Source organism: Triplophysa dalaica, chromosome 8 (genome assembly GCF_015846415.1).
Source record: "Triplophysa dalaica isolate WHDGS20190420 chromosome 8, ASM1584641v1, whole genome shotgun sequence".
Lineage (NCBI taxonomy): Eukaryota > Metazoa > Chordata > Actinopteri > Cypriniformes > Nemacheilidae > Triplophysa > Triplophysa dalaica.
In genome coordinates, this window is record NC_079549.1 from 10,403,231 (window position 1) to 10,547,409 (window position 144,179).

The 144,179-nt window shown below is 38.0% G+C and overlaps 4 protein-coding genes across 7 annotated transcripts; 3 read left to right on the forward strand and 1 right to left on the reverse strand.

Moving 5' to 3' along the window:
- Positions 1 to 2,433: 2,433 nt before the first annotated feature.
- man1a2 (mannosidase, alpha, class 1A, member 2) lies at positions 2,434 to 79,349 on the forward strand. Of its 2 annotated transcripts, none has more exons than XM_056754521.1 (14): positions 2,434 to 3,412; positions 4,094 to 4,575; positions 25,971 to 26,229; positions 39,673 to 39,769; positions 52,568 to 52,686; positions 56,229 to 56,309; positions 64,325 to 64,419; positions 65,108 to 65,231; positions 65,480 to 65,573; positions 72,630 to 72,745; positions 72,832 to 73,051; positions 73,330 to 73,502; positions 76,499 to 76,614; positions 77,128 to 79,349. In XM_056754521.1, exons 2-14 carry the CDS (start codon positions 4,265 to 4,267, stop codon positions 77,258 to 77,260), a joined length of 1,938 nt encoding a protein of 645 aa, XP_056610499.1. In that variant the 5' UTR covers positions 2,434 to 3,412; positions 4,094 to 4,264; the 3' UTR covers positions 77,261 to 79,349. The 2 variants fall into 2 exon arrangements, with proteins under 2 accessions (XP_056610499.1, XP_056610498.1); XM_056754520.1 differs by having other exon boundaries at positions 4,135 to 4,575.
- Positions 79,350 to 84,143: 4,794 nt separating this feature from the next.
- tent5c (terminal nucleotidyltransferase 5C) lies at positions 84,144 to 89,460 on the forward strand. Of its 2 annotated transcripts, none has more exons than XM_056755722.1 (2): positions 84,144 to 84,557; positions 85,296 to 89,460. In XM_056755722.1, exon 2 carries the CDS (start codon positions 85,308 to 85,310, stop codon positions 86,475 to 86,477), a length of 1,170 nt encoding a protein of 389 aa, XP_056611700.1. In that variant the 5' UTR covers positions 84,144 to 84,557; positions 85,296 to 85,307; the 3' UTR covers positions 86,478 to 89,460. The 2 variants fall into 2 exon arrangements, with proteins under 2 accessions (XP_056611700.1, XP_056611699.1); XM_056755721.1 differs by lacking the exon at positions 84,144 to 84,557 and adding an exon at positions 84,602 to 85,011.
- A 3,988-nt stretch (positions 89,461 to 93,448) lies between these two features.
- gdap2 (ganglioside induced differentiation associated protein 2) lies at positions 93,449 to 115,731 on the reverse strand. The gene is made up of 14 exons (XM_056755795.1): positions 115,523 to 115,731; positions 114,106 to 114,321; positions 112,213 to 112,352; positions 111,891 to 112,044; positions 111,263 to 111,351; positions 111,049 to 111,125; positions 110,263 to 110,422; positions 107,985 to 108,135; positions 107,117 to 107,193; positions 106,195 to 106,271; positions 105,121 to 105,260; positions 103,610 to 103,664; positions 102,232 to 102,375; positions 93,449 to 94,626 (listed from the first exon to the last, which is right to left on the reverse strand). Exons 2-14 carry the CDS (start codon positions 114,300 to 114,302, stop codon positions 94,585 to 94,587), a joined length of 1,503 nt encoding a protein of 500 aa, XP_056611773.1. The 5' UTR covers positions 114,303 to 114,321; positions 115,523 to 115,731; the 3' UTR covers positions 93,449 to 94,584.
- Positions 115,732 to 116,177: 446 nt separating this feature from the next.
- wdr3 (WD repeat domain 3) lies at positions 116,178 to 126,013 on the forward strand. 2 transcript variants are annotated; one of them, XM_056755793.1, is made up of 27 exons: positions 116,178 to 116,283; positions 116,442 to 116,648; positions 116,957 to 117,166; positions 117,282 to 117,400; positions 117,590 to 117,668; positions 117,885 to 117,980; positions 118,175 to 118,270; positions 118,381 to 118,482; positions 118,590 to 118,687; positions 118,781 to 118,882; positions 118,972 to 119,202; positions 119,312 to 119,405; positions 119,648 to 119,749; positions 119,920 to 120,005; positions 120,100 to 120,238; positions 120,952 to 121,008; positions 121,107 to 121,207; positions 122,724 to 122,835; positions 123,080 to 123,214; positions 124,066 to 124,116; positions 124,197 to 124,262; positions 124,346 to 124,438; positions 124,776 to 124,826; positions 124,991 to 125,034; positions 125,124 to 125,252; positions 125,579 to 125,672; positions 125,762 to 126,013. In XM_056755793.1, the coding sequence occupies exons 2-27, from the start codon at positions 116,475 to 116,477 to the stop codon at positions 125,915 to 125,917; spliced, it is 2,817 nt and encodes a 938-aa protein (XP_056611771.1). In that variant the 5' UTR covers positions 116,178 to 116,283; positions 116,442 to 116,474; the 3' UTR covers positions 125,918 to 126,013. The 2 variants fall into 2 exon arrangements, with proteins under 2 accessions (XP_056611771.1, XP_056611772.1); XM_056755794.1 differs by having other exon boundaries at positions 116,196 to 116,283; positions 116,459 to 116,648.
- Positions 126,014 to 144,179: the final 18,166 nt, after the last annotated feature.

The following is a 144,179-nucleotide window of genomic DNA, read 5'->3' on the forward strand; positions in this document are numbered from 1 at the left end:
TCTTAGCAAGGTGAGAACTGTTCTTCAGCCTTCGTAAGCGTGTCATGTCAAATACAGAGAGCAGATTGTTGTGACAGTGCATCACATCCCGGGCTAAAAGCTTCATCACATCAACGTGATGATTTAACGGGAGAATAAAATGTGCGGCAGATATTTTTGAATCTGGCACTATGTCGAGACTGAATTATTCAGTTGGATTAGTTAACATTAGCAGTTTGTCAATAATTCATTTACCAGGCGAAATGTGGTTTCCAGGACAACTTGCATAACATAGTGTTTGGTCCCCTTTGGGCACCTCAGATATTTTTAGTAACAGTGCGTGAGATGTTCACTTGCACAATTGAAGAGTCTGGAATTTACCTAATAAAAGGGACATGGAGAATGTTCATTTACATTTCTATTCTTTGTTTGCGTTGTAATTGATATTTTAGATTCTATGAACCAAACCTGTCATTTAGTACCTTTGTTAAGGCAGTGTCCTCTATAATTATGACTGTAAAACACAAGAACTAAGATGAGGAGAAAACATACTGTGCTGGTATGGCCAAATGTTCGCAAAGTCAGCTATGTAATATGCTGTTATGTAACACTGCTGTTGTGCAAACCTAATTTGCACATATATTACATTACACTGTAATAAATATAACAATTATAGTTCATAATCTGGTGTTTATGACTCATGTTGATTACTGCTAGTGTTTCACTCAAATTTATGGTAGGTACAACTGATAAAAAGATTCTTTATTTTCTATCACTTCTGTAGAACTCCCCTCAATCTCTGGATCTTTTTCTGGACTGTTTTGAACCTCCACACTCCTTGATTTCCTCTTGCTTGGCAGTAGTACTCTGTCACTTCATTAACTAGAATGTCAGATACAGACACCTTTATCTACGTTATTGGTGACAGAATATGCAGCCGACAGACGCTTTGGTACTGCAGAGGCAATCAACTCGTCCTTGTCTGGACTTCTCAAGGTTGAAGCTTTTTCGCATTCATTTGCATGCTGAGTTTCAACTGTCATCTTTCACTATACCACCGTTCAAAGGCTTTAAACACATCCTGGCTCATTATACAGGCCTGTTGCAGAATTACTTTACTGTTTTTAAGGAAGAGATAAAACTTTTAATCAACTGTCTTTTCTCTTTTCACTGTATCTTTATTTCTCTTCTTTATGTGGTGAATTATGTTTTTTATTAATCCAGGGTTCGCTGTGTGAAGTTTATGATGCCTTATGACCAGTGATCCGTGCCATATTCTTGTAGAAAACTGAGAAAACGCAGCAGAGCAGAACTTCTCTGTCTGACAGTGAGTTCTGTCAGGGTGTCAGATGTGTGCCTCTTAAGCTGACTGATAGCATGTCTAGTCCCTTTGCTGCTGACTTCTTGAGCATGGCTCACATAATTTTTCCATACCCTTCAACAGGAATGACACTTTCTGTTGTTGGTTGGTTAAGTCATCAGTAAATCAGGAAAGAAAAGAACTACACTTATGACAGCCCAAGGACTAAGTCACAGGCTGATCTAAATTGCCTAATTTTTCTGTCGCTCAGCAGAATGTGAACATGTCCTTTAATGGAGACATTTGTTAATTTGCAGTCAACTGCATAGATTGAAAGTTGATCAAAATTGAATATCTAATTAATTGAATTTTAAAGAATGGTAAGTTTTAAAATAACAAAGTCTTTAACAAAAGGTTTAACCTGCAGGTCGAACCTTTATTTGGCAACAAAACCAATACATCTAATGTTTATCCAATAATAAAAAATAAAAACAAATGTAGACATGCAGTCATTAATTATTGTGACTTTTAGAGGTTGGAGGGGGGATTTTGTCGTAAAAAGTTCAATATTACAAATAAATCATGCATATTTAAGTTTACAAAAACAGAAACTTTTTGCCCTTCAGCTATTTTTTTGATTTCCAGAATGTTAGTATTTGCCTCCCAGATATTTTTTATAAATGAATACATAAATAAAAATTACATATATTCAATCGGAAACCAAAATTCAATTATAGGAGAACGTTCTGTGTTTGCTTGGTTCACTGGATAATGTAGTGAAAAAAGTATGAAGCAAACAAACATTTAAAATTAATTTAAATGTCAAATTAATCACTTTAGAAAAACAACAGAAATACACGTAATTCATTTTTATTGTTTACAAGTTTTGAAAATTGCAAAATTACATAATGCTTTAATACTTGAAAATTGCGTCTGACACCGTGGCTATACCACATTTTGTTAATGATAATGGCTTCTAATGTGTTTCTAATGTTTTTTTCGCGTTGCGTCGGTCCTGTGTAGACACGGTGTTACAGGTAGTTACCTTCATTACAGCTGTTCAATAATTTTTGTATACTTTTGAATATGTATTATTTTTATATGTATATGTATTATTTATATGTGTTTACATTTCGAAAGGTTAAGGTTATTCAACCATGCCATTTCAGTTTATGTTACGTTGCAGAACAAGACTCGTACATGCGCGACGCTCCCTGGCTTTACCAAACGGCCGCTGACTGGATGTCGATGGCCTGAGAGGAGGAGTATCTGTTGCAGTAACAACATCCTGGATATTGGAGCCTGGCGGCGCACACGGCTACAGGAATCGCGGCGAACGAAAATATACAGGAGGCGGTGTTAATCGCGAAGGATTCAGTCTACCGATGCAGGGACATTAACATGAACTTGCCAACTTGTTCTTTCGGGCATTAATTGCGGATTTATGGTCCACGGCGCCGATTTATCCCGAGGCACCGACAAGGTGATGCGGCGGTGGCAGGACGAGATCGGTCCGCTACACGGCTGCCAGCTAAATGCCTTTACTGGAGGAAAAAAGGCGCAGCACACGTCCGGCAGAGGCCGGCGTAATATATTACTAAAATAGCGCATTATGTAGAGGAAATTAACGCTGTCCATAGTGTGTAATTTACAGCCAGTACTTGCGATTAACCAGTTTTTATTTTCGTTATCGTATCGGCTGGTCAGTTTGGCTCTGGATAACGTTAACGTTCGCCGTCTCCGGTTGAGAGACGCTGCCACGGCATTAAGCAGATCGGGCCTGTGCTGAACACAGTCTCCAGGGCATTTCCCGTTTAATGTAACGGAAACTTTTAAGTTTACCTTCAACATAAACGACCGAGCGGAGAGAATACTTCCAGTGCTGTAACATTATCATTTGGCCGATTTCGTTGTGTTTAGGGAGCTTATGTTTCTCATTTGCCCTCTCAAGCTGTTTTTGTATCGATAAATGATCAGTGTGTAGCTAGTTTGAGATAAATAATACCCGACACTGGCGAGGGCGGACTCGCCATTTATCGTGAAGATAACGACTCGACGCATCCCGCCTTGACATCAAGAAGCATTTGCATCAAATCGAGGATCATGGATCAGAATGATAAAAAGACCCGCACGGTATGTGTTCACATTTTCTTTTACTGACACGTTTATCCACATACGTGTGTGAAAACTTAATTTAGAAAGGAGAAGCTCCTGCTGGTTTGCTGTAAGAATTCAAAAACCATTGTACAGGTGTCACATTGTAATGAGAACATAACATGTCTTTCTCATAAAACTACCGCGTCATATCGTGCATATATATCGATGACACAGAAGATTAGTGTTAATACGATATGAATGTACCTAATTCAATGCTTAAATAAACCAGCTGGTTTTCTTTGTTCATGTTTGACTCGGAGGTAACGTTAACGTCACCTGTTTGACATGAATTGCAGAGCACCGCCAGAAGCTAATGGTCCGAGCAAAAACAAAACAACAACAACGCGATTTATTTATTTGATTTTTAACCAATTTAACTAATGTCAGTATTTCTACTAAGATAAACATCCTAGTGAATGATTTCTAAATGTAAACCGTTTTAACTTTATTTAATAACTTATTTATGTGTGTTATTAAACAAAATTCTTGATCATTTAACAAATTAATTTGGATTACTAAACTTCTCCACAATAAAGTTTAGAGCCTTGTCTTATCTACTGCTTAACACAATCGCCATGGAAACTGAATTTCATTTGAGTAGCAAGCTTCTGTTGAACGCCATGACAGTCCATATCTAAAATTGTCCTTTCTTTCCAGTTTTTTTTAGACTAAGAGGAATCTGTTTTTCTGATCTGCAGAGCAACCTAACTTTCTAGGAGACAAACAGATGTTCAGCAGCAACCTCGTGTTCACCACGATGAGATAGTGTGGCAGACGCAAAACCAAAGCCTTGACCCTTATCCCGCCATATTCCAGTCTTATCAAAACATGACCACTCCGGCTCTTTTGCCACTCTCGGGACGTAGGATACCCACCCTCTCGCCAGGTGCCTCCTCATTCCCCCACCATAGAGCCACCTTACGGCTCTCAGAGAAGTTCATACTCCTCCTCATCCTCAGTGCCTTCATCACATTGTGCTTTGGAGCGTTTTTCTTCCTGCCGGACAATTCCAAACACAAGCGGTTTGACTTTGGCTTGGAGGACGTGTTGATACCGCACATCGAGGCGGAGAAGGAGACGAGGCACAGCGGCAGACAAGTAATACACGGTGTGGGGGCGCACGATGAGTATCGACACAGGTGAGTGTCGATAGATGGGCTTATAAGTCTCATCCGTCATGTTTCATTGGTTTGTGTGTGTTTGTATGTGGCAATACATCTTTATGCTCTGAACAAGTGTTAATCTCAAAAGAATCCAAGCTGCTCTCAAATAGTCTCAAATATACTTTTCTGGCCGAGAACACATGACGATGTAGGCAGTGTGAACAGGCTATTCACAGGGTGTCAGTGCTTTTGTCAATGACTCTCTGACCTAAACTGATTCGAAAGGCTTTTTCATACTTTATCTGTGGCACTGAACCTGAACCTGGACTTAAAGCCTAAAATCTTTTATTGTGTTCTTTCTTTTGACCAATTCAAACCGACAATCCTGAAGCTTTACAACTACTTGAAAAAAAACAAAAGTTTCAATGCAGAGAATCAAAATACTTCTACACATACAGTATATAGGCATCCATTTAGTATTATTTAGGAAAATACAGTAAAATTGCCCCGTATTGTATGTTTTACTTACTCCGCGATTTATGATTTTATCCTTTCTATTCTCCACAAGGCAACACAGAGAAAGATATTTGGAAGAATGCATATAACCAAACAAATCTTTCTAGATTGACTACCATAGTAGGAAAAATGACTTAAACAAAAAAGAAGACATTTTGAAGAATGTTGGATAGCTAACAGTTCTGGGACACTTTTGACAACCAATGTATTTTTTCCTACTATGGTTATCTAATGAGGGGCAAAATCTCAAAATATCTTTCTCTATGTTCATCAGAACAAAGAAATGTATACAGATTTGAAACAACTTGAAGGTGAGTAAATGATGACGGAATTTTCAATTTTGGGTGAAGCATCACTTTAAGGATCAAGCAATGGATTAGTGAGGTGCTACTTTCTTACTGTGATTGGGATGATTTATTTCTTCCCAGTTCAAGTAACAAAAATAAAAGATGACTGGAAAAGTGTGGGAACAGTATTGGGGCAAAGAAACAATTGTATGATGTGTGTTGGGAAATGCAGAAATAAAAAACTGTCAGGCTCGCTCAGGCAATCTGTGAAGACCAAGAGCAGGTTAATAGAGTAGTGCAGTGATGGCGGAAGTAAGCGCCGCACTGATTCCCTCAACCAAGAGCCAATGGATTTTTTCCATAGACTTTCGGACGATTGCAAAAAATAAGCTCTGTGATTAACAAAGGTATATGAGGCTATAAACAGAGTCCAATACGGTCGCTCGATATCAATGTCTTTACAACAAAGCCTTCGACAACATTTTCAAAATTTAATAAAAATGTGTTCCCGGGTAATAATTGCTCCATGAATTAATCTCTAATTATGTTTTTGGAGATCACTGTCCATTTTGCATTTTTTGTTAGTTTTTAATGCGTTGTGAAGTTTAATTTCTCTGTCAAAGTATGTATGTAGCAACCGTCGTTTTTAAGACACGATAAAGCTTTAAAAAAATTCACAAGTGGGTTAACTGGTGTGTTTTATGTCATATATAAAACATGAATATATATATAGAGGTTTTGTTCACAAGACTTTAATTTAGAGATTAAACCAAAAACCCATTGGAAAGAAACAATGTCTATGGAACCGGAAGGGCTAATAAGCTAACTCACTTCCGGGTTTTGCACACAAAAATACGTAATTCATGTGGGACCCTATTGCTTTGAGAGCAACAAACCTGCACTTTTTAAGACTTTCTGTGGAAATATTCTGGGAATAACTGAATTTTGTGGATAAATGTATTTTAACAAGGCGAGAATGTGATACAGCGCTGAGAATTCAACACGGTTTTTAGTATCTGAAAGGACTTTGTGAATGACATTTCAATAACTGGGTAAAATTGACACCTGGATAAAACAGCAAAGTCATCCATCTGAAGAGTTGTTGCTTAAAGGGATGGTTCATCCAAAAATGAAAAATCTGTCCTCATTAACTCACCCTTAGGTTGTTCCAAGCCTGTATACATTTATTTGTTTCAATGAACACAGAGAAAGATATGTAGAAGAATGTTAGCAATTTTCAGTTCTGGGACATCATCCACTACAATAGTAGGAAAAACGTATTGTATTTCTTTTTTCTGTTGAACACATAATGAGATATTTTGAAGAATTTAGGAAAACAAAGAGTTCTTGGGAACCTTTGACTAACATTTATAACTTCCTGAACTGAAAATTACTAAGATTCTTCCAAATATATTTCTTTGTGTTTAACGGAACAAAGTAATTTACACAGGTATGACATGACATAAGCATGAGTAAATGATCACAGAATTTTCATTTTTGGAGGAACTATCCCTTTAAAAGCTAGAAACTGTGCCCTGATCTTGAGGGTTATCATCAGGACAATAGTTTTAGCAGCATTTTTGTCCTCTCTATTGGGGTTTAATCACATTTTTGCAATACGTTGATGGCACCATTTGAAATAACTGCTCGTTGTCTGTCTTTCTATGCTCATCATGCTTTCACCGCTTCTGGAAATGACTCTCATTTAGCAAATGCTGACTCTGTCTCAGAAGTATTAGTGTGACTGAATACCGTCCGGAAAATGTTAGGCAGAAAAAAACCCCCACCAAGTTGTGACTAGCTGATGAAATGTTGACTTGTTGATATTTTCAGTTTTATGTCACTGTTGTGGGGTGATGTGACTTCAGGTGAGTCCGTAAGTTTGTGGTGTTAGTGTTTCGCGGCTATTTCTCTCTTACACATACAACATATTGCCATATCAATGTCTTTCGGTTGTCCTTTTTCGTCTGGTTTGAAACCAAAATATTGCCAGATCGGTGCCGTCGTATTCGGCTTTGAAACTACATCCATTTTAAATGCGGATACTGTACCAGTCAGGGTCAGATGATACCCTTAACCAAAATCAACAGAGTGCTGTTTTTCATGCAGACCACAGAGTGGATGATGTAGGGCGCTACAGCTCCCCCTTTTGTTTTTTAGGGAGATGTGCAATAATTGTGGTGATCTGAAATCCCCGCCATGAGGTCAAACCATCGCGATAAGATGATTATTTAATCATCGTGACAGCCCTACTAACTATCATGCATTGTATTCCACGTCATGTATTTCGATAGCTTTATGCAAGAAATTAACCAATGTAGCATAATAAGAAACTCTGACCTCCGCTGGTGCTGTCAACTGTCAATCTCCATCCAGCTTGCATGTGTCCGGTAACAGTCAGGACGTTACTACTTCCAATGTTTTCATTATTCCTCAAAATCACTAGAAAATAGTCTATGGATTTGTTTAAAGGACCCAGTCTTTGGCTGTTTTAGAGGTTTTGATTATGAATTTTGGGTGATTAACAATGGATGTTCATGTTTCTAATTTCAAAACCGCTTTATATTTCACATATTTCAAATCTAAAGTTCATCGTTGTCCCACTTCTAAAAAATGACTGGAACGCTCTGATTGGTAAAGCTGACAAGATCTTTCGTGATTGGCTTCCGCTTCTCAGGCTGTTGTGAAAAATTATAACGAATTTAGGTAAACTAAATGCAGTTAGTTGTTTACCTTTGAAATTATTCTTTCCAGTTTCATTTAGGTCTCTTACTTATCATATGCATGAGACCTGACTTATTTTCACTTGTATATTTAGTATTGCTCTTTAATAAAGAAAAATAATGTATTATTCAGATACTGGATAAATCAATGAAATAATTGGTAGAATGCTCGATTACTAAAATAATCGATAGCTACCGCCCTAACTGTAAGCCAGTTCTCTTGTTTGTTGGTCCTGAAGGGAAAGCTTAGGAAAATGTGGGTGGGGCTAATTTGAATGATGGCCACTATTTTCAGTATGTTGTGTATGTTAGGATATTATTAGCTTTTGACAAGCTTTGTGGATACTTAAGTGTTCTGTGTGGTTTTAGCACATTGCTTTGCAGTTAATAGGGTATTTTAGGGTGTTGTTAGGGTTTTGTTTAGCAGATTCTAAGGTCTTGCATGCAGACCTGGTTCAAGAGTTAACATCTGTGATGTATTCTACACAAGACTGTTTTCACCTAAAAATGGAAAACTTTGTTTGCGTTTTGGCTGTTTATTTACACAACAAGTGTTTTGGGGAATTGAAAACGCAAACCTTTGATAACGGGTTTCTGATTGGTAAAGCTGACCAGGTCTTTTGTGATTGGCTTCTGCTTCTCAGGCTGTTGTGATTGGTCGGTGCCCCTCTCACATGTATTCATTAACTTGATTAAACAAAAGATTAACTTAAATAATGACATCAATGTGTGAAAATTATTTCATGAACAAACAAAAAAATTATGAGAATTAAATGCCAAAGCCATAAAATAGATAATTAATCATCAAAGCCCCAAAACATTATAATCGTGATTTTTTAGACAATTACCCTTTAGCCAACTTTCATAATCATGACATGCCAATATTGTGTTTTCAAGAGACCAATCAGATCTTGCGAGACACATCGAATCTCGTCACACCCCTACTGACGTGAAACTTTTGTTTTTTATCGTGTAAGCGTTTAAATGGATGAATAAAAAAACTCAAGTCACATGATTTTCTTTCAGGTGTATTTACATAAAAATCTGTACAAATCCCTAACCAGAGTTAAAGCAATAATAGTAATGCCATTGAACCTTTTCCAGGAATCTGTCATTTACCAAACCCAGCTGTACCTGTCGGATGAGGTTTCATAAATACATTGGCATTGGAGATGCTCATTTCCCTAACTGAAAACCGACACTCGTTATCCGAACATTAACCGTTAACTGATACGACTTTAATATTAAATAAAAATGCATGCTGCATCTCATTTCGAAGGCGTCCTCTGGAGGACGCCTTCGCATCTGAGGGACGCAGACTTCGAAATGAGACACCGAGTTGATGAATGTCTGTGAAACATTAAAAACAAAAAGATTCAATTAAACATGCAAATAGCAGCATAACAAATAGATCAACAACAGCACCTGCATTCACAAATTATCACATTTTCACAAACCTGCAGCGTTTTGGACAATGGAGTGAAAAATGAAAACAATATAAATCCAAAGGATAAAATTATTATGTTTACAAATTATGACCAGACAAAAACACAGAAGAACCAGCAAAGTTTATTAACGTCAGAAAGTTTTTCCATTAAAAAAATCGCAGGCCTACCTCAATCCGAAGCTTGGCTGGTTTTTATTTAATAAAGTAACATGTTAACGTGTTGTGGGGATTGTCTGGAGCCTGTTGACAATTATACCTGGGGCAAAACACACCGTTTCCGATGGCACGGATTTCCAGGGAATGCAAAGATAATGCCTCGGCAAACGCATTTGATTTGCTTTCCACCTCCCAGTATTAATATCCAAAGAGGGCATAAATGTGTCTTAGCTAAACAAATATAAATCCGATCTGCTATACCCACGCAAATATAAACATTATTTATTACTTATTCCTATTTCACATTCATATTTTTACGTCACGTCTAAAAGATGACAGGGAAACCACGCGTCGTGCTCTTTTCTCCTCCTTTCCAACTTGCACAGGAGGCTGCTGATGCTAAGCATCCATGAGATAAGTTTATTTAAAGGATACATTTATTACTAGTCTCAACCTGAAATTCCCTTGCAGCTCTGCTATTAGCTTTGCTTTGCTGAGCTTCATTTCGCTGCGGTGTAGACACGCCGGGAAGACAGAGAATGTCACAGTGTGTTGTAAGCGTGATCGTCGAGCATCTACATTTAAAACAACAAACTTGAGCTTGAGCAAGGCTGCCAATGACGCACTTTTTTTTGGAGGCGTAAAGCCCTGATAAATGTGGCCTCAACAATCAGATGAATTAAACTTTTCAGTTGCGTCTGCACGCTCTGTGAGTTAACACATATATAGCATATTTTTTTCACCATACAGAAAATTAAAAAACTATTTAATAGTTATTTGAAAACATAGTATTAGATTATTAAAGTTATTAATAAACATTATTAACATTATTAAACTTAAAAAATAAACATACCCTTTGAATCATTTACTGATAGCATTATTCTGTCAAAAATATTACTATTGGTTAACGGCTAAACGGTCAACATGAACATCCCTAATTGACATTCACCTGAAGGTCTTATGCAAAAGAACAGCCGACCTGAGCATTAATCTCCTCCTCAGGCTGTAGTCAAATTCCAGAGACATGGGTAATGGGATCCTGTCTGCCGCTGGACGTGACCACACAGCCAACCACAAAGTTCCCAGCGTTCAGGATAATCATGTGATTCATGTTAACTTGTCATTGTAATGCTGTTTAATGTGATGCCACGTGAATATGCTATATTGTAAATTGGACTGACATTTAAGAGGTAGTTGCATATATTTATTATGTTCAGTATGTGCTCTCATTGCATATTCCTTGTTTCGTTTTTCCCATCAGATAGGCCTTGTCATAAATAGCATGTTATGCCTTTTTCTTTGTCGGATATTAAGGATTTTATTACCCACACAGGAACATACACCAGCACATTTGACAGCGAGTTGATTCCGATGTCTAGTAAAAACACAGTGAAAGGGATAGGATAGGTTAGCAGCGGTTAGCATGTCATGGACTTTTGGGAGAGTATTTTATTAAGTACTTTCATTCATATAGTGTTACATTAGATGAAACATTTATTTACCTCATGTCAGGTGTTAGATTGCCCATTAAACCTATTAAAAAATCTATAAAACCTCAGTTGCCCCCCCACTTGAAAAGAAATTATGTACATATTAGGAATGCACCGATACCAGTATCAGCCCCAAAACGAAGCTCATGTACTCGTACTCTTAACATTGCACCGATACCAAAGACCGATACCTCATGTGACAGAACTGACTGAAATTTGATGTGAAATTTGATTAGACAGTTTGTGATGAGCTATTCTTTTTTTATTAATCTCACTGTGTTGTGAAAATATACAGGCATGGGCATAAATCCCGGGGGGGACGGAGGGGACACGTCCCCCTCCATCCGAGGGTTTCCCCCCCTAAAGTCAATTAAACTCGCATTCTCTATTGTCATACATACACTCACCTAAAGGATTATTAGGAACACCATACTAATACTGTGTTTGACCCCCTTTCGCCTTCAGAACTGCCTTAATTCTATGTGGCAATTATTCAACAAGGTGCTGAAAGCATTCTTTAGAAATGTTGGCCCGTATTGATAGGATAGCATCTTGCAGTTGATAGAGATTTGTGGGATGCACTAAGCTCCCGTTCCACCACATCCCAAAGATGCTCTATTGGGTTGAGATCTGGTGACTGTGGGGGCCATTTTAGTACAGTGAACTCATTGTCATGTTCAAGAAACCAATTTGAAATGATTCGAGCTTTGTGACACGGTGCATTATCCTGCTGGAAGTAGCATTTATAGGATGGGTACCTGGTGGTCATAAAGGGATGGACAGGGTCAGAAACAATGCTCGGGTAGGCCGTGGCATTTAAACAATGCCCAATTGGCATTAAGGGGCCTAAAGTGTGCCAAGAAAACATCCCCCACACCATTACACCACCACCATAATTGCATTAATGAGAAATTGAACAGGTGCTCCTAATAATCCTTTAGGTGAGTGAATATTGATGTTAACCTAAACTAAATGTGTAATTAAAAGAAAATACAAACTCAAAAAATGCGTTTTAAGTTTAGAAACTGTTGAGTTCCCCCTCCCCTGCCTCTAACAATGGTTTGGCCCACTGCCTTCTCCCCGTTCATCTCACCTGCCCATTGCGCAACACATTCAAAATGGGTATGTGGCCTTAGTTCATCAGTGGTTGTTGAACTCCAGTAAGAAGGCTATTTTATTCACTTTAAACGAAGTGATTCTCTTTAATGTATTTGATGCTGATTCATTAATAAATTAGTTGTTGCAAAAAATGCTGATTACCGATGTATTTTTCCATGAATCTTCTATGTTAGCGATTAAAACGTTACTTAGCTAGTTAAAGAACATTAACGACCCACAATTGGCCACCGATCCTGCCATTCAAGTCCCGTGTTACACACAGCCTCGAACATACCGGTTACAATTTTGTGACGTTGGCACTATATCTAACGTCCACTAAAGGGGCACAGCTTTCATTCAGTTGGAATTGTTAACATGTTGTATCATGGGTAGTGTGTTTTTATATTTGTTTCCTGTCTGGAGAAAATGGAGAAAAGCTTTTTTCTTCACTTGTATTACATTATGTGACAGTTCATTTCAGTTATAATATGAATGCAAGTCTGCATGATAAACCTATGAACCTAATGCATATTGTTGCTTTATGTCGTAGTAAATACAATTTTGACTGTATTATTTGTCCCCTTCCAAAAATTCCTCTTGAGAAATTTTATGTGTATTGTCCCCCCTTACTGTTAAATGAGATTTACGCCCATGAGCATCGGTATCGACGAGTACCAGAAAAAAATACATCTGTACTGGTAGTTGCTCTTTGAAAAGTGTTGTACTGTGTTTAAATGTTGACCAAAGTTCTGTGATGATTTGAATGTTTTGCCTCACTGTGTTGCCACTGCTTTATTTTAATTTTTTGTTAAATTTTTCTGCCGATCTCCCACATCGTCCCTGAAGTACCTGTTACCCTAACACCGTGTCTACACCGGACGCGACCGGCGCGCCACCACAAAAGACATTAGAAACGCATCTTGAACCCAATATAATTTTACATTTTGTCCACACTGTCGCGTCCGGTGTAGACACGGTGTAATTCAATGTATGTTTTTGGCTGCTAGCCAAAGTGAAAAGGGCTGAATCATAGCTCCTTTACAATTTTGTTTCTTATCCTCCACAAATATCTTAAATTAAGTTATTTTTTTTGTCCATGCCTTTTGTTTGCTTGCTTGAGGTTGGGAGGCACAATTATTTTTTAAAAACCATTTTAAGAGATACTTAATGCGAAATGCTCTTCGGAAAGACAGTAGAGTAAAATTATTAAACAACGCTATCATGGTTCAATTTGAAAAGAATAGTGGAATCCGTTTGTGTACAAACATGCTTCTTTGAGACATTAAGTCAGTCGCTTCCTCATCCCCAAAAGCTCCATATGTTTTAGCCTAAACTGTAAGTCAGTCTTGATAGATCCCAAGAAGCAGAGTCACTGTTGTTCATGAACATTGAATCATGTTTATTGGTGCTGCTGCCCATCTGCTTTTACTCATGACCAATAGAGCTCATCCTGGCCACAAGCTCTGGTGCCGAACACAAGCTCTCTGTCTGATCCACCTCTGCCCCTGGGGGCACTGTGATCCGCGCCAGTTCGTGTCGTGTTGTTCCTGTCATTGTGACGTGCAGGATCAGTCTATGCACTGGGTTACCTGGGTCTTCTCCCTTGTTGGTTTCTGCCCTGCCAGCTTGGATGAGTATCAGTGACCTTCTTTACATGCGCTTGCACAAAGCACACAGTTTTTTGCAAAAACTTAAATGCAATAAATGCGTATCCTTGAATAATCAACAACTGTGCACAGTAATCATTTTCTGTCATATATTATTCTTAAGATATTTTTTGTCTGGATATGGGTGTATGGACACATAAAACTGATTTAAAATCATATTTACTATGTACAGTTTATAATTTAAGGATAAAATGAAATAAGAGTATGCCTGGCGCTGCGTCATTCAGACTCAATTGGTTTCATTTTATTTTTACATCAGATGGAATGCCAGCAGGCAGTACTTGAACCATCAACTGTTATTTTACCGAGAAAATTGGCTAAAATGTCTAAGTCCATAATGAAGGTCACCATGCAGTGGAAGATTTGCACATAATGAGAAAATTGGGTTTAGTGACGGTATTCGATAAAGGTCAAAATAAATGAGGATAAGCATTAAGAAAATATAATATTCACAATCACAAAATCTCATTAGATTTCTCAATGGAAGGTGAAGTTAGCAAAGCAATTTGCTCCATAATTGTGCCGGAAAGAAACACAGACGTGTTATCTTCGGACAGGATTGAAATTACAATTACATCTGTGAAACACTCATTTACTTAGCCTCTTCGGGGAAAAGTAGTCCTTTGTGGATACGGTGGATACTATGTCCTTCAGGAAAGTCTTACGTTTTTAAATTCGGTTAGAGAATGTCATGGATTCCCTCCTTGATCAGTTTAGAAGAACATGTCACTTTCCTGAGGTCGACCTGTCTAGTTTTTGAAAGATTAGTGGACGTGGCTCATATTGTGTAAGTGTGTCACTGCAGTGGGATGATGAAACAGACACCCTGTGACTCCTGCTAATCGAGTTAGCGCTCGCACCTGCCAACCTGACACAGAGCTCAAGACTTCACTGAAACCAAGCACAAGGCTTGAGCTACAGCAGAACATTTCTGATAAACTTGTCTATTTTTCAATTTCAATGCTTTAGATGTGGTGATACTATTTCAAATTGAATGAACTATATTCTTGATGGTTTGTCAGAGATATGATCAAAGTGAAAAATATAGGACTCTGTGCTGTACTGTGGAATCTACCTGCTGCAAGAAAGACTTAATTTGAAGTGGTCCTCGACTGGCAGTGGTAAAGTTTTTCTGTGCTGTCCTGTGTCAGAATGATTATCGGATCTGTACTCCAAGTGACATGATGGCCTTTTCAGAATCCACCAATTCCTTTTAGATTTTAGAAAAGGCTCAGAGGAAGTGTATTGTTTGAGGGTTTGTGTGAAGTTGTTTCAGAGACGTTGCAGTGTCTTGATCTGTTATGGCACTGGGTTTGTTTGCGATGTATATTCTTATGAGCAAGGACACGGCCAACCAATGCCCAACTGATGTAAGCTTCTCACAAAAAGTACAAAAATGTAATGTTCAGAATTGACAGCCTCACTGTAAAAATATCAGACAGCTAGAATAATTTACAGAATAGAATAAACAGCTAGAATAAATTACAGAAAAATATACCAGCTTTCATTTCTGCTCTGACAGCCGATAGACTGCGATAAACAGTGTGTGTGCGTTAGTATGGTGAGCTTCAAACGTTCCTGATCTTTAAACCAACTTTTAGGACTTCAGCCGGCAAAATTTATCCTGTCTGACTAACGCACGTCAGAGTATGTGTTATGTACAAAGGATGATAGCAGTATTGGTGGCTGTTTAAATGCATGCACGCTTAACAGGGCTGTACACAGTGCGACATTTAACTTTATGTATTTACCAGTGTAGCATGCTTGCGGTACAGTTTGGCAGGTGCATTAAACAGAGCCGCTTGTTTGTGTGAAGTGTGTTTGTCATTGTGCTTGTTTCTGTGTGACGTTGGGGTGCACTACTATTTTGCAAGTGAAACTTGTTGTCCGGCTGCTATAAGTCCATTAACTAGATGCGGACTTGTGGACACTGAATCCTGTTATTTAAACACGCCATCTGACTGGTCTGTGTGTCTTAGTGAATGAACTGCATGTATATGTCCGCGTCTGCGCTGTATGAGGACATGGACACATGAACTTCATCTCCAGAGTTGCTCTGAGAGTTTTTTTTTCAGAACATTCTACCGAGTGAAGCTATCAAATACACTTAAAAATAAACGTCTTCCAACGACCTTTCAAAATGTAATTCTGGTTAACTACAGTAGTTTTAAGTGGACAAATATATAACTATTTTATATTAAAACATGAAAACTAATTTAGGTGAACTAAATGCACAAGCAAAAGCTGAAATTAGTTGTTTACCTTTGAAATTAGTATTTTTATTTATGTCTCTTTCTTATGTACTTGTATTGTATTGCATTTTGAATGTAATATGGCAATGGAATGTACTAAAGGGTTTTAACCCTTTATACCCTGATAATAATGTATGCAGTTTCTGCAATAAATATGGAAATTTTTCTAAAAAACGGAAACAAATTAGTTTTTCATTTTAAGACACCTGTCTTATTTTCTCTTGTATATTAAGAGTTGCTCTTCAATAAAGAAAAAGAACGTATTATCTAAATACTTAAAAATCAATGAAATAATTGGTAGATTTCTAGATTACTAAAATAATCGAAAACTTAAAGCCCTAATTGTAACATTACTGCTAGAAAAAGTGCAAAAACATTAGTCTTATCTAAATATAGACTTCATATTTCTAAATCAGGGTTTTTCATGATTCAAAATGAGGTGTAGGTGGTGTTGTCCTTATCTTGTACACACACGCACGTGTAGACCTACCATACCTTTATGGGGCTTAACCAAACCATTTAACATATTAAAATGTAATTTTTTTATGAAAATAACAATTATTAAGTTGTATGAAAAATATATTTTATTAAAGTATACAGAAATGTTTTTTTAAATCAGCTGGAGCATTTTATCCAGTTCAACCTACTTCAAAGCCCACAGAAGCCAACTAAATTAACCAGTCTTACTAAATTTGCAAAGCTCATTCCTGCGTTCTCTTGTGATTAATTGTGCTTTGAATGATTCACAGATTTTTTTTAAATATTCGTTAATAACAGGAAAGTTTAAGCAGTTTAAAGGAATCGGTTCAAAGGAGTCATTTGTTTGCGAGTTATATTGTAACGCTGATTCAAAAAGCCAACTGCACAGCTTAAAACATTATTCAATTATGTATGCCACGTTAATTTAAGTAACCTTTTAAGAAATTGAACGTACTTGCATGCAAAACAAACAATATTCACTTGAAAAGCCCTATAGGCTCTGGGATCAGTAGGAAATGCTGCTCGATCTAAAAGCAGTGCGAGTCTGAGTATCTTATACCGCGCATTTAAAAAGCAACACCTGTCAAACATGAACATTATAAATATACTTTATTATCATGAAAATACATGAGGCGGCTTGAGGAACAGTGATAAAAACATCTCCTGAACTACGTGTTATGGACTTCTTCTGCAGTACATATTTGGAGTTTCTGCAAATGTATTTAGTGTCAATTTGTAAAGATTATCGTACATTTAAATACATTTATTAATTTAGCAGACACTAAACAGTTACAAATGACAGTCTGTTAACAGAATACACTGAGTATTTTTTGTGAAGACACCTGACATAATTTTGGTGATAGTCTGAGGCGGCACAAAATTTGATTGAAGCGGCTGCCTTGAACTTCCCTGTAAATACTTTTCAAACTTTGCACAAAAATGCCCTGTATCGTCAGCACCATAGTTTGATCAAAATCAAAAGAGGGGCCACATAAAAATTGACGGCCCGCATTTGGCCTTTCAGACACCAATCAATAAGCCCTGCAGTAAGGGTAAGTGATGGTGTGGTCTTTACTAACCTACTTTTTGATCTTGAACAGGCCGACATCTACTTTTGTGATAAAATATCTGTGAGAATCCCCTACACGATTGTCCATCCCCATGTGGCAGTCTCAAATCAAAAAGGACCCGAAGAAAAAACATGGAACTCAGAAGAAGGATTTGTTTTTAAGAAGAGACATGAAAAATGTAGGAAGAAATAAAGAGAGGCTTCGCATTCCTCAAGTGCTGCCCACTTTAACTTAGTAGTCAGACCTGTACGCATCATTTGATACCGGGAGGCTGCTATTCCCCAGAGAAGCTTCAGGCTGAGAATGATATAGAGAGAACCCGCCACACAGCATTGTGTCTTTGAACTCTCAAAGGCAAGATGGAGAGAAACGGAAAAGAGGGGGAGGTGGAGGAATATGGCTCTTCTTAAGCTATGTATTGAAAATATGAGTTGCTGACCTTATTACTTCTCATCTCTGTGAAATAGGCCAGCAGCCACGTGGCTCTTCAGGTATAGGTGGGATTCGATTCAAAATGAGCTCTGTTCTCAAGGGGTTTGTGTGTGTGTGTGTGTGTGTGTGTGTGCACTGTACAAGCAGGTAAACATTTGTGAGCACAGTGGATCTGTACTGTGTTCCATGGTAACTAAGACCACATGTTATCGGCTGTTTTATCAAGGGATGAGTTGAAGGGATAGTTCACATAATTATAAACATTTTGTTATTCATCCTGATAATGTTCAAAACTATTTTTTATGCTTGCCTCTGTGGAACACAAAAGAAGATATTTTGAGAAATGTGTATTATAATGGCAGTGAAAGGGGACAGTGTTTTTTGGTTACCAACTTCAAAAACTATTTTGTGTTCTGAAAAAGAAAGTCCTTTTTGGGGGTGAACTATCCCTTTAAGATGATCCTCTTTTTGATAACATAATTAAAAACCTTGGTTTTCCTTGATGCAGATTTCTGTGTTTCCTTTGCTCTTTATCTCTAACTGTCTCTCTGTATGTGAGCAAGGCAGAAAATGACTCCTGATCAAAATTAATGATGGGTCTCAGGAATAGGGCTGCCTGACACAGATTGGGTCTCTGAGGCATTCAGAATTAATTTGTTGTACTCAGATGAGAACCTGTTTTACACTCGGTTATCCACACGCTAGAGATGAAAGCTTGGAAAGTGATCCTGGACTTCTGAATGGGGTATATGCACATGGGACGATGACGTACTTCCGCAAAAATCTCAGCCAGCTAGGTTATTTCCGCTCTTTGTAAGAAAACATTCAAATTTCTGCGAACCGACAGCACTACGGGTGAGCATTGTTAGGTGCCTCTGTGATCATGCCTCTAGTAGGGATGGGCATTTAATGCAAAAATAATATTCGAAGATCGATGAGAACTATTCGAAGATTATCCGAAATTCGCACCCCTCCCCCACATGGATGCATTTACAGAATTACACACACACATAAACGGAGAGAGAGGGACCATTTAAGCTTTAATTCCGTGACGACACACTGCTTTATTTATTATGGAATAGGCAATCTTACATCAAGCTATACATTAAGATAACGCGCCGAAACATTAATATATTAGCAACCAAATGACGGCACTTATTAACAGTTCATCGATCAGCATCAACCGCTCATAACGCTAGGACATTTCCTTGTATAATAGGAGCATGCACATTTATACCAACTAAAAAAGAGCAGTGTGATTAATCAAGGAAAATATAATAAAGCCATAAAGATTTTAGACCAGATTTAAAATGTGTTAAAACATATTAACCGAATGACGGCATTTATTAACAGTCCGGAACGATTTCAGGAATTAACAGCTCAAAAGGCTTTCATTTCTATTGTCATGAAAATGTTTCTCCAGTCTGGTACTGATAATTTTTCTAGACGGAACAGTAGACTCGGGCTGTACAAACTCCATAAGATTTTTAAAGCCCTCTCCTTCGACAAATCCGATCGGAAGCATACTCTTAGCGATCATTTTGTAATTAAAGCGGTTATTTGCTCCGCCCGTCTGGCATCCAGATTAGTTGGACTGACCATAAAATAGCAACTGATTGCTGACCTGTGGATGGACCTGCTGGGTGCTTCGCCCTCAAATGATTGTGCATCGTAGTTATTGATCCATGATAAACCAGCTTTGCATTGCAGAGTTTGCACTGCACTTTATTCTGATTCATTTTATTAAAGGACCCCCACACAGAACTCATTTTTGACACCGTCTTAATTTATCGTATCCGTTATGCCACGCGGGTCTACAGTGTGCGTAACTTCGTTAACAATTGTTGTGAGAAAATGTTTTCCTCTATTGTCTCTTGATTGACAGTCTTTAGGTTTAAGGTGCGTCGTTATTGGCAGCGCCTCCCTTTGGTTACATGAACACGTTACGGGTGAAAACACGGCGATTTTTCGAAGATCGCACACACTATTCGAAATTCTATAATAAAAAAACAAATCGAATATTCGAAATTCGTGACTCCCTAGCCTCTAGTAAGTGCAAAAGTTCACTTTGCTTTATTTCATATTTGTTGATGTACCTTGAAGCGAATAGCATCCTGAAGTGAAACGCCATTGTTACATATGGTGCCAGATGTAACAGCCTGGCTGAGATTTTAGCGAAATTAATCTTTGATGCTTGTTATCTAAAAATTATTTAGATTATGAGACTTTAGCCTGGGTTTTCATAGGGTCACAAATGTTTACATGCTGATCAATAATGCTAATGCTAAATTTGTAGATACAATTTTTATGGTTCATAAATAATCACAAATCTGGTGGAAAGGTTGGAGAAATATAGCAAACAGTAAATAGAATGACAGATACACATACTTTAAAATTGCCGCATTTTGTTTACCCTTGTGTGTCCATTTACCTCCTCAGCATTTTGTTTACTGTTGTGTGTCTGTTTTCCTGCTCTGCTTGTCTGCACAACTGTTGTTAAAACAAGCATGTGTCTTCTGAGCGGAAAGATATATCTTTTATATCCTCTAAAGATATTAGAGGATATATCGGCAAAAGATCAATTGTAGTGTGGAGTGATTCTCCGTTGTTTAGCGAGACTCAATTTAAACAACCCGAAATAGTCAAATGTTTTAAATGGTTTATTAGGCTATGTCTGTTGGCGGGCCGGATCCGGTTCTTTGTTTCGTGTCTTCCGGACCGTGGTCCACCAATTGATAATGACTGATATAGTGCAATGCTAAGATTTCACTCAGGTGTCAGCAAAGATTTCATGACGGCGTAGCTGGGGTAGGTGGATGATTGTGTTAGTTTGTGTTAAGTTTAAACACACAAAACTGATTGATGGAAGCTGAGATATCTAAACACCTGCTCATGGTGGGTGTAATAAGATTAATGCTTGATTGTCTTGTCACACTTCCAAGTTCGGTTGAATTTCTTAGTCTTCTGTTACTATGGCAGTGGAATGTTATGTCTATTATCCAACACCAATGTTATTTCAGCAATTACAATTAGGGGTGGGAACCGTCTTGTCCCTCACGATTTGATTCAGAATGATTCACATTTGCGCTCCAAGTCAGACTAGTGTTGGAACTGAGTGCCCAGTAAAGCAATTCTTATTAATGTATTCTGCTGTCCGGCATAAAACATAAGTACATAATAGTAATAAAACGCGACTCATTATTGATGTTTGTTAAACGACAGTCATTTCCGTGAATTGCCACATCGTATGACAAAATCATTAAACATATAAATTAAAAGTGTGTTTATTTTTTTTCTCCAATATTTGCATATGTATTAGTCCCGTGCAGAGCACCCAGCTCGTCCGTCTGGCTAACAAACTGCATATTTATTGGAATATGTTCATGTTAAGTCTAAACAGTGACAGGTTTTGGGAAACGCTATTCACTTTAATGTCTAGCTTTCGTTATCCCTCGATGTGTACCAATGGGAACCGGAATGTGTTCACGTGAACAGAGGGATGGCTCTGTGGCTTGACCCACTGCCCATTTGCCCTCAGAGGCCGAGATGCCCTTTGAAATGTGAAATTGAACGGTAGCCAAAGCGGAGTAGTATGGGCACAACTCCCCTAAAAACTTTCTCTTATTACACTGCTAAAGGTCTGCATATTCCACTCCGCGTTTTTCATTTAACGCTCCTTACAGTCTGGGTCCACTCACGGGAGACAACCGATTGTTCCATCGACACGTATCCTAGATGCAGTGTCTACAGCTAGTGCATGTCACATGTCTATTGTGCATTTGTGTACACAGCGCTCATTTACATTTACATTTACATTTAGTCATTTAGCAGACTCTTTTATCCAAAGCGACTTACAAGTGGGGTAGATAATGGAAGCAATTAGGACAGCATAAGTTCAACAAAAGCATAAGTGCAATCAAAAAGAAGACTAGTCTCATATAGCCTAACACAGTATACGGAACCATTCATTCATACATTTTTTTTTTTTTTTTTTTTTATAGAGTAGACAAGAAAAGAGTCAGAACAGATCAGTCAGATGTTGTCGGAAGAGATGTGTTTTCAGGCGTTTCTTAAAGATGGCTACAGAATCTGCAGATCTTGTAGCAGTGGGCAGATCATTCCACATAGGTGGAACAGATCCGGAGAAGGTGCACGAGAGAGATTTTTTACCTTTATGGGATGGCACCACAAGACGTCGTTCGTTTGCAGAGCGTAGGGATCTGGCGGGTACATATGTCCGCAATAGCGATTTAAGATAAGGTGGTGCCGAACCAGTAGTGGTCTTGTAGGCCAGGAGCAGAGTCTTGAATTTGATGCGAGCGACTACGGGAAGCTAATGTAGCTTAATGAGTAGAGGAGTGACGTGTGCTCTCTTTGGTTCATTAAAGATAACTCTTGCCGCAGCATTCTGGATCATCTGTTGAGGTTTGGTTGTGCAAGCTGGAAGTCCTCCCAGTAGTGCATTGCAGTAGTCCAGTCTGGCCAGGACAAGAGCCTGGACAAGGATTTGTGTAGCATGCTCTGATAGGAAGGGTCTAATTTTCCTGATATTGTAGAGGATGAATCTACAGGACCGGGCGGTGCTGGCAACTTGATCCGTGAAGTTGAGCTGATCATCGATCACCAATCCCAGGTTTCTTGCTTTTCTGGAAGGTGTGATGGTTGATGAGCCCAGTTGAATGGAAAGGTTGTGATGAGTCTTCGTGTCAGCCGGGATTACAAGCAGTTTTGTTTTCGGAAGGTTCAGCTGCAGGTGATGGGCGTTCATCCAGAGCGAGATGTCGGCTAGGCAAGCTGAGATGCGTGCAGAGACAGTCGGATCGTCACGGCGAAAAGACATGTAGAGTTGAGTATCATCCGCATAGCAGTGATAGGAAAAGCCATGTTTCCTAATGACAGAGCCAAGGGATGTCATGTATACAGAGAATATCAACGGACCAAGCACCGAGCCCTGAGGCACACCTGTGTCGAGATGATGGGACTCCGACACCTCACCTCTCCAAAATACTCTAAAGGACCTATCCGAGAGGTTTTTACTCTAAACATTTAAAATTAATGTGGGGGTGGGGGTAGGTGTCACGGTGGACAAGTGATGTAATCAGTAGTCGGGTGGACACCATGTATCACCAGGGACACCGACTATCGCAACAAGCCTACTAGGTAGGCTGTCCTCACTCTCTCTGCCTGCATTTTTTTTGCATAACTGTCAACAGTCCTGTTTTTCACAACCATTTGGCGCCTGGCTGTCTCCCAGGTTTTGGTAATGTAAATGTTGCATTTGGCACCGTGGCTAGAAAATCAGCACAAACTATCCTTTTATCAAGCTGATCCACAATCATCTGCTTATCTGCAAGACGAAGTGGACTCAGACGCCTTCCTGGTTTTTGGCGCTCACTTGTACGGTGTCTCTTAATTGTCAAAATACCACTCAAAATGCTTGCTACGAATGCGAAAATGCAGAAAATCTAACACAGTCCAAATGTTTTTATGACGGACAAAAATATCGGAGGCAGTGTGAAATGTGATAGACACAACGTTAGGTCGTATTTATTTTTTAACGTGTGAAAATTTTGGACACAAAGTGTACAACTACCTTAAGCGTGTTTTTTTATTATTCTGCCTTATTAAACTTGATGACACCGCTATCATCTTTTTGATGCATCGCACCTCCTGCGATGTGACTATTGCGCATGCGTACATCGCGATATCGATGCTAAAACGATATATCGTGCAGCCTTAGGACAAACTGCTCAAACTTTTTAAACTGTGTTTAGATGCATTTCAACTCTAACGTTGAGATCTCCGGCAAAATATAAATATTACATTAAAATGATAGCTTGCAGATATACCATTCATGAATTCATGGCCCTGTGAGCTGCATTAAACAGTCTGTCTTTTTATTCTGAATAAATATATTGATTTTCATATAATAATTTGACATGAACATAATGTTATTTTAGATTTTTATTTTAGCCACACTTAGATTTGCCCAGTTCTGACTTGGTCTTAGTTGGGTTAATTGATTCAAACAAATGTTGACATGCTCCAAATTGCATTTTTGACATTATGAGGCTTCCATGAAATTAGGGTTTACTGCAGCTTTGAGAGATAGAGAGAGAGAGAGAGAAGTGAGAGGGGGCCTGAGATTTGTAGGGGAATCCATTATAATAGAGCGTTACTGTAGACATGGTCTAATGCATGTGGTATGTTGTTGTTTACGGTCATTAATAGCGCACTTTACTCTCTTGCCAACGAAAGGAACCATTAGTGCCCACATCTTTCCACCTCACGCATGCAGGCGTTTGCAAACTAGCATTTAACAAAATGCACATTTCAGCACTTCAGTATTACTTTCCATTGATTACTGATCTTATCCTGTAAAGAATGAAGTACAATGTTAATGTCTACAGTATATATACCTCCTAAGCTAATGAGGCACTATAATACAAAATATTTTCAGTAATTATTGTTAAAACATGAGTTAAAGGTCAAGTGTTTAACATTTTGCAGGTGGGGTTGCAAATTGCAACCAACGGCTCACTCCACCCCTTCCTTTCGAAAAACTACGTTGGTTGACACCAGTTTAAGATGTTGTCATATTTACGAAACACACTCTGTAAAGCAGTTTGTCTGTTTAGGGCTACTGTGGAAACAACACGGAGAATTCCATCTTAGGGTACCCGCAGTGTATGTAGATAGAAATAGCTCATTCTAAGGTTATAAAAACATAATGCTTTATTATGTAAGGCCTTTATACACTTCTGAAGACAGTTATGTATATTATATTGCATTTCTGTCAATAGATTCTCTAAAAAAATACACACAGCACCTTTAATTAGTTTAAACCCAATGCAGTTCATGGGGTGTCGGTTTTTAGAGGAGCAATGAGCAATAGGTACTATACTCTATATGCAAATGAGTGACTTCCCCACCGAGTCTGACTGTCACATGGCAAACATTTTGGACTGTGAACAATTGGTGAACTGCTGTGAGATAACCAATGTCGTCAAAGCATATCACTGTATGTGTCACTGTATCCACCTGACCTCTTTTCTTTACAATCTTCTACTGCTACCTCTGTAGTATAGTTTGCACCGTTGATTCACAAGCCTTGATCTTCGGTGTCCACCCTTATTTGTGTGTATGTATATGTACAGTATATGTATGTTATATGATCTGTGTATGGCTTGGGAAAGTTTTCCTCTGCCCCCTAATTTGTCCGATGTACGTGAGAAAAAAGCAAATATTATTATGCTAGTTTTCAGCTCGTTTCAGGTCAGACTTGAATAAAAGTAATGACTTGCAGTTCAGTAAGTGAGTCAGATGTTAATTCATTAAGAGCTCTGATGGATTCAAACCCATATTCCTAGACTTCAGAACTGTAGATTTGACCGCGACATTGCAGGAGACTATACAAATAAATTCTGTGTTTTTATTGGCTTGCAATTTATTAAATCTGATAAATGTCCTTGCAGTAAAATAAAATCTCAAGGGTTTTTGTTCACTTTGACTGAAGATTGGTGAAAACTCAAGCTATACGTGTTTGTAAATGTTGCGTAAAGTAAACATGAGATTTGCATCCTTTCTGTTTTTGCCATTCTCTATTGAATTTGTTGTAGGTTGGGTTCACTTCATAAACATGTTAAAAACAATTATGAAATGACTTTGAGAACCTATTTCTCGGAAGTATCTTAATTTTTTTGCTACATCTGTGATCCCTGCCTGTGACTCCTTAGCCTCATGTATTATTATATATTTTTTAATACATTTTAGGTAGTCCTTTCTTAGCTGATATTTCATTGTACCCCTGCAGAGAGGAGGAGGAGAGCCTTCGTGACAAGATCCGAGCGGATCACGAGCGAGCTTTACAGGAAGCCAAGGAGAAGCTCCGAAAGTCCAAAGAGGAGCTGAAGGCAGAGATCCAGACAGAGAAGACCAAGGTGGCTGAGGACCTGAAAAAGAAAGATGGGCCCAAACCACTGCCACCAGTACCCATGCCCAAACTCGTGGGGGTCAACGATGGTGACCCTGGAGACCCTGATAACAAGGAAAAGAGGGATAAAATCAGAGAGGTGAGAGATGTGTGTTTGTCATGGCTCAAGAAGGTATATTTACTTGTATTTGAGTATATAATGTGTTTGTAATATGTTTATTTGTTTCTTTCTCAGTTGATTACTTCATTCCTTTTTTATTTTAACTGTTTTGGCCCATTTCATCTGTGTTACATGAGAATCAAAAGCGGGTTCTCTTCAGGTATAATTGTCATCTTTTGAAAATGGGATCCTATCCTGAATGACAATAACTTTTATAATTACACCCACTGACAGAATCGTGCCTCACTGGGAACAGAATGTCTTAAGAACACTATGACTTTTGCTGACGTAATGCACTCCAGATGTACAACAGACCGTCTTGTGAAGCAAAACTGACACATGTCAATCTGTTCTTAAATGAAGCTGAAGGGGGTGGGAAACCTGTTATTAGTTATGTTTGCCAAGCGAGCATCACTATTACTTGGACCTAGGGAGGTGTTCAGATTCCAGTGTAACTCCAAGTAACTCGATTTGTGCTACAGACACTAATGATTTATATTTGACCAAATATCAGAGACTCTTGACTTTCAAAACGCTCCAGCAACCACTCAGAATACATTTGCATGTACATTGGGGTGCCCATCCAACCAACCACTAGCACTTTGTGCTACTTTGTGAGTTAAGCACTACTTGCATATTCCTCAAATGTAAAAATCTAGTTGTTTAATTTTTGTGATCATGTTTTGCTTGGGAGTGACACTGTAAGACCTCTTAACGGCCTGTGGACTGCAGATGATGAGTCAGTACTGTTAGCAGTAATGTTCAATTGGCTCGCTATTATTTTAATTGCTGCTTGCCTCTAGTGAACCCTTCAAACTTCTTTTGCGTCATTTTGGTGATTTGGGGAATAACATTTTTGTGTGTAATTGGTAGTGAAAGTTACATTCCAGAAGTAATGAGTGTCGTTTGGTGTGAAGCTGAGGCAAATGTATTGTTGGAGCTTTTAAATAGTGGTAACATAAAAACTCCTTTGAATCAACAGTGGGCAGAGCCATCTGCTTCATTGTAGCTCTTTATAACATGCAGAATCTTATTGCATGCCAGCTAGTCACAACGGTATAGGGAAGACGAGAGACAATTTGTACATTAAGCACCTTTTTCTAAGAGGCAAATGATGCCTCACAGCAGGGCTATCTGCAGTTCACTCGAGGCTTAACCCTGTTTTTTAATTCTTGATGCGTGAGTGTCCTGCCACTTTTCTGTCAGTGAAATATGATGTAAACCGGACAGTTTGTATATTGTATGTTTAGTGTATTTCAGAACCACAGAGAAGAGCTGTTTTACTAAAACAGTCCTTAATCTCTATGCATTTATGCTTAGGTGTTTTCGTGTTGGACATAGCTTGTGCTTCACCATCAAAAACTGCTTACATTAAAGAGATAGTTCACCCAAAAATGAAAATTCCATATTGACCTCTTACCTGTTGATTGTATTTGTTGTCTTTCAAGAGAGCTTTAGCTCATTCAGCGCAGTGCTTACTTCATTTAGCTGGTGGAGGCCAACTGGGAAAGATGCTCTCATAATGCTTTTCTCTGTTGCTACAATAGCTTATCTTGCTTGCTTCAGCAAAGACTGTCTGCTGGTATTGCTGTCTAATGCAACCTATACCAAAAATTTCTGTCATTTAAAATTTTGTGGTCATTGAACTTGTCTCAATGACTGTTTCTCAATACGCGTTCAGCAATCTTGTGTTCTCGCTAGGGTAGAGCGATGTCTACCAAATTGGCATCGGACAATGCCTAAAGTGAAACATGGCGATGGACAATGACATCGGGGGGCAAGGCCAGTGTAGGTTCTCTGTGTGATGAGTCAACTGCGCAGGTCAGGCGGCAATGATGTTTCCCGTTGCCATGCGGATGCGCACAGTTCAGGTCGTCATTGACAAGTTTACACACACAACGTGAGCGCATTACTATGATTCGCTGTTTGCGTTAATTTCCTACGTCCATCTTTCGTCTTGCGCACACAGGCGTCGCGGAGCTTCATAATCATACTCCACTGCTGATAAGCATGAATGGACAAACTCGACATGTGCATTACGCATACGCGGACAGTATGTGCGGACGACAGCGGACCCTCCTGATGACAAAAATTGCGTCATGACAGGCAATCGCAATGACGGCCCAACATCGTGATGGCTGTCAGAGAGCGCATGGAGGTACACACGGATGTGTTCTTGACATTAAGGATGCAATGTATGCTTGTGTGTACCAAACCCGCCTGAAGTCCCAAAGTCATTCCAGCGCATCCATCCGAGTCCATTCTTTGCGTTCTTGAAATTGAGAAATGGCAAAGTGTGGATTGTCTTTGAAGCAAACATACTGTACTGTAGATGGGATGCTGTGCTTCCTTAAGCTTCTTGTTAGGTAACAAGAAGGTACCTAAGGGCAGCACATTTGTAAACATTTTGAAATAGCTTTTGCATATGTACTGTAAGGTTGTGGGTTCGATCCCAGGGGATTGCAAATACCTATGTAAAATGTATAGGATAAAGCAATGTAAGTCGCTTTGGATAAAAGCGTCCGCCAAATGCCTAAATGTAAATGTAAATGATACTGCACCTTCCACAGCCTTGATAATGTAACACTATAAGGATATATTCACATTTGACTTCTTTTTTTGACAAGAAGTTGACAATAGTGCTCTTTTGGTAAAAAAAACCTTGCAGTGTTTTGGTAACAAATTCTCCATGGCTCTTTGCGAAAACCTAGGCAGCTGAGTTGTTGCCGTGCTACCCAATCATGTATTAAAACTAAATGGAACTACGTGCGCACCCATTGCCAACAAAACGCAGACATATGACTCCGTTTCACTTACCTTGTGCAGTTCATGTTCATGTCCTGCATCTTTTAGCGCTGTGACGGTACTATGTCATACGTCCAACTCGTTTTTTGACAATTTCACCATGTTTAACGCTTAACATTTCCATTAAACATGTTTAATGCTAAGCTGCCACTCTGTGCATGTTTGACGCCTTTCCCATTTTCACAACTCTTTGCATTCATTTAAGATTTTAGTTGAAGTCTGTGTTTACGAAAATACTAGATAAAACAGGCTTTTTAAAAACTTGAATTTTTTTATTCATTCAAGCACGAAAGAGACTTAATACTGTCAGGTTGCATTTTGCTGCGTCCCACAGCGCTGTCTATCTACACTGAATTAGTCAAAGGTATATTTTTAATGGTTTAAAGGCCTTTACATGAATAAGATCATGATTATATAATGAAACGCTACACAAAGGATGACAAAAAAAACGTATGCTGCCTTAAATATTTTAACCTTTTAATCTGGAAAAAATGTATTGCATGCTTTAATGCGTTAACGTTGGCAGCCCTAGTTTATTAGCATATATACTTGTATTTCTAAAGCAGAGATGTATGAGATGGTAGGACTAGGAGTTTGTAAAGTTTTTTAGCGTCTGATGTTGCATATCTTTCGTTTTATTTTCAGTGTGCCTTAAGCACAAGTTACAGTCATGTGTAGGACCTACGCCGTTACGGCGTAGTTTACACAGAGCCACGTACCCTAGGCCGTAGTCTGATGCGTACCTCTCCAAAAATGTAACAATGTGTCAACTCAACGGGGACCGTACACGGACCAAAAGCGCAGTGATTAGTAAATAAAGATATAACCTTAAAAAGAGATATAACCTTTGCAAAAGTAGTAGTATAACATACACTGGAAAGCTTTATGTAACATCTCGCGAGACCCAAGCAAAAATTCTCATGATTCATATCCAGAACATGATGCATGATGGGATATGGGCTATTCCTTCCTGTTGCGTGCACTCGCTCTCAAGTGGCCAAGACTGCAGGTGAGGTATTTGGACGCAGCCTCTGCACAGGCCATCTTTTCTAACATTAACGCTTTTTAACTCTCAAACGAGGCAAGTCTGTGAGTGGAGGCGGGGCTCTGCTGTCACTGCGTTCACGTGCAGTGTGTGTCAACTCACGGTCAGAAAAAAGAGAGAGCGCGGGAACGCTATTGTAATACACTTCATTAAAAGGAAGGAAGGAGTCGGGAACCAGCAAACATTTAACAAGTATTAATATAAATAATAACAGCCGGCGGCCCCTCACGGACGACCGCTGGCGAACAAAACATAAATACAAAACGCAAGAACATAAATATAAACTTAACATAAGTTCGGGCCCGGTCCCCTCTCTTCGACGGTCCGGTCGCTCGTTCCTTTTATATGCTCCCAATCTCCTACGTGATTGGAGCCCGGTGTGCGCACAGCTGGCGCTAATTCACAATTACTCACCGGACTCGAACCACGGTCTCGCCCCGCCTACTCTACTACAGGTATAGATACATGCATGCGTATTGGAACCATTTCAGGTTTTCAAGTATCGATACGTATCTAAATATCTATATTTTTAACAACACTACCAGACACCCATTAGCAGCAGTATTCAATTTGTTGAACAGCTGTGTACAGTTGTTCAATTTAATGAATGAGTCTGTGTATTAGATACGATTTTTTTGTGAATTATCCAATCCTTTTCACTGACCTGAATGTTGCAGTCTATTCCTTATAACGACTTAAAAAAAAGGATCTTACCAGCCCTGGTCTCTAAAAATTTCAATTGAATAGTTTTGGACAGCAACTCTTTGCACCTGCATGAGTTTAATTCAGTTTTATTTATATAGCGCTTTTCACAATGTGTGTTGTTCCAAAGCAGCTTTACAGGAGAAAATAAGAAAAACTGAAAAACACAGAAAAGGAATAACACAGCATAGTGTCTATAGAACAACCAAGATCATTCTAGTAAATAATAATTAAAAAATGCAGTCTCCCGGTGAGCAAGCCAACACGACCCTGTGAAGAGGATCCCAAACTCCCATGATAAATTAATGGAGAAAATGAAACCTCAGGAGAAATAAGTCTCCCCACTGACGTGTCACAGCTGCACTCTGTGACTTTGATTGAAAGTTACTGAGTAAATGTTTTTGAAAAATACGGAGAGCTTATTAGTCATGGTTTAGGAAATGTCATTTGTTGCAACTGTTTAGGTCTAATTTTGTCTTATTTTTTGATCGATATCAGTCAACCGAGGAGTGTTATAAGCAGTGAAAATAGTAATGACATAATGTAACTGAGGGCAGCTATAACTTCAAACTGCTGTCATGTAATGTAATTTAAGCATCAAATACTAAGTATTGTAAATTTAGCATTAATGTGACAAGCAGTCTGTCTTTGCTCTTGGTTGGGGATGGAATTGCCTGAGCTGGAGCTGGGAGGGTCAGTCAGTCATGGCACGGGATGTTCAACTGGAGTTAGAGTAATCTCTAGTTAGGGATGGGCATATGACGTTCATCTGGACCTGATGTAATCTCTAGGCATCCCGAGCCGGGAGAGGAAGGCAGAAAGGGAAAAATAAGCGCAGCTTCTGTTCATTATTATTTTTTATTATTTAGAATATTATGCATTTAGTGAATGCTTGGCTAAAAAGATGTGTCTTTAATCTATATTTCAATTAGGAGAGTGTTTCTGTCCCTCGAATAGAAGAAGCCACACAATGTGTAAACTGGTTCACATCCCATCAGACCAATTAGCCAACGATTATGGTTGCTGTGAGAATGCAAGTTTTCTGCTTCTCTGTTATTGATAGCATTGTTGGCAAGGTCGGTGTGAGCACTGCAGGGTGCCTGATACCTGAAGAGCATCAGAAGGCAGGTTCATGGTTGCGCATATGTTCAGAAGATGAAATGGGGAAAAGGTGAATGTGTGCATTGCAGTCAAGGTCACTTAGGCAAGAATTCTGCATTTGTGTAGAGCGGTCACAGAAAGTAAGTGCATAGTTTCTCATGGTCAGGTAAGTGAATTGTCACATCCATAATGGAATTGTTACATCCAAATATTTTTTTTATAGTAACTGTTTTATGTTCTGTAAAGAGTTATCCCTTCTTCAATTTGTATCTTATTATTGCTTCTGGTTTGTACATTTGAATCCACAGAAATTCTACAAAGTATGTTGTCTCTCAAAATGGTGTGTCTTTTTATGCCCCATGCATTACTCATTAATTTTCCATCTTTTAAAATAGAAAACCTATGTATAAACTGATCTTTTTCTGATGTCTGGACTCATCAGGGGTTATTATTAACCATATAAACGGATGGTAAAGAATACATATTTCAGGTTGATAAGGATTAAATAAATATACTAGTCTTTCTTTTACATTTAGCAAAAAAAAATGTGTATGGTAATATTTATTGAATTATATTAATTCCTTTCATTTTTGCATGCAATTATATATTTATCCAAGCTCACCACAATGTATTGTGGGATGGAACATTCCAGTGTGTTTTAAAATATATGCAGTGCTAACCTAGAATTGGACCACAATACCTACTACCAATATCTTAAAAGGATAAAAGCATAATTAACATACTATTTATTTACATCATATAGGTTATGGAACAAGGCACAGCTAACATCATATCCCACATTACATGAGAGCAAAGCACAAGAAATCACCTGACAACATTTAGGTGTAATTATTTTAGCACTCGAAAGAGTACGCTTTTTTAACACTGGGGACTTGAACACCAATTGAATAAGTTCAATGTTAGGTGAATATTAACTTGTCAAATAGTAGTGCAGTAATGTCTGGGTGTGACTTTTTTGTTTGCCTAAAGGCTCTCTCTCCCCAGTCTTTGTGTCAAGACTGCTCTTAAAGCCAATTTATTACCCCTGCCGGCCTCTAATCCATCGTCACATAATTCATACGGGTGAGATGGAATTCTGTCTGTATGTCCGGTGTAAAGTTATAGCACTATAACCTTCAGATCTTAAACAGAATGGAAGGAGTTCAGACAGAATGACAGTGACCAGAGGCATTTGCCAATTGTGGTCATAATGTCATGGACTCTCATAGTGGCAGCAGCGTTATTATTCGACCTCTGTGTGGATTCAACACAGTTTCTCTGCATAGAGAGATTTATGAATGCACCACAAATGCCTGATGGGGGTTTAATACTAATTAATGTAACACCGTAGAGGGCATTGTCACAGTGTAAGTGTTTGGTCTTGGTTGTTCTAAAAGGAGTATCTTCCAGCACTGCGGTAATAAATATATAATAGTGAGGTTGCGAATTGCAACTAGCGGCTCACTCATTCGCTCGCCCCTCCCTTTCGAACTCATTACGGCGGCTGACACAGGACAATGACGTGGTCTCATTTTTTCTTCTTTTCTTCTGCTCTGTAGAGCAGTTTGTCCGTTAACTCTTTCACCGCCATTGATGAGTTATTTCGTCATTTAAAAAAAAATGCTTCCCTGCCAAAGACGAGTTATTACGGCAATCAGTGTTTGTACTGTTGTACAGCAGGTGGCGCTATTACACACCACTGGGGAAAAGTACAGAATCCCAGAACCTAGAACGTATATGTTTTAGCGGTTTTTAATGATTGTTCTTAGTGGAATCTGAGCGGGATCTTTGACAAAAAACGTTAATTATCTCAGCTGTTTAATCAAAATGATGCATTTTGGAGAAACCTTCCCGCATCTACGGAGTGATAAAAAACGAACAAATGAAGAAAGAGCAATACGGTTTCTTTTGTTTGAAAGCTGAGACTCTTTTATTCCATTTGACATATTGTTTGTCCATATATTCTTTACAGAAAATTTACTGTGAGACATTAAATTTGGGTGAAAATGTTAAAAAACGCTGGCGTAGGCTGGCAACTTTTTTTAATGAGGCTGGCGGCGATTGAGTTAAGGGCCACTGTAGAAACAACATGGCAAATTCTATGTAGTGTATGTAAATAGAAATAGCTCATTCTAAGGTTATAAAAACATAATTATGTAAGGTCTTTATACACATCTGAAGACTGTTATGTATATTATATTGCATTTCTGTCAATAGGTCCTCTAAAAAATTACACACTGGCCTTTAACTAAAAATAACTTTGGCACATTGTGAAACTGACATTTTGTTAGTGCCAATGCTTTGTTTCAAGATGCACACCTGTAATGTTTTTGTAGGGTATGTTTGTAAACACTACTTAAATGTCCTAATTTACCTAAGGCCTGGTCCTGGCTTAGTGTAATCCCTGATGGTGACACTGCCCTTTATGTTTCTCACATACACGCACACACAAATGTGTTTAGAGCTTTAGTTTAAATTTAAAGTTAAAGGAATAAGTAACTCAAAAAAATTACGTTTAGTTGGTTCTCACATTTGTGATTAAATATCACAAATGAGACTGTGGGCTGTTCACTAAAGATCATTTTGGCATTGTCAAACAGCTGTGAAAAATGCATTGTACTATAACATGCAAATTCTACACCATCAGGTTAGTTTGTCAGGATTGTGTTTCTAACATTTGGGACCTCTACTGAAGTCTTTAAAAACCAAACAACAGTTTTGAATCAGGCTTGGATATCTGTTAGTTTAGTTGGTCACATCTCTGATTCGGGGAAACAGCACCTTAACAAACACAAGCTTTCTCAAATTTGTAAGCCAAACAAAAGCTGCAGCTTGAAAGCAACCATAGATTGAGCTGGCACAACCGCACTTGTTTTTTGCATTCTCTGTTCCCCTTATGCATTTATATTTTTAGAGGCTTATTGTATTCTTTCTTTTATTTCTCTCGCTCCTCTCTAGATTTGGCTTTGTCTCTGCTCTAGGAATCCTTCCAGACAGAGTGACGTGCTCTAAAAGGATCTCCTTCGTACGCTTTACACCCAGCGTTCAGTTTAAAAACCCTCAGCCAGCCCCTTGTAACACGCCCAAGTGCTTCGCTGCTCACTGGCAATCATGCACTCCAAAAATAAAAGGCCAATGATAATAAGAAAAATCATATTAGAGCTCTGAAAGCAGAGAAACGGCTTCAGAAAAGGTGACTGGGCCCTCAGGGAAAAGATGCATTGTTACTGCTTACAGTTTCTGAGAAAATGAACTCATTTGTCTCTTGCACCCTGACTTTTATGTAGTCTGGAAACAGGGCCTGTCTGGCATAACCGATACACCTGCAGGGCTGATATGAGCACTGATCGCTGTTCAAACAAGTGTGCTGGCAGCTTGATGGTAATTGAAATGCACAATGGACCGGCCCCATCCTTCAAGTGGTCGAGCAGAAAGACCCGACAAGGCTCATCTATCGCTCTTTGTTCTCTGTACAATGTGCTTTTTCAATTGATGGGAAGGAGGAGATGATTGTGAATGTCTTCTCAGGAATTGATATGAATACAGATAGCTATCCATAAAGACAGATCCAATTAATCAATTAGTTGCTTTGTATGCATGCAAGCTTTAAACATACAGTTTGCCCAAAACTTAAAATTATTTTATAATTTACTTACCTCATGTCATTCCTAACCTGTATGACTTTCTTCCGCAGAACATAAAATATATTTTGAAAAATGTTGGTTACTGAACAACATAAAAAGAGGATTCGTGTCTGCGCACTGTATAAAGACGCAGCTTACTTTATAATGCCACATGGTGATGTCATCCTCCATCGCAATGTTTCACTCTAGACATAATACAATGCCAATTAGATCGCCCATTGCCCAACCTTAGTATGGACACAAATCCACGGAGACATTTATGAAAATATTGTTTTTTGTCAGAAGAAAGAGTCTCATGCTGGTTTTAAAGCAGCTGTAACACACTGGGTTCATATTCTCATATTAATCTTGAGTACCTATAGAGTAGTATTGCATACTTCGTATCTTCCATGAGAATTTAGTTTTATCACATTTATAAAAGATAGTTACAGCTGTATGATTACTCCCGAAATAAAACTGCACATGGGGGGGAGGGGTAGGCTGAACTAAAGCACATTGTCAACAAAACACAGACAGTTTCACTCACCGCATTCGGTTCAATTCCTGCATCTTTTAGTGCTGGGACAGCTCCATATATCAGTTTCAAATGATCTCCAAACCCAGCGTAATATCCACCGATTATATAACATTCATCCCCCAAATGCAACGAACAAACAAACATGTGAACTTCGCGAACGTATGCTCTCTCTCTCTCTCCAGCTTACAAGTGAAAGTGAAGTCTGTGCATACTCCTTCTCCTGTGGCCATGCTGCGTGCTTTTCTGGGAGAATTGTTCAATAAGGGACTAAGAAATGTTGTCGCGTAGCAGTTTTATATGTTTGAAAAAAACTTTCCGACACCTGTACGATCACTGGGGGAGTGTATCGAGCACAGAAATACTACGTAGTACGCCCATGTCGTTTTTTGGCAAGTTGACCATGTTAAGCATGAGAAGACGGCACGTTTAACATTGTAAAGAAGTTCGAATGCGTGAATCACCGTTGCATTTTAAAGGTCCACGGGTTGATATTGTGTTTGAATAGCGACAGATGCGCTCAGTTTCAAGAACTGGTTCGATAGTTTTTTTATATAGACTAGTAAAAAGCCCAGCTCAATTTTACAGGCGGTTTAAGTTCCCTCTGTGTTAGACAGACTGTGCTCTCAACGCTTCACAAGGCCTCCACTTAGTCAAAACAACTGTTAATTGACAGCCAGAACGACCCTGAACAGCCCATGAATAAAACATGAGGGCGATTGAAAGTTACAGATGATCAAGTGGATGTTTAGACGGAAGAAAGAGAGATTCATGGACTTTGAGATCATTGAGCGGAAATATTGGACTGATCAAGATATCAGAAGCATTAAAATGAGGCAAGAGTCTGCAATCAGAAAACTGCTTGGAGACGTGGTCTGAAAACTTACGATGAGGGGATTGAAAGTTGGGGGCCTGTAATTAATTCCTCTTTCCGTAAATGTGTTTAACAATCGGTCTAATCAGCGGTCAGCCTAAGGACAGCTGCAGGAAAGATTGCATTGTGGTAAATCCTAATCTATTTTGTGTGCACAGCGTGTCATGGAAAGATTGGAAGCCGAGAACAAAATGAAATTATTGACATATTTTCATTGGCTGAGTTCCCTACTGGGTTTTTTCTATTTAGGCTGAGAGCAGAGGAAAATAATGAAGGATGGCAGTGTATACAAACACTTCAAGTCCCATGAATCAAAATGTACCCGATTAACTTTTTTAGCTCACTAGTTTTGTGGTAAACAATTCATCCATGCAAGTTAAAATTGTCTTTTAAAATTCCTCTCTAAAGTGGCAATTATTCTCTGATGACGTCAGTTAGACAGCTTGGGCAGAACATCCATTAAGCTTTGATTGCAACTTCGGGCTTACTGCATCTGTGATTCATTGAAGACAGGATCTTTTTAGCAAAGTTATTTGACATTAACATTAAATTTATGCATTTGGCAGACGCTTTTATCCAAAACGACTTGCATTGCATTATCCTATACATTTATACTTGGGTATCTGCAATCCCCTGGGATAGAACCCAAAACCTTGCATTGTTAACGCAATGCTCACCACTGAGCTACAGGAAAGCTAACATATGACATTATCAATATGAAATTTACAAAGATTAACTCTCTTTTAACTACTCTTCTTTTTGTTCTTGTCATATTTTATTACGATTTTCTAAACTATAGTGAATAAGCTCCGATAATGTGACAAATATTAAAGGTATCTGAATAAATTTTGGTTTGTGTATATTTAAAAAAATGAGCGAACCCTAGTTGTTCCATCACACCGGGCACCAAATTGCTTACAAAAAGCCTCCACCCGAACTGCAGCATCCTTCACAACTTTTAAAAAAACAGCATTTATTTGACTAACTAATGACGGTCTGTCTGTCTGCCTGTCTGTCTAAAAACAAAAAATGTTGTTCATTATCTCCTTTGCTTACTCGAGCTTTTATCCTCCTAGTAGCTAGTGTTCAATTCAGAGAGAAAATTAGAATATTAAAGTATATTTAAAAACATAAATAGCCAACTGTGTGTAATTAGTTATTTATTTAAATCTTTTGACAGCACTCAAATAAACATGTTAAACAAAAGAAATCGTGTATGTTTAATTTCACAATATGTGTGCGATTAATCACAGTTAATCACATGAAAGGGTGCGATTAATCGCAATTTTAAAAATGCAATCTATTGACAGCACTAGTTGAAACAAAACTGTTTCTTCTTAGCAACAGCTTGCTACAGCGCCTCTGATTAACAACTTGAAAGGCGATTTTCGGAAAGTTTTGCACCCTCAGTTTACAGAGTTTTAAATAGTTGAATCTCTGTCATATATTATCCTATCCTAACCATACATCAATAGCTAAGTTGCCATCCAAACATGAGAATTAAATTTATGCGCAAAATTCGAATATTTAAAATATTTGCGAATAAAGCACCGTTTAGAGAACAAAATCATAGAGAACAAAATCGTCACTTCCCGATAAACTGGCGCCAAATATCAAAAAGAAAAAAGGAAAGGTTCCTGCGTTAGGAGAAGCCACTGTGGGCCTTTTGTCGTATTTGATAAATTACTTGCATCTCAGAGCCATGCACTTTTGCTTATGGCTCTACCATTTATTTCGCAAAGTAGTCCACGGTTTATCATATCCTTTCTGAATCTTCTCCGCTCGCACCTCTTGGAAGATTTGCGCGTTCCACTGATATTTTCGATCAAGAAAGTTTGTTACTTCTTTGTCACATATAACATTTAAAAATGTTCGGACCTCCTCATCCACCCAAACATACCTGTCACTTTCTGCCATTTTTCATATCACGTTTTTTTTATACGTTTATTGTTACATCCCTACATCATCAGGTTGCGTGATGAAGATGTGTTCTTGGATTCTCTGAATTTTGACCTTATATTTTATTTATATTTACATCTGGGGCGCAGGTTTCTTCACTATGTACAGTAACGTTAACTTCTCACATCCTATGTGAACGATTCCTACAGAAAGCAGCTGTCTATGTTGGCACACGTGACCTCTGTACACTTGTTGTGAGTACTTACTCACTTTGATGTGGTAATATTTGAAGACATGTCTAAATGTGGAGTGGCTCGAAGCTGAATCTCTGCCAGTGGTTTAATGGAAGAGAGTAAGAGAGGGAGCTCGGAGAGAGGTCGCCTCGAGACACATCTTGAAACAAAGACACACATACAGACGCAGACACACTGTGTCCATTCATCTTTCCCTAGTGGAGGAAAAAAGAGAAACGCATGCACAGAGTGAAGATCCATCGACAGGGTGCTGCTGGCCAGTGACCTGAAAAGAGAATGACAGTGAAGCAGACAGGGTCACGGCCACAGCGGGGGCTTCTGGGTAGCAGCATCTCGGCTGCAAATGCTTTATCTCGGACATCAAAGATGCTGTGTGTTATAAAGCTCTGATACGTTTTTATCGGAGCAAACAGCTTCATTTGAGCTTTCGTTTGGTTGTTGCATCAAATGGTAGTTCTTTTCAGGCCTCATTAAAGATTATATCACAAAGATATTATTACTACATCTAATGCAGATATTAATGAGCTGAAACAAAAGCATTTGGTATGGCCAAGGCTTACGTCCTATCCTTTCTTTACCCTTAGATGATGAAACACGCATGGGACAGCTACAGGCAATACGGCTGGGGCCACAATGAAGTCAAACCCATTGCCAAGAAAGGACATTCCACTAATATCTTCGGTAAGTAAAGAGCAAACATGCATGTTGGAGCCTCATTTATAGTAAATACGTGGTCTTGCTGGATTATTCTGCCAAGGATGTTGAGGACAGACTCGCATGGCAATATTCACCCACTTCTGTTTGCTCTTGAACGTTGAGATGTGCACATGCACAATTTGGCACCTGTAATAATTTCAGTGATGTTTGTGTGTGGTGTGAAATGGTGTGGCTCAACCCAATTGTTGTGTGTGTGTGTGTGTGTGTGTGAAGTTTCAGATTGCAGTTTTGAAGTTCTTATTGTACAGGTGTACGTTTTCAACCATAAATATTGTTTCTCACAAGCTGGCCAAGATGTTGGATGGGGCACAGGTTTAATTCATTCTCCCTTTGAGAACCCGGAAGAACAAAGGGATCAGGAGAGAGTGGGTGGAAGAGTAAGAGAGAATAAGAAAGACTGCATGCTGCAGTGCGGTGTGCTGAAGTGTCTTTCACATTTTATTTCATATTTAATAAGCCTCTTTCTCTACCTCAAACTCCATGTGGAATGAAGCGTCTCCTCAGCCACGCCTGCATTGATCTGTGTGTGTGTATGTGTGTTTGAGAGAGAGAAACTGTTGGGGAATGGAGATGCTGCTGCATGACTTCTCAGATATGCTTTGCTGTGTTTTTCAGAGGCTTTCTTTGAGATACCCTCTTAAAACTCGTCCTCCATCCCACCCAGCTGTTGGAAGAACACTGTGTGCTGCCGTCTGTTCTGGAGAGTGTAGAAGACATTAGGTTTTCAAAGATGCTTGAACTTTTTTTTTAGATTTATTTTGGGCGTTTTTGCCTTTATTTGTACAGTAACAGTAAAAGATCAGAAAACGAAGTTGGTGAGAGAGGGGGTGGACCGGGAAAGGACCATGACCTTGTAGTCAAACTTGGGTCGCCGCAGCACAACAGCGGCATATGTCAGAGCACTAACCACAAGGCTATCAGCTCCGACTGCTTGATAAACTTTTGTTTGCGTTGGTGGCTGAGCATAAATGTGGGGTATTTTACAGAGCTAATGCTGTTTATCAAATTGATCTTCTAAATTAACTATAATGGCACTGCACTGCTCCTGCATTACTAGAATCACAAACCTACCATCTGACATTGGTTGGACAAACAAGTATGTCTCTGCATATAACAATGAGGTAAAAAAATATTTCCAACACCAAACAAATTACACACCTCAGCTTTAAACTGATGAGATCATTAAATTTATACAAGGGGGAAATATGAAAGGTGTTGACAAAACACTATTGACATGATTACCTGAATGAAGTTCAAGATGTGAGAGTACCATTTCAGGTTAATTGTTGTCACTTTCATTATTTCCCCCGAGTCATCAGAAAAGGAGAAGCTTTTGCATTTTGAAAATGTAGCCTGATTTGTTTATCTTGGCTAGCATGATGCCTATACTATTTATAGAGACATTATTAATGGACAAGCTTATCTTGCTGACAGTTTGCCGATGTTAGTCTGTTGACTGTTGACACTTGTTGTGCCATAACTGACTATTCGGTTGCTACGATCAGTTAGTGATAATATCTAAATATCTTTTTTATGTTTATCTATTAGCTTTTCGTTTTTCGTCAAAAATGAGTTCTGTGTGGGGGTCCTTTAATAAAAGAAATGAGAATAAAGTGCAGTGCAAACTATGCAAAGCTGGCTTATCATGGATCAACAACTACGATGCACAATCATTTGAGGGCGAAGCACCCAGCAGGTCCATCCACAGGTCAGCAATCAGTTGTTAGTTTTATGGTCCGACCAACCAATTTGGGTGCCAGACGGGCGGAGCAAATAACCGCTCTAATTACTAAGATGATTGCTAAGGATATGCTCCAATCAGCTTTGTCAAAGGAGAGGGTTTTAAAAATCGTATGGAGTTTGTACAGCCCGAGTTTACTGTTCCTTCTAGAAAAACTATCACTGCCAGACTGGAGAAACTTCAGTTTCATGGACACCTCTTACAACCTAATCTTACATCCCAGCCACCTTTCATTATATACTTAACTGGGAAATGTGCAGTAATTCGTTTAATATGTTATAACGCGTTTTAAGTCTGGTCTAAAAACTTTATGGCTTTAATATATTTTCCTGGATCAATCACACTGTTTTTTAGTTGTTATAAGTTCTCATCGATCTTCGAATATTATTTTTGCTTTAAGTACCCATCCCTAATAGCAAAACAGAATAGAACCACATTTCTTGGAAATTTTGTGGCTATTTTGAATATGCTAAAATAAAACGTTGTGGTTTATTCAGAATTTTCGTTTGGGACAAAATAATTTCCATGGGTAAATGCGGTTAAGTTATTTTATAGTTTGAAATAGTTCACTGTTATTCTAAAATGTAAGGGGAAAATATCAATAGAGAAAATTAGAAAGTGACCCTTTTGCAATGTAATGTCTTTTTCATCAAATTAATGGAAAATATTTCATGATTTATTTAAAAATATGGCCAGTACATTTTCAAATATTTACCCACTCTTGTTAGGTTTGGCTCAACATCAGTCAAATGACATCATCCGTTGTGTTGAAATCTTGTTTGAGAATATTGGGCCATGGTGACCTCTATTACATGTCTGATGTGTCCGGTAAGGGGACTCCTTTCCAAACAAACTGATAGCACACACCACTGACAGCCCGACTGGCTCATTGTTACGGTGGGGCAGGGATTCAACAATATTGATCTTTCCATTGACCTCAATTGATTTCTGACTAAATTTCTTACATTTAGTCATTTAGCAGACGCTTTTAAACAAAAGCGACTTACAAAGAGTTCAGGGAGCAATAAGCGATATTTCATACAGGATAAGGCAGTCATCCTCAATTAGCGGACCGTGGGCCGGATCCGGACCTTTCCTTTGTTCTCTCCGGACCTAGGCTGATAAACCATTTAAAACACTTGACTATTTTGGTTGTTTAAATTGAGCCACGCATCTACACAACGGAGAATCACATCACACGCGGTCTCAGGAACTTTTATGTAATATATCTTCTCCAGCTAAATCTTCATATCTTTAACTAGCACCAAACATGCTTTGTTTTAACCCTTTCCACGCGCTCCTCCTCCCGCCAAAGACACGTCGCATGAAGAGCAGCAGACACAGCTTATTATAACAACAGTAGGCTAGTGCAGACATGCAGAGCAGGTAAATGGACACACATTAATATATAAATGACCTGATAAAAAATCATATCTTTTATACAGTATATCCAACTGGACTATATCGATTGCACTTTTTTTTTTCTTCAAAAAACATATTGTCCGACCTCCGTTTGGAAGAAAATATGAAGACGGACCTCTTGGAACTTTAATTGAATACCCCTTGGATAAGGGATACAATAGGTGCTAACACAAAGTTACTAGCTTCAGTGAAAGCTAGACCAATACCTGTTCAGAGAAAAGTTAGTGGTCTTTTTTCTCTCATTTAGCTGTTTTCACAGAATCCATAAAAGACCAAAGCTCTATTACTGGAAAGCGATAGTAAGCAGTTTTGATCTGTTAACATTGACCATCACCCTGTTTACTGGAATTGTGTTTGAACCTGACCCCAGAGTTAGATCGCGTATTCCAGCTGCCCCCTCAATGATGCAATACTAGAATATATTTAGAGTCTACATGCTGTTCTAAGGATTCTCCTTTAATTTAGCACTTTAGACTGTGATATATATACTATAGCATAAAATGTTTTTATTAGTCAGATCTTTCCAGTTTTTCTCAGCAGTCAGATTTTGTGTTTTTGTTACTTTGCTCCTCTGCATGACTAAATGAACTAATTGGGCTTAACCTCCGCGTGAACCCTTCACACGTTAAACAGGAAATTGTTTAATCCCGTGCTAATGGTTGAATAGAGAGGTAGTCGAATGTAGGTTTTAGCTCACGCGCAGCTCTCAACATGCAGCCAGAGATGGACCATTGTGTCCGTCATGCCGTCGTACAGTGTTGTTTCCATAGCAACAGCAGGGCTAGCTGAGGTCAGGATGGGTCTGCTGACTTCTAGTAGGCAGAGCACCCAGACCATAGAGTCTTTAATCAGCGCTCTTGTTAATCAATACAAACCAGCTTGCAGCCAATCAGATAAGATCCTCTGCATGTCAGCCACTCGGTCCTCTGTCAATAAATTGGTCATTTTGTTTCCATAGAAGCACTCAGAAGTCTCTGAATGAGACATGTAAGAAAACAAGAACTAAGCTCTTTACCTATAAACAAAGATGAAAGAAAAACTGTAAAGTACTATGTATATTCATGACAATAATAGAAATATTAATATATAATAAAAGATAGTTTTATAGCAAGTCTTTTAAAATATTTACATTAGTAATGAAATCGTCTGTTTTTCTTCTGGCAGGTGTCCCTGTTGTAAATCCTGAGTGCCCTGTTATTGCTGGGCTGCAAATCTAACCATAGCTTTAGAAAATCTGATCAGGAATGAGATGTATTGCCAATTAAATATGTGGATTTATGTTTTGACAAGGAATCAGTTTACTTATTGTTTTGGCAAGGAAAGTATTTGTATATAATTTGCAGCAGTGCAGGATGCATGACATCATGTCTCCACTCCTATTGGTAGTCTTCCCATTGTGAGACTGCTCATTTGCATATATTAAAAGTTTTGTGAATTACAGGGCACACCCAAAACAACAACTATTAGAGCGAACAGGGTTTAATTTAACACTGGCTATTAAAATCAGTGTGCACAAGAAATAAATATTCTCCTGGGGCCGGAGAATAAGGAATAATGAGAGACCAGGAAAACAGCAGTTTAAGGGAATTTTGTCAAGAAAACTGATTCAAATGAGGGAAAGTTACCTCATTTGGCTAGTGCTTTTGACTTCTCCATTCATTTTCTTTATTTATGACCTCATTTGCTTAATTCCTATCAGCCACCAGCCTCGCCAAAATCTGCAATTATATATGCATCTCAGTGCTGCCCATGAAATTGTGTACCCTAGGTGGTTAATATTTTCTTAATGGCGCGTGTGATTTTTCTGTTTGACGGCGGAGGACATGGGGAAGTTTACACGGCTTCACAGCATGTCAGTTCAGTGCTGTGTCTCCGTTAGTGTGTGTGTCTGTTTGGGATCGAGCTCCATCAGCATCTGAGCCCAATGTGTTAATGATGTAATGAGTGGTGGGGCTGAGCCCTGGGTCTTCATCGTAGTGTCTTCATGAACAGCTGCAGAGTGGCGGCCACTGTCAGGCTCAGCCAGGTGCCAACCTCTCCTGCAATACAGAGACAAAGATTTTGACCCCAGAGTTGAGGCTTTTCTTGGTTGTGTTTAATGTATTCTGTCTGTACCATTGTGAATCATGCCAAGGTTGTTTTAAATGAGCATAAGATGTTATAGAAAGGAATCAAACCAAACTTTAAGTTTAATATTTTGGTATTGTGTATGTATCACTTCTTTTTTACTGTTTCCATTAATTTGTTGTTTGAAATACGCACAATTCAGTTTACCAGTAAAGTGTATTATGAACACAAAACCTTTAATTCAACACAGTTTGGTTCATTCTGCCTGAAATCTCCAGCTAATGTCCAGCTTAGCCCTTTGTTGAAACAGCATCCATTATTCAATAATTTTGAATTTGCTTTCTGTAATAAAAATTGAATTAAATATACTGTATCGATTTGTGTAGATCAGACTCTGTAGTACGCAAGTGTCCTTTAAAGGGGGAACATTTTTGCAGTTTTTGTGGATAGTGGTTGTTTTAGATTGTATGCTTAAACGCCGTGTGGGACAGAAACGGCTAACAATTGAGTTAATGAAAGAAAACTGATGCTCATGTGTTATGAGTATGTGTGGAGGAGTAGAGCTGTGCTGCTTATGCATGCCATATGAGGGCCACATTATTCAGTAAAGTTGTATAAAACCTAGTTCCCAGCCAATATACAATTCCCTGCGATCTGCAAACGCATCCAATAAGTTAGGCCGTGCCAGCTGTGGCGTCTGAGTGCGTGCTGATGGATTCTTTTAGAATAGAAATCACAGTGCGTAAATTAATATGCGCAAAATGTAGCCTGTAAGTGTCACATGCAAGGCATACACTCATAAATCAGACTGTAAGTGTGCATACGTGTCTTGTATCATGTGTGTGACCAACACATTCGTCATATATGCCCTCACAGCTGCATTTTCCTAAAGACCACCGCTGTTTGCGGCTTCCAGCAGATTCACGGTTCAGTCTAATGCCTTTAGAGCAGGCGTGCAGAGGCAGGGCCTATAACCCAGTCTAAAGCAACTTATTTCTTCTTCTGTTCCGTTGTTACTTTGAGTTTACTTTGAGTTCAGCAGCGTGCACACTGTGCCGTGATTGTATTACTTTCTTCCTGCTCTATTTAAGACCATCTTTGTGCATTGTAAAAGATTTCTTTCATCGTAGAGGGAAATTGGCAGTTTTTGAGTGCCAATTGTGACATGATTGCAGATGGCAGATTCTTTGCCTTTGCAACGAATTGTCCTCTGAAGTACTGACAGTGTTAGATGTTTAAAATTGAGGTCCTGCTTTGTCTTTTCTTATTATTTTGTAAAAAATCCATATAAGAACATTGATGATGAACGTGCATGTGTGTTTATGGGGCCGTTTGCACCATTTTTTAACTACACACTATTCTTTTTGCCTTTTTTGTTTTTTGAGGGATTGAAAATGCTTTAAAACTTTAAAATAACTTTTGGTTTAATAGTGCAAGGTTTTGAAAATAACTGATTTTGTGAATGACATCAATACAGTGATGTCATGTCTATTTTATATAGTTTGTTACTACGTCAATGTGAATGTAACTTAATGTAACTCCCTTATCCCTTAGGGGTATCTTTTAAACTTACCAAGCACTGACTCCAGACACCAATATCATTTTTTTCTTAATTTTACTGCCAAGCATTACACCAGCATTAGCATTTGGGTTTATATGGTTAGGTTTAAATGAATATGTGAATGAATTGATTCAACAAATGGGGAATTCACCCAAAAATGAAAATTCGGTCATGAATTGCTCAACCTCAAGTTCCAAACTTGAATACATTTTTTGTTGTTGTTATATCCAAAGAAAGATATTAAGAAATATTTTAGCAACTGATATTTCTGGGGCACCTTTGACTACAATTAAATGTTTTCCTACTATGGTAGTCAGTGGTGCCTCTGAAATGTCAATTGCTAACTTTCTTCCAGATACCTTTCTTTTTGTTCAACAAAACAGAGAAATTTATGCAGGTTTGGGTCAACTTGAGGGTACTTAATTCTTGAAAGAATTTTTAGGTGAACTATCCCTTTAAAACTTATAATTTCCAATATTTTGACTTACGTATCAGCCAAGATGTGTATCGTATAATCAGACATCATCAACAGTTATTGCACAGATGACTGTTGCTTTTGCCATGAGTCTGCCTTGTGTTACTGAAAACAAACCACACTGTGTATCACCATAACCAACTTCAAGTTTCCAGATTTTAGAGAGCTTTGACAAATACCCAAACCTTCCCAACTGACTGACTCACTCCGGCTCAATGCCTGCTGCTTTTCCCAGGGGATTTAACTTTTAATAGATGGGAACATGCCAAGCACAGGTGGGAAATCATGCAGATTTGGTTCCGTGCAGCCCGCCAGGAATTAGCATAGGCCTTTGAGTCTGAGACCTAGAAACAAAATGACTGAAGAGGGAGCGGAAAAAGCAACAGAAGATTGAGGGAGGGGAAAAGTGGAAACGAATAACGCAGCGTACCAGCTCCGTCACTGGAGCGCCATTCGAAGAAATGGCATTCCCCTTGCGTCTCTGTAGCAGCGTGCTTTAAAGTGATGCATGACTCTGTGTGTGTCTGAGAGATCACTCGTCTCTCTCAGCATCACCACTACAGCAATTCATCAAAGTGCTGTGCCGTAGTAAATATTCATCAGCCACTTACAGTGATTGACAGCAAGCGTGGCACACACCAAACACCAAATTACAAACAGAGCAGAGATATAAAAGCAGAGGAGGATGCAGCCGTTGATGTCTGTACAGATATTTATTGGGAGATCATAAGGAACATACAGACACAAGCGTGCCCTTGCGAGTCGAATGCATGTGGAGCATGACTGTGTAAATGTGCAGGGGTTCACAAACTTTTCAGCCCGCAACCCCCAAAATAACAGTGCCAGGGACTCGAGACCCCACTATCATCGTAGGTGGGAAAAGTATACAAACATTGCACGCAACGGAGCACCCTGCGCTCTCTCTGGTCGATATTAACCAACGTTTAAGTTTGACGTATAAAAATAACATAAACTTAAAGCATGAAAAATTAATTGGGTGCAGATATGAATGTTTAACGTGGTGCTGTATGACTTAATGCACCTAATCTAATGCGGTTTCTAATGTGATGTAATAACCTCAAGGGTGTAATATTTTTATATTTTGTTACACTTATTAATTAAATATGTTATTCCCGACCCCTACTTTGGGAACCCCTTGTTAGTGTATGTACACTATTGGCAAATTGCAGGCAGACGGTAGCTATGTTACAATTTCAGAAAAATAAATGTATATTGACTTTTTTTGTTTGCATCGCCAACTGGGGTCAGGACTGGTGCATATTTAAGCGAAAATTCATTTAAAGTGCATTTAAAAATATGGCTTATTCCACTATGTTTTAACAAATGAGGCTAATAACATTAACTTTTCACAAATCTGGATTGGGGAAAATGCCATTAGGGAAGACAGTTGAGAGATGTTTTCACTTCAAATTAACCAGAGGCCTTCTTATCCACTGCAAATTAACAGAACGCACTCAAACACACTCTCAAGCGCCCCAGTGTTCTCTCAATATTTGCCAAATCTCGCTGCCTTTGCGCCAGTGCGCTCAAAGATCCACATAGCCTCTAGTTTCATTTGCAGCACTCACATCTCCAGTCACACTCCAGTAGCGCTGAAGTAGAGTCTGAAAGGATAAGTAATGGCCGTACGACTGGACGAAATAAAAGTAAATGCATAAATGATGGAAGTCAAGTTGCCAAAGTCTTCCAGTCAAAAGTACAGAGCGCCTTGGCGTCTATGGACTGTGGCTTTGGGCGTTCACCCAACTGGGCTGGTGGGATGATTGAGTTTGATCACTTCTGAGCGTTTACTGTATCTAGAATATATAGCATGAATCTTGTTCTGCTTCACTTGCTTTCTCCTTGTGCTTCTCACACTTCTCTTGGGAAAGGCAGAAATAAGTTTGTGACCTTAAAAAGTTAATCTAATATCCTGAGCGTTAACGGCGCTCAAGCTTGAAATTAATGTTGGATTTTCATTTCGCGAGAATCAGCAAAGTGATGCGTCTTGGGGAAAAGGCAAGTTGTCCGTCCTGTAAAAGTATGCAATATCTTACATGTGTGGCATGTCAATGGCAATGACAACCCAAAGAATGCACGTATACACTTTGTTTTACCCACATGCTGGGTCAGATCTAAACATCAGATCATATCTGAACAGTCTTTCATAGGGGCCATTGTTCACTGGCTCGACCATTGACTTATTCAAAGTTTAGTATTTTGCTTTCGGCCTCATGGGTCATTTCTGGAAAATGCACAGGATTTTTTATGTGCAAGGTCTCAGTTTATGGAGAACAAATTGGCCATCATAAAGAATTCCTTTAGAGATGCTGTGTACAGAATAGAGCCAAAAGCAATCAGGCTTCATGCTTTGTAGTTTGAAGATGCTTAGGGTAAGTTTGGAGCTATTTGGTACGTGGACTTTAATTGGAGGTCTTTCTGGAGGTCTGGGTTTGTTTGCGAATCCTAATAATTTTTTGACTCTAGTGACGTAAGTTGTCTAAAGCTTAGGAGCAATTGAGAAATGATGATAGCGTACATTGTCCTGTCAGACAAAATTAGAATCTTTAGAGTTTAATAACATAATAGGATTTAATAAGTCATCGCCATGACGTGGTTTTGTTGATGGGACACCATTCCTCAAACCACACGATTTGAGGTAAAGTTGTTGTTTCTCTAGAATACAAAACGAACATGTGATGCAGGGTATAGATAATAGACTTGTGTTATCAGTCATATTCTGATTGTTTGCCGTTATTGAGCCTTCAAATAGTTTAAGAGCGGGTTAACATTTAAATAGGTTAAGATATTAGCATCGCTTGCAGCACGATTTGCTTTGAACGTTCTTTTATAACCTTGTAATATAACATGCTATAACTTATATAGTATATATATTATTAGTAGGCTATTATGCAAAGATATTGTTTTTGCACTGAGAGATTTTTCATGCGATTTTTGACTGTTCAACATTGCCGGCGCTTTAAAGCATAACTAATTGGTTAGTTGATGCAACCACTAGGCACCAAACAACAAAGAATATTTCCTTGTGTTTTATTTCCGTCTGTTCTCTCTCACACATACACTTCTGAAGGTCATTTTAATGAGTGATCAGTGTTTGCAGAATTACTGGACACTATTAAACCGTTAGCTGTAAACTGTGTTTGGCTATACCGCCTCTCTTTCCCCCACTCTGTGCCCTTGACCAGGAGCAGGCGGTGAAAGCCGAATGAGTCACACTTTTGGCAGTTTCTGTTCCTTTTTTGGTAAGTCCATTTATTCAGTTACAATCACAGGCCTGTGTTCTATCAACCCGTGAAAACCTCTGCTCTGGTTTACTCTCAACCTAAAGAATCTAAAGAAAAACTAAATTTGGAAAATGAAATCATCATACCAGCTGGCATGTGTGCGTTCCCTTTAGAGCAAGCTCAGTCTGTCGCCAAATGAAACTGGCACAGACGCCACAAAATTAGAGAAAGTGAATCGAGAGATGGATTACAGGAAGCGGGGAGAGAGAAAGGAGGACTGCCACTGGTATTCCCCAAGTTAGTTTTTAGAGTCCAATTTGATTTACCCAAGCAAAGTTTGGCTTCTAGAATGCCAGGCTGTGTAAATGGCAATCAAAATTCATTCAGTATGACGCGACCTGGTTTCCAGGCCAGGAAATTGAGAAAAGCTAAGGACTATGGGAATGATGATTGTTGGTTTGAGGTGAAGTCACAGATGAGGTATTGAGGATCCATCACCTGTGGTGCGCGCTGTGTTTTTATGACAATGATTTTGCTGTCTTGAGACAAATTGTAAAGGGTAACATTTGATCATCGTATTGACAGCTTCAAATTTGGGGAAGTTTGCTAGGAAGTTCTGAAAGTACCCTGCATTGTGACTTCTCTGATCTATCCTCAAAAGAATATACAATGGGTGAACCGCAGTTAGTGAGATGTAAATATACTAGAAAGCTGAGAGATATATTCATAAAAATATGTTGATACTAGCTCGATCTGTCATTTGTTTACCATTATGTTGTTCATGCTGTATATGACTCTTTCTATTATATTTTGTGAAATGTCTCAGTGGTTTTGTGTCAGTACAGTGAAAGTCAATAGGGGCTGTTCTTCAGGGGTTTGGAATGACACTAGGGAGAGTAAACAATTAAAATGTTCTTTATTGGCTGAACTATACTTTTTATTTAATTTTAATTTATTGCATTATTGCAAAGCAGCTTTACTGACAATATAAAAAAAAGATAGAGATGCGAAAAAAGAAATCAGCGAAAACTGCAATACTAATAAAGGTATGTACTGTTATACAAGATCATGTATACTAGCATTAGTAATGTAGAAGTATTTGTCTGTTGAACTATTATATTCTAAGCACTATTAAATATGTTCAAATGGTGAATGCTAAACTGGCATGTCCATATGCCAGGTGTCAAAAATGTCAGACCCCATGTCCCTGCTAACTCTGGCTTTTCTGAATATAGATATAACTGAATCAAGGACAGCTGTGTCAGTTTCGACCATTTTATAAAGAGAATTATTTTTTTCAAAAATAGTTTTATCAAACGTTCCTCTCCAGATTTTTTTAATCTTGGCTTAAGAGGTCAACAGACAAGAACCATAGTTAAGAACAAAAAGATGGCAATAAAAAGATGGGATGGTATAGTCAGAATTGACACAAGGGGATAGGACTGACTGTAGGCCTTGTAAAATGCCGGATGAGAAACAGAAATCTTGCTAAAGGCCGGCGTCCGAATCCGATCTAGGTTCTGTTGGGTTTACAGAGACGGCAATCTTGGAACGTGCAAAGATCTGAGAGGGCTTCTGGGTATTTTTAGAGTGATTTAGAGCTCTTGACAGTAATTATTATGATAACACTGCAGCTCTTACAAATTGAACGGGAATGGTGCCACACACGAGTTTGCCATACTCAGTTTTCCACTTTTCTAAACACTGAGAATTGGGATTCAAATCTTCATTAGGGTGATTTCCCTTTCTACCATTTTGCTCAAATTTATGCTGTTCGACTCTTACATGAAGATGGAGAGGGTGCATTAATAGAGACCATCGCCTCTCCTCCTCTAGTTTGCGGGTAAATTGAGTGGAAAGGATGAGCGTGTGATAAAGCTGTCAGTATCATAATGAAGGCCTGGAAGTCTGTAAAACTCAAGCCATCATGGACATGCTTGTGTGAGTCCACAGACTTGTATCCTTGTTGTCAAGGTTAAACATGCCACACACTCAAGTTGTGTTCCAGCATTCAGGGCCCAAATGTGATGTCTTCGCGCAGGCAATCTCAAACATTGTGGTCTATGCTGCCTCCCACTGGCTGGGGTGAGCAATGCATTTATTTGCCATGCCAAGTTCACTTAAAGTATATACAATTTTGACTTGGCTATTCTTCCGGATGGACCCTGCTTGTTTGGTAGTGTTTTTTTTCTGTTGTTACAGTAATCACATAAGTATTCACTAAGTTGTTTTATCTTTAATCTCTTTGCAGGTAATTCCCAGATGGGGGCCACCATAGTAGACGCCCTGGACACCCTCTACATTATGGGCCTCCATGACGAGTTTAAGGACGGCCAACAATGGATCGAACAAAACCTTGATTTTAGTGTGGTGAGTGGACCAGAGTCATAGGAGTACTTAAACAAGCTCACCAAAAATTGCAAAGGTGGGCGAGATGCTGTAGCTAATACAGTTGTACGTCAATATTTAATGTGATCCTCATTTCTTTACAGAGGAATGTTTGTCACAACCTGTTTGTCAGTTGAGGTTGTGTTAAAATCAAATAATTATTCTCAAAACTTTGGATAAGCCCCCCTTTGTTTTCTTTTAGATGATCTAGCACCTGGAGAAAGTGTTTTAGAGGTTTAGTGGCAAGTCTGTCTGTTTCTTGTTTATAGACGCCGTTATTTCTCAGGACGCTGTTGTTTCACAGTGGTAAGCAGCTTATTTTGGCAGACAACTGACTCAGCTGTAATAATAATAGTTTGACACACCATACGCGTCTCTCCAAAGACTTGAGTCTTCTGAAAGTGCGTGAATCTTTCCGTTTTTGATCAGATCAAGGTGGCGCTCTGAGGAATAACGTCTGTGACACATCGTGGTATCCAGGAGACAGGACTGGCGCCATGGAAACAATGTGAACTGGCAGAGCTGTGCCTCTAGAATTAGCCGGAGATGTTGAGGAAAAAATGGCAGACAAAAGAGAAGTCGGAGAATGAAGCAGGGCGGGCGAGTGGCCTCAGGGGCCCAGTGTCTCCTGCTCTCCCTCTGTCTCTGCATTCACATCCTGACCCGTTAATGGGATTTCTTCCTCTCCAGTTTCTCTCCATTTCCCTATTGGCTGATTTTCCATCAGATATGGAGAGCCTTTATTCTGCTCTCAGCTCTATTGCCTTTGCGTCTTTTAGAAGATTTGGTTACGGAAGACAGTTTTTGTTTATCCACAGAATAATTCCCTCACCCTGTTGTTGTTACTTTTCATAATAAGGCGACAAAGCAGATCTGCATGTACGGGTATCTATATAGACGATTTTATTTTGGAATAATCATGTGAACTGTTCATGCAATAGCGTACATCAGTGTACACTACTGTATTTACTTTTTTTGAAGATTGAGATTATTAATTGTTTGCAAACTTATGTTGTTGGTTTTTCAGAGAATACTGCCTGGCTCGCAGAATTGTAAAAAATATATCAGTCATAATATCTTGGTAGGTTGATTTCCCCAAAAAGCATAAATGATGTTTGAAAGCTGTTTCAAAGCCATTCTTTTTCAGTTCTAATTGGTGATGCTGTTGGCTCAATGAAACACTTGACTTTAAATAGACTTGTAATATGCGTTTCAATTTCTCTGCCCTACAATTACATTTATGCACTTGGCAGGCGCTTTTATCCAGAGGGACTTACATTGCATTATACTATACATTTGCTTCTAAGTATGTGCAATCCCTTGGATAGAACTTATGACTTTGGCATTGCCAGCTCCATGCTCTGACCACTGAAGAAAGCGTACATCTATTTCCTAAAGCATTTTAATAATGAACTAAAATCTACTGCAGAGATATCACCACTTACCTTCAGGCAGGTTCAGGGTGCCACATCATAATCGCAAGAAATGCAAAGGCTTTATTGTTCAGTTCATTTTTTGATATTATTATTATTTTTTATAATAATATTAGACACATTGTCATATGTCTTCTAGTTGAGTTTGACGGTGTTCATTTGTCATAAAATAATTTCTGATACGTCACATATTGCAATGATTGAGGTGGATACAAAGTGCCTGATACACCCCTTTGCATGACTAGTTGCAATGTTGTTTGGTTTGTAAGGCATAGCCTTTGAGCCTATAGATTGAGTATATTGACTATATGAATTAGCAAAGGTAACGGAAAGCTATGTATTTTAGATCTCCTTGGTTGATAACATTGAAGACAGTAGAGAGATAAAGCACAAAGTATTGGTGTGTTGAACCTGTTATCGTCATTTTATACAAAAACTTAAAACATGATTGTCTAGTTTAAGTCGTTTCATTTGTTGAAAAGAGCTGCAACACCTTTTGTATGTTAATTTTAGTTATTGTTATGTTACGTTTAGGATGGCATAGACCCGCTTATTCCCTTTTTCATACTTCTTTATCTTTCTCACTCGGTCTCTGTCTCTCTCTCTCTGTCGCTCTATCTCTCTCTCTCACTCTCTCTCACTCTCTCTCACTCTCTCTCACTCTCTCTCTCTCTCTCTCTCTCTCTCTCTCTCTCTCTCTCTATGTCCCTGCTTCTGTTGTGATGATGGATGAGGCTGTCTGCTATCAGCATTAATCGCAGCTGTTAAACCAAAAACTGTATTAATGTACCTTGGTCAGGGAACGGTCATATCTATATTAATCTGGTTCACGTTCGCTTCTGTCAGAATTAATAGACATGCGAAATGATGAATGCTAAGTGAAAGGGGTTGTTTAAAGCATGTTCTTGTCTTATCAAATTAAATGTATTCGGTGTAACATGCTTTATATTCAGAACGGGAAAACCTGTTTATAATTCATGAGCAGCATCCAAAAAAACAGGTGCTGTTTTAGGCATTGAGGATTATGGGATTGTCAGAGGGTTGAATAAGGTTTAGGGAGCTTGTACAACCATCCCTTCTAAATTCCCTCTGTTTAGGTGGTTTTGTTGTGTTGGTTGAAATTATTCCTTTGCTACATTAATCAAGAAAAAGTGATTTTTGGTTTGTATTTTTGTGTGATTTATCGCTGGTTATGTGGGATTTTGTTAACCAAATGAAGGTTGAGGTTTACAAGATAAATAGATGTATAGATGGTTTTATTGGACACATGTGGCTGGCCCGATGTTAACTTCCAGTGTCTTTATAACTATTTATATTATATTTAATGTATATGATTTTTTTGGTTTCATTTCCAATTAAATAATCTTCTCTGTTGTTATTGATTGTTTTCAGAGGTCTACAGAATCTATATAGATGTTAGATGTTAATGAATATACACACAGTGCATTTTAAAGAGGTTATTGGGTTGGTTCTGATGTAAAAATAGGTTTTTATGAGAATGTTAATGCATGTTATATTAAGTTAGTACACAGTTTTGTATAAATTAGTTTAATTTCTACTTTCAATAACTTTTGTTTTGCATTTCTAGTGAGAAATTAGTATTGTAGTTTTTAACAACATGATTGGTTGTTGCTTAAGCTTTTGGATGGTGCCTGTAGATAGACAGCTAGTGTTGCAGCTGTTGTTATGGCAACAAAAGGAGCCCTCGGCTGCACATGTGCCATGAGCACTACCAGTTTTTTTTTTTTTCAAAAAAGATGCCAAGTGTGAACAAGCCCTAAAAACTCTCAAACACGAAGATCATTTTCCATTCTGTGAAAAATGCACTTTAAATTAATAAGAAAAGCATGAAGATTTCAATAAATTTCTCCTGAATAATGTAATAAAGTGACTTTCAGAATGCCTAAGGTCCTCTCTTTAATGAAAATAGTTTGAAGAATACAACTTTTTCACTACTTTTTTTCAACAACTTTGCTTTTTTAACAGTGGCATGTCCAGAGTGATTCCAAACGTGAATAATAGTTTACCTGCTTTGTTTTAAACTTTTTCTTCTTAATTCATTTGTATCTGTTTTCCCCTCTGTTTCTACAGAATGCAGAAGTATCTGTCTTTGAGGTCAACATACGCTTCATCGGAGGCCTTTTGGCTGCGTATTACCTATCTGGACAGGAGGTTTGTTGTCATTGCATATTTACTTTTTTGGTCTATGTGTTTCTTCTCTGCATGTGCGATATGGTTTAGTTCCATTTGTCTGGCCCAATTCTTTAAATCGAAACAAATTGTTAACAAAAAATGATGAAGAGAATGTTCTGTAAGAATGTTAACCTGTCTTGGATTTGGTTCAGAGTAGTAATAACAGGTTTTTCAAAGGGAATAAATGTCTGTCTCTTTCTCCAGCACATGTTAATTACTCCCCCAGCACCTTATCTACTTATAGACACTAATGGAGAAGGGCAGACATCTTCTCGCTTTCCTCCATCAATGGGCTGCATATCTCTACCACTTCATATCACAATGTTCTCCTCTTTGTCTGAAGGTGAAAATGCAAAGAAATTAAACTGCAGCCATGCAGCACGACCTCTCCTCTGCTTCGTACACTTCATTAGATGAGTTAAGATACTGGACGCACAACTCTCCACACTTGCATACTAAGTCATTGCGCTTGTCTGTCCCCTGCCTGCGTCTCTGTCCCCTAGTGACCCTTTGTTCCATCCGTTAAGTGTTTTGACATGCCTAATGTCTTAGTCCTCGGTGCGGTCACATTGTTATTCTGAGGTGATTTTTATTATAAACTTTGCTACAGGGCCTAATGCACTAAATAATGTAGATGTACTGTATGTATATTCATTCCTTTCCAATTTATTGCTATTGGGATTTTCACAGTTTTGCATTACTGCAAAGCAGCTTCATATATATTACATATAAAAAGATATATATGTACATGAAGTATAATGGAATATATACTTTAAAAAAAACTGTATACATTAACAGTAATTATTGGGTGGAGCCAAGTGTCATAAAATTAAAAGTCACACTTCTTCAATGGTAGATTTGCGGTGAGCCGTGACAGAAAGTAGGAGTATGTGACGTGGAAGAGAAAGTAGATTTTAAGATCTATGGAAGTGAAGGTAAAACAGCTTGTGTACTGTAGAGTGTCCTGAATGATGCAGTGGAGGTTGTGAAGTTGAAGTTTCCTCAGAAGAAGCTAATTTGAAGAAGACAAAGAAGTCTATTCTTCTATCAGCACTGTAAGTTATCTCTCCTGTGCAAGAGCACATCCTCCATCCTTCTCACAACAGCCTGTCAGGTGGCTCCAGCAGAACCCCTGCACGGTGATGGATGGTGTTTACTTTTCTGTCCCTCCGTCCTTTTCTCCACAAGCGTTTGATCCTATTGCCTTCTCTTTCTTCATTCTCTCCTGCATCTCATTTCAACTTGTTTCTTAGCTCTTCTCTCGCCCGCATCTCATTCTACTCCTTCCTGAGAAGTGGACTGAATGATGGTCAATGGCGTAAAACCATCAATTTTTTTTTCTGTTAAGCTCACCTTAAAGTATGTTAAGGCTGTAATAATATATTTTCGGTACACTTTTGGTTAGGATTGCACGGACTGTTTTGATAGTGTTGTGTCACTACTAGTTGACTCAGTCAAGGGTAAAATCTAAGATAAATCAGATGAGAATCTCTGCTCTTAAAGGAAATTGAAACATCACCCTCACGCTCTTCAGAAGACAAAGAACAATATTTTCAAAGAATATTTTTAACGAAATAGTTCTGTTGTCCTTGGAGTTTCATAAAATTATGATAATAACTCTAAATTTAGGCTTTTTTTGTCAGCAACTGTACTTTGGAAAAGTACGAAGATGGAGATGATGAGAATGGTAAAAAAGTTTAGCAAAGGTGTCCATTAGGGCTGTGACGGTGGCTGTAACAAATGCACCACCGCAGTGGTAAAGTGCCATGACAAATATAGGTGTTATAAATATGACAGGAGCGATAACGATTGCTAATTGTATTCTTTCAGTTGTGGATGGTTTTATTTAAAAAGATTCTACATTATTGAAATTATTGGCATACATTTCCGTTGGTGCGTTCGAGCGAGGACCTGCACGGCAAAACCCAGGGTATTCTGGGGGTTTTGCAATGGATCTTGTTGTGAAATGAATAGATACGTAAAATCAAAACTGGGTATGGACCACTTGATTATTGTCGGAGCGCTTGCAGGTTGTGCCGCAGTTGCAGAGAGACATCTATCCCTTGTTCGCTCCTGTGCACATCTTCTGAACGCACATTTAGTGCAGCTGTACTCATTTTAATCTGGAGGTCATCAACATGTAAATTTCACATCAACGAGTTGTCACTGCAACACTGCTTTTTCATTTAATATTTAACTTTCTTATATCATTTGAGTTTTCAGTATTTATTTAATGATGTTTATTTAATTGTTTTATTTCTTGTAGTGTGCCGTTTCAATGATGGATTTGCGCATTAAACATTGACGGATGTTTCATCCTCATTTATTTCAGATATCCTATTTTTCAATTTCAAGTATTTAACTATTTAAAAATGTCAAGTATTTAAATAAGTTATCTCTTCCACTCGTCATGTGGTTGCTACACACAAATATAATAATAATTCTCAACCACTTCACCACCGCGGTTGATTAGTCCATTATCACCGCAGTGGTAAAAATCTGCCTCCGTCACAGCCCTAGTGTCCATTCCAGCTGTCATCATTAGAGGAGAGACACATGACTGATGAATGTGAGCACTCATTGCCAATGTTTCTTTATTTACTCAATTTCTTCTTTTAAGACCTTTAAATTAAATAAGGGCTTTTCCGTTTCAGCAGTTTAACCTTTTCCTGCTCTATTACGGTATGTAGTTCACCTCAAGCCATTTGATCTTTGGCATCTTATGTCTGAACCAGCAAGCAGAAAAGTTGGATTCACTTTATGATCGTAAAAGTGGCTAGCCTTAATAATTGTTAACAACTTCTGATAGGAACTTGCATTTATTATTGATCTAGCTTTTGCTGTTTCTTGTTTTCTCGTTCGTTTCTTTCTTCTAACAATTTAAATCGCTTCCTGTCAGGTCTATCAGAATTTTTCCAATATGTCTACACAGTGCATTTGGGAAGATAAATCCAAACATACTTTCTATTCAATCTTTTTGTGAAAATGAAGTTCAGTTTATTTTCCTTGCGATGTGACTTTGCTACTGTAAATGTTCAGAAATTTAGGTCGTTCTTATTTAAACCGATATTAAACAGGACAGGTTCATTTGTTTTCTTCAGCTTTTACAAACAAATTACTGCGGGAATCTGTACATTTCCCCAAACATAGGGCTGACGGAGGATTTATTTCAATACTTCAAGCTGAATGAGACCATAGGCTGTGAACGAGCACAACAGGCAAATGTTTGTTCTTTATCTTTATTTGCACATTTATTAGAGCAGTGATGGTGAGAAACGGTGTTTACTTTAGACATTATGCTCGGTAAGAATGAAATATCTGGCTTCCTCTCTCTCTCTCTGAAGATGTGCTGTCCTGTTGTCGTATAATCTTCACAGTAATAGTGAATATGCGGTGTCACATTAGGGAGCAGCACACTCTTCTGTTGTCAAACACAGATCTCATCAAAGGCAGAACAGAACTGCAGCCACGGGCTCAAGCGGAGGCAGGATAAGGGCAGAGATTTGAGAAGAGATTTGATGGATGAGAAAATGTTTGTCAGCTGCTTATCTGCATGTTTGATGTGCTACAAACTTTGGTCGTGCCATCACCCATCGAATTCCCCCTTCAGTACGAATCACTCAGGCCTTTTTCTTGGTATGTCGCTGTATTGCTTGGCTGATGGATTAGAAACTTTTAAGGTGTCCAAGGAAAACTGTGGGGAAAAGACAAAAACTAGCTTTTGGGTTTAATGTCCTGTTAATATCACATAAGTGGCTGGTTTTTGGGGCTTTACAAGTAGACCAGGAATATTAATTGTTTGTTTTGACATCCCAGCTGCAGTTCTGTTGGCCACACACATCAGTAGGTAACATAATACACAGCATATGCTGTCCGAGCGGAAAACTTAACCAAGGCTTTGTTTTATTTTTTGAGAATAATGCCTATTTAAAGGCCATTGCGTTTGTTATCAAATTGCATTCTGGATGCATTCTACAAGCATCTTCAATCGTTTATTTCATTAGCTCGTATAGTGTTTGTCCATTGTCCTACAGACCAGCAGGCAGTGTTTGAACAACGCGCTGAAGGGTCGAACCATCTGCGCGCATAAAATGACAAGCGTGCATTACGATGTGTTAAATACATGAAGCTTCAATAAGCTTTATAGTGACGATATAGATTATATCATATTTTTTATCCATGCCATTGCCGTCTTGTGTGCATTATATAAAGTTTTAAAACAAATTAAACAGTTTTTAATTTAAATATATATATTGTTAACCGCAGAGCAAGCAGGCGACTTTTCTCTAATTAAGCCCAACCAGCAAGCAAACACGTTTATAGCCTACTACAAGTCTTATATATCGAAGAACTGTGTTACTGAAATCATATTTTTTATCATAAAACAAGTACCCGGATTCTCCGTGTAGTGCGAGTTACAGACATGAACAACGCCACCGGGATTCTTCCCATACATAATAGACTATGCAGTAATAGTATTTGGCACCTAAGCAGTGTAGTGAATTTAGCCTTTTAAAAGTTACTGCCTTCATGCATTAATAAACGTTGTGTTACATCAAACGTTTTAAAATATCCCCTCCCAACTGCATAGACGTACCTATTCATTTCGAATTAATCTACATTTCATTTAAACACGTGCCATCTAAAGGCCTTTTTATGCATAACAGGCACACACTAACTTGTGCGCACGAGAAAGTCTTCTGTTTTTCTTTTCGCCAATGTCCCTTCAAGGGCTCCGTAGTTTATTCATATCTTTTATGCAGAATATAATATTAATAGTACTGTCTAAAGTTTAAAAAAATACTTAAATTTTAATAGATAAAAAAATAAATGCTATGAATAGTTTGGATGTATTATTTAACATTGTTATTTTGTACTGAGGCACATGAAGTAAATATCATAAAATTAACATTTTAAGATCAATTTATCTTGTGAAACATGTTGTGTGCGTGCAGCTTTTGCAAACAACTGTGCGTTTTTTTAATTTTGCAATAGATATAAAATCCATTCTCTGTAACCACTTGAGTTCTGAGCAATATGTTTATGCTTATTTATATCCATGCCATGTAGACTCTGTATCTCTTGCATACTCTTCTAAAAGCTGTGCGGTTTATTTATAAACCAGGAGAAATCATTTTAAATAAAGGCAGAAAATGTGTTTGAAATGTAAATGTAAAGACGCACTGACGATCCCTATTTGCTTTGAGGATATGAGCTGCTCTCGGCTAAAAGCGCATAAACATCCTCCCAGACGGCATCCAAATTTCTTCATTAGACGTCTGCTCCGATGCTGCTGTCTGATTGGATGCGTTTGCGTGGGATTGGTGGTGTTTGTGTCAGCCTTGATTGGCAGCCCCCGATAATGTTGCCATGAAGACAGAGAGAATAAACACAAGAAAGAGGGGTTTGTCATAAATGGCTTCGGATGCACAAACAAACCGACTGCCAGCGAAAGAGAGAAAGAACCGAAATCCAACTTTAACCCCACACCCTCTGTACAAACACGCATTCCCTACATTACCAATGTGGTCTCCAAAATATTTTTATATGCCTCCATTACAGGTTTATGAAACATCTCGGGGGGGGGGGGGCACCTTAGTGTGTGTGTTTGTATATGGAGTGCAGAAGCGGTTTCATAGGGAATGTCTAGGCTTAGATCCTCATATGTGTAATAACAGGATCCGCTCTGGTGCTTATGAGCCGCATCAACCAGATTAGACTCCAGTGTCCGAATCTGCATTCAGGGAATTACACAGATTCCCTCATTCACATAAACACATCGGTCCAGACAGTAATCCTGAGAGGAGCGCTCGTTCAGTCTAAATTTGCTCCGGCTCACTTTTACTCTTCTTTTTTGGTTCCCGTACAATTTTTTTTCCTCTTCCAGATGTATATTGCACTGGCTGTTTGCAACATTGCAGTCTGGTAGAATCTGAGAAAACCACCAAAAAGGCTTGAATATTTTTTTAATTCAATCCAAATTGTGACATTTTCAAATATGTTGATCATTTCTCTCCCCAATATTTCTTTTGTTGATATATATTTAAACAGCCATGGAAAAAAATAAGAGACCATTTCAAAGACCATGTTCAGTTTTTGTAAATATACTATTTACAGGTATGTGTTTGGGTAAAGTGCAAATATTTTCTCCCAATTTCAAATAAAAATATTGTTTTGATTTGCAGAAAATAAACTGAAGGAGAGGTCAAAATAACAGAAAAAACATGCTCTGTATTTTTTCGGACCTCAAATACTGCAAGGTTCTAAATACTTCATATTCACTTTTCAACAATACAACAGTCATATTTCTACATGTTTTTACGAAAAGTAAAAAACAATTTTATCACAGTTTCATGCGTCTTGTCATGCTGTCAGTCTTTTACATTGTTGGATGACTTTGTTGCTCCTGATGTTTGATTTTGTTAAAATTCAGCAGACACTGGGATGCCATTTTTTCCACGGTTCCACATGTTGTTTTATAAAAGCATACTGTATAAAGCATACTATTTAAAATACACTGGGGGGCAAATAGCATCTTTTTTCTTTGTTCCCTTGTCTTCCTTTCTTCAAAATTGTTGTTTTATTTCTCTGGATCTTCATGTAAACACAGCATTGTGGCATTTCTGTTGTCTGAATGCTGTTTCAGCTCATTCTAATAGGCTCTGTGTAAACGTCTGCTAGACTGGCTGAAAATAGAACCATCAGCATGAACTCTAAAAAGCTGAGGCCTTTTTTCTCCACTCTTCATTGTATCTTCCCATCAACAAAAAAACACAATACTCAACTGCACAACTCCAAGCTCTGACACGAGCAACAGATCTTACCCTACTTAGAATCGCGCGTCTCTGTCTGAGTCATAAGGAAGATACATTTTTCAGCCATTTCTGCACAGAAGCACCTAGTGGGATTGAAATGATGGTGACACAGAGGAGCTCTGGAAAATGAGAAGTATTGATCGGTGCATGCTTGACATCTACTCTACAGATCAGATAATAATCTGCACTATTGCCTTGTGTGAAGTCGATCTTTTTGTGTGCCACTGGTTTGTGCGTGGAACTCCTAAGTGTATAGAAAGTTAGTTATTCACTGAACATATGAGTATAACAGGTGTACGGGGTCACCGTCAAACTGGAAAAGAAGTCAATAGCAATTGGGGCTTGCAGATCACTTAATATATAGGGTGGGATTTTAGTTCAGGAATTGTTTTAATTTTATGAATAGTGAGCATTTTATACCAGGATGCAGCTTACAAGTTTTTCATATTGTGAACTGAAGTACACAATAAAACCAGAAACATATAAGGAAAGTGAATTAGTGAGAAAGTTCTTTTCTTTCGGACATCAACCATCCATTTACGAGCTCTGAATTTGGCTCTGTCCCCCAAAAAGATGTTCTCCTATTTTTTTGTAAAGGCTGCAGCTGTCCGCAAAAGTCAAAAGAGCACAAATCTCACTGCAGCTTCTTGTATTTTCTGCAACAGTTGGATTATAAACATATGCAGGTGTGTTAGTTGTTTATTCTTTGTCTCATTTGTGCTTTTCCTCGCTCTCACTATTTGAGGGCATTCTGACTCAATATGCCAGCAGCACAGGTCTCATTTGTGTACAGGCTTCATCTAAATCATACGTCATGTGATTAGCTGCTGCTCCATAAGTGTCATGTGGTGCACTTGAAAAAGACTGAAGAAATACAAGCAAATTGTGGCTGGTTTATTAATAGTAAAAAAGATGGTGTTCCAGAATGCATAATTTACATGTTAAAATTAAGAATTCTTATGGGGAGGATGCCCGCATACCCATAGCACCGCACCCAACACAAATACCCCCTCTGACTGGTCAAGTGGCTGTCACCTCTTCTGACTTTGCAGGTTTGATAATGCAAGAAGAATATAAAGTTTAGTTGGCAGTTTTGCCAGCTTGATTCATTCTGTTGTTATGTTTGTCTTGCTTTGTACTGTACGTGTTCCATTATTTATTTCTCTTTGTCTCTGGCAGGTTTTTAAGGTGAAGGCTGTCCAGCTGGCAGAAAAGCTGCTTCCTGCCTTCAACACCCCAACAGGCATCCCCTGGGCCATGGTCAACCTGAAGACGTATGTTAGATCTCTACATCCCTACACACCTACCTTTTCATTCCCACATCTTTGTCTTTTTTGTTTCTTTCATTTCTCTCTCTCTCTTAGATACATTTTCCCACTGAAATTTCAACAGAATTATGGTTCATTTTGGACCTTATGTGTCAGTGTAAACCCCAGTGGCTTTCTTCTTATTTAACTCCGCATAATTTTATTAGAATAAACTGAAAATTGCCAAATTAATCTGCGCATTGTGAACATGCATCAATGTTTTTGTTACGGAAGGGAGGGGGGTCAAATCGAGCCCGACATGGCTTTTGTGAATTAATTGGGTGTTTAGAAGAAATTGCTCATGAATAGACCAGACCACCGTGTTTTCAGGGTGTCTGTAATCCTGAGGGAAGGAAAGAAACTGTGCTTTATTAATCCTCATTCATGTAGAGCAGGCTTTCAGAGTCAACACGCACACAGATGCTCTAAACAGGACCAAGTAAATGCTTTGGATACGGTGGGAATGGAAATAAGTCAGGAGGGGAGCAGAGGATATTATGCTTGATAAAAAAGCAGAAGTGAATTTAGTTAAGGGAAGGGAACACGTCACGGTGATTCTTCATTGTCTACACATGGTTCATGTATATACCCTGATGTTTGCTGCAGGCTGGTTTGGAACATCGTGTACACACAAATAATATCATGTTTGTTTCAGTGGTGTGGGCCGGAACTGGGGCTGGGCGTCAGCTGGAAGCAGCATTCTGGCTGAGTTTGGGACTCTGCACATGGAGTTTGTGCACCTGACATATCTGACAGGAAACCCTGCCTACTACCAGAAGGTATGCCTGTGTGTGATGTTTGTGATATTTTGTGATATTTGTGATGTTACATATACACATGTGACTGTTCTATATACAGTATAATATGGATGTCAACTGCACACAGAGTGCACGTATGATAACTGTCACAGATAAAGGGTTTATTCAGATCATTTGTAATAAATACATTTGTGTATGTTTAATCACTTTATTGAAGAATTTTTCTGTGGATTACATTTGTTTTCTGTATCCATTTATTTATCCATTAGGTAATGCACATACGCAAGCTGCTGGCTAAGATGGACAGACCCAATGGGCTGTACCCCAATTATTTGAACCCTCGTACGGGACGCTGGGGCCAACGTGAGTATTAAATTATTTACATTTGTAATTTTTCACTGTATGCAAAACCTGTAGCTCAGTGGTATGAGCATTGCGTTAACAACGCAAGGTTGTGGGTTCGATCCCAGGGGATTGCAATGCCTAAGTATAAATGTATAGGATAATGCAATGTAAGTCGCCTGGGGAAAAAGGGTTTGCCAAATGCATAAATGTAAATGTTGAACACTATGATTTAGTCCTATCGGAAAATAAGAATGCATTTGCTTGTTTTTTTTGTGTATAAGAGGAACATCATTTTCGCCAAATAAAAGTTTAAAGTGAGTAGGGCCAGCCGACACTTTCTATGCGTGATTAACAAAGCGTCCTGTCATTTCTTTGCTAGCTGGGTCACAACTCCTTGGTACAGGACCTCAGATTAGACAAGACAGTTTTGCAACGCTCAATAAGAAATTCAGTCCACAATCTGGAAGAGGTGTTTTTTTTTTATAGAAATGTAAGACAGTTTTATGGGACAGTCAATGCTATGTTCAAGTGTTAGTCAGGAATGTGTTGCTTTATTGAGACCTTTCAAGCAATTTAAGAGATAACTGTCTTTCCCCATTTATATGGACTGAACATTTCTGCATGACTGAAATACGCTTGTTGTGACATAAGGAATACAGGGATCCAAGCCTCCACTCATTTCACTGTTTAAACAGCTGTTTATAAGCAGTGAAAAAGTGCTCAAAGGATTACATACCCCTTGCAGAATCTGGAAAAAGCTGAAACATTTGGAAAAATAAGAGAGTTTTCGAAAATGAGGTTTATTTTTAATTTAGTCATGCCCTGAGCAAGTTATTTCACTAAAGAAATGTTCACAATAAAAGATATAAAAAATAAAAACAGAATTTCTCAAAATATCCCAGGTCAAAAGTTTACATACCCCTGTTTCTTAATACTGTATAAACAATCAATGACATTTTTTATGTTTAGTCATAGTTGTTTAAGGGTTTCTTGTTTGTCATGAGTCATTAGACTGTCACATGATCTTCAAAACAATCACCCAGGTCCTCCACAATCTTTGCTTTTAAGCATTTCTGGTTATTTGACTCATGTCCAGCAGTAACTGTATGATGTTAAGATTCCTCTTTTTACATTAAGGACAATCAAGAGACTCATACACAACTATTACAATAGATAGAAACATTCAGTGCTGCCCACAAAATCAACACCATTCATTTAAAGTCAGGTGGGTGTAAAACCTCTGAAAATGATGTTGTTTCGTTTATACATATTATTTTTTCATTCAATAGTGTTCTTCAGAAGATTAAAAATTATATAAATGTTTTTCAGGAAATTATATATGTATATTTTTTACACCAAAACCATTTTCAGGGGTTTTACACCCACCTGACTTTAAATGAATGGTGTTGATTTTGTGGGCAGCACTGAATGTTTCTATCTATTGTAATAGTTGTGTATGAGTCTCTTGATTGTCCTTAATGTAAAAAGAGGAATCTCAACATCATACAGTTACTGCTGGACACGAGTCAAATATCCCAAAATGCTGAAAAGCAAAGATTGTGGAGGACCTGGGTGATTGTTTTGAAGATTATGTGACAGTCTAATGACTCATGACAAACAAGAAACCCTTAAACAACTATAACTAGAAATAAAAACGGTCATTGATTGTTTATGTGACATCATACAGTATTAAGAACCTGGGATATGTAAACTTTTGCCCTGGGATATTTTGAGAAATTCTTTAGTGTGAACTTTATATTAACATTTCTTTAGTGAAATCACATGCTCAGGGCAGGACTAAATAAAAAATAAACCTTCATTTTCAAAAATCCTCTTATTCTACCAAATTCTACATTCTGTGCTGCCTGCTGTATCAATTTTGTTTGCGCACACAAATGATTTTCATAATCCCTTCGCCAGGGTTTAGTATTCTATAAATGTGAACGACGACAGAATGGCAGATTATCTTCATCTCCTTACCGATCAGTGAGATTTAATAATGATGCCATGCGAGGAAGGTTCTTTCTTTTTATGTAATTAGTAATTAGGTGAAGTAAAAACACTCCACTGTGTGTTTTAACCAAGTCTTAATTACAGAGAGAGATGAGGGTTTAATTACTGCTCTGCTTCCAAAGGCTAATCCTGGTCGACCCACTGTGAACAAACACACACGCTAAATTTTACCGTTCCATATGAGGGTATGCGTGTCCAAAATATAATTAAGTTGCATTAGAGATCTGTTTTCGGAATTATGAATGATAGGCCGTCTCCTCCCCCACCCACCCAACATCATCTCCAGGGGCCTCCAGATCTTCGACTCAACCTGTCATTCTCTTTGAAGTGTACACTTTCTAATGTTAAAACATCTCAACAGCTTTCTTGCCTGGATCTCTGATTGTATTCACCTTGTTTTTTATTCAAAAGCCTTAAATGCATTTCGTCTTAAACAGCAGAGCGCTGGAGAATTGTGTCTGGTTGGCAGAAGTGAAATCCAGCCATCTGATGACTGGCAGTGGTGCCAGGCGAGGCTGTAAAATGAGGGCCCATGTGGTTAATGGAAGTCCTTCTTTCTAATTCCTTAACTTTATCTCACGCTTCATTGCGCAACAGCATGTGCTGTTTATTCATCATCTTAATCACAGATTTTCTTCTTATTATGAATTCTACCGCTGTCTTTTCTGTTCTGCTCATGCCCACGCTCACCTCGTGTATCTCTCTTTGTCTTCCCTGTTCTTTTGCTCCTCCTCTGGTATTTATTTTCTTCTTGAGCTGTTGTTGTAACCTTGTCAAACATGCTGTCAGCATCCACACCTGATGTCTGATCCTTTTGCAAGTCTTGAAGTCCATCCTAAAATCAGCTGTAAATAGGAACCATAGGGATTTATGGATGGACTCTTTTGGTTAAGGTTAGTAAGCACACACCTAAAACAACCCAGCAACAACCTGCAGACCGCATAGCAACACTGTGAAAATCACTTCTCAGTTTTCTTTCCACGTTTCTTTCTCTCCTTGTGAATAATTTATAATAGCTTCTCCGTTTTGCCACCATCAGGCCGGTACCTCACACCCATTAGCATAAAATGCATCTTTAAAGAGATACTGAGATAAATTTAAAGGAGCTTTCGTAACGTGACTCAGCCTTTCGCCTAGCTGCAGCATCTATTTTTTAACTCTTGCCCTGTGTATGAACCAGCCATTTCAAGCATGCGGTTTTTAGCCTGTCACTTGCGTGTTCACACCTCTCATGTGTAAAACCATCACCTCTGCATCTGTCTTCCACCTCCGGTATCCTCTGAAGAAGTCTGTAATGGCTTTTGGCAGCTCATCTCCTGCGTCGTGCTAGCTCTTTCCCAGCGGGTTGAACATGCAAAATCTCGCTAGCCTCGACAGATATGAACTGTGACAGTGCTAATGGGATCCTGCCTTGCCCCTCTATGATACTTTATACAGTATAGACTGATCTGCACACATCGCGCTTTCTGTTATCCTGCCAAAATTTCACAGTTTGTAAGCTGTTTCTCAGATGGATTAAACAAACTTTCATGTTGATGTGACTCAAAAATGTATGTTTTGAAGGTCAAAGCAGATTGAGATTGCTCTGAAAAACACCTTATTCCTTAGATGCTTTAAAGGTCCAAAATGTGTAATTTTTTGATGGATCTATTGACAGAAATCCAATAATATAATATACAGTTGTGTTCAAAATTATTCAACCCCCAATGCTGTAAATGGTTTTAGGGAATTTAGTGTACATTTGTAATTGTATTCAGAATGAAATCCTACAAGGACTTCTTAAAGAACCATATGCAACTAAAATGACATCAATTAGTTTTGTAATACAGTAGTAAATGTTTCTTTTGTGAATTCTTCATTGACATAATTATTCAACCCCTTAAAGACTACCACTCTGAAGAACAGAGGTTCAATGAAGTGTTTTCAATCAGGTATTGAAAACACCTGTGGATATCAGGGAGCAGCAATAAAGCCTAATAAGCACCAATTAGGCAGCTTTAAAATGACTGTGATACTCAGCTCCTTCTAGACATTTACTGGTGTGGTTACAAACATGGTGAGGTCAAGAGAATGGTCCAGGAAGACAAGAGAACAGGTGATTACTCTTCACAGGAAGGGCAATGGCTATAAGAAGATTGCAAAGATGTTAAACATACCAAGAGACACCATAGGAAGCATCATTCGCAAATTTAAGGCAAAGGGCACTGTTGAAACGCTACCTGGTCGTGGCAGAAAGAAGATGCTGACTTCGACTGCTGTGCGCTACCTGAAGCGTAGAGAAAAGTCCCCGTGTGACTGCTGAGGAACTGAGAAAAGATTTGTCAGATGTGGGTACTGAAGTTTCTGCTCAGACAATACGGCGCACCCTGCGTAATGAAGGCCTCCATGCCAGAACTCCCAGGCGCACCCCCTTGCTGTCCCCAAAGAATAAGAAGAGTTGACTGCAGTATGCCAAAAGTCATGTGGACAAACCACAGAAGTTTTGGGATAGTGTTCTGTGGACTGATGAAACAAAATTAGAACTGTTTGGGCCCATGGATCAACGCTATGTTTGGAGGAGGAAGAACAAGGCCTATGAAGAAAAGAACACCTTGCCTACTGTGAAGCATGGCAGGGGGTCAATCATGCTTTGGGGCTGTTTTGCTTCTGCAGGTACTGGGAAGCTTCAGCGTGTGCAAGGTACCACGAATTCTCTTCAGTACCAGGAGATATTGGATGACAATGTGATGCAGTCCGTCACAAACCTGAGGCTTGGAAGACGTTGGACCTTTCAAAAGGACAATGATCTCAAGCATACCTCCAAGTCCACTAGAGCATGGTTGCAGATTAAAGGCTGGAACATTTTGAAGTGGCCATCGCAGTCACCAGACTTAAATCCGATTGAGAACCTCTGGTGGGACTTAAAGAAAGCAGTTGCCTAAGAATGTGACTGAACTGGAGGCTTTTGCCCATGATGAATGGGCGAAGATACCCGTAGATCGCTGAAAGACACATGTGTCAAGCTATGCTTCACGTTTAAAAGCTGTTATAACTGTAAAAGGATGTTGTACTAAGTACTAAGATTGAATGTCACTTGGGGGTTGAATAAAACTTATAATGATGTGAGCTCAGAAATGACATTTGTGGTTATATCATTATAAATGTTATGTTATATTTGTCTGACCTACAAGTGCCTCTTTGATTTAATTGTAAGCAGGATGACTGAATGATCATAATCAATGTCAAACCGACCAAAACAATCAATTTCAGTGGGGGTTGAATAATTTTGAACACAACTGTACATAACTATGTCGTCAGAGGTGTATAAAGATCTTATGAACCGTTATGTTTTTATTACCTTAGAATGAGCTATATCTATCTGCGGGTTCCCTTGCAAGGAATTCGCCATGTTGTTTCTACAGTAGCCCTAAACACAAACTGCTCCACATAGCGTGTTTCGTAAATATGATATCTCCTTTGGCAGTGAAGCAAAAATGTGACGACATCTTTGTCCTGTGTCAGCCTCTGTGCTGCTTCAAAAGGGAGGGGCAGTAGTGGAGTGAGCCGTTGGTTGCAATTCGCAACCTCACCTCTAGATGCCGCTAAATTTCATCCACTTGATCTTTAAATGTATGAAGTAATTTTTGAAGACATTTACTCACCCTCATGTAAGTCTAAATCTGTATGACTTTCTTTCTTCTGCACAACACAGAAGCAGATATTTAAAAAAATACTGCTGACCAAACAACATTGGGCCCAATTGAATTCCATTGTATGGTAAAAAACCACTGTAACATTTCTCAAAATATCGTCATTTGTGTTTTAAGGACAGGTCAATATATTATGGCAGAATTCTTATTTTTTGCTGAACTTACCCTTTTAGAGACTTTGAGAGGCTACATTGAAGATTCTAAAATGTAACTTATTTTTTGTTGTTGTTGTTGATGTTGTTGTTATATATATATATATTATAGTTACATACATAGTTTTACAGAAAAATGATCTGTAAGTTTTCATGAGTTTTCTGTTATTTAGAAATGTGGAAAACAATATGTAAGAATAATAAGATTGAAGTGACCTTACTTTTTTTTCCTTTAGTGTACGAAATTATCTTCTTTTTTTTTTTCTGTCATTTTTATTAAATTGGAGATGTTGTGAAGCGTATTTGAATTCAGATTCAAATACATACAGACATACAGTACCACCCCAGCTTGAAAATGTCTAAATGCATACACACACCACAAAGCCCCGAGCTTAGTTTCCCTCTTCACACAGTATGTCACGCTTCTGTCAATGTCTTAAACGTTTCGGTCCTAATCTCCGCATCTCCCTCTGATAACTAAACACAGATTGTTGACGTGGTTTGTAGTAGGTCCCCATTACAAGCCATTACCAGTACAAATGACTCCCGGCCTGTCAAACACACACACACAAATATTACACACGCTCCGCGGAATCATTAGCTCTGTCAGAGAGGAACACACACTCAATGGTTGTGTTTATAAATGATTAGGTGTGTGCTGGCGTGTGTCCGCACTGAATGAATGCAAGCAAAAACATGCTCACTTCAGCGCATTTTTATTGTAATGAGGGTCGGTGTCAAGGCTGAATACACTTTTATAGCGACATTAAAAGACTGAGCTTTGAACAGAGAATAAACAAAATTGAGCAGGTAAAATAACAAGCAAGAGTCACAGCTGGCTTTTAGTTGCTTCGGTTGAACTGATGCAGTATTAAGATTGTAAAAAATTGATTTTAATTAGATTAGCTGAATCATCAGGAGAGATTTATTAACCGAAAAATAATTTATGTTATTGTTAGAGATTAATATGGGTTTAATAATTAATGTATGCATTATGTTTTATTTGCCTTCCAAGTGTAACGAAGACATTTTATACAATTAGATTTACAACTAAAGAAATAAATATGACTTGAGATTGGGACTCGAGTCATATCAAAGCTCTTTGGCCCACCATTAGCAGTTTTAAAGGAACAGTTCTTTTCCTTCAGGGCAGGTTCAAATCTGTGCCACCAACATCTCTCACCTCTCGGTTTATTCTTTTTTCTTGTCTTGTTCTGCAGATCACACCTCTGTGGGTGGGCTGGGTGATAGTTTTTATGAATACCTGCTGAAAGCTTGGCTTATGTCTGACAAAACCGACACAGAGGCTCGCAAGACCTACGACGATGCCATTGAGGTGAGATCTTCTGGTTTTCATGACAACTTGCAGTGTTCCGAGTCTGCATCAGTCTTCACACCCCACTATCTCTTTTCCTCGAACAGGCTATTGAGCGTCACCTCATCCGTAAGTCAAACGGCGGTCTTACTTTCATCGGGGAGTGGAAGAACGGCCATTTGGAGCGGAAGATGGGTCACCTGACTTGCTTCGCTGGTGGCATGTTTGCCCTAGGGGCTGATGGGTCACCCGATGATAAAGCTGGACACTATCTGCAGCTCGGAGCAGAGATCGCCCACACCTGCCACGAAAGCTACGACCGCACTGGTGAGTGAAGAATGACTGATAAATTGATATCAAATATTTCACACAATTGACAGCCTATAAACAAAATCTGTTATGAGTTTCATGATAATAGAAACATCTCACAGTGTGTTGCCATGGTTACCGCTCATAGTAGTATGAGAATGAGCCGTATGTGTTTAATATAACGAGATTAATCGAAACGCTCAGCCACATCAAGCTCTCAGACTGATAGATTCACTTTTTTAGCAGTATGAGAAATCAAGGTTTTGTTAATGAAGGCCTTTTTGGCTTTGTTGCAGTGCTGAAGCTCGGACCAGAAGCCTTTAAGTTCGACAGTGGTCTGGAGGCGGTGGCCGTGAGGCAGAATGAGAAGTACTACATCCTCCGACCAGAGGTCATCGAGACGTACTGGTACATGTGGAGGTTCACACACGACCCCAAATACAGGCAGTGGGGCTGGGAGGCAGTGCAGGTCAGCATCTTTCTTCATCTCTTACTCATACAAGCCTCTGCACAACATAAACTAAAAATGGAAACTTTGTAGGCATTTTGGTTGTATGTTTACTCCACAACAGCGTTGTGACTACAGTACTGTGTTTGTGCTTCTTAACACATTTCTCCAGCGAAGTTTGGGTTTATTGCACCCCCAATAATTACACAAAGGACCCTTAAATGTCCTCATTTAAAAAAAGTCATGGCTTAATCTTATCCCACCCCTTTAATCCCAAATATATTAACTCATTTCACCGCCATTGACGAGTTATCTCGTCATTTAAAAAAAAAACGTTTCCCCGCCAAAGACGAGTTATTACGGCAATCAGTGTTAGTACTGTTTTACAGCAGGTGGCGCTATTACACACCTTTGGGGAAAGGTACAGAATCCCTACAGAAACTTAGAACATATATGTTTTAGTGGTTTTTAATGATTGTTCTGAGTGTAATCTGGGCGGAATCTTTGACAAAATGTTAATTATCTCAAAATGATGCATTTTTGAAGAAACCTACCCACATCTACGGGGTGATAAAAAACGAACAGATGAAGACTGAAGAATACGGTTTCTTTTGTTTGAAAGCTGAGACTCTGTTATTTGACATATTGTTTTTTACTGTGAGCCATTAAAGTTGGGTGAAAATGTTAAAAAACGCTGGTGTAGGCTGGCAACCTTTTTTTAAAGAGGCTGGCCGCGAATGAGTTAACTCTACAATACCTGTTAATGTTTCATCCTAACTCTAAATATGCTTGCCTACATAAACCGAAAACTCACTTCTCGCAGATCTGGTACAGTATCTCCAGCCATCAGAGTTCAGTCTCGCATCACAGACAGAATAATGGCAGGCTATGTGTGCTGGACAAGTGTTTGACAAGCGTATCTAAACTCATATCTCATCCCTGTGACATCCATCTCTAGTTCCAGTCATTCCATCTTCACCTTTTTTTTGTTACCAGTGCTGTTTCTGCATCTCTTCATCCATCTATTTTCATCTCTTCTCCTGGCATGTCATGCGTTATTCTTGGGAGACCCGTGCTATGATTTTTGAGTGCGTTCGAGTTTTAGGACAATTCCACAGTGCTCTTGAGAACGCAGCGTGGTTGTTTCTCTCTGATTGGGTTCATTGTTGTGCTCGTATGTTCCTCTGCAGTGGGCTTTGTTTGATGAGCATACGGGTGCCTGTGTCTTTATCTCATTCTCGCCCCTCATTTTCACTCTCCCAATTATGGTCAAATGTTGAAGAATGCAGATTAAAGCTCACTTGTTCTCCCATCACCCAAATCCCTGCGTCTGCTATCTGCTCTTTTATTCCAACTTTATCATTTTCTGTCCTGCCTCTTTCTTCAGCTCTGTTTGTGCTCCTCTTTCATTCCTGATTCTCAGCTTCTCCATTTTCTTTTTGTTTCTTGCTCTGTTCTTGGCTTTGATAAACAGTATTGTGTCCATCTGTTTGCTGTTAAGTCTCAGGCGTTTAGCTCAAGGATCTGTTAAGATGTTTTTTTGGCTCTCATCGGATATGTCAGTTGGAGGTTACAGTAAACAAATGTCGTTTTTGTTTTGTTTGTTAGTTTTGTTTGTTGTCTTGATGTTGGCTTGATTGGGTTGCTTAAACATCCAAAGAGTTGATTTAGGGAGGACAGGAAACTGTCTTTACACTGCATAGGCACAGATGTGAATTTGGAAATGTGAAAAATTGAAAAATTAAATGTAAATAAAAAAATGTAATTGACTTCTTGACTTTGAATACAAAATGTTCATAATAAAAGGAAATTTAAATATAACAATTCAAATAAAAAAATATAAATTGAAAAAAATAAAATAATTTGAAAAAAATAAAATAATTATATATATATATGTAAATTAAAATAAAAAGGAAACATTCAAATTTGGACACTTTGACATTGAAATGTTCGTATTAAAAATGAATTTTTCAAATTAAAATTATAATAAAATAATAATAGACGTCTTAAAATTTTAAAGGTGTAAAATGTGTTTAAAGGAAATTCATTGAAATGTAAAAAAACTAAATTTAAAATAAAAAATATATTTAGATATAACCCTGCCAGAGTTCATCCTTGAACATCCTTGAAATATAACTGTCGTGCTACAAAAGCTTTTAACCCCACGCTGAACCCAAAGGCACTGTATTATAATAATAACTATTCTTCTGATAGTAAATTGAGAGCTCTTGGGTTGAGTTAAAGGTGAATCTGTGGTGAAAAAGTGTCTATAAATCTCTGCTGAATGGGTTAATTGGAGGCAGGAGCGGCACAACTGCTGTTGTGTTATAACCATGCGAGATGGGTCGACAGCGTCACAGCTGTTTAAAGCAGATCTGCTCCAGGTAAGTGAGCACATCATGCCGTGTTTTACTGGCACAGATGGCTTGCATCACTCTCCCCTTAAATCCCGCTTGGAGAGGGTGGAGCAGCACTAATGAAACAATATTGGTTCTTGGAGAACAAAGGCAGAAAAATTGAGAAGCTTCATATAGCCATGTAGTTCTATTTCTGGAATGCTGTAACATTCTGTATAGCTGTACATTGATTTGCAGTGGTAATTAAAAAAGATTTGTTGTTGATATTGCAGATAAACAAACAATCTATCTGAGCTATAGCACGGAATAGCACATCTGTTTTGTGGATCTTTGCTAGCCTGTGTTGTTTTTGTATACAGGGGCCAAAATGAGCATTTGCCAAATGCTGGCTCAGTGAGTAAATATAAAGGAGTCTGTTTTAGAAACCACAAGATAATGTGTGGTTTAATCGAGTTGTAAAAATGACAGTCTTGCTGTTCCTGATGTAAGTGTTGCATGTGATTGAGATTAAAGACATGCGCTCTACCAAAGAAGAAAACATCTGTCGCCCCTAGTGCATCTTTAACTGTATCTCAGTGGAAAATTCTGGTATTTTTTCTAAGAACTGCATGTTTTATATTGCAGTGTGAATTTACAACCCTTTCTTCATCCTCTCCACAGGCCATTGATAAATACTGCCGGGTAAGTGGAGGATTCTCTGGCGTGAAAGATGTCTACTCGTCCAACCCCACCTACGATGACGTCCAGCAAAGCTTCTTCCTGGCTGAAACTCTCAAGTAAAGCTCTTTGCATAAACTGCATCTGCTGAAGCTATGTTGCCATAGTAACTTAAACTGTTTTTGGCCATCACACCAGTGCTTGGGTTGTAATCGTGGAATAACAATGTAATAATGGTGTGTTTGTGCTGTAAAGGTTAGATTGACTATGAAGCACATGGCGAGCATGAGAATACACTGTTGATTTATCAGCCAACAGATTTTTTGAGTAAAATTTGCCTTTCTTGTAGTTCAGTGGGAAGAGCATGGCGTTAACAACACCAAGGTCGTGGGTTCCATCCTAAGGAAATGGACATGTTTAGAAACATATGTACAGGATAATGCAATATTAGTCACTTTGGATAAAAGCGTCTGGCAAATGTTTAAATGTAAAATGGACATTAAGGTCTGTCGTATTGAACACTGCCTCCACCTGCTGGTGCAGTTGGGCAGTGCATCTTATTAGTCTTTAAGTCTGTCCATCTTGTAATTTGTAAGTGTATTTGGCTGATGTGATTTTTGCTTTATGTGTAGGTACCTGTATCTACTTTTCTCCAGCGATGAGCTGTTGCCTCTTGAGAACTGGGTCTTCAACACAGAGGCCCACCCCCTGCCCGTCCTGCACCTGGGCAACATCACCCTGCCTGGCAGCGAGACCCAGCGGTAGAGTGGACTCTCCGAGGGGGCGCCCTCCCCCTCACTCGTCCCTTTTGTGTCCACGGTGAAGGAGAGGAGAGAACTTTCCCCACGTACCACAACCTCCTTCTGGACTGCAAAGGATCTGACTGCAGTGAACGGAGGAGACCCAAACAGATTTGACTCTCTTTATCTACGTCTCTCATATATTCTCTGAAGGACACACTGCTGGTTCAGCTCACAGCTTACAGTCACATGACTGTGAGCGGAGCACTAGGGTCTTACACATCCTAACCAACGTCCCTCACAGACAAACAAACAGCATCGGTATGATCCCATGGTTAAGCCGACAAAACGGACCTTCTAGATGGATGTGTGATTCTCATTGGGAAAAGGATTTTGGCACATTTGTTCTTTTTTGTTTGTGAGTTTGGCAGCGTTTTGTGTTATCAGCTCAGTGCTAAATCACAGGAAAATGGGGGATAAATGTCTCTCAGAACAGACTGCCTTTTGGAACAACTCGCTCTCTGAGCTGGAACTACAGTGCTTTGGGCTTCTGGAAGACAGCGGATGTTGGATGTGACCTCCTGTGAAATCACTTTCCAGCTGAGGTTCAATTTGGGCCAGAAGCAGCCAGGGATGAACTTTTCCTCTTCTCTTTTACCAGGATTTCTCCCATAATAGTTGTATCTCAAACACACACTGTTTGTATGTCCATCAGGTTGTAGTGCTTTTGGTTAAAGGTTAGTGGGTAAACCAAACCCCTCTGGTTATTTGCATACAGTACATTTGCTGCTATTAAACAGTTGCTGCCTGTGAATCAGCTTCCACCTGTATCATCTGTTCATTCCAGGAATCTGCGTTTTCATTCCCAACTTTCTTTGCATCTATTCTGAATCGGCCATGTTAATAATGTCATTCATTTGGCTTTTAAAGGTGGACAGGTGCAGTGTTTGGTTTATCACAAATGACATTGAATCAGTAAAACTTGTATCAAGAGTAGTTTTATATTTGCTCTAGATGCTAATGCCGACGACTTTCATGTTAACTTTTATTTGTTGAGATTGTCACTTTTTGGAAAAAGACCAGATTCTTACAATCATCATAGCCAACAGGTGATCAAGATTTTTTTACAGGGGTTGAGAAAATATACGGTTTCTGCCATGAACCAGGAAACCCAGAAAAATATAAAATCTGTAAAATTATGTTTGCATTTAAGTTTAAAATTAAGGGATATTTCTAAAGCCCATTTGTGACTTGTCATTCCTTTTACTTGGACATGTTATCATTAAATTCAAATGCAGGAAGATGTGAATATTTTATGTAAGCTTTAATCTGACTCAGATGTTTCAGTCGTGGGATTCATCCTGGAAACACTCTTGCAGAATATTAGGATCCCAGAGTGTGTTCTTTAAAATACTTTGGCACGTTATTTTGTTTGATTCAACAAAACATGCAGCAGATTTCTTTTTTCTTATTTATTTTTGTTTAATTTACCTTGATAAAAAATATCATGGATTCTATAACTTTAACAACGTGCTCAGACTTTTTTCCTAGTTGGGAATTGCACATCTTTAAACCCTGTCTGAAAATATTTTATGTAATAGAAAAAAAAATATTTTCATTTCATTCTCTGGTCTAAGATGATGTGTATTCGGATTATGAAGGAATCTGCTTGAGAACAATTCTTTCATTCCTTTGGTTTATGCACCAATTGAATGGATATTGGGTGTCTCTGTCAATGACTCCACTGAAGGGCCTTTCTGATCGTAACCTTTTGCTTTAGTTCCTCCCTCCACTGTTGCATATTTTCAATACTTTCATCAATTTCCACGATCTTCTTACTTTTTCATTCTGTATCACTCTGGTCATGTCTAAACAATTCCTTTCCTCTAGATGGCAGCAGTGGTATATTGCTGGTTCGGTTTCATTGCTTTCCTTTCTCCCAATAACATCGCTTTGACTTATGACAAGAGAAGCCCAGGCCAACATTCTTCTCTGTTGTTGTTGGGTGGGTTTGGACAAGCTGTGTTCTGTATTTGTATTTTTACTGAACAAAAAAAGAATAATTGTAAATATGTTTAAAATGCTACACAAATTCAATAAAGATGTTTCAAAAGGTGAACAGAATTAAACAAGTCTTGTCTTTAACGCATTTAAAGACCATTTTTACTATATTTTGAGGATTCGAAATCTTAATGTCCCAAGATATAAGGAAGTAAATGTGTTTCCAAGGATAGTTCTATCTAAAGAGGGATGTCTACATACAGTATGTTTGCTTTAGGACCTGCATGCTTCTTGGCTCTTGGCAGTACACTTTGATATAGGTCGTGGTGAACTGGTCCTGGCACATTACCCCTGCTCTCAGTATACATGTCATCACAGTACCCCTTTACCCCATGATAATGTTGTTTTTCTATTCTTGGCAGAGACAACAGATTTGAATGCAGAATGTTTTTATTTGTTTGTTTTGTTGTCTTCAGCTGAAAGTTTGGTGATTTGTGACAGCAGCAGGAGGTCCGTATGGACGGGTGGCAAAAGCAGAAGGCAGGAGCTCATCAGCGGGGCCCTTGCCCTTTTTCAGCAACCCAGGTGACGTCATCTGACCCTGTCATCTCATCTGCTAAACAGATGTTCCTCCGAGCTCCATGATTACTGATTTCTTTCCACACACATATTGCTAATTGACTGACAGTGACATTTTTTAGATGTAAATTGTGACGAGACCTATATATAAAATGAATGAATATACATACAAATATTTACAAAGTAGTGCCGTATCTGTATGACGCGGTACATGGATGTTTTGAAGGGTAATAAAATGGTGCTATATAATTACCATATGCATCTGTCATTGTATTTACATGTTTCTGGAAGACCAGAACTGTTTTTAACATTTACCTTCATAACACTAGATGCAGCGGTCATATTTTATTAAAAGAAAAATGTATGTACAAAAGGCAACTGTATCATTAACAGACTGAGATTCACAATATTGAATTGAATGCAAGAAGTCATTGTGTTACTTTTTTTATAATTCTTTCAGCCGTCAAGACAATTAGATGAGACATAATTATCAGATTATTTTCTCAACATTAAACATTCACTCTTACTGATACATTATCTTACACAATATAATTAAACTTTAGTTTGATTGTTGCTCCGAAGTACCTGAAATTGTCCCTGGTCTCTACCAAATACCACAATATTATCATGAACACGGCCCAAAAACCTCAGCATTAACCTCAGTAATACCAACATTTGTGTTAGTGACCAATAATTTTCTTATTAGTAAATGCGAGGTTTAAGTAAATATGTCATTAGGATAATTCTGCATTTCTATCATCAAGTAACAGAAAATGTGTCAACAGTAAACAAATAGCAGAACCTTTGAAGACTTAAAAATATTTTACATGATCATCATTGTTCCTGTAAAACTTGGGGAATAGCTAAAGGTCATGTTAGGCCACTGTTTCAACAGCTCTGTTAGAAGGCAATGAGAGATACGCTGGAGAAACTGGCACACTGCAAGTGTGCACAGCAACACAATGTGCCAAGGTCACCGTGATCCAGGTAGGTCAATTGGCAACTTGTACCAATAATACCAAACCATTTATAGACACACAGAGAGAGAGAGAGAGAGAGAGTGAGTATTACTATCTTGCATTACTTCGAGGAGATGAACAATTGTTTTTAGATCAAATGGGACACTACGTTTTTTAAATTGTACTTGAATATGTAGTTCTGCTCATAAATCTCTGGCTTATCATAAGGCATATTTGTGTCCCGTATTTCGAACTATGATCTTTATTATGATTTATACAACTTGATCAATTTACTGGTTTTTGTGAGACGCATTTTTTATATTTACAAAAAAAATGCAACATTCAAGATAAACATGGTTTTTCACCGTATTTTTACAGTCATTGTTGTTTTGGGTCAATTACACATTTTCAGAATATACTGCATGGTGTTGCTTGTCTTTAGGGTAGACATCTGTAAAGTATTTACAATTTTTTTACAATGGCTATATTGTTTAAGGATAATAATAGTTTAAAAATAATAATAATGCTGTTTGCTTCGCGTGTCTTGAAGGGTGAGAGAGCAGAATGAAATGAGAGGTCAAACGATCCAGTTTCTGTAAATAATGAGCTACAGTTACTAATAAAGCTAAAAATAAAGAAAGTATGTCACGTTACATGACTGTAAATATCTATAAGGAAGTAAATGGCACTCCTGGGGTCTGAAGCGATAGTATTTCCCAGAGTCTCACTTACTGTATGATGATTGTTAGGCTTTATTGTGTTACTGCAGTACAAAACAGCTTTGTCACCTGGTCACTCTGCTTACTATACTGTATATCATGAGTCACAGTACCTTTTTTTAAGAGTCAAAAACTATTATCTATGATGTTTATCAATCATGAACTGAAAAGAGGAAATCTCGCAGACCGTCCACATTGTTTCTCCTAGGTTTTAAAAAGGAAAAGCACGGCAAGTGTTATGAAGTCATACAAAAGCTGTATATGTCCAAAATTATTAATTAGTATCTCTTTACATTAATATGTTAAAATAGAAAAGATTGAAACGTGTAATGCCAGGTTTGACGTCATTGATGACATTGTTGTTTACTGTTTGTCTCGTACGTGATCGTGACCAACCAAATATGATATGTGCATAGTGGTATTATATGAATTTATAATGTATGAATATATGAGTCATACTACTGTGATAGTACATAATATACAGTTTTGGGGGCTTTTTATGTCATTTTTTGACAGCAAATACTTTTATTGCATGCAGCAGTGTGAACATTTTGTCCAAATTCCTCAGGTATAAGGAAAAAAGTCATTTGGTTTCAGAATGACATGAAGCTGAGGGCACGAAGACTATTTTCAGTTATTATTTTTGTGTGATCCATTCCTTAAAATACATCCCGTCAACCCCTCCATGGATCTAGGAGACCCTGTGCTTCGTGTTTTTGTCTTTCAGGGAGCTCAAAATTTTAGTCAATAGATCCCAGAGGCTTGCTGATGTCACGGGAAAGAGAGGATTATGAATGTCACTGTGAGTCATCAGGCTGATAGAAAGGGGAAAAAAACAATTGTGTGGACGTCCGCAAGCGTAGTGGAGTGTTTAATGTGTTAATGGCTCGTGTGTGCGTGTGTGCGTTTCCTCCAGTGTGTTTAATGTGTTAATGGCTGCAGGTTAACCATCCATGGCATTGACAGTGAGTCATTTCCACTTGGCAATAAGCCCAGCTGCAGCAGGTGGCATTGCCCCTCCTCACAAACTGAATGGCATTCACCTTTGAACAAAACATCACTTAATTTTTACTCAATTCAGTGCTCTTTCTGTGAAGTTAATTAAGCTATTCTATTATATCCATCTGTGTATGAAAATCATAGCCTTTGTCATGAGTTTTTACATCTTCAATACAATAAAATATTAGTAATAATTAAAATTAAGCTTTAGCATATTGTGTTGTGTTGTGACAAACTCTTGAAAGAGCACTAGAATTATGTTCTCCTTTAGAATTTGTGTATCTTTGACAAGGTCAGTGTATTCTTAAAAACAATTAAGAAAACACAGTCATAACTCATTTTCACTCTATTAAGTAGCACCGGTCTTTTATCCAATTTGTGAAATGTAAATAGGCCTACATAATCCTGCTGAACAAACTAGTTTATCTCCTACGAAATATTTTAAACATTGCGGCAACATCTTAATGTAGGAAACTTGTCACAAAAGACTCAAGAGAATGTCAAGCATCCTTTGCTGTATTTTACTTCAGGCGAAAGTCCAATTTTACTTTCTCTTTAGGGTAAAATCAGTAAAATGAAATTGTCTGCAAGTTACTGACGTCATGTTAGATTAACACACAACAGTTAGGAAAGTTTCTCCTATCCAGTTTCTTTATCTTAGTCATTCACAAATGTCATGCTGTTTCAGACCTATCACATAAACCTGGTGTTTTCTCACATCCGATTAAGCAATAATTTCCTGTTTGGCACCGTAGTGTAACTTACATCCTTGTCATAGATAAAGATAGTCTGAGAGACAGAAGGAAGGTGAAACAGCAAACAGTAAGGAATTTCCCTGTACGTCCCCTGGAAGGTGCCCCGGGTCTGCTGAAGCATGTACTTATGTTAGTTTTATGGTCTTGTAGTTTCCCCAGGCACTACTCCTAGACCCACTCATTCATTTCTTTAATCCTTACATTACACCCTCAAACCTTCCAATCACAAATTCACCACATGTAAATCATTCTTTATAGACCTCCTGTAAAGATGTAAAGATGATGAGAGAGCATCTCAAAGATCTAACTGTTGAAGAATAGTATTCATTTGTGCATATTTTTTGTTATTATTAAAAAATATATATCTGTGTGTGGAAACAGTTTTGCAGCACAACTACATTTGTAGAAAAAAACAAAATAATGACCTAGATTTTTTAAAGAACAACATATTTTGGATTTTTTTTGCATACTTAACCCAGTTTCATCTGGAAAATCACAAATTCCTCCTTGTTTATTTTTTTAGTAATATTTAGTATTTAGTAATAAGTAATATGAATATATTATTATAATTATAAATGTATTTTACACTATATAAGTAGTTAACAGCATTTAAGGTCAGGTACAACAAGGTTCATTAGGCAACAATATTTTTTATCTGCCATATGTTTTCATTGTCAATAAAATCTCAACACATTAATACTAAAAAACTAATACATTTCAAGTACTGACACTGTACTGACAGAAATAATTGAATTTATCTTCAAAAGTTATATATAGATACACGCTTGTTTTAGTTAGTTTTACGTTTCAGCCACTTTGCAAAATTCGAACGTCACATTCGCCACGTGCCTGCGGTCACCTGGCAACACAAAAACCTCTTTACCCAATCACAAGCGTCGGTGGCGCATTGATACTTACAAGTAGAATGTCGTGCGTTTTTGAAATCTATAGATCCTCATTCCGTATACGTCTTGTGTTGTAGATGCTGGCATGTGAATGTTGTTAAGTACAACGCGGATATATGTATTCTTTTTAAACAAATTAGATATTTGTATACGTAATCCACGTGTTGCTGACCAGGCTTGCGAAAAATAGTGCGCAGTGAGTTCTGGAGAATCTGGTTATTTCTGGCTAGTTGCTCTTCGGCTTATAAGAGGCGCGCGCGTGTGTGCTCTTCAGAACTGAAGCTTTGGCATTTTTTGCGTGCTGCTATACGGATGGATGGAGGTGTAGCTGCTAAACCGCATTTGACATCCCCTACTTTGTGCCTACCACGTTGCTGAGCACTTCAGGTGGATTTACTGAGAACAGTAGGTCGAAGCAGTTTCTTCTTTATAACTTCAAATTAGCGCGTTTGGTTGTGTGATATGAATGCAAACTGAGGGTTTTCAGTTAGGCACTCGGCTAGATTTCAGAAAGGTTGTCTTGTTTGTCACGTGTGTTCTCTTTTGAATGCGTGTGTTTTATGATTTAATTCGGTTTAACGTTAAATGGCTCGATGCGATTTCTTGAAGCGTGGCGTTTGATGGCCGGACACGTCTGTTCGTGCGTATTTATTTATCCGCGTTGCTTGTAAACGTTGTATACAAAGTTTTAAACGATTTAAGTTCCACGTGAGCGTGGAGAACGTGCATCTTTAACCCAACGAATATTAGGTTAATATCACGTCATTTTGAGTGACTCGTCGTGTACCGCGATATCTTTATAAAGTTTGAGCTGGTTTTGATGAATCGTGTGTTCGATCAGCACTGCCTTATAAAAGCTGTGAGTTCTCGAGCGCTTGTTTGGCCTTCTGGAAAGCCCGATAGTCATTGTTAACTTTTCCGCTTCTAGTGAGTTAACTGTTTAATGTGACGTTTCTTTATCTTTAAATTACTCTGTTGCCCAGATGGTTTTAGTTCATTTAAAGCACAGCATTTTAACATCTGTATCTTGTCACTGGTTTGACAAGTTTAATGCTTTTTAACGTTAAGATTGAAATCATTTAGATAATTATACAAGGTCTAAAATGTGTTTCATTGACTTTTTGTGTTTATATTGTATCCCAGGAAACTGCAAAGATGGAAAGCATTGCTTCAGCCTCGTCCAACAGTGAAAGTGAGTCACAGAGCGTGCTTACCTGGGAGCAAGTGAGCCGCCTGAATGATGTGCTAACAGAGGCGGTGCCGGTTCACGGCCGTGGCAACTTTCCTACATTGGCGGTCCGGCTGAAGGATATTGTACAGAGGGTAAGAAACCGCCTGGAGATGAGAGGCATTACAGTGAAAGACATTCGCCTGAATGGTTCTACAGCCAGCCATGTGCTGGTAAAGGACATTGGCTGGAGCTACAAAGACCTGGATGTGATCTTCAGGGTTGACCTTCCCCGAGAGGAGGAGTTCCAGGTCATCAAAGATGTGGTTTTGAGCACTTTGTTGGACTTTCTGCCTGAGGGAGTGAACAAAGAGAAGATCACTCCCATGACCCTGAAGGAGGCCTACGTCCAGAAGCTGGTCAAAGTCTACACTGAGCAGGACCGCTGGTCCCTCATCTCCTTGTCCAACAACAATGGCCGCAATGTGGAACTTAAATTTGTGGACTCGATTCGCAGGCAGTTCGAGTTCAGTGTGGACTCTTTCCAGATCATCCTGGACTCCGTTCTCTCGTATTATGACATCTCAGAAAACCCCATGTCTCAGCACTTCCACCCCACTGTTGTCGGGGAGAGCGTGTATGGCGACTTTGCTGTTGCTTTGGACCACCTCAAGAACAAGCTTATTGCCACCAAAAGACCTGAGGAAATCCGGGGAGGGGGTTTGCTGAAATACTGCAACCTCCTGGTGAGGGACTTCAGGCCCACGGACGAAGAGGAGTTCAAAGGCCTGGAGCGCTATATGTGCTCACGGTTTTTTATTGACTTTTCTGATATAGGCGAGCAACAGAGAAAACTGGAGGCTTATTTGCAAAGCCACTTTGTCGGCGAGGAGAAGAACAAGTACAACTACCTCATGATCCTGCGGCGGGTCGTGAACGAGAGCACAGTGTGCCTCATGGGACACGAGAGGCGGCAGACGCTTAACCTCATCTCACTGACCGCGTTTCGGGTGCTGGCGGAGCAGAATGCCATACCTGACGCGTCCAGTGTCACCTGCTACTACCAGCCCGCTCCGTATGTCAGAGATCTGAACTTCAACAACTACTACGTGGCCTCTTGTAACCAGTCCATTCCAACTTGGTTGCCTTGTAACTAAGAGACCAAACCATGCTTGTCCATTGAAATCCAAATGCAACCTGGCCAGAAAGCAGGATATTCGGCCAAAATGGATATTTCCCTCTGTAGGCATAAAGCATATTTAAAACGACAAGTGTTCTCATTTTCTTTTCCTTTTTTTTTTAATTCCTTCTACAGAGGTGGCAAGACATTTCTGATCCAAAGTGATATATTTTAGTGTTTGAATTCATTTGTTTGCCTTTGTTTTACTTCAATATTCAATGTTTTCAGATTTGATTTTTTTTCATCTCTGTCCCTGATCTGAGAGATTAATTTTTCCATGATAATTCCTGTAGTGCCTTAATATACTCGAACTCTAAAAATGAAGGAAATAGATATTGGAAAGAAAAAGTATTTATCATGTGTGTTACATTTGAAAAGCAGAAAAGCCCAAAAAAATATTAAATGTTCTTAGAAATGGGGTGAAAAAAATATACAAAAACTTAGGAAAATTTTGGAACAAAAAGACATGAAAGATATGTGAGCACAGGTGAAGTAGGTACTTTAGGCCTTGAAGTTATCAGGAGTTTTTTGGTACACTGGTGGGCAGCTAAAGTTATTTTTGTTCTCTTCAACTGAAATGTGAACAGAACTATGTTTTCATGGCGATGTGCTTCAGTTTGCTGTGTGACTGTATGCAGATAATTTTCTGTGCCACTGTACATGGGAAAAATTACTTATTTGTGAATTTTGTTCAGTCAAGCTTGTTACAAGACTGAAATTAGTTGCATCATACAGTAAGACGGGTTGTCCCCCTCACATAGAGCTAAAAGAGTGAGTTTTAATTGTTTAATTGATGAATTTTGGACATGATGGTTAAATCTTCCACAGAGAGGATGGCGTAATCTCTTATTGATGTGTGCATGTGCGTTTGAATGGGAAGTGCTTAAGGTTCTCCATACAAGGACCATCCGTGAGGATCAGCCTTCCTGAGCTTTTTGCAGTCATTAGCAGACTTGGCACAGCACTTTGTAACAAGACCTCCAGTGTTCTACGGCCATGCCATCTGGTGTCACCCTGCTCTAAAATTATCTCTCCATGCACCTCAAGGATGTGCCTTGAATGGACAGCGTGTGGGATTGAATTTGTAGTGGGTCGACTGTCTCTGCCATGCTCCGGACTCACGTCATTACATGAAGGACGTACGCTGGTATGTTACAAACCCTTTTCTGGTAATCGAAATGCTGTAGCCTGGGGGGCGAACCTTTGCAGGAACCCTCGCGCCTCTATGCGGATTCCATTCCAGTTTTGGCTATAATGATGTTGCTGGGGTTGCTGCTCTTGATCTATTATTAGGCTTCGGTGTCTGCTGTCTTGCGTAAAGGAGCACTGCGATAGATAGTCAGTTATGTATTGGACAGTATTACATTGAATGGCTGGCTATTATGTGCCCTCACCCTGACCTGTCGTGTTCCTCTTTTAACATTAGCCCACACTAGTACCCTGCTTGTTACGTAATGCTTGCAGCTGCCCCTTCCCAGTTCCTCTCCTGCTGGTTCTGCTTGTACAAGCACATGTGGTAGATAATCGCGAGAGCCATGTTCCATCTCTTATCTGCTGTCACACAGACTTTTAGAGTAAGGAGAAAGGACACGCCCCCTTTCAGCGGGTTACACCCTTGAGCATATTGAGCAGGATAGGATTTTTACTCTGTGTGTGTGTGTGTGCTTTTTTTTTCTTTTTTTTTGAGGACCAATGTGTTGTCAGCAGCACAAGTGCCTATTTTGTCATCATCGGAGCAGACCTTTCACCTCATGCTGTGATGAGAATAAGAATGTTGTTTGTTTGCTAATCCCTCCCCACTCAGGTCTCTATCACGTCTAGTCCCCCCAAGCCTAGTTGTAGTCATTCGTTATATCCTTACTCCCAACCAAAGTGTGCAGGAAAAAGTTTGTAATATTCAAGCCCAAATTAACTTAATACCCCAGTCAATGAATTGCACTTTATCAGTCTTGTAATTCTCTAATTGAACATTTCTTCTCTAGAACGCAAGGCTAGTGGTCTCAGGGAGGTGTCAGGAAGTGAAAAGGGCTACAGTGTTTTTTGAGGATTAGTGTGATCACCAAACTTGCTGCAAACTGTGTGTATTGTTACTATTTACAGCTACATGTAAACAGAAGTGTCACTAAAGGAGGAGTTCACCATCACTGGTTCCTTTTTTTTTCCCCCCTTTAGGGCACTGATGAGATCTGTAGTTGTAGGCCAACAGAAACTCGCCTTAATCTGTACTTTTTGAACATGTTTATTAAAATCCCCAACATGTCTGTATGCTTATTTGTATCTTGTCCAGATGTGCTTCAGATTGACACGGTCTGGTGTGATGAGACTTGGCCTGTGTACCATTTACAGTCTGTGTCAGTATGTTTCTCAGAAAGGGAGAGTTGAAGATAGAAAAACATGCTTTGTTTTGAATTTGTTTTGTTTTTTCTTTATCCTGCTTTCAGCTGTAATTCCATATTCCCCAGTGTTACTCCCTCTTTCTTGAGTAGACAAATGTGCTGGAGCTTTTGTAATGTGGCTCTGGATGCATCTGTAACCGAGCTTAGGGGAGATTTTTCGGATTTGGACATGCTTGTCTATAGTGCAAGTCTTAATGATGACTGAGGCCTTTTTGACGCCTTTTTTGCAATGTTGTTAGAAGTAGGGAATGAGTTGTGGGTTTCAGCAGAATTTGTTTACTTGTTTTTTTTTGTGATTATTTGTCTTATCTCTGTGAGGATGGTAATGATTGTGAGTTTGAAAAAGTGAAAGATGGAATAAGTCTGTATATGAGAAGCACTATATATTGTTTTGAAGTAGTTCCTATTATGTCGATTCTGATGTCGGCTTGGTGATTATGATGTAGATTGTCATTATGCCATTTTGTTTCTCAGCACTTTTACCTCACTATAATTTTCCTTTGGATGGAATTATGAATAAGGAAAATGTGTATCAAGGGGGAAAATAAAGTATTCAAAGCCAAATGTTTTCATGCTCTTTTGTTCATTTATCTATTTGAAGTGTGTATGTGTTTATGTATGTGTACACATTATTTTAATATAAACTTTTAAAGTCAGCTGTTTAGTGTTGGTGTCTAAAGGCTCCTTTTTTACAGTGTCATCCAGTAATGAAGACTGACAGTGTCAAGTGTTTGAATGATCTGTGTGCATTGAAGTGTTTAATCCCAAGGGTTCTTGGGCTCTGTGGTGTTCACTGGTGCATTGCTCCATTGCCCTTAAAAGCACAAGTATGAATCAGCAGTCTCTGGTGCTGGCCTGAAGCAGCACTTTTGTGTCAGCCATTCAATGGCGTAAAAAGTAAAGTATTTGGTTACCCTTTAGAGATATCTTTATTTGGATTATTGCATATTTGACTATTTGAAATCTGTTTATGGGAAACCTTTGATACTTGTTCGCCATCATTCATGGTGAGATTGTATTGCTGTTATCAGGAAGTATAGTGTAAAACCGATCTGAACTCTGTCTGCAGCTGACATAGCAAGCATAATTCTCTAACCAGTGTCTGTTTACAGATGCTAATACAATTCAACATGTGAAACACGCATCAAACCTTCCTGCTATAGTATTTTAAACATTCATTTTTATTCTCTTTATTGCGTAAGAGATTAAAGAGTTTTTTGGTTTTGCTTTCTTATATGCTACTGTAGAGTTCTGTTGAGCTGTTAAATGATCACCCCCTTACTAAAATGATCGTTGGCTTTACCACACCTGTGAAATTAAGAATTAGAATGCTTGTTTTCATGAAATATTGCAGTGTTTCTTGTAAATAGTTTATCCATGTGGGTAATTTTCTTACAAAAAAATTGCCTTCATAATCTTTAGTTAAGATCTGATAATACACTTCCTGACTATTCATCTAAACTGACACTGCTTGGGCGGAGCATAAATTAACCCCTCCCCTTAACTGTCTACTGCCAGTTCCATTTCAAAATGTTACTGCTGTAAATATACAGTGAAATAGCATTTAAAGACGAAAGCCACGGCCACTATTTTTCACACTAGAAATTCCACTTCACGCGGAAATGCATCTAACACGGATGTAAAAACGATCGCAACTTCCGGTTCACGGGGAATTTATTTTTTTGTAGGGTCCTTTTCCTACTATGGTAGCCAATGGTGGCCAAGAACTGTATGATCACTAAAATTTATCCAAATATTTATCTCTATGTTCATTAAAAAAAAGAAATGTATACGGATTTGGAACTACTTGAGGGTGAGTAGATATATTTTAAAAATGATGACAGACTTTAACTGTACAGAACTGTATCTTTAAAGTTACTTTATTTGCTGGGAAACTAAAACACAACAACAGAGAGAAATTCAAATTCATATCCATCTTGACAATTTATAAACATGGCTCTGCCCGCAAAGAAAAGTTGAGTAGATGCACTTTCCTGACAGAACACTCAAAGCACAGACAGCCTTGAAGGGCTCTGCACTGCACCAGCATAAGATCTATCAATCGAGTTAAGGATTTCATCCGATACTTCATAGCACGTGGAGCAGTATATTGTCCTGGTATCTCAATGCATAGAACTACAAACTCCCTCGAACGCATTTAGAACCCATTATCCATACCGGACGTGGCGCACCGCGTCCGGTGTAGAGACGGTGTAAAGGCAATCTGACAATGTAGACCACATCCACTTAAAGTATTGGAAACCTTTGCGTTACGTTTCTATAGTAACGTCTGATCACGTCATGTTTGTCAACACTCTCATATTCTACACGCTGAATGAAAGGTACAGAGCCTCAGGTGTGTGCGGACGGTAATCGAAGGCCTACACTCACTGCATATGTCCCAGTTCTCATTAGTATAGCCGATGGCAGGACAATAATCGGTGAAAATGGCCAGCCAACAATGACAGATTTCTGGAACAGTGCTGACGGAAACATGTAGAGTGAGACAATTAAAGCACCGCACGCAGCAGAACCTTTACAGCGGTACAGCGACATGTCTAGAGTTTCCTCTCTCTATTCACTAAGGTACTATTTTTTTAAGGTGGGGCATGTGATCCAGAAAGTTCCTGCTTTAAATAATCGGCCTTTTCTCTATACGGTTATATGGCTGAGTGCATAAAACACTCCAGCACTCTGTACAATCTGTACACAAAGAGTACGTTGGAGAGACCGTGTGTTTGTAAATGTGTTTCTCTTTTAATGTTATGCTGCTTTTCAGCGATTACTTGATTTGAATCGCCATTGCAAGACCATAAAATAAAACTTGCTCTTTATTATTAAACTTTGTTTCACTGCCTATGATGCTCAAAGGTCCTATGAGTTTGTTCAACAAGCAGTTTTTCTTAAGTCAAGCTTCAGTTATGGTATAGCAGTTAATATTAGACATATATAGACATTTAAGATGGCATTTGATAAAACTAAAATATGTTTCCCGAAAGAGACTTGTACTGTAAACAAACAGAATTTGTGCAAGTGTGTGACATTAGCACCAGGAACAGGTGGCAAAACATATGAATTGTCTGAGAAATCAAGCAGCTTAAGCAAACTGTTTTCCTGTCCAGGAAACAACCAAGCTGCTCAAACACTAAACACGTGCATCAACATCTCTCAAGAATTGCCATTTATAGGAACTCAAGGTCCTGAGAAACAGGTGAGAGCTGGAGGGAGGGTTGCCAGATGTTCTTGTGGCTGAAACAGAGAACGAGAGACAGAGGGAGTATGGGGGAGGACCCCTTGGCTGTAATTTCTCAGAAGCATATGATATTGCCCCTCAAATTTTCATCTGCCCCTTCCCTTGTTTGATGAGCGCACATCCAATGCGGCGCATGCGCAGACGCCTCAATACTTGTAGCTTGTTCATCTTACCTTGTGTAAAAGTCTTAATACAATGTGTGCTCGAAATTACGTTATTGATAGCCTATTCCGTTTTAACAAAAAAGCTTCATATTTCATTCTTGCGTTATTCTCGAAAACAGTTTTTTTCATTACATTTGTTTAGCTTTTTTAAAGTACGACCTCAGGCATTAAAATGCCGGTAAGTATAATTGATGCTCATCACTTCCTTGAAGTTTTCCTAATCACATTTACGTCAAATATACATATTCACACTGAATATTCTGCACATTTACTTGGAAAAATGGATAATTACAACATTACGAGTAAATCCGTGTTATTTTATAACATTCGAGTCTTTAAGCAAACTTTAAGTTTGTCAATTAGCAAACCATGTTTGAGACTATTGCTGCCCCCTGCTGGCGGTAACACTTACGTCAACGTGACCGTTCAGTGCCCTTCTGCCTCCGTGACTTTTCTTTAAGCCAATGTGTTGTGGAGAGCAGATTGTGTAATAATCAATGCCATATTTTCAGTTCCAGCACTGATAAAAGACATCGAGCATCTACATTCACTCAGTTCATCACTGCTGCAGTCGATCTATTTTATTTCATTCTGTCACATCATATTTTTTCTGTTTCATCGCAGTGCTTTGGTTAGCGCATCAATAAATTTCGATGTCAGCAAATAGTCTGAATAAAAACGAGATCATTTAGCTTCTAAAGGAGCAGCGCACATTTTTTGCACATGGTGCATGTCCAGAGTAGGCTAAGGAATGATAAGAAAACACTAGGGAATGTTGAACATGAGAGCTGAATGATCTGGATCTGCAACACAAAAATCAACTGTTAAGATTAGATCAGATTTTGGTAAATTAAATGTTCGGAGGGCAGAATTAGTCAGATGTCTATCTAATGCATAAAAATGTGATAAACAGCACTTGCGGACTCCACAAGTCCAATGACTGTAAATATGCAGCTCTGTTTGTTCTTTAATCTGTTATGTGCAATGGAACAATACAGCAGAATTTGATGTTTCCCTTAATGTGTTTTAAAATATATGACGCATGATAAAAGACAATCTAAATAACAGAAAGACAAAAATGTCGACCAATGGTGTTATAGTTTCCACACAAAAAGAACAAAAGGAAGATTAATGATAACATACCACTACAAGATTTTCTTTTATTCAAATATTCTCTTCATTACCATGATTTATATAATCTCGTTAATTTAAAATAATACAAAATTTAACAATTTCTGCACTGTGTCAGTAATGACTCACTTAAACAAACCAAAAGGAATAGTAACAGACAGCATTATTAGTATCTACAATTAACTATTTACAGTTCTTCACTTTGGCCATGCATGTAAATCTTTTTCATATGTTAGAATATAATACAATCTGACGCTCTTTAAAATGTCAGTGTACCTTAGGTTTTAAAGACTCTCCAAAATGAACACTGATGTACCATCTTGATAACATCTCCAGAAACAAGCACACATACACACAAAACATAATCCGGAGTAAACATACAATTTGCTATGCTACCATGGTATCAGTTTTGCTATAAATGATATCACAGAATGATTACACAGAATTATAACTGTAATAAGAAAGAAATGTAATTCATATCTTGGATGTCCTTCATATGTGCTGATAAAGGAAACTGAGATCTAGACTAATTTGGACTGACAGTTTTATACAGCTATAGCTTACAGTTTGTTTAATGCCTCAGCCAAAGTTGTACATGTATTTTCAGATGAAAATCAAATAATCAAGAAAACTGCTCCTGCTTGTGATTGCGCAGACATGGAATGCATTAAAACTACAAAACACTGCAAAGTCTAGCTGTGAGATTACTGGATGAACAACATGACATGAAAAATCAAAAACAGCACAAATGACAATATTTCCAGCAATTATTCAACTAGATTCACATTACATGTGTTGTACAAAATATAATCTGTTATGCATATTTGTCAAATTCAGTCTCTGTCTGCTGAAGTTTCCTAATAGAGCTTGAGTCAGACCAGCGGTTCCTTCTATTAAGGTTTCGAGTCTGGCACGTTCAGCAGGTCTCAGAAGGTTGTGTTTATACAGCATTATTGAAAGACAGAAGATCGACTATCTCTGAGCGTCACAGAGAAAACTCAGCCCTCCAGAAATGACTGAGATACGCCTCCGACAACGTCGACGGGTCATCAGGGTTGTGTGTTTGCCCAGGCGCTGATCATTTAGTGGCAGGTCCTGTCAAACTCTTCTGCACTGGGTTTGTCTGATAATCACAGACCGTCACAGGCCTGAAGAGTGAGCTGTATAATATGGGCTGTTAACCTGAGGGAGCAAAGATGACATTTATGAGCTCAGTTGAATAAACAAACAGTGGTAAAAGTTACGTTTGGTCACCAAGTATGGCAGCATATTGGTAGCTTTTTTAATTATGAAATGCAATACACAAAATGGCGATGTAATATGTAAAATGACAATGCAATTATGATTTAAATATACATTTTAAATAACATATGTGCAATATTAAGTGCAGAATGAAAAAAAAATGATATCAATTACATTTGTCAGTTCCAATACTAGTTTTAATAGGTTTTCTTTAAGTTGCAAAATGAAAATGCATTACCCGGATTGATTAAGATAGTCAAGCAAAACTGTAGCAATATAAAAATACTAATGTTATTTTCAATAAAGCCTTATTAAAATTGTATATTTTTATAAAAAAAAAAAAAAAAAAAGAGTTAAATCGCTTGTACATACACGTTATCATCGTAAACACATTCAGTATTTGTTGTCTTGTACATATTAAAGGACCCTTAGCATTAAAGTCAATAAAAGTCTGTGTTTAAGTGCTATAATCGGGTTCGTGGTGCGTCTAGAAACACAGTAAATGTGAAAAACAAGATCCCAGTAAAATTGTTTTGATATGCCTTTCTCTGCAAGCATGTGTGATATCGAGCCGTTATGATTTCGCTCCTGATGTGATGTAGAGAAAGGCTCTTATTATAATATTACCGGCCCTTAATCTACACAATTCCACCAGAATTCCAGTGGTGTAAATGACGCCATGGTAAAAGTTTGTGGACAACATGCAATGTTGAGTCCTAACCTCGGAAGAGACAGGAGAGGATTTATTTTAATTTAAGTGGAAATCCCACAGAAACCATAAGTAAAAACCTGCTTGTTTGCACGAATCACTTCAAGCCAGAGTACTTCATGGGCTACATAGAACATTCAAAGCCAGTGTTAAACTTACTCTATATTTACAGCGGGGAAAATAAGTATTTGACACATCAGCATTTTTATCTGGGGGATATAAGGGGATTTCTAAGTGGGCTATTGGCACAAAATTTCCACCAGATGTAGCCATCAAGACAAATATTGAATTCATACAAAGAAATCAGAACATTTAAGTATACAAGTTGAGTCATAATAAATAAAGTAAAATGACACAGGGAATAAGTATTGAACACATGAAGGTAACAAGGTGCAAAATGGCATAGAAAGCCAGGAGATCACCTGAAATCTGTCAGTATTGAGAGAGAAACCCTGCCCCCTATCAATCCTAATTGATATCAGCTGCTTTAGTCCTAATTGATGGCCTATAAAGGCTTCTCATTACCTAGGAGGCACACAGGACAGACTTCATGATGGGTAAAAGCAAAGAACTCTCTGTAGATCTTCGTAATCTTATCGTTGAAAAGCATTTTGATGGGAATGGTTATAGGCGCATTTCCAGAATGCTGAATGTTCCTGTGAGCACTGTGGGGGCCACTATCCGGAAATGGAAAGAGCATCAGTTCACCATAAACCGGCCACGATCAGGTGCTCCGCGTAAGATCCTTGTCCGAGGAGTCCAAAGAATAATCAGGAGAGTTCTCCAAGAGCCAAGAACCACTCGGGCAGAACTTCAAGAAGACCTTGCATCAGCAGGTACTGTTGTTTCAAAGAAAACTATAAACAATGCACTGAACCGCCATGGCATCCATGCACGTTTACCACGGAAGACTCCATTGCTGAACAAAAAGCATGTTGAGGCTTGGTTAAAGTTTGCGAAAGAGCATTTGGAGAAGCCTGTGGATTATTGGGAGACTATAGTATGGTCTACTTTTTGGCAGTCATTCTACACACCATGTTTGGAGAAGAAATGGCACTGCCCACCACCCCAAGAATACCATACCAACAGTTAAGTTTGGGGGTGAAAGCATCATGGTTTGGGGCTGCTTTTCAGCAAGAGGTACTGGCAGAATTCATGTTATTGAAGGCAGGATGAATGGAGAAATGTACCTGGACATTCTGGATAAAAATCTGCTGCCATCTACCAGAAAGCTGAAATGGACATTTCAGCGAGACAATGATCCCAAACACAAGGCCAAGGACACAATAAAGTGGTTTCAAAGAAAGAAAATCAAGCTGCCTGAATGGCCCAGTCAATCACCTGACCTAAATCCCATAGAAAATCTCCTCAGAGAACTGAAGATCAAAGTTCATAAAAGGAACCTTCAAGATTTAAAGACCATTTGTGTGGAAGAATGGGCCAGAATCACTCCTGAGCAATGCAGACGACTGGTCTCTCCATACAAAAGGTGTCTAGAAGCTGTAATCACCAACAAAGGCATTTCTACAAAGTATTAAATAAAGTGTGTTCAATACTTATTCCCTGTGTCATTTCACTTTATTTATTATGACTGAACTTGTATACTTAAATGTTCTGATTTCTTTGTATGAATTCAATATTTGGCTTGATGGCTACATCTGGTGGAAATTTTGAGTCAATAGCCCACTTAGAAATCCCCTCACTGATAAAAATGCTGATGTGTCATATACTTATTTTCCCCGCTGTATTGTTATTTGGCAAATGGGTACTTGGAGTTTAGCTGTATGTATGTTTATACATTATGTGCGTTAATATGTTCAGCTCTGGCAAGCTGACTGTTTTGTTAATGAACCGGTCCGAGCACTGCAGTTAGTTTCTTTTTAAACGGTCTCTAATCATTCGTCCTTAGGCTGAAAAATCTGTCACAGCATTTCTAGTTATGCTCTCACGTTGTGTGTGTAATGTTGTAACTTGTCATTGACAAGTGCTAAAATCCACATAATTCCGCTTTATTATATAGTATAATAATATATATTATATAATAAGGCAAGCATACACGCACAACATGAGTTCTGTTTGCTTTGAACGACTTTTTTTAGTCTCTGGACGAATGATTTGAGACGTTTAAAATTAAATTAACCGCAGAGGAGTTCAGGAAAGATAATTTAGCTAAACGATTGCCATGGCAGGACTACACTTGTGTTGTGCTGACGTGCCGGACGGAAGGTGGATGGGGTGCGCTGTTACTCATTATCATTTAAAGAGACATGCACCAAAACGGGTTGCTGTGAGCATAGCTGTTTTTGACGAGGCAAAAAGGGTTTTGTTTTCACAGCCATTGGGTGTTTTTAAGCAAAATATGTTCCAGACATTTCATGAAGACTTGGATTTGCCTAATAAACAAAACATGTTGAACTTGCTCATTTAATGAGTCCTTATTATCATTCAGAAACTGTTTTTGTGGCGCAACATTTCCATAATTTCAGGAATCGAGTTACAGTTGATCTTTAGTTGCCCAAACTGCAGCGTCTATATGAATAAGAAACAAAGGTTAATTTTGGTAAAAGCAGATCTCCACTTTGGCAATGTTTATGTATATTTGTGCATAATCTCTCCCCTAACACAGCCTCCAGCATGAAAGTAGCACCGTACAGACAGGTGTTTTTTAACGTGGATGGATCACGTTTGTGATTGTACAGTTACGGAAGAGTGGTCTCACAAAACAACCATTTCTGAAAGATTGTGTGAAGATATTGTGACAAAAAAGACAATAATCAAAATACTGAATGCGTTCATGATAAAAACGTATGAGAAAGTAAACTTATAGTGATTTTGAGACATTCAACAGGCGAGCTCACCACTTGATAAGGAAGAGAATTCTCTATGAGATGTTATAGCAGGTTATATACTAGTTCTTTAGTCTACAGACATGTAAAAATCTAAAAAAAACACGTTAGTAATTCTTGTTTTTGTTCTCCAATTTGTGAGCATGGGATTTAATATTTTTTTAATTAGTTCTGCAGCCGCACATCCATGCACGCAACGAGCGATGCTGGCTCCTCCTTCAAGCAATGACGCTGTATTGGGGAGGGGGCGTGGCCAGCTCGAAATGCTTTTCCAATTCCACATTGAATTTTGCAACACCCAACACGCTGTGTAAATGAAAATGCAATCCTAATTCTTCATTTTGCAACAGTTTTGCTTTACAATCTTGAACATAAATAATCAATCCGGAGAATGCATTTACATTTTAATTTTGAAACTTAAAGAGCGTTAAAAATATCAATTTAAATAACATATTAAAACTAGTGTAGGAACTGACAAATGTAATTTATATAATATTATTTTTTTGATTATTTCTTTTAAATACACAATTGCATTGTCATTTTACATACTGCATTGCCATTTTTTATTTCAAATGGAAAATAGCTACCAATATGCTTCCATAACTGACTAGCTGACATGCACTTAATACTGTAAAAAGCTGATGAGGAATTGCTAAATGGCCACTGTTACCACATTATTAGAACAGGATACACCAACATCCTACAGCCTGTGTGCTTGAACACCAAGATAAATTGAAAATCAACTACAAATGGACCTCTAGCCAAATGGCCTCTCTTTAAATAACCACAAGGATGCAAATATTTAGTGAAGGTTGTGGTTTCTAGGATATACTTCTAGAAAACCGTATGCAAAGATTTCATGTGCTTCTCTTCTATTCCATGATTTTGTTAATTCACTTCGTAAAGCTGAGGAGAATTTAGCAGGAAGCAGAAGTGGACCTTTAAGTTAAATACAAAACAAAAGGAGATTCTACTCATTTCAAGACGGAAACAATTTACAGCAGTCTAGGCACAAGGAACACGGGAAATGCATTTAAAAAAAAATCCCCTAATAACAGATGCAAAGTCAAAAATAAAAAGTTTGTGCTCTTAATAGTGCTGTTTATGTGGAGTAATTTAAAGTGACTGTGGCTGGACTTTCCACGGCAGCTCATTTCATATGCTATGAGAAAGCTAAGTGCAACTGGATTGCCCTTTAACTTCCTGTTTTATCAAAGAATGAGAAGAAGAATACAAACCAATTGCCAACAAAACACAGACATATGACTCAGTTTCACTTAACGAGTGCAGTTCTTGTCCGGCATCTTTAAGCACTTGGACCACGCAATCTATCAGTATCAAACGATCTCAAAATCCAGCGTTATATCCACCGTTTATATAACATCCATCACTGAAATGCCGTGAACAAACAGACACACCTAAACTTCACTATCGCCAGAGTAATGAGCAGCAGCGATGCCCATCTTGATGCAGCGCAGACAACCTTGATGGTAAGCGGGTCTCGATCGCCGGTTGGCGGGCTTTTCCACCTTTGCATTGCTTTTGGCCAATAAAAGGAATAGGATCCCTGTGATGACACAGGGATCCAGAATTAGAAAAAACTTCTTGAAACTATTTGGAATGCTCAGGGAGCGTATCAAGTTCAGAAATACTACGTCATAAGTCAAACTCGTTTTTTAACAAGCTGACGATGTTAAACATGAGAGGCCAGCACGTTTAACAGTGTAAAGAATGACAGCTCGGTTTAAAGCTTCCAGTTGAGCCATATGAGACATTTAATTACGGGACACATTTCCAAGGTGATAAAAGTGATCAAAACTGAGCTGAAGGTCTCGAACATTTGAACGTATAACGCTGTATTCTGACTTCTACATTTACATAGGATGGGTTTGAAAACCAAATCTGAAAAATCAAACTTATTTTTGCTTTACTGATAATCAACTGAAATGTCAAAGTGTTCCTTAACACATCAAAGCCCAAGTACAAAATGTCTTACATGCAAATCAAATGCAGGCGCACACATCCTGTTGGATAAAATGTATTCTTAATTAAGTCTGTGAACCACGACATGCACCTGCTGCGAAGAGAAAGAGCATCCATTTAACACATTAGTGCCATGATCGATTCTTCACAGCTACTTCACCTAGCGTCTCTCTTTGCCGTTTCATTAACATGAATCAGAAAGAGCAGCTGTATTCCTATGCAGTTTTAGCCTTTTAGGGACAACACTAGAAAAAAACGACTCGCCAAATTATAGAAAAAATGATGGACTCAATGTACATGAATAATTGGGGTATAACTAATATTAGTTTTGTGTATGGTATGGTTTATTATATGTTTATGTTTTGAAAGACACAGGCATGATCAAGAGTCCTTCAAAGATAAAACCTCTTCCAAGATTAAAGGAGCATTGAATAAAGTATCTCCACTAATGGTGTGTGCATTAGCTAAAGACGTAATACTGAACACACTTGAATTCTCCACATGTGTTTTATTCTACAGTGCTGTATAATTCATCATTTTTAGATGTTGGAACAGTTAATGATGATCAATTCTGTCTTTAAGATGCAGCATATGGGAAAACATTATACTGTATATATGGATGTGGGTGTAATAAGGCCAACCGAATAAATTTACTCCTTTATGCTAAGTCTGCTGTAAAACAAACAAAAACTTGTTAGGAAATGTTTATAGATAGTACAGCATTTTCTGTCAGACCCAGTCTCATGTAAATGCATCACAAGACAAAAAAAGTGAGTATTTTTTATGATGGGAAATCAAGTCATTATTTGATTTTGGATAAACAAATCACATTGTGTCAGGACATTGGACAATTCATCTTTTTATTAAGTTATTTTCTTCTTAAGGGGATCAGGGGCCCCAGAAGCACCATCTCTGGTAGACTACTGACTGTCACATAATTTCCTAGCACCCTGCTTTACAAGCCTAAATCGCTAAATGCTTTTACACTACCCACACTCCTGTGCAGTGTTAAAAAAATGGTGACAAAACTAAGAGCTCAAGAATATCATCTAGTCCCGTTGGGTCTTACCAACGAATATTAAGGTTTACCATTGGCTAAAGCAGAAATCTGGTATCGTGTTCTGCACATAAATCATTCCTGAATGATTTTGTTGGAACAGCCGCTAGACTATTTCAATAATCTTTTGACCAAAATGTTCTGCACATCAAGGATAAAAAGGCCAGACAAAACACTGCAATGGTAATATGAGATACTATGACATTCTGCAAAGCCATACAAACACAACCATAAATGTACCTTACATGCCCCCGTAGCTAAATGAACTTAATATTTCTTCAATGTTTCCTTTAAACGGTCACCCTAAACCACAAAACAAGTTGAGTCATCTTGCGAATAAACTGCCATTTTTCATGTTGAGTCTGAGCAGAGGCAGCTGAGTTCTCAGAAGGGTTCATTTCTCACGACTGAAGGCTTTTCAGTCTGAATTTCCTCCACCCATACTTAAGAGTTATTTTTGACTGCTGACCCAAAGACTCTCCTTTCCACAAGCCAAACACAACCCGTCTCAAAATATAAAAGGACCTCATTAAGAACTATAAATAAACATTTTGTATAGAAGCTTTAGCAAAAATAAAACAAATATCTAAAGGCCATACAGGGACAAGTCACCCCAAGGATTTTTTCAGTGGAATTTGCATGAAATTGCCAGTTGCACATTCCAAAGAACGTAAAAATTGAGAAAAACCTTTTTAGAATGAACAGACAAACAAATATAGCCTTTGTGAGATCATTAAAGATGTGCTTTCTCAATTGAAACAACATTGAGTGTTCTTTAGTCATCTGTAAACCATAACATGTACACGGATGATGTGTTGTTAATCTGTGATTTTTACAGAGAAGTAACTTCACTTTAGATTTTACCAGGTGCCTAGAGTAACTAAAGAAACACACTTGTGTTTGATTGAGATTTGACAATACTGAGGTATAACACAGGCTTGAAAACTCACCCGTGTGTCATACTCCAGGACAAAAGGAGGGATGTCAACCTGTTCTGGCAAGACACAGGTGAAGAGCTGCTGCAGGTTCTCTATGTGATGGACTTTCTCTTTCAGGCCCGATACACTGAACGTCGTGAAAAACCATGTAGACACCTAACAGGAATCAGACAAAAAAGCTTTAGAAGTTGCAATCTTAAAAGTGAAAGCTTTTAATTTTTCTAAACATATTAGAATGGCAGAATAAAAAGAGACCATTCCAAATTGTTATTAATCAGCATTTTTAGAAGTATTGTGAACATTCCAGTCCTGTGACTGTTGAAAACTGATAAAATTAAGTTTATCACATAATTTTTTTTCATTTTATCATAAGTTATTTTGACCCATTTCTCCGGTTTCATTTTCAAATAGATTTATTTGGAAAAATATATATATTTGAAATTGAGTAGAAATATTGTTGGCAATTTGACGATGCAAAAATGATAATTTTACCTTTACACATACCTTTAAGTAGTAAATTTTCATGATGTCTCTTTATATTATATTATATTACACAACTGATTTGCAATAAAATAACGGGGCATCAATTTGTACCCTGCAAGTGCCAGATACATATAACACACTTTCAATGAAAATATTTGTGTTTTAGAACCCCAAATGTGTATTACTGCTTTGGATTCGAAAATAGAGAAACAATAAATTACGACTGACATTGAAAGTCAGACAGAATAACCAACAGCTGCTATAAGGCTTTGGTTAAATTCCTTAGTCGACAGGACGACTTATTTTCTAGGGCAGAAATGACCGCACCATGAAGAGATCAATTTGAAAAAAAGAGAAAATTGTTAAATGTATGAACAAATTGTCTGTTACCCTGTTTACAGCCAACACTATAGCCCCCAAAGCTTTTCCGCTTCAGTAACGTTTATTCAAATGACAAATCCCAAACACGTCTCACACCTGGGAATGTTACCATGGCCGAGCACTCTCAGAGTCAAATGGATGCATTTTTAAACGAACAATTATCAGACACTTAATTGCAGGGGTTCTTCGGCGTTTGGAGAGCACGGAGCATAATTGTCGAATAATATCACGAATGAAAGCAAAGCCTGGCAAAGACAACACGTACTCATAATCACTTCAATTACCTGAATAGGTTGTGTGGAACACTATGCCACACTTTGTGCGGACACATTATGAATCTCGGAGATGTGTTTGAACGTATTAAATTACAAGCGGCCTTTCTAAGTCGATGGAAAACACGCGAAGCTGACGACTGTGAATTATACCATGGGCCCGTACGAGCTCTGAAGGAAAACTTTTCATGGTGCCGCTAAATTTTAGATTAACATCGAATGGACTCAAATGAGAGTTAATGAATCCCATTTACCTTGGAGCGGAACGTTGGGTGAACGAAGTAGAAAGCTCTGAGGTTTTTCTTAAACCTAAAATGCAAAGAAAAATGGATATCAACAAAATGAATGACTTATTACACAAATAGTGAATTCCTCCAGTGCATTGGGCTTTGAAAGGATTATTGCATTAACAATAACATTAAACCCATTAGAAAGAAAACTAAAGCAGAAGCGTGCGCTTTTTTTGGGAACGAGCAAGTCTGTGAATCGAGTTCAATAGGCCGGACGCGTCCAAGTCACACAACAACACAGATCTGGACAACACATCCATCAACTTCTCCTCTTTCCCACGATGTTCTTCTCCAAACCCATGAGCAGGGGTTATAGGGAGTGATGACATCATTGGCTTGTTTAGTTGTACACTTGATTGTGATTGTTTACAGAAACATCCTGGAATCCCTGTGCTCCTGTCTGTGGCATCATGTCCGTATGTTCATATTTCTATTGTTCGTTTTTTGCCCCGGTGATACCTGATAACAAATGGCACGAGACAAACTGGCCTTGCTTTCAGAGCTATGAGTCACCGCTCTCCACAACGTACGGAAAGTGTGAGGAACTAGACCTGGACCGTATTTCTGTTTTCATTTCAAGACTGTGGTTTCCTCCGACTGCACGCTGAGATGTCCCCTGAACACATGACCTCACTCTCACCTCCCACAGACATGACTTTTAACAAAGGCTCACTCTCCTCCGCTAAGGCAGGAAAACTGCAAAGTCTGTTCAATCTAAAGAACAATACTTAGGATGCATTTGTGATGTTATGAAATTAAGTTCCACGGCGCTACATCCATTGTTCGTAGGGCTTGAGTTGTGGTGATGGTGGTGTTTTGGCCATATTCTTATTTGGCTATGCAGGAGAACACGGAGACCTCGGTTCTTCTCGGTTTTACAAGGTGTCAAGGCCATTGCAATCGCTCTCAATGTTCTAACCCTGATGACCAAAACCCCCCTCGAAATTTCCCAACGTGCTCCACATGCTATAATGAATGAAATCTATATCATTTTACTTTCCAAAGAACTAAAATCACCATCTCGCACCCACTTGGAAAGCGATACTGTGGGTTGCCAAAGTAGAGCAGGTAAAACATATGACTCAGCGTTGTGTGGATGTACTTCGAAAATGTGCTTTTCAAGCTTGTCAGAACCTACAAAAGACAGTAAGACAAGGTTGGGCTGCTCTTCATAAATCTTCGAGATGCTTTCAAAGGACCAGAACACCAAGTCACAGACTTTCACAAACGATTAGCATACCACATGTTATGTTTTTTTTGGCTAGGTTTGATTTGGGGAGATAGTGTTGTTTGGCAAAAGCAGATCATAAAAACTAATGACTCCCTACGAAAAGCATTTATAATTTTTTTATATGTGTCAGAGATTTATGCGCTCACAGACTATAACTGAGTGAAGTCATCTTTGTAAGGTCACAGAGAAGAAGAAATGTGGGTGGTTTGCAGTTTCGCTGTGACGAAACAGAAATTGTTCTTACTTGGCATCCACAATGTCATAGAGCTTCTTGAGGAAATCTGTTTCCAAGTGATTGTGTTCACCGGTGAGCGTGTGGAAATACACCATCACATACTCCTTCACTGTGATATTGTCCATTACATGGATGAAATACAGTAAGGCCTAACAAAGAAACACAGAATAAATATGGAAATGATCATTGCCGATATGTTTCGGTACATATTGATCAAAAAATGTTTTCAATACAATAATTCAGGCAAATCTTGTGAAAACATACAACATTCGTGGCAAAAATCAAAGCAGTAATGATTTAAAAAATAAAACATTTAATTCGATAACACAAAAAAGATCATTCTGTTCTCTTCCTCACGCAAAGAATCACTTAGCATAGGAATGAATTCTTTTTGTATTTTTTTAGCATTTTCTGCTGAAAATCTAATTTCTGTAAGACACCCAGCTAAATCAGAGTGCATAATATGTTTTCATTTACCTTGTACAAAGCATCAATTGCTTTGACACAAATTTGATCTAGAACAAATGTTAAGATGTTCTCAACTGGTTTCAATTTCTTTATTTTTCTCGAAGTAAAAAATGTGTACTCTACTGTTTAAACAAAGATATTGGTTATCATTTACGTAACAGGTAGTTTTCCATATTTAAAAAAAAATCATGTACATTTTTCTATAAAATATACTTTATTAATGTCTCACAAGGTAAGATTAATAAAAAGTTGACATCATAGCTTATTTTTTAACAAACCATGCAAGGAATTGAACATTTTGAGGTTTTAAGGTCTAATTTAAAAAAATGCTTAAAAACATGTTAAAAAACAGACCTTCTTTTAATGTCTAAAATGCCAATTTGTTGATGCAAGTATCTTTATATTGAATATTACTGCATCACACGGAATATGAAATGAAAGTATTTTTTGCAATGATACCATGTATTGTATTGTATTCTTCTCTGTATTTAATCTATACATTTAATAATATTTTCCTCTTTTTAAGATTTAATTTTCGTGTAAATCAGCTTTGAAATGATGCTATATTTTATATAAATAAACCTCAATGGAAATGATGTGTATTTACTTTTATACCTTTTCCATATCAATGATTGTAACCGGAATATTCCTGCCGACAACAACCATGACCGTCCTGCCACATCTATCAACACCTGAGTGTGAGAAAGAAAGCATCATGGCATACCTGGACTGTATGAAGACAATTTCATCCACACCCACTGGAGAAGAGTGCACAGCATATTGTCTGACAGTGTGCTTATGCTTTGAGGCTGGGTCAGGATTAAGAGGTCAGCTGCTTGTCAGCATCATGCTTTGCACCTTTCTCCCAATGCATTTCCTTATTCAACATCAAACAGCATGTGTGATGAACCCATTAGATGTTTCAACCTCACCCTGTTTAATGAACTCTTCTTGCAAAGATGTAAAAGTTAGCTATATCTCTTTGTTCCATATTACAAGAAACATCTGGATGAACGTTTTATTTATTTCATCCTCACGTGGCACTTTGAAAGAGCTTATCGTGGTGCACAGCTGAAGAAAGTCTGCCCCCCTTAGGCTAAAAAATACACAATGTGATTTATATTCAACATTGGTTATTTATTTCCTGAAATGAAGATTATTGTAAAAGATTTATTATAGCTCCAATAATAACCTAGTTTATGGTGCACATAACACGTATCCCTTGAGGTCAAAAGGAGAAAAGCTATCCAAAAAACTATGCAACTACAAGAAGAGGTTGAAGATACAGCAACCATTACTTTAATGTCTATTTTTTCTCCAGAAACAAGAGAAACGGATTACAGAACCCCCTGATGTTCAGCTCAATGAGGCAGAACAAAGGTTTCCTGCCCAGAGTGCAAACACACAGATGGAGAAAGCACAAAGTCCACATGTGCACAAAAAAATACAGAGACAAGATGTGAGCATGTGTTGTAAACATGTGAGAAATAAAACAGACGTCACACTGCTACAAACAAGAACCCACAACAACACTGACCGGTTTGATATAATGCTTTTAATGCTGCGATGTCTGAGAGATCCTCTGCCCGCGCTCTGCACAGCCATCGGTTATAGCTTTAGAAAAATAGAGAGTAAACAAATAAACTTAGTATCTAAGCAGCAGACAGTAATGTAAAGAATATGTATTCAATCTAAACGTCCAAAACATAAACAAAAATGTTTGTACACTCATTTCTGTAATGAACAGAAATTAATTTATGGAAATAAATTCCCTTTTTTGTTATACATGTTTCATCTGACCGGCCCAAATTAACCTCCGGTTTGTGTTTGTTGATCGGTCTTGCTAGTGGCTAATAATATAACAAATAAGCTATAATTTTATTTCATTTATATAAATATTTTATTGCATTGTTGATAACTGTATTAAATAAACACTTTGTTGAATTTTATTGTACATTAATTTTATTACATTAACAATTAGTTGAATGGAATTTAACATTTAAGTAAGCCAAGTGAAAGTCCTTCTTCGGATAACCCAAATAATACTGGTCAGGTCTTACTTTTAACTTGCTAGCTAATGTGATTTGCTTGTTATTTCGCTTGTGATCAGAAATAAACAGCAGGGACTCTTTTCACCACAAAACTGTGTATTTGTAGCAACGTTTGTTTACATTGTTGTTTTGAAACCGTCTATAGTAAACTTTCTAAAAAGTGCCCATAAAATGATTAGTTATCACAGTTTACAATTTATGATGAAATACCATTTAGTTACTAACAAGAAAAGTGTTGTTAAACACATATTAAGAAATGAATTCCCAGTAGCATCAAGAACAGTTACATTCATTATGGTAAATGTTGATTTTGTGGAACAGTCGAGAGTCTCAAAAGACAACTAGAATTCTTACTTCCTTTGGTGCTGTTTCTGCTGGGCCGCCTCAGATACATGGCCCTGAAGGATGAGTTTCCTCTGCTTATCCACATCTCCTTCCATGCGAGCGAAGGCGTGATTTCCCACAAGCCCCAGGTCTGATTCCAGTGAGTCATCTCCAGAGTCATCTACAGATGACAGGAACATCACTTTTGTGTAAGTATTAACATGCATTATCACTCTACACTGAGCACTGGATATGAGAAGAAAACCAAAATGCAACGGCCCATAAGTGTGCTCAGGCACAAATGCATTTCGCTGCAATGAACAGTACAGTCTACTCTCACATGATTGGAATGAACATTAGCATGTTCAGACAGCAACAAGGCCTGACCTCCAACCTCAGTGCTGTGTGATGTACAGCCAGACATGGATCACATCATCATGACCTGTTATTTCTGCTTACATTTTTATGCCAGATCTCTAGTATTGGCCATTTCTGAATATAAATAAAAGGAAAGTGATGTCCAAACAGGCAAAGAAACTTTCTCTATTTACTCCTTATTAGCTCAGCCCCATACTTCAGTTTCAGCCAACGCTCACGAAGGAAAGTGAAACAACTATACAAGTAGATTATAGGCAAACAGACAGCTGCAGGCAAGACACATTAAAGTGGAGCAAGACATTACAAAGACTCGGTTACACACAGCTGTTTCCTGAAGGTTATCTTAGGTCAGAGAAGATACTGTTATTGTTATAAATGCAATACAAGGGCATTAAACAATCTACGGGCTCGCTCGGTCTAGTAAGACTTCTGAAACTTATCTCGACTACAGGAGAATTTTAGCGTCATGAACGGTACGTAACGTGTTGGAAAAAGACATGAGGAGGAGCAATGCTATGGTGGCACATAAAATGGACAAGTTCAATCGACAAACAGTGGTTGAACAAACATGAATTGTTTGATTAATTCTAACCAAATACAAAATTTACTGTAAACATGACTATACAAATAGAACCATGACAAAGAAAATCCTTAGCGTCATATCACACAAACCAAAGGTACCATGATACAAAGGTCTGATCAAACAGTTTAGAAGAGCACAAATATATACATGTGCAAGACTTTCTCAGTAGGCCCGATATCAACAAGCAGTCACACGGATGCACATCTGCACGTCATTTAATACCGTCAGTCCACTGGAATAATAGACTATTTCATTGTGCCGAGGAATAAACACAAAAGACGATATTTTGAGAAGTGTCTCAGTGGTTTTGGGTCTATACAATGGAATTCAAGGGGCCCATAAGTAGTTGTTTGGTTACCAAATATCTTCTTATGTGTTCAGTAGAAGTCATACGGGTTTGAAAGACATGAGGGTAGTAAGTAAAAGACAAAAGAAACATATATTTTACATTTTTGAGTGAACTATACCTTTAAGAACAGATATTAAAGGAACAGTTCAACCAAAAATAAAAATGAATTTACTCAGCCTCAAGTTGTTTCAAATCCGTGTAAATGTCTTTGTTCTGATGAACCCATTGAAAGATATTTGGACGGGCGAGTAAATGACAGAAGAATTATTTTTGGGTGAACTGTCCCTTTAAAAGGACACAGGGAAAAAAATTAAGAGTGATTATAGAGTGAACTGTATAAACCATCATACCTTGTTCACACTTATGAAGAATGATCAACTTACACATTCAAAATCAAGACTGATAAATTAGAAATATGAATGACCTGGAAAGAGTTTTTGTAGTGGCTAACAGACCTTGGGCTGCCCTTCTACGTCCTGGATTAAAGTGTTCAGAGGCAGGCAAGGAAGCGCAGTGTTTATTTATACGGGTCCTGGCTTATGCATGGTGTGTTTGAGTTGGATCAACAGCTCAAGTGAGAGGTGATCACCTTCCAAATGATTCAGGCTTCAAGTAACGGCAGGCCAACAAATATACAAGTTCAATCTCTCACTAACAAATAAATATACAGAACCGTCTGAGTGCCATGGCAAGCAGAGGATCAAAATGTACTTTCAATCTTAAATAGGCCTGTTCACCTCAGTGCTTATACGGGGTTTACAGGGTCGAGCTAGCCAAATTTTAACCCTGTGGTGATGACAATGCAGGCAGTAAATATTTTTTTTTATGAAATCCTTTGAAGACGTGTCAACTGCAGTTATAAAAAATCAAATGCTTCCCGAATGGATAAACTATTTGGCTGAGGGCTGTTTCAAGTGAGTTTTTCAAGACAGAATTACATCCGCTGAAAATATGTAGGTTTGAAAAATGAGATCAGATGTGCATTATGTTGATCTCACCCTCTAGATTTCCGGGCTTTTCTGAAATGCGGATCTGTCTCTCCGGGACCACGGGCTCGCCCTCAGCATTGCCGATGTCCGCTGGCAGAAAAGGAAGACTGGTCATCTCCTCTTTCTTTGAGCGTGGGAAATACAGCGGCATCAACTTCAAATACAGGGGCTGAAAAACAGACATATGAATTACTTAGTCTTAATGTGTTAAAGGATTTAAAGGAATAGTTTGTGCAAAAATTTTAATTCTGTCATTATTTACTCCCCCTTAGATTTTTCCAAACCTGGAAAAATGTTTTTCTTTTGCTTAACCAAGAGAAGACATTTGGAAGAATGTCAGTAACCTAAGAGATCTCGTCCCCCATTGACTCCTGTAGCATTTATTTCTCTACCATGGTATTCTAATATCTGCTCGGTTACTGACATTCTTTCAAATATCGTCTTTTGTGTTTAGCTGAACAAAGGAAATTATACAGGTGTGGAACAATCTGAGGGTGAGTAAATAATGTCAAAATTTTCATTTTGGCTGAACAATCCTGTTAATGCACATCCAGGGTCAATGCAGCATTTACCAGATTCTTGCCCAGTCTGGTTTTGTTTTAATATTTCTATATCCTAACTTTACAATGAATATTACTGTAGCTCATCCTCATCATAAAAACAACTAAGTTTCACCCACAAACACAACAAAGTTGATCTTTAGGGAAAAACAGTTTCATAAGAAAATGAGAGCACATGGTAGAGTCACAGGATGGAAGCTGTTGCGTAAACAGCGAAACGAAACGGCAAGCGAACCTCCTCGACATCTGTAACAGCAAACACCACAGTCTCGATGTTCTCACCGTGGTTCTCAAGAAATCTACGAACAGTCCCTGAAAAGACAGAAAGTAGGGAAAGCACCTTCTGATGAGTGAATATGTGGGATCCCTCTGAAGTTCACAAGAAAGGACAGATCTGCACATGTGCTTGACTCACAGCACAATATAAAAGATGGGTAAAAGGAAATTACTTAATGCTATATGCGTAGCGTCCTCCAGCGGATATGCTCTTTTCACTGTGTTGACCACACAAAAACCTACAGACACCATGCCATGTTCTCTGTGGACAGAAACACAAAACACAAAAATGTATTTCAACATATTTTAATTGGATATATGTAAATATTTTAAAGATTTATGAGAGGAAATTAATGAGATAAAGGTTTTGGCACAGCAACAGACAGTAGTTCCTGCTTGATGAAATATAACTGAAATATCAAAACCACTTGCTGACACACCCAGTAAACTCAACTGACAGATACATGGGAATGTGTTTTAACAGTTAGCACATAACAAATAAGGATACCATACGGCTATCTTATTTGGACAATCTACTATCATTCCCTTTCCTCCCAGTTTAAAGCTACGGATTTCCAACAAACCATCCACAAGGTTAAAGAGAAACACAAGCATCATCAGACACTGCACATAAAGGTTCTTGTTATTTTGCAAAATGTTTGGTTGCTATGGGAATTGCTAAACAAATCAGGTTTTGACCTTAAAATAAGCCAACATGAATGGCTTTAATATGTGATCTGAACTTAGTGACTGATAAGAAAATTAGCATCCAGTGCAACCACTTCCATAAGTCCATCTTACTTGGCGAGCTGCATGGCATTTCTGTAGCAGCTGTACAGAGAACTCTCCGCAGCTGTCCTGTACTTGGCTTTATATTTGGGCCCTACGGTATGAATGATGAAGCGTGCCGCCAAGTTAAAGCCCTCTGTCATTTTTGCCTCACCCGTCCGACATCCTGGAATAACATACACACACCCACGTCATGAAACTCAGCAAACAAAATGACGATAACATCGGTTCCAAAACTCAGAACAGGAAACAGGAATTAATTAACAGTAATATTATTAGTTTACAATTAGTTAGAATATAGTCCTCTGTATGGTAGCCAGCTAGTGCCCCCTACCTTTCAGTTTGATTAGTTCGTCCTTGAGCTCAGGCCCGGCGTATCTGTGAATGCTGTTTGAAACTGGGTTCTTATCTGTTAGCATCTCATTACTTGTATTGACGATTGCAGTGCAGTTTAAAAATGCCACATCTCCATTACTGTAAAATAAAGGAATAATGTAACTCAGCATATGAGATACAAAGAACCTCATATAGGCTAAGGTATAAAAGTGTCTTGAGAACATTTCATAAAGTTTAATATACCGTTTTACTAATTCTCTCTGATTTTCTTTTCTATACGAACATGTCCTTAACTTTCTGGCTACAAGAAAGCTATAGGATATTTCCATTATTGTGACATAAATAAATCTCACAACTAGTGGTGGGCATAGATTAATTTTTTTAATCTAGATTAATTCCAAGATTAATCTAGATTAATCTAGATTAAATGGCTCATTTGAATTCTGCAGAAGGCATTCAGAATATGTGTGCTACCCAAATAATGACTAAAAGTAAGTCTTTGTGAACGGGTTTCTCAAGCCAGGTGGCGCATTAGACCAGGGGCTCATCTCCTGTTTCCAAAATGCATCACAAACTGCTTGAGAAAGCTGTTCTACTATGATAATTGGTGATGAAAATTAAATTATGTTCAATAAGATGAACTTGTGTTTACTTCCGCATTAGCTAAGGGATGATTTGCATTTAGGTGGTACTTGAGACTGGAAGAGCTCCTACAGTACATTTACATTTAGTCATTTAGCAGACACTTTTATCCAAAGCGACTTACAAAGAGTGAGGGAGCAACAAGCGATATGTCATACAGGAGCCATAATACATTAGATCTCAATACAAAGTTACTGGTTTCAACTAAAGCTAGACCACTACCTGTTGAGAGAAAGTGTTTTTTTTCCGCATTGCACAAGGTGCAAACACCCTTAGTCTTGTCGATGTTTCCATTGGGAAGCTTCTTAAAAATAAATTTTCCCTGAAGCAAACCCGGCGGCTTCATAGCTGCATCCATGTTAGCACGTCACGTTTGATGTGGTAATTTCACAGTAACGTTATGTTGTGTTCAGACCAAACGCGAATGGCGTGTCAAGCGCGAGTGATTTATATGTTAATGCAAAGAGCCAATAGACCTACTTGCTGCGCGAATCGCGCGAATGAAGCCCTGGTTATGAGATGATGAGGCGCCGAATGAAGCCCTGGTTATGAGATGATGAGGCGGCGCGAATGAAGCCCTGGTTATGAGATGATGAGGCGGCTTCTGCTTCCGCGAATGACGCGAATCACGCGAGTTAAAAAAATCTCGTTCTCTCTCCGTACAGTGCAGTTAAGCTGGTATACATCCGCGCTAAAATATCAAGGTGAAAGTCATCATAGCTTGCGTAGTATAGACCCAGCTGCCAACCCAACTTTGAGAATAGATTAACGGCGACATTTTTTTTATCGCGCGATAAGAGTCACACTGCGTTAACGGCGCCCACCACTACTCACAACATATATCTCCATGTACTAAATAAATCCTAAATGCTTAAATTTAATTTTTTGGACAGAATTTCTGTTCAATGATCTTTCTCTTTTATATAACCGAGAAGCCATGAGTTCAAATCCTTGCCCTTAAACACTGGTCAGATTTAGAAAGCAGCCATATAGACCTCCCAAACAGTGTCATGTGACTGTGATATAAAGAGGATTTGTATGCACGAGGGAATGACTATATAGGGCATATGTAGAAAAAAAGAAACGATAATTAAGCAGATTTGAAATGCCTGTAATATTTTTAAAGCATATATTTAACAAAAGAAAACAGATAAATTCTGAAAGTGTAAGTTGTTGGGGGACCTTAGACTATTAAGGTTTAAATAACTGTAGAAAATAGTATAGAAGTCGTCAAGTAAAGAAAACTCACAAGAGAACAATCTTGCCGTTGATGTCTTGTCTATAAGCAAAAGGCGATGTTAAAGAATTGATCTGATTGGTCAAATTGCAATCATCCTCTCTAAAACAGTTCTCTCCGTCCTCCTCATCCTGGACTCCCTGAGGCTGGTCCCACGCGGGGAGGCTCTGGACATCCACAATCTGAGAACGAGCTCCTAAGGGATCCATGTTGTGCTTTAGATGTAATCTAAAAAGACATGGTGAAGACTTAAAAAACAAAGGGGCTGTAGTGGGTCAGATCAACACATTAACACAACCGCACACAGTAAGGTGTATAAATCAGATTTAACATGTTAGTAGTTAGTTACAAGGACAGCCTGCAATGAATTGCAGAAAAAAGACCATGATGTTAAAAAGAGAAATCTCAAGTTTATTTAAAGGAAAGTATGTACTCTGTAAACCCACGTCTATCATTTTTTTACATGATTTGAATATATGATGATGCTTTTGAATGAATGCATTGAAATCTGTGGGTAACATCAGCCATCAGAGTGCATCATCAACGGGCCACAACATAAGCTTTATAGAAAATGTGACTTCAATTATTAACGTAATTCAGACTTTACAATACTTCATGTATGTGGCGGGCACAATATAAAGATCTGAGAAATTGTGTATTTATAAAATTGACTGACTTTAAAACACATCAGAGAAACTTTATCAGTCCAACCAGACAGAACTCCAGAAACAGATAAGATATTCAGCAAAAATGAACTGTTGGTGTAAAGGTCGAGTCCCCAAATTAAATTCCAAAAACAACAACAACAACAACATTGACGACGATGTGTTGGTAAAGGTCTATAAATGCTTCACCTCAATCATTATATGTGACCCTGGATCACAAAACAAGTAGCAGGCGAATATTTGTTGCAAAAGCCAACAAAACATTGTGGGCCTATGGGTCAAAATTATCGATCTAATGCCAAATGCCAAAAATCATAAGTATATTAAGTAAAGACCATGTTCCATGAAGATATTTTGTAAATTTCCTATGTTATGCTAAGAACTTCATTGGACAACTTCAAAGGCGATTTTCTCAGTATTTAAGATTTTTTTGAACCCTCAGATTCCAGATTTTAAATAGTTGTATCTCGGTCAAATATTGTCCTATCCTAACAAACCATATATCAATGCTTATTTTTGCATGTTTCAGATGATGTCAAAATCTCAATTTTGAAAAATGGACACATTAGACTGGTTCTGTTGTGAAATGTCACATACAAACACACACATATATACATATATATATATATATATCATGTTCAAATTACAGTACAGAAAAAACGTACAGCGATCTATACTGATTTTAGCCACACCATGTCTATGTCGACATGAGCAAAATTGAAACCAATAACAACTGCCATCAATCACAACTTTCATAAACCTACCAGATGATCTCGTCCACTGGTGCAGCTAATCAGTCCTGTCTAATGACGTTACAACAACAAAAGACAAGTAGGAAAAAAAATTCACTTTAAAGAAAGGGAAAAGATCACGGCTGTATTCCCAAGCTTCCGCTTTTAAATGGACCGACCATTGGTTAAAAAGTGATTTTAGTTGCTTGTGGTCAACACATCTTGTTTGCAACACTCAGTCAGCTTCCTGATCAGCTGATTCACGAGTGCAAAAACATCACTTCCGGGTTTGCTTTAAGGGTCAGTCGCTGTGGAGTCGCGTTGTGCAGATAGCGCACACGTCTATTTTCACGTCTATCTTATATTTTATCTGACGTTCTACATTAAGCATTTAAATAATTTGTATGCAAAGCAAACATAATATTAAATAACAATCATTTTATTTTTTTCATTTTAAACATATCGAAACACCTCCTGAACGGCCACATGACCACACAGACCAGAGTAATCGATGGTGCGTAAACAATGCACAGGGGCAGATAAACAAAACGCATATGCAATGGAAATAATCATTGAGAATTGTATCATTTATTTCTAACACAAAATTGATACAAATGCCAAGAGATAAATCCTAAAAACGTTTTTGCTTTATTTAGAGAAGATGTGCTCGGCAGTCTACTACATTCGCCTTACCTCGGTGTCACATGTGACAGAAAAAGCATGTTGAAGTTCTCAATGTGCGTAGAAGTGTTATTGTAAAGGATTGAAAGAACAACCTAAATAACCTCGACTACGTATGTAACTTCTTTTATTAACGCAATGACCGATTTTTTACTTTATTACATTGTTTTAACCTCACATCTCTCAGCTTGTGCGTATGATTAAAGCAAACCACATGTGGGTTGTTGCTGGTGCTGTGCAGCATAGCATTGATATGGGTGCCTGTTTTTAGCTTTAATTTGTCCTTAGGTACCTCAGGCTTGCTATGGGGTTGACTAAGCAGTACCTGCGCTATGTGGCGAGCGCTGTGTTCGGAGTGATCGGCAGTCAGAAGTCCAACATCGCTTTTGTAACCCTTCGGTGTGGTGAGAAGGGTCGATATGTTGCTGTTGGTGCCTGCGAGCATGTGTTTATATGGGATGTGCGCAAAGCTGAGAAGGTAAAGCTACAACATTGTACTTATCTGCTGAAAAACAATACTAATCAAAACGTTTTCTTAACAAATACATTTACCATCAGTAATTATCGTATTAACAATCAGTCGGTTAACATTTCAATTATTTTATTTTGTTTGTTTAACGTATTTTATATATTTATACGATCTATAAATAGTGGTTTACTGGTTTCCAGAGAACATCCCACCAATACAACTCAACACATAATTAATGGAGATAAAGTGTAGCCAATAGACATCAGTATATTAAAGCATTACACTAACTCTCCATTTTCACCTCTGTCATTCCTCAGGTTCTTATTCTGGAAGGTAAAAAGCATGAGGTGACATACCTGTGCCCGTCTCCGGATGGTGTCCACATAGCAGTGGGGTATGAAGATGGAGGCGTGCGGATCTTTAGTCTGCTTAATGGGGAAAGCAACATCTCCTTTAATGGACACAAATCAGCTGTTTCCGTCATTAAATATGATGCGCTGGGTGCTCGACTTGTCACTGGCTCTAGGGTGAGATGTAAATTAAAGCCCTCTCTTTATTCAACATTGCTACTTTAGTGGTTCAGTGTTGATTTTCAGGTAATGAAATGGTCAGGTTTAATAAATGTTTTATTGTTGTTTATAGGACACAGACGTGATTGTGTGGGATATCATCAATGAATCCGGTTTGTATAGACTCAAAGGGCACAAAGATGCTATCACGCAAGTTTTGTTCTTGGAAAACAAAAATCTTTTGATTACAAGGTAATCAATCTGTTTTTTATTTATTTTTTATTTTGTCATAAACATCAATGTTTAATATGTATAATTATGTAATATGTCCGTACTTAAGAACATTTTAAAGCACATTGCATGATCATTAAGCAAACAGGGTGTTAACTAGCAAGTTTGTGTAGCTCCTGGTCTGATTCAGTGTATGTCATGTTCCCACAGCTCCAAGGACACTTTTGTAAAATGGTGGGACTTGGGCACACAACACTGTTTTAAGACCATGGTGGGACATCGCAGCGAGGTAATTTGCACCGCTGTTGATGGAAATGTGTTTTCTTGTCACTTCAATAACTATAAAATATGTTAAAGTTAAGGATGTTGATTAAAATAATCACTGCCATGGCAATGTTTAATATTACATTAAAATACGAATTCTCAATGTTTATTTGGAGAATGTGATTTGCAGTACTGTCAAGATATCTGTAGAAATACAGCCTTCTTTTTTCAATCTCTGCAGGTTTGGGGAATGGTTGTTTTAAACCAAGAGAACAGGTTGCTCACAGGGTCTGCTGACAGTGAGCTCAGAGCATGGGATATTGAGTACATTGAGGAGGTAAAAAATCTTGCACGTAAACTGTTAAATAATTATAGTCTGCCTATACTGTGACAAACATTCTGACTGTCTGATTTTGGGCACATAAAAACAGGTGAAGCATACATTGAATCAATGCAGTGTATATCAGTTAGTGCATTGAATATGAATTTAATGCAAATTTCATTCAGAATGACATTAACATTTATTTGCAGGGCAAGGCGGCAGGGGAACCCCATGAAAAGAAAGTCAAAAGTCTTCTTGAAGATGAAGAAGAGGAAGAAGAAGGTCCTGATGAAGATTCAGAAGAGGTAATTTTCCTCCGTCCACTTCTCGTAACATTAATTTTGTAATAGCAAAGTAATCTTGTTGCAAAATGTGTTTCTCAAATGCTTAACAGATGTCTGATTTCTGTCCACAGCGTATAGTCAGCTGTGAAAAAGCTGGTTCTGTTCTCAGGGAATCCAGAGACAGGATTGTTTCCTTGGTTACAGATGCCAAAGCTAAAGTGCTGGCGTGCCATGTACGTAAATGTTATACTTTTTTAATCACAATTATTTTTTGTGAAATCATTGTTGAGGAATTTAGCCTGAATCTTCTGATACACTACCTCAAAAAAAATCTCTACAGGGCCTAGAAGCTACACTTGAAGTCTTTACTGTGTTCTCCGAAGAGGAGATCCAGAAAAAGATGGACAAAAAACTAAAGAAAGCCAAGAAGAAAGCCAGGTCGGTGACTGGCTCTTTAAAATGTACCAGACACAAGACCCAATCCTTTTATTAATAAAGAATAATTATCTGATGGGTTTTTCTGTTCTGTAGGTCTCAGGAAGGAGGAGAGAATGAACCTGAGCCGGTAGTGGAGCGAAAGCTGACCGATGAGATCCAGAAACTGGCAAACATAAAAGCTTCCTCCAAAATCAGGTCTGTTAGTCTTGAATTCAGTAAATTCATCAATCAAAAGTAGTCAGATATTTTAATTGTCATGACAAACAACAATTTTTTTTTGGCAGGTCAATGGATTGCCTTCTTTCTCCTAATGGAGAGATGAAGATTGCTCTCTTATTGCAAAATAACACAGTTGAGACCTTCACTATCAAGACCACAGAGAAGAATCCAACTGGCACTAAGACCTCTAGGCTCACGCTGAGCGGTCATCGCACAGATGTAAGAACGCTGGCTTTTAGCTCAGATAACATAGCTATCCTTTCTGCCTCTGGAGAAACTGTCAAGGTGTGGAACAGGTGAGTGAAGCCACCCAATCCTAAATAATGTGTAACTTACTGAGAGACACGAATGCATTGGCTCGGCTTCATAGGTTTTGAGTTTCTGATAAGAAGTATCTTCCATCAGGTCCACCTTGCAGGTCATCCGCACCATTGGATGTGAATATGCTCTCTGCTCATTATTTGTTCCTGGAGACAGACAGATCATCTTAGGAACAAAGGTACATGTTTGATGTACTTCTTTACGTGATAAAGGAAAAGATTAGCCAAAAATAAACATCAAACATTGGTGCACGGCTCGTAATCAAATGAAACATGCAAGTTTGATTGTCCACATCCTGGATATCATGAGGATTCTCCAAGACGAACTTTTTAGTCCTAGACAAAACATATTCTTTACTAGAAAAGTTTTTAGTTCTCACTTCTTCTGGGCCTTTATTGTGTGTGTTGTGTGTTTTGTCAGAGTGGCAAGATTCAGATCTTTGACCTGGCCTCAGCCAGCCTTCTCGAGACAACTGATGCCCATGAAGGAGCTCTCTGGTCCATGTGTCTGTCTCCAGATCAGGTGAAATATTGATCTCAAGCAGAGCAACTCGTATCTGCAAAACACCATCCATCTCTGTAGAGTGATTTTCTGAATCCATTCCAAAGGCTCTGTAAGATGTCAATGTGGATTTCAGGTTTATGTGAACACAACTGACCTTTTTCACTTGATTTGTGTGTCTTCTGGTACAGCGGGGGATTGTAACCGGGGGTGCTGACAAGACCGTGAAATTCTGGGACTTTGAGCTCATAAAGGATCAAGATTCTGGGAATAACAAGTGAGTGTTCACAGACAAAGGTGCTCTCAGCCAGCTTTTGAGTCTGTCGTTGTCTCCTTGGCTTTAATATATAATTGCTTTTCGTGATCTACAGGAGATTGACGTTGAACCACATGCGTACCCTGCAGTTAGATGAGGATGTGCTGTGTGTGCGCTATAGCCCTGACCAGAGACTGCTGGCTGTGTCTCTACTCGACTGTACGGTCAAAATATTTTACACGGACACTCTAAAGGTAATTCATAAGGACTGCATACATTATTAAATTGAACTTAAGCTGTTATCTTTTGTATACTTAAAGGTCCAATGGGTAGTTTTTGGAGGATCTATTGATTGAAATCCAATATAATAAACACAACTATGTCTTTAGGGGTGTATAAAGACTTTACATAATGAAGCGTTATGTTTTTATTACATAAGAATGAGCTATTTCTATCTACATACACCACGGGTCCCCTTACAAGGAATTCACCACATTGATTCTTCAGTAGCCCTACACTGACAAACTTCTCTACAGAGCGTGTTTCATAAATACGCGATCTTCTTTGGCAAAGAAGCGAAAACAGGACCTCATCTTAGTCCTTTCAGCCATCGCACTGCTTCGAAAGGGAGGGAGTTAGCCATTGGTTGCAATTCCCTACCTCACCACTAGATGCTGCAAAATTACATTCAATGGAACTTAAAATAACATGTCCTCACCATTAGTTAAAAAGGATATTATATGCCCACAGGCCCTGTTTAAACCTGGAATTTTTGCATTAAATGCATCTCTAAAGACTGTGAATGCATGATGATATATCTCACTTAAATTTGTGATCAGTCACTTGACAAAGATGTTAATACCTGATGTAAATGGGTGTTTCGAAGGAATATAATATAATAAATTATCCAAACGCAACTGTCACTATGATGAATGTGATGTTTTTCTTCTGTCTCATTTGTTTCTAGTTTTTCCTTTCACTATATGGGCACAAACTGCCAGTTCTGTGCCTGGACATTTCACATGTAAGTGTATTACCTGAGACCACACATCCAGTAGGTGTTTTAGATTGATGGCAGGTTTGTTATATTGGTGTTTGTGGATTGCTGTGTCATTTCTGCAGGATAGCACTTTAATAGCCACAGGCTCAGCAGACAGAAACGTGAAGATCTGGGGTTTGGATTTCGGAGACTGTCATCGCTCTATGTTTGCACATGACGACAGGTAATACAATGTGTGATCTTGTAGTTACCAGAGTACGTGAGTTGTGCTTTTTACCTTTCTTGCTCAAAGTCAATGGCATTCCTGGAGCGCCATAGTCCTGATGACCTTACATTTTCTCATGATGTACTCCACGCTGCTCGTATATACTGATTGTGACGCATAGCTGCTGCGTTGTTTTCAGTTATATTGTTTTTGAAAGTTTTGTTGTATCCAGTTTTGGCTGATGACAAGTAGGGATGCACCGAAAGGAAAATTCTTGGCCGAAACCGAAAAAGAGGAAACCAAGGCCGAAAGCCGAAAACCGAAACACCGAAAGAAATTTGGCCAATTATTAGTACCCTTGCATTTATGGCTATTACTGTGTACTAACTTTACTAAAATCAAGGTATTGCAATTGCATAATTAAAGTTTCAAAGAATAAATAAATTACAAATTATGCAAATATTTATTTAGCACATTGCAACAATGCACAGTATAAAATAAAATTCAACTAAGATGTTTAACTTGACCCCACTCATGTGTATATTAAATAATAATGTACAGGGTACTGGCCTGCTGAAAAGTTGTACAATTAAATGTTCTCTCATGAAAAAGTGCATTTAGGTCAAGTGCATTTTACATTTTTCTCTGTAGGACTATTCAGAACAAGTGCAACTGCCTTAAGATACAACAATATTTTCTCTGTAGGCCTTCAACATCATAATAGTGTATCAAAAAAAGGCTCCCATACTCGCGTGAGCAGTGGAGCGGGCATAACTCCTGGTGCTGTAGACGCGGAGCTCTGTCATCTCACGAAAACATTGTATAAAAAAACTTTGCATGCCATAGTTTACACAGGACTGGCGGAAAATGTGCATTAATACTTCATAATTCTTCATTGTTATGTGGTTTACTTTGATAGGTGAACTGTCTTTCCCGCGTCCCAGCGCGACATCCGACGAGTTTTCCCAAATCGCATCACATGTCTAGTCAGTCGAAGACAACGACACGCAGATCGCTTCACGAGCATATCCCGCTGAAGGGAAACGGGTGTTTACAAATTGCCCTCATTGTAATCTGCCAGAATGACGGCGTCACTGGTAAAAAAATCTGTCAATGACAAAGAATTTTTGGGACTACGCGACCTCTGGTTCACACACGTAAAGGAATATTGGTCGCACTCTAGAGCCCTGAGGGTGAATGCAGTTAAGGAGACGCTTTAGTGCTGCGATTAAAGGAATAACGTCCGCTACAGATGCATCAAAGGAGCGGTATCTGTTTGTGTAATCACAACATTTCGGCCGTATTGTTTCGGTGATAAAAGTCTTTCGGCCGAAAACCGAAAATGCACTTTTGGGCCATTTTCGGCCGAAAATCCCTAATGACAAGTGCAGTGATTTCTGTGTTCAGTCAGGTGTCACCTGTATACAGTGTTGACATCTCTGGTTCTTGTGGGCTGTAATGAGATGATGACATCAGCCCAGATGGTTGCTATTTGTCATCTGCTTTTTTTTTTACTGTTGTCTTTTCTCTCCAGTGTCATGTTTCTTCAGTTTGTACCCAAAACCCATCTGTTTTTCACTGCGGGGAAGGACAGAAAGATCAAGCAGTGGGACGCCGACAAATTTGAGCACATCCAGACGTTGGAGGTGATCATCTCTGATAGTTGGACTCTGACCAGTAGTAATATTGTCATTGCCTAAATGAGTTTGCCAAAGGTTGTTAAGGTGGAAGTAGCTTTTATAGAGAGTTATGTTTGTGTTACGTAAGCTGCCGTCTGGTTTTACTTGAGTCCTATTCGATATAATTACAAAGGTTCATTGGAAACATGGAATCATTAGAAACCTTTCTGGGATCTTGGAAGTATTTGACTCCTGATTTGATGTTTCTAAGGGTCATCATCGTGAGGTATGGTGCCTGGCCATCAGCCCCAGTGGAGACTACATTGTCACCTCATCTCATGATAAGTCCCTCAGACTGTGGGACAGAACGAGGGAGCCCATCATTCTGGAGGAAGAGCGGGAGATGGTTAGTGGTTTGTTTTCCTCTATATAATATTGCACAGAGTTAATCTGGCTTTTGGTTATATAAGTAATCATGATAAATTACATTATTGGATTCTTAGTACCTTTAAGATTACAGTAACATGTAATATAAGTAAGACAGGCATTAACAAAGAGTAACATCAAAGTGTTACTCTAAAATAAAAAATAAAAAATAATTAAGATCTGAATATTAAAAATACAATATATTCAGATCTTTATTAATGGTTTATTTATTTTATATAAATAACATGTTTTATTTCAAGATCAAGAATATTAGCATATTTTAACAGTGCACCCATTATGTTTGCAGCCGTGGAGGAAAATTTAGAGACCATTCCACATTTTCATTTGAGAAGCATTTCTAGATGTATTGTGTCCATTCCAGTCCAGCTTCAGTGTTGAATTTCAATCAAACCTCAGGAGTGACAAAGTCATCCAACAGCAATGTATAAGACTGACAGCATGACATGACACATGAACACTGTGATAAAAATACAGATTATCACATAAAACAGTTTTGAAGTTTCCTTGTTGAAGTTGTGTTGCTTATAAGTGAATACAAACTAGTTTTCTTTGCAGTATTTGAGGTTTCAAAAAATACAGAGCATCATTTCTGCAAAGAAATGTAAATAGAAACAATATTTTATTAGAAATCTGGGAGAAATATTGATGGTAGTTCCCACACTCAAACAAAAATGATAATTTTACCTAAACCTAAAAATAGTAAATTTAGAAAAAGTGAAAATTATTTTAAAAAGGTCTCTTAACCCCCCCGGCATTACATACCATTAAAATAAAACAGTTGAAACTGATTCTTTTTTTGTTTGTTTTTAGGAGAGAGAAGCAGAATTCGAGGAGTCACTGGCTAAAGGTGATGAACCTGTGGTAAGTAACACTGTTAAACCCAAAAAGTCGGCCACATCCTTGTTTCTGTGTAGTCTTATTGTTATCCATGTGTCTTGCAGGTCCCTGGAGAAACCAAAGGAGAGGCAGAGCATGCTGGGAAGAAGAGCGTTGAGACAGTCAAAGCTGTAAGTCTGCTGGACTGCAGAGATAAAGAATTTATCATTATATAAAGCAATGGAGCACTGACAGCTCTGTTCTTGTTCTACAGGCGGAGCGGATAATGGAGTCAATAGAGCTTTATAGAGAGGAAAGTAAACGACTGGAGGAGCACAGACTCGCTTGTGAGGCTGCAGGGAAGAAGGTGTGAATGTGATTTATTCCTGAGATAAGACATGTACACAACATCCAAAATTGAAATAAAAAATATTCCGATTAATTTGACGGTTTTAGCGGCAAAAACAAAAACGAACGTTATGTGGCCAAAACGTTCAGTTGACCTCCACAAAGAATCAATGACTGTTGAGTACTTTTAACTTAATTTAGAAGAATAAATATATAGCGTGATATGAATATAAATGAAATATAAAGCACATTTTAACCTAACACAGACCGGAAGTTAACTTTGGGCCAGTGTGTGTGTGTCCAGTGAAACCATGTATACAGTAGCCTACTAACTGAAAAAGTTTTATTTTTTGCAGTTACCACCTCCAAGGATCAACCCCATACTGATGGCTTTTGGAAATATCTCGGTGAGGTTTTTCTCTTTTTTTATTCATGATATATGGTTTATAAAACGCGGATTTAAAGAGTAAATTCCAGTTTTTTTAGTTAAGGGTCAAATGTATGAATCTCTCACTAAAAGCAAAATTGAAATGCCAGACACTTTTCTAAATAAGTGTCGTCATCTCTGCAGCCTTCTCGATATGTTCTGGAAGTGATAAAGAAGGTCCGGTCCAGGTAAGAGCTCATCCTTGGCCCAATCAGAGCCTCTTTTCAAATTCATATATCTATCCACCACGTCATCTCTCTATCTCCTTCGTTGACAGTGAGCTGGAAGTGTCTCTACTGGTGCTGCCGTTTCATTACGTTCCAGATCTGTTGCAGCTCTTCAATAGCTACGTGCAGCAGGGCCTGGAGGTGGAGCTGGTGTGCCGGTGTCTTTTCTTTCTACTCAGGTACTCATGCACATTCATTTTTATAAGCCTCATACAACTATCACATTAATATTTAATAAAATAATAATACTCTTAATAAATACTAAATTTAATGTATTCTTTAAAGCACACCTTTCCTTAATTTGATGCAATTTATAATTATAAATTAAAAGTGGTCTCGTTTCAACCATCCTAACATTATTGGATAGTTTTATTATGTTCATTTTAATGTGCATCAAAGACAGTATGTTGATAATGAACACAGAATGAACATTGGGTAAATATTATCTTCAAAGGCCCCTGTAATTTTGCTCTTTAATAATAGTTTTCAATGTATAATTTCCCAGAGTGCACTTTGGTCAGATCACCAGTAATCAGATGCTGCTGACTGCCATTGATGAGCTAAGAATAAACACAATCTCCAAAGTGCGAGAGATCAAGGTCAGCGTGTCCTCCTTTTATTATTGCGATCACACCGTCTACGCATTCAGCTAGTGTAAGCTAACTCTTCTATCCTCCTGCCCATTCAGGACGTTCTGGGCTTTAACAGCGCCGGCCTTCAGTTCCTACAGCGGGAGATCGAGAGCAAAGAGGACGTGATGTTCTTTGCTGATGCCACAGGCCGTTTCGAGGAGAAGAAAAGGAAGAGAAAGAAACGCGAAAGAGCTGTTCTAACCCTCACATAAAACCTGCAGGTCGCAATGACATAATAAAAAGGTTTTTGAAAGTTTGTTTGTAATTTGTACCTGTGTGAAGTCTATAAAGGCGAATTTAAAGACTGAGACTGTTTTTTTTTATAACATTGAAATATGATCAAACTAGTATGTTTCACCCCTCATTAATGCCCAATATCCCTAGTCATGCTTATAAAGGAAGAAATAATTAAAATATATTTCATGAAGACATCATTTTTCTCTGGCATTCAGCCTACATTGTTAACTTGTAAAAACACAAGAGTTTTCTGTAGTGATAAAATTATTCAATTAGCTCAATCTTTCTCTACGGCTTTGGCCATGTTGACCTCCGAGCAGCAGTGGGAGATTCACATAGACTTTATTGGGCTCATAACCTGCTTAAATTTACAGTTACAAGCCCATACATATGTAGATTTCATAATTCACACCTGGAAAGAGAATCACAATGATGCGGCTTAATTCAAACAAATATTTCACTGCTTTCATTGACAGGACTTAGCAGAGATTCACATGCCTCTCGCACTTTATTGTCCTGCGTGTTAACATCCCCATCATCAGTGTTATGAAAATAATGAAACAGATCTCTTTTATTCAGACCTGAGTCCAGCAGCAATGAAAAAAGCAAATGAAGTGTGTATTTATGAAGTCGTAAAAAGCCTTGCAGCATTTATGAGCCCGGTTCGACTCTAAAAACTATAAATGTCACACCTACCAATATTAAAAATTCCTCCGAAAAAGGTCACAAGAGAACACGTTCTGCGTTAATCGCCCTCAAACAGGACGTGCTAATAATACACAGGCATGTTTTATAGAGCAATATGTGCATTACAAATGATCAAGTAGCTACCATGACTGTAAACTACACCATTTTGTCTGAACGGTGTGATAAAATGTACTTGAATTCTTTGAAATATAGATATTTATGGTTAAAACCTCTTAACCTCTTGTTCAATTGTAGGCAGAACAATCCTGGTCGGAATCAATTCTGTAAACTATTTCCAGAAATAATTTTGTTTAATATTGAGCCTGATATTTTTCATGGCAATAAAGAGTCCTCATAACATCCACAGCATGGAGAGTGTTCATGAAACGTCTATGACATCTCTAGAGTTCTCCAACAGTTGAGTCATCTTGCTGATTTAAAACATCTACTAGCCATTTTTCACCTCATAACTTTTTTCTACTTTATTACTTTGACTGGAAATCAGTGATTGTGTCACTCTTTAATGAAAATAATGTTTTATATGAAAAAAATGTTTTGAGGTTGTCTGATGTATGCAGGTATGTGAAGTGTTTCTTGATGTATTACCTTGGTGTCAATTTATATTTTTTGTTAAGACAAAATAATATATTTTAAATTTAAAATAGATTATAATATGTAAATTAGGCCTACACTTTACAGACACAGTCAGTAACACTCAGAAGCATTCACACCACAATAAGGTTTAAACCTTTAACCATTTAACATGTAACATTTAACACGTTGGATAGTTTTGGATTACCATCTTCTTGGTTAAAAAATTAGCATTGTATTGCTATTATGGTACTAAACACAAAATCATTATTTTAGGGTGCTAGTTCCACTGTATTCATCTATTCAAGGAGGCTGGCAAGATGTTAACAATGTTCAGACTTTGTGTAGTAATAGTGTTTTCCTAAAAAACTAGGCACAAGAATATTTCACCGTCACAATAAATGGCCATAATGAAACACTGGGTGGCAGCATTGCTTTTCTAAAACCTCTTTTAAGCTATACAATATATTACCATGTCTGTCTATCCAAATTTTTAAGGAGAAATGTTCTTCTGAGATAAGTTTTACTTAGTGACTGGATAGGATTTCTTTTTTTATGAGATCAACATAGAAAGTCCAAGTTTCTGTCAGCGTTTGAGTCCATCTACTAAGAATCAGTACAATGCTTGTGCTCAATTACTCCAAAGGAAAGTTGATTTCCCCATTTATTCATCGTATGCCATTTCAAACCTTTAGGACTTTCTTTCTTCTGAAGAACACAAAAGAAGATATTCCGAAGAAACATTTGTAACCAAACAACATGGCACTCATTGATTTGGGCTGCTATTGATTCACCAAGGGTAAGGTCACTGGTTGTGGTTTTGAAAATGCCATATAGGCTTTACTATGTCAGAACCGTGATTTCCACCACAGACATTTTTAAGAGCTCTTTCACAGAAATCCACACAGCTGATGTAATTAGTCATTTTAGAGTCGTGCACTTCATAACACGCCCTATAAACAGACATTCAATCCTTTACTCAGTGTTCACTGTTTATTCTGCCCTTTTACAATCTGTTCTGGACTGCTCTCTGTTTATTCTTCCCCAACAATAATGCTCCTACTTCCATAGAGGAATGTGCTTCATTTGTCCAATTAAACACAGAAAATAAATACAAATCGATTTTGGGCACAATGTTCAGATTTGTTCTGAAATAGACTTTTAAAATGACACACAACTATTATAGATTTACTTTTCTTAAGATTTACGATGTTGGTAGTACAGCGGGTGAAAAATACAATGTATACATGCCTTTTAAAGTTTGGATCTACATCATTTCCTAAATATATCCAGACATAAATCTGTTCTGCGCAAGCAACCCTCCAATCATTTATTGACAACAATTTAGTGCAAATCATATAGCACCACTTAAATTTTATCAGTTGAAATATGCTTTCTAAACAAAAATATATACAAACGGCCTGGCTAATATGGGACTTCAAAAACACAATTACTGTATATAAATACAGTTAAGAACTAAAATGAACAGAAATTATCAAAGTGAAAGCAACAGTATTTTGCAAAAATTATAGGGCTGGCTTACTCTTTAATTCAGGTACTCACAATAAAAATGTCAATCTTATAGAAACAGTCAAGAGAAATTGTCAGGTTTGTTACTGAAAGCTCAAATGACCTGAAACATTGTTTCAGATGTCTATGTGAGCTCAGTTACAGATGCGGACGCACAAACCTTATGAGAACAAATAATCTGTGGTGAGAAAAGACTTTCCTGTCTTGTTTCTTACTAAAATAAAATGGTTAAACGCTATAGAGACCCTCAGCTGTGTGTTATACATTGCTTGTGTCACCTTTGGCTTTTAAGATCATGTATGCAGAAACTTTATAGGCTACATGCTAAATGTGTTAAGTAAAGCAAATTAAAGAGGGGCAAGTTGTCATATGAGACTTCATTTTATTAATTGTATTTTTGCTCAAAATTTATGATTATAAATTCTGTTGTTCAAGATAATCTTTGCGTTTTGTGTTTTTTTTGTACTGTAATTTTTTTTTGAAAAGCACATTTTACTGCCAGTTCTTGTGACAAATATACTGTAGGCAACCGATAATTTTTATTTATTTTTTGCAATCTCCATATTTTGTGATTATATTTTTTTTCCATAAATTATTATTATTAGTCACCCTTTATGTTTGTCACTTGGTTTTGGCAAATGTCTAACCAATAAAAAAGTTCAAAAAGTGCTTCTAAACTTTGAGCCCACATGATTTAATCATTCAGTGGTTTCCGAGGGTTAGGAAGGACAGCAACAGTTTTTTTTAGCCAAGACTTCAAGCTATAAACCTGTATAAAAATGGGCATTGGAAAATAAACCCTAATGTAGACTATATTAACTTGAGTAAGAGTGACAACTAGTCCCTGTCTCATATGAATATCACCGGTGGGTTCAGCTGTCGTGCAACAGGTGTGGTAACGAAAATCAAACATCCGTGATTTTTAGGAGAGGATCAATGTGGATAATGGGATCCCCTGTCATGGGAATCTCTTTGTTTTGTCCACCGATATGCTTGGATTTTGTGTGCTGTTGGAAACAGATGTAATTACCTCCAATTAATGGATGTTTGGACAGGTCACTGGGGTCTGATTATGTAAACATACTTGTGAGGAAAGCCTGAGACATCCAAACAGTATAAGAGGACAACGTCAGTCACAGCTAAGAATCTGTGTATGGATCAGTATATTACTGAGGCTTAAATTCAGGAAACATGCAGGAAGAGCATTTCAAGAAATGTTTTATTTTATTGCCAACGAGACGATCTACCCAGGGTCTGTGAAGAATTGAAAGTAAACCATGTCAAAAATGAGCCGTAAAAACCAAATTATGGAAAAAAGTCAGTGAAAGGTTGGATTCATTAGAGACTATAGGGTTTATTCTTTACTGGTAACATGTGGGATCTGAGCTCCACATGTCAGAGTTGCCTTTGGGGATGCGATATTCTTGCCTTGCATGGTCAGTCCCTTTAAGGTTTGCTTCTATTTTTTTTTAAAGGAGGAGGACAAAATAAAAACGTCTTAAAGGCATGCAAGCTGTCACAACCATCCTTCCCCCATGCTCGCGGCACAAAGACCACCCAGAGCGGCGAGTGATCTGTCAATCATCAAACACATGACTTTATTTTCATAGACTACCCAGTAAAACTTTCTCAAATTAGCACCAAAGATTCCACATTCGTGATGTGAAGTTAAACCGGGGGATATATACACATCAACCTGCCTAAAATGTTAATCTTTTCTCATGTTTCAGACAGCCCTCCTGAATGAATCTCCATGCAGGTTCAAGTTAGTATTTGATGCTCAGTGCTTGTCTGGTTTCGGTCTTCCTTGTAGACCAGCATGGTCTTTGTGGTGATGCTGGATGATTCTCAAACTATCGGTGAAGCCAGGTGAGGACATAGGGCGTATGACGGTCTTTTAGGGATCGTATTGTCTTATACAAGAAAGTAGGTTAATGTAGAATGATTCAAGGTTCGTCCACCACTTCCATTGCATCTGTCAGCACGACAGGATTGAGACATAGATCTCCCTCTAATCTTTTGGCCAGTGATCACACCTCGGCCAGGCCCACATCACAGAGGCCCCTCCACCACCATCACGCTTCTGAGAGCCAAGCGAGCAACCCCGAAAGCCCTGGGGTTTGGTGTAATCCTGCACTAATAACATCTCAACACCGCAGCATCAGCACACACCAAGAGGCCCAGAACCTTCCCAACAGGCCCTTACAACAAAGGCAGATGCACTGACTGCTTCATATTAGTATTTAATTAAGTTAAAGAGCGGGGCCGCCGATTCTCTCTCTCTCTCCCCATGTGTGGACGAACGGTCCTGTTGAAGTTGTCTATTCCTTCATGGCTCAGCGGTGGAATTCCTATGGCCTGCCATCACCGTGGCGATACGGAGGACGGGCCTCCTGCAGCCCCCTGGCCAAGGTTGATCTCTCACTCATGTGATTAATTTAATAAAACTATTAGGAGAGACCCCCCCATCTGAAGTACAAACAAGGATAGACACGCACACACATACACACACCCTGCGGCATGTGCTCACACCGAAAGATCTCCGCTTAACACCTTCATACGTTACAGATAACCTTTTTAGCACCGACTAAACAGAGACAGCCCTGATCTTCAGAGATCTGCTCCAGACTTGCAGGAAGGGAGCTGAAGAGGGAGATACGATCTCTTTGAAACGTGTGTTCGTTGTTTTGTCAGTAAGAGGATAACAGATTTATTCAGTTCACCAAGATATGCGTTTCTGAGCCTTTCTCTCATTTTCTTGGTGTCTTGAGTTATGTTGTATCTGGCCCATGTGTCACATGGCCATAAATCTCTCGAAGCAATAAAATGTCTTGTATGCTTCAATTACATCACCATCTATTTTTTGGGGGTTGTGTCATTATTACAATGCCCAATAAAATGAAAACGGTTTAAATCTACTATTTGACATTCTACAGTACAGTCTGTATTTATTGTGGAACCCAGTATTTAATTTTAACCTCATTTTGAATCTAGCTGTGTCATACGCTGTAATATTTATTCAGTGAGATTTCTCCACCATCTGTGCTAAAGAGACTTGCCTTTTCTCTTATGAAGATTCAAGCGTAAGATCACACCTCACTGAGGTCCTGCACGGGCCAAAATCTGGAAAGAAGAGAAGAGAAATGATGGAAAATTTAGAATTGAAGAATTTATATAAAAAAAACGGATAAACGGAGCTTTATTATGTTAATTTATTATGCTTTTCCATTGATATTAGTCGCATTGCAGAATAAAATCATGATTTGTAAAAACTTTTTGCAAACAAACTCTTCATTTGAAATAAAATATACAGTGGCACTAAAGAAGGCTCTAAGAAGATTTTGTCAGTCACACTTGTCACAAAATGTCTTCATGTCATTGCATAAGATAGCATATTTTGTTTTGTAATGTAATGTGTACAAAAGCTGTCATTTTTCAACAGCTTCAGTTTTAACAGTGAAAGAAATAAAATATTTTGGAACAACATGGGATGATTATAGTGTGTGAGGCCTTTTGCCGATAATATTTTCTCTCTCAGCACCCTGACCCTCTTTCTAAGTATGACATTACTGTGACACCCATCATGGTACGTCTGCTGTATTCTGATAGACCCATATCCTCTTCCCATATTTCAACATCTCAGTAAATCCAAGCAGCTGGGTTCCAGGGTGAACAGGTATTAAACGTCTTCAGTAACCCTGGTCCTTGCATGGGTTCGGTTGTTAGCGGCATACTAACTCCCCAGACTGTCATTTTAATGTTCAGGAGGGTGTATTACAAGCCAGACTGCATGGTGTTCATACAGTAAATTGTTTGTTGTAACACCATATATGGGTCATAAAAAAAAAATTACTGAACAGCAGCCATCATTTAACCTTCATATAAGAACTCAAGCTATGTATAAAATTTATGTAATTTTCTGAATATATAAAACTTTGAAAAAAAAGTCTAAAAAAGGTTTTCTCTGGTGCAGTATGTGTGTTAACTGTGCTGTAGAGACGTGCTCTGCTTTCACTTGACTACAGCTCTCACTGGACCCTTAAATTGCAAGAGTACCTCTGCAACCTGATTCCCATCACACATGTTCAGCCTAAAGCCTGTTAAACACAAATATTAAGCACCTGATAATTTGATGGGAAGCAACAGAAAAGGAGCAGTTAAACTGGACACTTTATCCTATGTTAAAATATATAAAGACCAAACTAGGTTGTGAAGCTACTGTTAGTGGTTTAGGGGTGGAAATATTTATATTTTGAACATGTTGGCCTCCATTAGGGGTGTCAAAATATACTGCTTTTACCAATAAGCATAAAATCAAAAACAACATTGTAATAATTATTCATTATCCATACCCTTTAAAACGTTTAACTAAAGAATTACAGTGGGAAGAGACTCTTTCTCTCTATACCTGCCTAAATTCATGTTTTACATGTGATTGATTGCCATCATAAAAAAACATAAAATAAAATAAATTACAGATAAATTTGAGTTATTGCATTAATCATTAAAAAGATATTGCAACAATATTGTTAAGTTAGATGATTTTGTCCACAATAATTCTCCAGGGAAAATATAATATGGTGACAACCATAAATAGTATGTGTAATAGTAACAAGTAGTTTTGTTTTGTGCTTTAAGGTAAACTCAGTTTTGTTAGATTAGTTTAATAAAAGATAAATCTGTCATTTTTTACTTTTGGTGAACTATACTGCACCTTTCAGACTTTCAGGTTACTCCTTAATGTGTTGCCAATAGGAAATAAAAAAACGTGTTTCAAAGCTGAAGTTAAACACAGTCTCAAAAAAACACAACTATCTAATTTTGTAACTAATTTGTTTAGGTATGATCTCATTTGAACATTCGGTAACACTTTACAATAAGGTGCCATTAGTTAACATTAGTAAATGTCTTGAACAATTTAGTTGTTCCGCATCTATTTTTTCTTGTTATTGTTAGTTCATGTCAATACAGTTATTCATGTTAGTTTATGGTCCATTCACTAATGTTACTTCGCTTAAGAATTGTTAAAAAATAAAACCTTATTGTAACGTTATGGTTAGGTTAAGGGGGAGGGGCTTCAGTATTGTTTTTTTCTGTTAAAGGGAACCCAGTGTATAGAGGGATGTATGGCTTAATACGTTGTTATAGCCTTACACTACTAGCAATTGTCGTTAGAATCACATAAAATACTTTCTATTCTTTAAACAAAACTGAAATGTATTACTCATTTTAACCTAAGGTGGCCACCATGTTCTTTTTCGATGACGTAAAATGGTTGCACGCACAGGCAGCCAAACTTGACACAGACACAGGAATCAGTTCATTAGTAAATATAAAAGGCGGTAGGATCCAATATATATATTATAATAATAAATATAATAAAAATATAATAAATAAAGACGCTATTTGGTGTATTTACATACATTTTAATATTGTTGGTCAGAAACAATAGAAGCATATTAATAACCAAAATCATTTACAATTTATTATATAGCCAACACAAAGTTTTTAGCCATTATAAAATGCATTTTACTTGCTGATGAGGGCTATATTCACGTGTGCTCTAATACAGAACAAATAACCGTAAGCTTATTATTGTGTTTAACAGTATATTCCCATAATGTATATAGTATACGATTATGGTGAATGCTGATGTTTTAAATAGTCTAACAGTACATGTCTTAAAGGTGGTAGTGTAAAGCTATTAAATGCATGTTACCTTAACAGACTTACTGAACGCATTCTTCTTTTATGGCAGGCCGGCTGGCTTTGGTCAAGAGGACATACCGCCACCTTCTGTCCCTTATATATCTGATCATAAGTTTGATGTATCATATTTTACTGTTATATATGGAAAACGTGTGTGCTGTAGTGGAAGAGAACAGGTTTGGGTTGCAACCATTGGAAGTCATGCATTTTGACGCAAAAATAAGCAGCCTCCGAGTAAAAATATTTTTTCAAAGTTCATGAATACTGTGACAGTTACACAGTTTTTATATTTCACATGTATGCCATTGTTAATATATAAAGCCATACATCTCTCTAAACCCATGGTTCCTTGTACGGTTCATATTATTAAAATTATTAATTCAAATTCATAGATTAGCTTCTAAAATAGTCATAAATCTCCGCTGGCGAGAAACAGAAGATTGACTCTTAGTAGGATTAAGAGGTATCACTGTATCATTAAGTGATTTAAGGAAGCTACACACAACCAGAGAAGCCTAGGTTTCTGGATGTGCACATGTGTATTAACCTTTGTAAAAGCACATGTATTGACTTGACAGGGCAGAGGAGCAACAAGTGAGGCTGAGACGAGCGGGAGGTGAGGAGAGGTTCATAAATTCATCAGAGGCTTGAGCCGAGAAGGGTGTGGATGCAAAGGAAGAAAGCTTTAGAAATTTGCTGACAAGATTAATATGCAGTTGATGGGAAGATTTTCACGACAGGGTGCCAACAAATAAACACAATTCAGGGATGCCAGATCTCCTGCAGTGTGGCTCTGCAGAATGGACACCACCATTCCCAGGATTCCATGGGGGTGATCCAGTGTCAGGTGGTCCCAGCCGCTGCGTACACTCCCACCAGGGACAGAAAAGTTATTTAATTCTCTGACAAACCGGAATATTGAAGTGCGATAAGGTTCGCCAGGACAGCTGGTTCTTAATCTCATGGCCATGCCAACCAAAAAGAGAACCACAAAAGGAACTGAGTCAAGACACACGATACTAGTGAGAAAAGATCAGCTCTAGATCTAGATCCGTCATCTAGAAGATTTGATTGACCTTCTAAAATTATTTCACACCCAAATAAGTTTGATGCGATCAGGAGGCTAGTTGATGCGATCAGCAGGCTGCTTACAATTACTTAATCTGTCAAAGCATTGGCAAACATCTCAAAAGCTCTAGCCAAATGGCAAATTGTTGACAAACTGATATCTAGGTGCTGCTATGAGCGAGTAACATTCAGATCCCAGTGTGATGTTTATTAGACCATAGGCAAAACCTTGCTTATGACTTGTCCAGATCCCAGAAGACCAGACTGGGCACAACCTTGTCCAGGATCACACTTTTACTGCCAGAAGTCTCCAGTGTTACTGCATGTGTCACGTTTAAGATCAGAGGTGAGAATTTTTATGACCTGGAAGACATAAATGTAGCTTAGCAATAATCACTGATCTTGAATGACATGATCTCTAAATACAATTTAAAACCTCAGTTTGGGACAATGATGATTTCATGTAATCACCAAACGCAGCTGATGGCATTAGGTTTAAATCACTGTTTTACCCTTAACCACAAGGGGGCTTTTCATCACGCGCTACAAAAAGATTTCCTATATAGAATAATAATAAATAAATAAATAAGCAATACAATTAAATATAACTAATGTATAAATTAAATATACATTAGTAATAATCCATTTTTATCATTACAAACAATAATAATTATTAATATTTATTAAATGTATATAGATTTTTTATCTAAATATGATATAAATAGTTAAACATCCTTAACTACTTACATGAGAAAAGAAAACACACTTATTTTAAGAGAATGTTTTTTTTTAATTCCCATGTCGGTAAATACCATTTTTGTTTCTTATTTTAAAAAACAGCAAAAGTTTGTGCTGTTTATACTTGAAACAAAAAATATTCACTATTGACGTAAAACGGTAAACCTAACTCAAGATATTAAGCAAGCCTTGACTTGTTATGCTTTTCTAAGAAGTTCATCTGGCTTTCAGTATGTTTAGATATTTCAACTGGAAAACAAGATACAGATTAAGTAAATGATTTTTTGCAGTAGTTGACACAATCTTTTGGCTGGAGTTCTGAATCGGTTATGGCACTGATTTGAGGGACAGCAACAGCAGCAATGTACCACAGTTAAAAACATCTTCTAATGATGACTTAAATTCTAGAAGCCCAGCTGTACATCTTGTACCAGCTATTCCGATGTTTTGCCTCTCCGCCAGCCTGTTATTGAATCAGTGTGGTGTAGTCTTACCTTCAAGATAAATGACAAGGCAACAATGTTAATGGAGCAGTGCATGATAGTACTGTTCGTTCCCGGACGCTATTTGAAAGCAATCTGTCAATTAGACACGTATTAAATAAACACATTTTTAGCACAGTGTGCTCACCTTCACTTTTCCACACAAGCAAAACACTTACTTAGCATACTGTACAGTGTAAGGTCTGTCTTACCGGGGGCCTGTGTATGGTGTTTGATTTATGTTGCAGCTTGTATCTGCCCTGGCTCTTTTGAAGAGACACGGAACTGCAGGGCTCTAAAAGCTGGACATGCTTGAGGAGGAAAGATGTGAGATGATGGAGGCCCAAGCTCTGAGGTGCCAACAGCCATGTGATGGACACGCTTGGGTTTGGAAAGATCCAACAAGTGGAGAACTCTTCACTTTCCCCTACTGTCTCAGCTCATGCCTGCATGTCTACAGGAGCACATCCAATCTCTGCATCTAAATTTAACTTAAACTTATTTTGAAGCTTGTGAGAAGCTGGTCTGACGGGCCTGTCAGTGTGTTCTTGTCTTTTTACCAACACTTCTCAGGTGCTGCTAAACCATCTATGTAAGATGATAGACCTTTCTTCAATGCCAATACAACTATTTAAGAATATTTCATTTTGCAAATTAAGACATTCTTGTTTTCAGTGTCATATAGCCGAACAAATGACTTTTTGTGTGAAAACACCGTAAACCCCACCAGAAAAACTGGGGTGACAGAAGAAGCGTAAAATAACAGCTTTTTCATGTAAACCAAGTTTACAAGTTTTTATTGTAAATCTGCAGTCTTTCCTGTTAATTAATGTTTATTTTTTCTATTGTATAGAAGTTGTGAAAACTGTAGAAATCATTTTTTGGCAGCTGGGGCGACAGCAAAATAACCTATAACCATATTTTTTATTTAAAATTACATGTTTTCTTGTAGTTTTTACAGTATTTTTCTGTAAGCTGACGGTTTGTCTACAGTAAAACTGCTTAAGCCTTCATGAAATATTTTTATATCTAATTTTCAGATTTTACCTTTTATAACAGGAGCCAAATCTGTAATAAATGTGCAACTTTGTAAGGATGTATGAAACTATTCAAATACATTTGTCATGATGCACATCTTGATCCCTTGACTGCTGAAGCCTTAAAAAGAATACTGAGTTAAAAAAAAGATGGAAGTCAGTCAACTGCAGTATTTTCATTTTAAATGAAAAACTTTTACTTTTTGTTGACTATCTATCTCCACTACACAACTGCATAATATCTTATACACATTTTTCACACAATGACAACCTATTTTGTACCATATGAAAGTAAAAAAACATTATATAATACAATAAAACAATTAAATTTAGCACTTATTTACAATAAAGTTTTCTTTGTTAACATTAGTAGATACATTAACTAAAATTAAATGATTTCAGCATTTATTAATCCTTGTTAATGTCAATACAATTGTTCATGTTAGTTCATGGTGCTTTTACTTTTTGATTTTAAAAATCTATCAGTAAATGCTGTGAAATTAGCATTATGTTAATTGCATTAGCTAATGTTAACAAATACAACCTTATTGTAAAGTGTTTTATATTATATATATATAATCTTTAAGGAAAGAAAAAAGTTGAATTCAGTTAAAGTTGTATTGTATCATTGTTTCTATTTTTTCTGATCACATGTATCTTAAAAATTGATTTGGCCCTTCCTAGCATTTACATACTGTATTATAACATATCTCTATTATCGCTCATAATAAAAAATGCAACCTCCTTAAATCTGCACGTTGCGCTTCAAACTGTACCACAAAGCGTCTTTGTTGAGGAGCAAAATAAACACTCTCCTTAGGGTCTCTCACCGACATAAACATTCATACATCTTCACACTCAACATATGGGCCTATTGTTGCATTATCACATTGTGATACGCTTAAAGGGTCAAAGCAGAAAAAACGGACTTGTGTTAACATGGAACCTAAAGATTACCACATGGACATGCTCGCATTAAATGCAAATATACTGTAAACATGGGGCCACAAATTAATTCTAAAAGTAATATGAATTTGGGTGGCAGGCGGAAAATAACGTTCACTGTTGGTTGCAAGGTCACTGGCCCTGTTCCCTTTCCCCTGGCAGAGAGGATTGTAATAGCTGTGCTGACAGATGCATTTGACCAAATGGGAAAGGCCACACTAACACGTTAACCCTTTAAAGCCGGAGGAATTATATTCCATACAGCAGTCAAATCCTCATAGGTATACTTTCAAGGGTAATCTTTCACCATATCACATTATTTGATGCTTTTTTTGCATACTCATTCAGTGCTACAATATCTAATAAAAAATATAGCCTGTACTGTACTGATAATACAGTATTTAATGTTTCTTTCATTGTTGGAATTAATGCCTTGATAATTCAACATCATATTTATACTTTACATAAAATATAAAGTACCATATAAATGAAAATCGTGACACTTTGCAATTGGTTGTATTTGTTAACATTATGTTATGCATTAGCTAACACATAGCATTTATTAATCTCAGTTCATGTTCATTTTAGCTTTAAATTCAAGGTGTAACTGTTATTGCACAATGAACTAACATGAACAATTTAATTACATTTACATTAACAATAAGATATAAAACTATATTGGTCATAGTTTACATAAGATAATTATCTTACAGTTACAAATACAAACGTATTGTAAAGTGTTACCATAAAAAAACTTTATTTTGCAGTACAGTACATTGTAAAAATGAAAATGAAATGGAAAATTCTAATATAAACTATGAAGATCAGCTTAGATCAGTGGAAGTTAAATTGTTTTCATAACACACAGAAGATATAAATGTAGCAACTTTTGATAAAAGAAACATTTAAATCATATAGAAACTGATCAGTTAAATTATTTATACTCTAAAGGAAAGCTGTCAACACAATTTTAAATTATATATTTTCAATATTCATAATAATAAATACATATTTTATTGTCATAATATTTAATTTTATTAAAAAAATTATGATCACCTATGTACCACAATTTATCTTGTTTTGTACCCAGAAATGGTTGTAATATTTAGGCTATGTAATTAATATTCATTTTTAGCCAAAAACCTACAATTAAAGACATTTCAATTTACTGTTTTAATTTTTTGTCATTGGTGAGGTGTTGGAGCCAAAAAAAATGAATTTTGATGAATTTGATTAATGTAAGCACATTTAATAATGTAAAGTAGCAAGTGCAGTATCCGATTTCTTTTATTATATAAAAACATTTTAATTCAGAAAAAATGAGTGTCGCAATGAAATACATTTATTTCCCAAAAATAAAATATTCTAACAGCAGAACCAAAATAAAGGACATCCCATATTTTTCTATACATTTAATTTGAACTCAAAGAAAAACTTCACTCTTCTCTTTTAGGCAGAGAGAGAAGATTACTGATCATGTATCAAAGTGAGAGTCAACTTATTTGTGATTGTATATATTTATTGAATATATGTATATTAATTGTCTCCTAATAATCGCCACTGGTCTCTCTATTGGCACAAAAGCTATTTTGTATCTGAATGACTCAATTCAGCAGCATCACTGCATTTGCATTGGGGTTGTGGGTGGTCGTGCAGCGAAGCAAATTGAATACCGCAGAGATGACGTATTTTTATATGCAAACCCTGGAAGCGAGTTAGCATATTAAGACTTCCGGTTCCATCGCCCCAAAGTCAATGGGGGAATCTTTGAATGGGTTTTTGGTAAATCGCCTGAAATAAGGCCTGTAGCAAACAAAAACATCTCAATATTTTCACGTTTTAATCTATGACATAAAACACCAGTTATAACCTGCCTGTGATTTTTTAAACCTTTATTGTGTCTTTAAAACGGCCGTTACTATAAGTTGCTAAAAGCGACTACTTCCTTTTGGCGGGGACGTTAGATGTCATAATGGCATGATGGCACAAAGGTCTAAAATCATTGTTGGGGATTCATTCGAAGAGTAATTACTTGCCAGGGAACACATTTTTATTAAAGTTTGAGAAAGTTGCTTGAGGATTTTTGGTGGTGACGTTGATATCCAGCGATAAAGAGTAATTAAACAACAGTTTGCCACGTTTATTTCCTTTAACATTTATTACGTTTAATACATTTATTGAATATATTCAATGAACCACTGTCAATAAAATTCACTTGTTGTATCATGGATAGTAAGTTAGCCAGACATAGAATGTACACTCAAATCACAGTTCATTGTGGGTAACAAAGACTGACTCTTGTAGGGAATGAAGTAGTTTACTCAGATTTCGGACACCACAACAAAATGGTGGCACCCAATATAGTGCACTACATAGGAGATAGGGAGCCAGACACAGCCAGAACCTAGGCTTTCCGTTTGAAGGAACTTTAATTACTGCATTTACTCCCGGGTTAGCCCACAATAATACGTCATCTCTGAGCCACTCCATTTTCATCAAATTTGTGTATTTGACTAATTTCCCTCATACTCTAGGAAGTCTCAGCGCAACCAACAATTCCTGCTCCACAGAACAAGTGAACATAAACCTGCTTATGAAGGAAACAAACCCGCTCATATGAGACGGCTTTTTATCAGGGTCTCGACTGGGTCGGCTGATCTGAGAACAGCTGGAGAAACACAGGTCACATGGGACTGGACTTTCCCTCCTAACAGCTGGGAAAACAAACCACCTCAGGACTCGATACATAACCATATACGCACTCCCACGCACAGCTACCTCACGTTCGGCCTACATAGACATTAAACCACCGCTTTAAAACAACAACATCAAACATTGTACAACGCTGGCCCTTTAACCATCATCACATTTTCCTGAGAAATTTTACAGCCATGTGCAGATTAAAAGGCAAACACTAAACGGTTTTAATACACATTGACGCCGAAGGAGTTTCTTTTACCCATTCATACACAGATTAACAGTGTTTGGCGGTTTCATGGCAGTTAAATTGGCACATGCAGTGCAGAAAGCGGAGGCACACAGAGCTTTCACTTGTTTATATATCTTTAATTCTTTAAGATGAAATGAATGCACAATACTCTTTGTGAGAGGCTCTATAAACTTAGTCAGATTTTGTCTAAAACAGATGTGTTTCAAACTGGAATACAAAACATAGATAAATGTTGCTGACTCTCTTAAACATTATAATGTTATGTAATAAAGTGTATGCATGTGAATTTACAATAATAATTTTCATACAATAAGAAATGAAACTACTTAAGAAATCCACATAACATGTAATCCATTCAGAAAAAAATACTTTCAACGATTGTGAGGATATCCATAATATGACGATTTTTAAATATAGGCCTACATCCGCTGAAAAATGTAAGATTCAAAATTATTTTCAGTTCTGAATTAACTATATATAGGGTGTGTTTAGGTAAAATTATCATTTCATTCTCTGAACAACTGAAAATATTTCTACCAAATTTCAAATAAACATCTTGTTTTTGAATGTATTTGCAGAAAACAAAAATCGAAGAAACAGGTGAAAATAAAATATTCACTTTTAAGCTTTAGAACCGTAATATTTGTACATGTATTTAGGAAAAGTTCAAATATTCTTTTTTTATGTGATAACCTTGATTTTCATCAGTTTTCATGTGTTTTGTCATGCTGTCAGTCTTTCACAATGCTGTTGGATGACTTTATGTCACTCCTGAAGTTTGATTTTATTTCAATTTAACAAACACCTGACTGTAATGGCCACAATACATCTGATTTAATGAAAAGGGTCTGTAGCTGTATATCTATGATGTAAAACATTTTGTAAACACTCATATAAAAGGTTCTATATAAATAAAGCTATACTTAAAAGACAACTGTATTTATTTAAGTAAGGTTTTGAGGAAGTTAACTGATAACTCATGCTTCAACGCAGATTTTGTTCCTCTAATAGTTTACGAAAACTGTGTGATTTTTGGCCCGAGGAACACCTGTACTTTTGAGATTGGCTTTTTAGAGTTATCACAGTTTTCAGTAAATTCTTTTTACAGTTATCACAGTTTTCAGTAAATTCTTTTTACAGTTATCACAGTTTTCAGTAAATTCTTTTTACAGTTATCACAGTTTTCAGTAAGTTCTTTTCTCTTTTCTCCTCTGAGCTCATGTTTTGATTTCATATATCCAGGCTGTCTTCACATACATGTGTGTGAGTTATGGCCCAGACTGTTTTCTCTTTCTGTGAAAGAAGAAGAGAAAATCGATAACTGCACTTTTTCTCTCAATTCATTCATTCCCTTGACAATTTTAACTGGATGACAGAGACACAGGAAATTCATATATGTTTCTTTAATATGTTTTTTCCTAATTAAATATTTTTCCTTAAACAGGTATGACTTAGATTTTCAATTCCATTTAAAAAAATCCACAAATAAAATGAAAATGTTACGCCGTTTAAAATAATTAAAGCTCACAGAAATCAACTTTAGCACTCTTTCCATAAATAAGGATTTGCCTCAAGCATGTGTTACTCACAAACCAGAACAACAAAGATTGGGTCAACATTCCCCAATATTATCTCATGTTCAGTGTCAGACATAATAGCATCTCTGCTTCCTCCTATTACTGTACCCTTGCGAGCAGGCCAAGTTAATAAGTCTGTTTTATCACCATGGAAAAAGAGAGAGAGAAAAGCTGTACGCTCATCCGTCACCTTTCTGCACTAGTGATCATTAACGTGCAACAACATTGTTCACAGCTTATCAGAAAGTTTCATCTCACGCCCAAGGATGTCTGCAGGCACCGGATCCTGACAGATCATTTGGGCTCACAACATCAGAGGGTGCTTGTGTCCAAAGTAACTGTCCACAGAACGAAGGGCTAAAAATAGTGAAACTGCACGTGGGAGGAGGTGAGAAGGCTAAAAAAACAGATCACGTGGATCAGACTATACAAAACATTCATGGGCAACAGAAAATAAATATTCTGGGAGCACGAATGAGTTTAGAAAGAATCAGACAAATTAAGATCCAGAAATATTATACTTTTTAAAACAAGTGGAACGTTCAAAACATTCAAACACTATACAACACTTGATGTCTCCACACAACGTTTGCCTTTCTAGCCTGTTACTTTACAGCTTATATTCTGTATTTCTGAATGCACATTTCTGACGCAAGTCTTGCATATTAAACATCTGCTCGGCTCCTTCAAACTGGCTATAGCCGGTATAGTATACTGTAACTGTATGTGAGTGATAACTGCAGTTGTTACAGCTTCTTCAATAGGCTAAATGTCGCCATACATGTGCTGGAAGCTGTCTGCGTGAATTCACTGTAAAATTCTCTCTTTGTGTTCTTTTATTCAAAGATTACATGTTTGGATTTCTGCCTCTTTCTTAAGTGTCTCATTGCATCGACTCAAATCTGAAAACATTCCAGAGCCTT

Excerpts from the sequence above, each read along its gene's own strand:
- wdr3 (XM_056755793.1), top strand. The coding sequence starts at position 116,475 with ATGGGGTTGACTAAGCAGTACCTGCGCTATGTGGCGAGCGCTGTGTTC. Across the intron at positions 116,649-116,956 it reads ATGTGCGCAAAGCTGAGAAG|GTTCTTATTCTGGAAGGTAA; the intron begins GTAAAGCTACAA and ends GTCATTCCTCAG. Across the intron at positions 124,439-124,775 it reads GTGAGGCTGCAGGGAAGAAG|TTACCACCTCCAAGGATCAA; the intron begins GTGTGAATGTGA and ends TATTTTTTGCAG.
- man1a2 (XM_056754521.1), top strand. The coding sequence starts at position 4,265 with ATGACCACTCCGGCTCTTTTGCCACTCTCGGGACGTAGGATACCCACC. Across the intron at positions 4,576-25,970 it reads CACGATGAGTATCGACACAG|AGAGGAGGAGGAGAGCCTTC; the intron begins GTGAGTGTCGAT and ends GTACCCCTGCAG. Across the intron at positions 65,232-65,479 it reads ACCCTGCCTACTACCAGAAG|GTAATGCACATACGCAAGCT; the intron begins GTATGCCTGTGT and ends TTTATCCATTAG.
- tent5c (XM_056755721.1), top strand. The coding sequence starts at position 84,973 with ATGAATCGTGTGTTCGATCAGCACTGCCTTATAAAAGCT. Across the intron at positions 85,012-85,295 it reads AGCACTGCCTTATAAAAGCT|GAAACTGCAAAGATGGAAAG; the intron begins GTGAGTTCTCGA and ends ATTGTATCCCAG.
- gdap2 (XM_056755795.1), bottom strand. The coding sequence starts at position 114,302 with ATGGATCCCTTAGGAGCTCGTTCTCAGATTGTGGATGTCCAGAGCCTC. Across the intron at positions 111,352-111,890 it reads AATGCCATGCAGCTCGCCAA|AGAACATGGCATGGTGTCTG; the intron begins GTAAGATGGACT and ends TTCTGTCCACAG. Across the intron at positions 103,665-105,120 it reads TATGACATTGTGGATGCCAA|GTTTAAGAAAAACCTCAGAG; the intron begins GTAAGAACAATT and ends TTTGCATTTTAG.